We start from the raw sequence: 144,179 nt of genomic DNA, 5'->3' as shown, positions 1-144,179 counted from the left end.
ACTGTAATAATTTCAAACTGAAATTGGACTTGCATCTCAGCAGCTCCATTGGCAACATCAAACAAGGACAAATATTAAGATACGTGCAAACAAACATTTAACATAACATCACAATCACTGAAGAGAAACATGCTCAAAGACCATTTAGGGGTACATTTGACCCATGATTCCTTCCCTTAGCTGCAGCTCAGACATGTCCAGCTGCACATTAGGTTCAGGGGGTCTATGAGGATGTTGCACTCTCCCAGCTCCCCCTTTCTTATGGGGTCTCTGTATGTCGGCCTCAGGTGTTGGCCAATGTCTTCTTGCGAGCATGCCATTTACAATCTGCGCTGTTGTCCTAGCGTCTCCTTTGTTGGTTGCACCACGGTGTTAGACCCTTTTGTGAAATGTTGCTTTGTGTTCATGTTGTTTTTCAGTTGCAATTTATCATTTGAATAAAAGTTCTTGAGCAGGCCTAAGGAAATGTGGGAAAACGAGAAAACAAAGCTGAACAATGAATTTCAAACTCCACTTACTTTTCTTGGAAATGTAAACCATACTGATGTTACTTCATAGCTTAAAGTCCAACAATTCTTACTGCACCTTGTAAATGACAGATAACACACCCTTCATTCTTTTTGGAACAATGAAGGGTGTTACTTTCGCATTCAAACAAAGCAATCTGCTCCCTATCAAGGTATTTGATTGCTCCCTCCCTTCCACATATCTATGGGTAGGTACTAACAGCATGCCGTTACATGCAGAGGCTGTTTCCTCATTCACTGCATTGAGTGAACGAGTGCAGGAGGAGAGGAGATTTGTTGTCTGCCAGAGCAAAGAGATTATTCCTGTTCAGTGAATGTGAACATTTTCACTTCTGTCTGTAGTTCATAACTATCACTGAGAGGTGGAATGGCGCATGGAGGAGTTCAGCTGGACCGGGAAAACTTCTCTTGTCCCATCTGTCTGGATCCCCTGAAGGACCCGGTGACTATCCCCTGTGGACACAACTACTGCAAGGACTGTATTCAAAGCTTCTGGGATGGAAAGCTAATCTACGGCTGCCCTCAGTGTAGAAAGAGCTTCACACCGAGGCCTGTCCTGCTGAAAAACACCATGTTAGCAGCTTTAGTGGAGGAGCTGAAGAAGACTGGACTCCAAGAAGCTCCTGCTGATCACTGCTATGCTGGAGCTGAAGATGTGTCCTGTGATGTCTGCACTGGGAGGAAACTGAGAGCCTTCAGGTCCTGTCTGCAGTGTGTGGCCTCTTACTGTGAGACACACCTCCAGCCTCACTTTGAATCAGCTGCATTACAGAAACACAAGCTGGTGGAGCCCTCCAAGAAGCTCCAGGAGAACGTGTGCTCTCGTCACGACGAGGTGATGAAGATGTTCTGCCGCACTGATCAGCAGTCCATCTGTTATCTCTGCTCTTTGGAGGAACACAAAGGCCACGACACAGTGTCAGCTGCAGCAGAGAGGACTGAGAGGCAGAGAGAGCTGGAGGGGAGTCGACTCAACATCCAGCAGAGAATCCAGGACAGAGAGAAGGAGGTGAAGCTGCTTCAAGACGAGGTGGATGGAATCAGTCGCTCTGCTGATAAAGCAGTGGAGGACAGTGAAAAGATGTTCACTGAGCTGATCCATCTCATGAAGAAGAGAAGCTCTGAAGTGAAGCAGCAGGTCAGATCCCAGCAGGACAGGGAAGTGAGTCGAGTCAAAGAGCTTCAGGAGATGCTTGAGCAGGAGCTCAGGGATCTGAAGAGGAGAGACGCTACGCTGGAGCAGCTCTTACTCACAGAGGGTCACACCCAGTTTCTGCACAACTTTCTGCCAGCTCTCACTAAACACTCATCCAGCTTCAACGTCCGTCCTCTCAGATACTTTGAGGACGTGACAGCGACCGTGTCAGAAGTCAGAGATATACTACAGGACGTACTGAGGGACAACTGGGCCAACATCTCACTCACGGTCAGTGCAGTGGATGTTTTACTGTCACCACCAGAGCCTGAGACCAGAGCTGGATTCTTAAAATATTCACGTGAAATCACTCTGGATCCAAACACAGCACACACTCGGCTGTTATTATCTGAGGGGAATAGAAAAGCTACTGTAACGAGAGAAACACAGCCCTATCCCAGTCACCCAGACAGATTCGCTTTTAACGAGCATGTCCTGAGCCGAGAGAGTCTGACTGGTCGTTGTTACTGGGAGGTGGAGCGGAGTGGAGGTCTTTCTATAGCCGTCGCTTACAAGGAAACCACCAGATCAGGGGGGTTGAATGATTCTAGCTTTGGACACAATGACACATCCTGGGCTTTAGAGTGTTACAAAAAAAGTTATACATTCTGGTACAACAATATCAAAACTCCCGTCTCAGGTCCCTGGTCTAGCAGAATCGGAGTTTACCTGGATCACAGTGCAGGTATTCTGTCCTTCTACAGCGTCACTGACACCATGACCCTCCTGCACCGAGTCCAGACCGCCTTCACTCAGCCGCTGCATGCTGGACTTTGGCTTTATTATTATTCTGGAGACACCGCTGAGTTCTGTAAACTCAAATAGACAGAAGTGATTCACTGGGTTCTCAAACGTTTTCCTTGAGGAAGCCCTTTGTTATCATTAAGTGAACTAACACTGCTGGCTGATTGTTGTGGTGTTTCTTCAGCTGTCAATCAAACATGAGGGGCGGTACCTCTATCTGTAGTTGTTGTGTAAGTGTTTGACTTTCTTTAGCTGTGTGTTCAGCCATGGATGCTCTCACTGCTCATGGTGTTTCTCTGCAGGAACTCTTCTCTGTGTCCACATGTCGGAGGAAGATTTGTATTCATGTGTTTCTTTGCTGCTGTTTCTCTTCCACTGCAGGGCTCTGCAGAGAGGAAGCAGCAGACCTCCTTTATCCTGCACACTTTGTTCTCTCTGTGAGCATTTGTAACGTCTATAACCCCATGTGTTTGTTATTATAAGTTTTATAGAGGTGTAATCATCCTGATCATAATCAATAAGGAGAGGATTCATGATGTTTTCTTACAGAGCGGAGATTGTGCTCAGACAGTGATTGTGTGGATTAGTCAGCTGTGATTACGGGAACATTCATAACTCTTGTATTGCTTCTGTATCACTGCAGATAGTTATTATCATAACATTAATCATGACAAGTTATTTTATTTAGCAGTAAAATCAAAGAACGTTGTACAAATCAATAGCATAAAGCTCAGTGTGAAATCTGCAGTTTGAAGATTATAAAGGACAACCTTTGTGGACAGTAGTTGCTATGTTTACCCAGCATGCTCTCTGTTTGTGTTGATCAGATTTTGGACACTTTATGATGTCATAACGATGTTTTGCTTGTCTAACCATTAGCCAATCAGCAACCAAGGTACCCCCCCCCCCCCCCTTATCACCTGCATCTCCTCCTAGAGCACCATTGAGTTCTTTGTAACCAAATGTCTCTCAGAGGGGCGTGGGGAGGGGCTCCTTATTTTCATCTAAAGTAACAGACAGAGAATAAGCACTTTGGAAACAGGGCTGAAACAGAGGGGATTATGGGATGCTGTTTGGTGTTTCAGCCAAACAGAGACAGCTTCTGTATATATCTGAGACTTTTAATATATTGTTGAAAAAAGTGTATAATAGGGGACCTTTAAATCTTAACAACATTCAGGGTTAATCATTTAATCAATTTGACACTTTGTCCTGAATGTCACTTATTGATTTCTGTGCTCTATTTTATGAATATTATGTGTTATCAATGTTTGTTGATATATGAAAATTCAATAAAATGTTGATTCAGATAATAATTGATGTCCTCAGAAGTCATTGCAGTGAAATGTATTTTAAAAATAATTTGTCATTTTCCCAGATCTGGCCACTAGAGGTAGCTGCAGACACATTGTTGGTTCTTGAACTTGAAACCTTTGTTTTAAGCATTGACACATTTTGCATATGAGATCATTTATAGAGGAGGGTCTTTCTTATCCATCTATGTTTTATTATAGATTAAAAGGTACATTCTTTTTTATAAATAATGCTATTTTTTAAATTATTGAGTTGTTTATTTAATACATATATGGTTTCTTTACCATTGGTCAAATGTATTAACATAGTGAAAGTAAAATGAACTTTATAAACAGATGTTTTACACAGAATTTGTAGGCATTAACAAATCAGAATACTTATATTTGTGTGTGTGTGTGTGTGTGTGTGTGTGTGTGTGTGTGTGTGTGTGTGTGTGTGTGTGTGTGTGTGTGTGTAATTGTGGCCCTGCAGTAAATGGTTAAATACGTCTGTGCGCAAAGCATTGTGGGTAATTTAAGACCGCAGAGGATACACATGAGCAGCCTCGAAATTTCCCGCAACGAAGGACTCAGTCCTCGGTAGAATTCCAAGGATCCTGGACATTGGAACAGTCCTTCGGCGGGATTCGATAAGGTAGCATCTTTGAAATAGTGGCTCTGAAGGATCCTTCCTTGACATTGAGAAACACCCTTTGTCTGGTTTTTACACTACTGAGGTCAACATGTAGAAACAAAGATAAATATGGGGCTTCAGGTCTCAAAGGTACATTATTTTATTTAATTGTATTTAATTGTGTTTCATGTTTTCAGGTATTTTTCTAAGTTATTCCCATGTGTTTATTATGAAAAATGCATGTTTATTTTTTTTATTATCTGCTGAAGTCAACATGAAAACATTAAAAGGTTTTATGACCTGAGGGTGCCAAAAATAAAGTCTAAGCGCAGAGGGGACTGTAATCTTTCTGCTGCTGCCCCTAAACTGTGGAACGACCTGCCCTTGATCATCAGACAGGCTCCAACACTGTCTGTGTTTTTACATTACATTACATGTTACTTGTTACTCAACACTGTGGGCAATCACCACAGGAGCAATTTGGGGTGAAGTGTCTCAGGGACACAACGACATACAGGGTGTTTCTCAATCGCGAGTACGCTTGCTTGGTAGCACATGTCTGCCGAGCATCTTGCTTCAGAAGCGAGGCAAGAATACTTCCTGCCATTCAGAAAACAAAGAGTGGAACACGCTAGCAAGTGTGCAGGTGTGCGTCATATGAGAGGCCCGCCTTACATCTTCCGCCACAGATTTGGGGAAATTGGTCCGTGCGTAAAGCATTGTGGGGATTTTAAGACCGCGGAGTCTACTCTACTAAGAAGAAGAGTCTACTAAGAAGACCTTAATCTTCTTACAGTGCAGACGCTTTTCTGCTTGCTCTTGCCTTGTTGGAAGTTAACGTTGAAGTGAATGGACTATGTTGTGGGAATAACACCACTTTACCAGTGTTGCAAAATAATGGAAAAGGGTATGCTAACTCACAGCTAGTTAGCAGCTACAAGGTTTCCAAGGAACAGGAGGGCTGTGTACCGGGTAATAAATCTACAAGTGGTAGTCCTCCCTGGAACTCTCTGGGTGCAAAGCCTAAGAGTAAATCATTTCCATGGGATTTGGGAGGACGAATAACAGGCAGAGCCCAGCGCTCTGAAATCTGTGATGCGACCGGCTGGCCTGCATTGTTATCAACCAGGAAGAGTGCCTCTTCAATCCCTATTCATACTAGGAAACAGCCGTGGACAGCTGCTAAAGGGAGAACTACAAACAATCCTCCTAAACCACCAAGTGTGCCAATCCAGAACAGATACGCTCCGCTGACCGAGAACCGGAGATCTCTTTCTGATGACCTGGATAACCTGTCCACTTCACACAGCAGGGTAAGGACCAATAGCTACTCCAAAAGTAAAAGGCTAGAGGGAAAGCTAACGACTGGGCCTGAAACTCTGATTGTGGGTGACTCTGCTGTAAGAGATGTAAAAGGTCTGTGTAGTAAGAACAACACCAAAATACTCTGTTTTCCCAAGGATATGGTCTCTGACTTGGCTGAGAAGATCCTGCATATTGGGGCTGAACATCCGACGGTGAAGAATGTGCTACTACATATTGGAACAAATGATGTTGTGAAACAACAGTCAGAAGCGCTGAAAGAAGACTTTAAATGTCTGTTGGAAACTGTCAGCTCTCTAAATGCGGAGGTGTTCATCAGTGGCCCTCTACCGCCAGTCAGAAGAGGAGTGGAGAGATTCAGCAGACTGTTTGCATTGAACACGTGGCTTTCAACTGCCTGTACTGACCATTCTGTCCATTTTATTGACAATTTTAACTTTCTCTGGGATCGCAGACATCTTTTTAAGGCAGATGGAGTTTGCCTGAACAAGTCAGGAGTGAAATTGTTTATCTCTAGCATATTCAATTGCCTGCGTCATCGATCTGTTCCCTCTGCCAAGGACAAGCGGCAAGAGGAATCAAAACAGGAGAAAGACACAACACATCGCGCAGAAAACCCTGAAGAAGTATCACTGCACCTGCCTGAGGAATGTTCTGATTATGGGAGACATATGACACAAATGGAGGAGTCTCCACTGCCCGTCACCCCCCCTGTCAACGCCTTTGAGGATACTCTTCATTCATCCCCCAGCTCTCTCTACTCTCCGCTCACCCTTTCACCCTCGCCCTCCCCCCTGGAGTTCGATGACCGCATGAAGGCGATACGCAGGGTTGGCAGCATGTCCTTTACCCCCGCCCCTCAAGGACGCCCACCAAAATCACAGAAGACAAGCCTACGTCAACCACCTCCCCCCCCTGGCAGCATGTCCTTTACCCCCGCCCTTCCACAACGCCCACCAAAATCACCGAAGCAGAGACGTGCACCATCTCCCCCGTCTTCATCACTGTGCCTACGTCAACCACCTCCCCTCCCTTCAAGAAAGCATCTGCAGTCTCCAAAGCCTGATAAGGATGTGTGTGTACAAAACGCAACAAACTCTTACTGATATGTGCTGGGTCCAGGCTCAAGGGCGTATGGCACTCTCAACTCTTTCCAGCACATGCCGGGGCCCTTCCTGCCTGTAGCTTTGCCGATATCTGTGTTGATAGGTAATAGATTAAGAGCGGTGAATCAGCTTAGAAACAGGAAGTGCTCAAACGTTTGTGTGAGGTTATCAAATTTAGCAGTGATTCCATGTCAGCCACAGCTTGTCACAAAAAATCTTACTGATAGTGTATTTAACAAACTTAAACTAGCTTTATTAAATGTCAGGTCTTTGGCAGGAAAAACATTTTTAATCAATGATTTTATCACTGAGCACAATCTCGATTTTATGTTTTTAACGGAAACTTGGATTGAACAAAATAACAGTGCAGCTGTTCTTATCGAATCAACCCCTCCCAACTTTAGTTTTATGAGTCAGGAAAGAATGCATAAGAAAGGGGGTGGAGTTGCTATTTTGTTCAATGATTCCATTCAATGCAGGAAGACATCTTATGGGGACTTTGCTTCTTTTGAATATGTGGCCCTTCAGCTGAAATGCTCCTCTCGAGCTCTGTTCCTAAATATCTATAGACCACCCAAATACTGTGCAAGCTTTTTTGATGACTTTACTGAACTGCTGTCTATAGTGTGTATTGACTTTGACCGTCTAGTCATTGTTGGTGATTTTAACATCCATGTTGACAACCCCCAGGACAGAGGGGCTAAAGAACTGTCTTGTGTTATTGATAACTATGGACTGACTCAGCATGTGGCGGAGCCCACGCACAATAAGGGGCACACTCTGGACTTAATTATCTCAAAGGGTCTGAATATCTCAAAGGTTGTGGTGACTGATGTTGCACTCTCTGATCATTCCTGTGTTTTCTTTGAGAGCTCTATTTCGGTTCACAAAAATGTTCAGAAAGAGGTAACCACAAAGCGATATTTAACTGAAAATACTAGGGAAATGTTTCATCCACACTTGCCCCTGCTAACATCTCAGTAAATGAGCTAGTAGATCATTTTAATTCAAAAATTATTAATACAAAATGTTATAGATACCATTGCTCCAACTAAGGTAAAGGAAGTGATTGGCAATAAAATATCTCCATGGAGAAAGGCCATGACCGTGAGAACAGAAAAAAGAGAGTGTCGAAAAGCTGAACGCAGGTGGCGAAAAACAAATCTCCAGGTTCACTTTGAAATCTATAAAGAGAGACTTGGCCTTTATAATTTGGAATTGAAAAACGCACGACAGTCTTTCTTCTCTGACATCATTACCAAAAACAAAAACAACGCACGTGCCTTGTTTGCTACCGTCGACAGACTAACTAACCGCCCAGTGTCAGTAGCCTCTGAATTTCGATCCACCATGGCATGCAATGATTTTGCCTCCTTCTTCACTGACAAAATTCAGAAAATTAGACAAGCAGTCAGTGCCTCTGCATCAGGTACAGCAAATGTGTTGTCCCTGTGTCCACCTAATATCAATTCAAACAGCATGACACCATTCCATCAGATTAATGGTAAAAACTTAGAGGACATTATTCAACTTCTGAAATCCTCCTCCTGCTGCCTTGATATTATTCCAACAGGATTTTTCAAAGATGTTTTTCCTTGCATGGCCTCAGATCTACTTCATATAGTAAACACATCTCTTCACTCAGGTATTTTTCCAGAGGCCCGGAAAACTGCAGTCATTAAACCGCTCTTAAAAAAGAATAATCTAGATGCTTCAGTAATGAACAATTACAGGCCAATATCAAACCTGCCATTTCTAGGTAAAATCATTGAAAAAGTTGTATTTCAACAGTTGAGTAACTTCTTGCATTTAAATAACTGTTTGGATGTGTTCCAGTCAGGATTTCGTCCAAACCACAGCACTGAGACTGCTCTTGTAAAGGTCTTCAATGACATCCACTTAAACACAGACAGTGGCAGAACTTCAGTGTTAGTATTATTAGATCTCAGTGCTGCGTTTGACACTGTTGACCACAACATATTACTAGACCGACTAGAAAACTGGGTGGGACTTTCGGCAACAGTTCTAAATTGGTTTGAGTCCTACTTAAAGGACAGAAAAAACTTTCTATAGGTAAATACACATCTGAGTTGACAAATATGACATGTGGGGTACCTCAAGGCTCCATCTTGGGGCCTCTTCTCTTTAACATCTACATGCTACCACTGGCTCAGATAATGAAAACAACAAAATAAGTTACCATAGCTATGCGGATGACACACACATTTACATAACAATTTCACCAGGAGATTATGCTCCAATTCAAACACTGAGTAAGTGCATTGAACAAATCAATGACTGGATGTGTCAGAACTTTCTCCAATTAAACAAAGATAAAACTGAGGTAATGGTTTTTGGAGCCAAGGCAGAACGTATAAAAGTTAGCGCTGAGCTTCAGTCTGCAATGTTCAAAACAACAGATAAAGCCAGAAATCTAGGTGTAGTCATGGACTCTGACCTGAGTTTCAACAGTCACATTAAAACAGTTACTAAATCTGCCTACTATCACCTAAAGAACATATCTAGGATTAAAAGACTAATGTCACAGCAGGATTTGGAAAAACTTGTCCATCCTTTTATCTTCAGTAGACTCGACTACTGCAATGGTGTCTTTACAGGTCTCACTAAAAAATCTATTTGAAAGCTGCAGCTAATTCAGAACGCCGCTGCTCGAGTCCTCACTAACACTAAGAAAGTGGATCACATCACTCCTGTTCTGAAGTCCTTACACTGGCTTCCTGTGTGTCAAAGAATAGATTTCAAAATATTGTTGCTGGTTTATAAAGCTTTGAATGGTTTAGGCCCAAAATACATGTCTGACCTCCTGCTAAATTATGAACCATCCAGATCTCTCAGGTCTTCAGGGACTGGTCAGCTTTCTGTCCCCAGAGTCAGAACTAAACATGGAGAAGCAGCATTCAGTTATTATGCTCCAAATATCTGGAACAAACTCCCAGAAACCTGCAGGTCTGCTGCAACTCTTATTACTTTTAAATCCAGGCTGAAGACTTTTCTTTTTGCCGCTGCTTTTAATTGAACTATTCACATCTTAAACTGCACTGTAACTTTTATCCATGTATTTTTTCTTTTAATGTTTCTTTTATTATCTTTTCTTTTTAATGACTGATTTTAAATTCCATTTTCTGAATGTCTTCCATTTTTGTAAAGCACTTTGAATTGCCTTGTGTTGAAAGGTGCTATATAAATAAACTTGCCTTGCCTTGCCTTGCCTTGCCTTGCCTTGCCTTGCCTTGGTGCTTTCACAACATATTCACACAATGAGATTTTTGATGAATAATCTAATGTTAATATAACAGCTAAGTGAGTAAAATCATATTATAAAACAGTCTGATAAGATTAGATCACTTTTCTGAAATGCACCCAGGATAAAACAATTATGGGATGTAACAATATCAGAAACCTAACACAGAACCTAATCTCTTATCACGATACTGATATTATTACATTATAGAAGATTTCATTGCCCTGTACAGCATTTAATTGTTCATTTCTACATTGTGCTCTCACTCGTTTAACTCGTTTACTTATTCCTGCATTTCCGTACACGTGTTTCTTTTTATGTTTTAAGTATATTTTAAATTGCAGAGGAGCCTGGGTCTTAGATTTCTTTGCTAAAACGACAAATCATGAACCTTTAGTCCTTGAGTGATGTCAGTATATGGCCCAGCCCTAATCTGATCGTAGACTCAGCAGTTCCTTGGAAATGCCCTGTGAGAAGGTCCATGCAGCGTTTACAACTCCCTCTGCCTCAATAAAGCCACACACATTGTAAAGGACAGCTCCCACCCCGGTGTTCACCTGTTGGACCTGCTGCCCTCCAGGGGGCGCTACAGGTGCATTAAAACAAAGGCAAACAGACTACAGACACTTTCTCCCCCAGAGCAATCACTGCACTCTGGCTCTATTACCCCTCAGTCTTCCTCCCCTGCACATTAACCCATACATGCAATATATATCATTCATACATACATATTCCCATTCTTTCTACAACTGAATATAAATCCTGCAAGTTGTTCTTTTACATAAGTATGAATGCTGAGAGTCTTTGTTGTTGTATGTTTTGATAGCACCTTAAAAGGAGTATCTCTTCTCTTTTCATGTTACATGTATAATGACATTAACGGCTTCTATTATATAATATTCTATTGAAATACTGATTCTAATATGTTCTTATAATGTTCTGATGTGTTCATACTGTCTCTCCTGTGTGTCCTGTTCAGGTCACCAAGACGAGGCGTAACTGAGGAGGAGGATCGCTGAGTCTCTGCTGAGGTGTTTACCGCTTTATAGGATCAGGTCACATGTGAGTCAATTAAACAGCTATTAGTGGCTGATTTCTCTTTTGACTTGTTAGAGAGTCCTGGTTCTTGGATGTTGAGCCTAAAGTGTATCATGGGTATTGTTTGTGGTGTCAGGCTGTGTGCAGTTTGCCCTGAGCAGTTTGTGTGAGCAGCCACCAGAGGGCAGCATGGTGCAGGTTTGAACCAGCAGCTGACAGGAGGCTGATGGGATGTTAAACCCAGCACAGATAACAGCATGCAGCTCGCTCTGTAGTATGAAACAGATTGATACACATACACACAAAGAAATACAACATACAGTACAGGTTGATGTGTTGATGGAAATATACACAAAGGATGCACTCTGTTTAGTAGAGTGAAGGGATGTCTTGATTCATTTGGAGGTCACTTTGAAGTAGTGTAGTAGTCTTGGGTCCATTTCTAGAAGTGGTCTCATTATTCAAGTTTATGGGTAAATGTATCTATAGTCGTTGTGTCTGTTTGTATTTATTTGATGTAAAGGAGCCCCGATGCATCAGCCAGACATCGCCATCAGCTGATGTTTGACATCATTTCTGCCATCCGCAGATCAGCAATAAAAGATGACATGAGGCGATGGCAGTAGCTGATCTTAATATGTTGTGCTGGGCCATGTGAATTGCCCACATTGCCAACGTTCAGATCAGGGCTGGGCAATATACTGATATTACTTAAAGATAAAAGGTTCAAAGATCAAATGGTTTTATCGTCATATGCACAACAGTTGTAGTGTAGTTTTAGCCAGAGCTTGAAGTGGGGATAAAAGTGCCACGCCCTTATTCACATATTAGCATGTTTATCAGTAAACAATTATTACAGTGAATAATAAGCACAGTCTGTAAAGCCCTAGCTAGCATGTTGATGTTTTGTTATTGTTCCTGTTCTCATTTTTGGTTTCTCTCATTTCAGTTTCAGCTTTCCTGCCCTGATTGAACTCCACCTGCTTCCCATCCCTAATTAGCCTCACCTGTGCCTCATTATCTCTCTCCCTCTGTCTACTTAGTCTGCATCCACATTCCCTTCAGTGCCAGTTCGTCTACGTTATTTCCTAGCGTTCCAGCAGTGTTTTCCTTGTGACCGATCTCCCGTGTATCGTACCTTGGCTATAAAGACCTTTTTTGCATCCTAAGCCTCTGTCTCTGAGTCGTGCTATTGAGTCCTCTACTTGTGTTCATTCAGTCGTTACAGTACGAACTGGCCAGAACCATGGACTCAGCCGACTCTGAGACTTTGCGGACCGCTATTCGATCCCAGGGGGCTCGTCTTAACCAGCAAGATGAACAACTTACCGCTGTCTGCCAGGGAGTAAGAGAATTGTGTGAGCGTCATGAGGGTTTCCAGTCCTCCATCGGCAATCAGGTTTGCCAGCTGGCTAATCAGATCCAGCAGCTGGTGACACATCTCGATCCACCACGCTCTGCTCCTTCGCTTCCTGCGTCGGATCCGGCTACAGCTCCCGGTCCTGTTCCTGCCACCGTGCCGACACCGCTGCCTTCGTTTCCTCACCTCTCCAGACCAGAGCGTTTTTCCGGAGACACGGATAACTGTCGTGCGTTCCTGGTCCAGTGTGGGTTGCACTTCGAGCTGCAAGCATCTTCCTTCCAGTCGGAACGGGCTAAGGTAGCCTACATAATTTCCCACCTCACCGGCAGAGCGGAGGCGTGGGCTACGGCGGAGTGGGCTCGAGATTCGCCAGTCTGTAATTCCCTGAGAGGTTTTACAGAGACTTTAAGTAAAATATTTGATCACACAACTCCGGGCAGGGAGGCAGCGAGAGCTCTAATGGATTTACACCAGAGAGGGAGGCGTGTTTCCGACTACGCCGTGGAGTTCCGCACTTTGGCTGCTGACAGCGGCTGGAATGATTCATCCCTCTTCGACGCTTTTCGCCATGGGCTGTCTGGCCCCATCAAGGACCAGTTGGCTCCTCTAGAGCTTCCCTCTGACCTGGATAGTTTCATTGCTATGGCAATAAGAATTGACACTCGCCTCGTCGAGAGAGAGAGGGAGAAGTCGAGAGCTGTGTTTTCTCCGCCCGGTCAGAGAGGGCAGTCTCAGGCCAGTCCCTTTTTCCCCAAGCAGCGTTTCCAGACAACCGACTCTCCAGCGCCGCCTACTGCCCAGGAGGAACCCATGCAGTTGGGTAGAGCAAAGCTGACTCCTGAGGAGCGCCAGCGCCGCCTACGGGAGGGGAGGTGCATTTACTGCTCACAGAAGGGTCACTTTGTAGCCAGTTGCCCAGTAAAAGACCAGGCTCATCAGTAAGTAGGAGGGTTCTGGTGAGCCGAACTGTTTCTTTTTGTCCTTCTCGTACTCTCACCTCTGCTCAGCTAATTACTCCTACTCAGACTTTGTCTCATGCTGCTCTAATTGACTCCGGAGCAGATGAGAGTTTCATTGATTGGAGATTAGCCAAGAGACTTGGACTTAATTTTGTTCCCCTGTTGAGGCCTCTTGTAGCAAGGGCTCTGGATGGACGTTTATTGTGTCGAGTCACCCACCGTACTCAGCTCCTTCAACTAATCATTGCTAATGGCCACACTGAATCCCTGAGTTTTCATCTTTTTAACTCTCCTTCACACCCTCTTATTTTGGGCTACCCATGGCTGGTAAAACACAATCCCCACATGGACTGGTCCACCGGGAGAGTTTTGGATTGGCATAGGGATTGCTTGGCCACATGTTTTCCTTCTGCCCCTGCTCCTGAGAGACCTCTGCCCTCCACCCATGTGACTGTTGCCCTGACTACTGCTGTGTCTACCCCTCTCCAAGCTGCAGCGGACTCTGATTTTCCGGATCTTAGCAGGGTGCCCACCTGTTACCGGGACCTGAAAGAGGTTTTCAATAAGACTCGTGCTTCCACCCTGCCTCCCCATCGACCCTATGACTGCTCCATTGACTTGTTCCCCGGGACCTCTCCCTCTAAGGGACATCTCTACTCCCTGTCAGGCCCCGAGAGGGAGACTATGAAGAGATACATTGACTCCTCCCTTGCTGCCGGGATAATTCGGCCTTCCTCCTCTCCGGCTGGAGCAGGCTTCTTCTTCGTTGACAAGAAGGATAAGACTCTTCGTCCATGTGTCGACTACAGAGGGCTAAATGACATTACCATAAAGAACAGGTACCCCCTTCCTCTTATCTCGTCAGCATTTGAACTATTACAGGATGCAAAGATCTTTTCTAAACTTGATCTTCGTAATGCTTATCATTTGGTTAGGATAAGGGAGGGGGATGAATGGAAGACTGCTTTCAACACCCCTAGTGGCCATTACGAATACCTCGTAATGCCATTTGGGTTAACCAATGCTCCAGCTGTTTTCCAGGCTCTGGTTAATGATGTTCTCCGTGACATGCTCAACCAGTTTGTTTTTGTCTACCTCGACGACATTCTCATCTTTTCTCCGGATGAGACGACCCACATTCAACATGTCCGCCAGGTGTTGCAGCGTCTCTTGGATAATCTACTCTTTGTGAAGGCAGAGAAGTGTGAGTTCCACGTCTCCACCGTCTCTTTCCTGGGATTTGTCATTTCGGAGAACAGCATTCAGATGGACCCATCTAAGGTCAGTGCAGTCACGGAGTGGCCTACACCTTCCAATCAGAAACTTTTGCAACGATTTTTGGGCTTTGCCAATTTCTACAGACGTTTCATCAGAAACTATAGTTCTGTGGCTGCTCCACTGCATGCTTTAACCTCCCCCAAGGTGAAGTTCCAGTGGTCCCCCCTAGCTGAACAGACTTTCCGGAGGCTTAAGAGGAGCTTCACTTCGGCCCCTATTCTCACGCTTCCTGACCCACTTCAGCAGTTTGTGGTTGAGGTTGACGCTTCTGATGTGGGCGTTGGGGCAGTCATCTCTCAAAGGTCGAAGAGAGACAACAAGCTCCACCCCTGTGCTTTCCTGTCTTGGAAACTCTCCCCAGCCGAGAGAAACTATGATGTGGGTAACAGGGAGCTGTTGGCCATTAAGGTGGCTTTGGAGGAGTGGCGCCATTGGCTGGAGGGAGCCGAGCACCCTTTCCTAGTCTGGACCGATCATAAGAACCTTCAGTACATCAGGTCTGCAAAGCGCCTCAACTCCAGACAAGCCAGATGGGCCCTATTCTTTACCCGATTCAACTTCACTCTGTCATACCGTCCCGGTTCTAAGAACGCTAAAGCTGATGCCCTATCCCGCCTGTTTGATTCCGATCCAGCTCCTCGCACCCCCTCGCTAATCATTCCTCCCTCTTGTGTAGTGGGGGCAGTCACATGGGACATTGAGGAGAGGGTCAGGCAGGCGAGTGCTAATGTTTTGGTTCCCGACGGTTGCCCACGGAACCGGTTGTTTGTTCCTGACCCCCTTCTCTCCCAGGTCATCCACTGGGCACATACTTCCCTCCTCTCCTGCCATCCTGGCGTTCGCCGCACCATGTTCTTCATTAAGCAGCGGTTCTGGTGGTCCTCCATGGAGAAGTCGGTCAAGTCTGTTCAGTCTGTGCCCGGAACAAGACTTCCCGCCAGCGCCCTTCTGGTCTCCTACGCCCGCTTCCAGTGCCACATCGCCCCTGGTCTGACATCTCGTTGGACTTTGTCACAGGGTTGCCACCGTCCCAAGGTAACACCACTATTTTGACAATTGTGGATAGATTTTCGAAGATGGTCCATTTTGTCCCGCTGCCTAAGTTGCCATCTGCCAGAGAGACAGCAGAGGCAGTGTTGTTCCATGTTTTCCGTCTCCATGGTTTCCCTAGGGATGTTGTGTCAGACCGGGGTCCACAGTTTACCTCACAGTTTTGGAAGGCTTTCTGCTCGCTCATCGGTGCCACAGTCAGCCTCTCTTCTGGATATCATCCGCAGTCTAACGGCCAGACGGAGCGGCTGAATCAGGAGCTTGAGACCTGTCTACGCTGCCTGGTGTCTCAGAACCCTGCCACGTGGAGCACGCATCTTATTTGGGTGGAGTACGCACACAACACTTTGCCTAGTTCTGCTACTGGTCTCTCACCTTTTCAGTGTGCCTATGGATACCAGCCGCCGCTGTTCCCCGACCTGGAGAGGGAGGTCAGTGTTCCATCTGCCCATGCCCTCATTCGCCGATGTCATCGCACCTGGAGCCGGGCCCGCCAGGTGTTACTACGGAGTTCAGCCCGTTATAAGAGGATGGCCGATCGCCAACGTATCTCTGCTCCTGCCTACCAACCTGGACAAAGTGTGTGGCTCTCTACTCGAGACCTGCCCCTTCGAGTGGAGTCTCGCAAACTGGCTCCTCGTTTTGTGGGTCCCTTCCCAGTATCCAAGGTCATCAATCCTGTGGCAGTGCGGCTTCGACTACCTCGATCCTTGAGGGCCTATCCTACATTTCATGTGTCACGCATCAAACCGGTTAAAGTGAGTCCACTGGTTCCCACCTCCAGACCCCCTCCACCCCCCCGGTTTATTGATGGTGGACCTGTGTATACAGTGAAACGCCTATTGGCAGTTCGACCTAGAGGCCGGGGACGTCAGTACCTGGTTGACTGGGAGGGCTACGGTCTTGAGGAGAGGTCATGGGTCTCCACCAGTAATATTAGTAAGGACCTCATCCAAGACTTTCAACGCCAACATCCTGGACTACCTGGGACGTCAGGTGCCGTCCCTAGAGGGGGGGGGTACTGTAAAGCCCTAGCTAGCATGTTGATGTTTTGTTATTGTTCCTGTTCTCATTTTTGGTTTCTCTCATTTCAGTTTCAGCTTTCCTGCCCTGATTGAACTCCACCTGCTTCCCATCCCTAATTAGCCTCACCTGTGCCTCATTATCTCTCTCCCTCTGTCTACTTAGTCTGCATCCACATTCCCTTCAGTGCCAGTTCGTCTACGTTATTTCCTAGCGTTCCAGCAGTGTTTTCCTTGTGACCGATCTCCCGTGTATCGTACCTTGGCTATAAAGACCTTTTTTGCATCCTAAGCCTCTGTCTCTGAGTCGTGCTATTGAGTCCTCTACTTGTGTTCATTCAGTCGTTACACAGTCCTTCTCAGTCTGCTCCAGGTTGAATTACACTGCCCTTCATTTGAAATACCAAACATATATCTATAGGTGGAGATGAAGCCCTTCAGAGCTTAGATCAAAGAGTGCAGGGTGCACAAAAGATTAGATCTAATAGAGTATCTTACTCAAGGTCAAGTACAAGTTAGCGTACATAAATACATTTTACCAAAGAAAAATGACTTGCAAGTAAATGGACTATTATTGAGAAAATTAGAAAAATATATAAAACACTTTAGCCTTGGATAGACATCAAGGAAACAATGAAAAGAAGTGCAATAAAGCTGTGAAAGTGACACAACTGTTTACATAAATGATGCCAATCACAGCACGTCCCCTCTCAATAAATTAAAAGCTTGTTCTGTTTATTCATTATTTTTATAAGATGAGTGATTCACGAATGGCAATTTATTTAAATTAAATATATCTTATCATAAAAAGTAACGTGTAATAATGGATTATGGTGGATGACGAGAGTGTAGTAATGTGTACAGCAGCTCAAGTAGCTTTTTTAAGAGTTATCTTTGAATTTGTGGAGTTTTTGTGTCTCTTTGTTGAGTAGAAAGGTCTAATTGAAATCAAAATGTGAGCATGGTTGGACATGATATTATCAAATCATTGAAGTTAACTAACGAGCTGTTGTCGATTCTTTTCAATTCACTCGGAGCGATGACCTCTAAAGGCAGCGGGACGATGGAGGTGGCGGCGCTCGGACGGCCTTTCAGCCTCGGGATGTTGTACGACTGCCGCAAAGACTCTCTCGTCCCTGGTGAGGAAAAAACATCACCTTTAAAACAGACATTTTCTTTTTACCAGGAACGAAACACACAGATGAAAAGTTATAAATAAGTTATTTAAGGGTTGTTGTTGATAGCATGGATTTGACTTATGTGATGTTGCAGAGTTGGAGGAAGCAGGTTTGGACTAGCTTGTTTATGTGAGGCTCAAGTTCAGATTCTGGTCAAAGATCACACCCAGGTTTCTTGTGTATGGTTCAACGCTGAGGGCCAGGGTGTTGATTTATGTCAGAGACAAAGTTACCAGGGACACTAAGAAAGACCTCGATTTTGTATGAATTTAAATTAAGAAAGTTAAGTGACATCCATACAGGCAGTCATGGAGAGTACTAATATTACCCATCACATTTTGCCTTACTGAAGAGTAAATCTGTGTCTTCAGCGTAACAGTGGTGAGAGATAGAGTGAAACTGACTGAGCCGGTTGCCTAGAGGTAAAGCGTATAAAGAAAATGTTTTGGGGCCAAGGATTGATCCCTGTGGAACTCCGCAGAGTAAAGGCGCAGATCAGGGGCCTCATTTATAAAGGGATATACGCTCAAAAAATGGCGTACGCCAGTTTCTACGCAATGTTTGCGATTTATAAAATACTAACTTGACGGGAAAATGTGCTGTCCTCCACGCAAACTCTAACCCATGCGTACGCACTAAGCACACAAACGGGAGAGACGAGAAACTGTGACACCGTTGACAGAAGGAAGAATGGAGAGAAATATGTGGAAATAAATAAAATGTTACCTCTCATTTATCAAATATGAAGAATTCATTTTCAAACATTGATTAAAGCCAATCTTAAAATGATTAAACAAACGCCTGTTTGAGACTCCTCAGTGCACACAAAAACATAACTTGGAGAAATAAATAAATACGGATATGCTATTTAAAACCACCTCGAATATGTTGTGTTAATGTTATGAAATGTTTTCTCATAAGTGATGCAGTAAGCAGGAGGACAGAATTACGTCTAAACTGACGCCGTTTTGCATTTCTATAGGTTGTAGATACGAGCATGGTTTTATATACTATCACGTTTAATCGTGTTTTATGCCGTTTGCCAAGACTTGATAAGTCGCTCGTAAAACACAGGAGGTATGGAAACTAAGAACACCATATGTGGTCAATTGTACAGCGAATATAACACATGTAGTGCCGAGAGAAGGGAGACGGAGGCGGTGCATCGAAGGTGCAAATCTCAGTTTATTGAGGAGCAGAAATCGACATGCTGTCGAGTCGCAGGCTGAGATGACAAGAGAGAGTGTAAGGGACAACACACAGTAGGTACCCCGGAGGTACCGTCAACATATCTGTCCGTGCGGAAACAATACCCCCAACCTGTAGTTCCTGGATTGAATTATGTAACCCCAGTGTATGAATCAGTGATCACTACACAAGCCCCCCCAGAATTCAACCATGGACAACCTTGCGTCCGGGAGGAAGCACCACAGGGGCCGAGGAGGGCGGGCCATGGAACGGGCCGTCGGAAGGGGGCCGCAGGAGAGGGTAGGGGCCCCAACGAGGGCGAGGGCAACCCCACCGGAGGGCGGGGGGTGGGCCGGAACGGGCCTTCGTCAGGGGGCCGCAGAAGAAGGTAGGGGCCCCAACGAGGGCGAGGGCATCCCCACCAGAGGGTGGGGGGCGGGCCGGAACGGGCCGTCGTCAGGGGGCCGCAGAAAGCAGGGTAGGGGCCCCAACGAGGGCGAGGGCATCCCCACTGGGGGGTGGGGGGCGGGCCGGGACGGGCCGTCGTCAGGGGGCCGCAGAAAGCAGGGTCGCTGTGTTGCGACGTGGGGACGGGCGTGAAAAACCCGGAGGTCCCCAGCAGGGAGGAGCGTCGCCCGGCCGCTGGCGAAGGCACAGCGGCAGCGGGTACGAAATCCTCGGGAGGAAGAAGCCGTGTCCCCGGGAGGAGGGAGACGTGGACAGGGGAGAGGCCAGACGGGGCGCCGTCGAGGCGAACCGTGAGCCACGGTTCGAGGAGAGGCCAGGCAGGGTCCCGAAGCGCGCCACCCGCGGGCCGATGAAGGCACGGGCGACGTTCGAAACCGCCGAGGCGAGGGAAGAGGCGAGACGGGGTCCAGAAGCGCGTCACCCACGGGCCGAAGCAGGCGTGTGTGACGTTCGAAACCGCCGTCGAGGTGGTGATAAAGCGAGAGGGTCCACACGAGGCCGACCAGTCATGGTCGAACCTCCTCTCAGGCACCAGAAAAAACTCAAAAATGGTCGTCCCGTCCACGAACAAAAACAGGTGGGCGAAATAGCGAGAGGATCCACGCGAGGCCGACCAGACATGATCGAACCTCCTCTCCGGCACCACAAAAAACAAAAACTAAAATAAAATAACAGTCGGATGTTAGCCGCTAGCTGCTGTGGCTAGCCGTCGTTAGCTGTTGCCAGCTGCTAGCCGTTAGCAGTCGTGGCTAGCTGATCCCGGCGGCCGTTAGTCGCTGGCCGGACATGCAGCCGCATGCCCCGAATAAACCCGGCACGGTCGTGTACCAGCTCCATGGAAGGCTTGCCGTCCCCCAGAGCCGAAAAGCCGTGGAAACGGCGAGCGTCGTCCGCGTCCATTCCGTGGGGCGCACCGAGCCACAGTCCGAGCGCACGTGGCAGCTACGGAGGTCTCCAAAAATCCCCGGCATTCCGAGAAAAGCTGCGCTTTTTGCCGTGTTCGATTCAGTCTCGGATCCTTCGCGAGACTTATGTCAGGGTCACCAATGTAGTGCCGAGAGAAGGGAGACGGAGGCGGTGCATCGAAGGTGCAAATCTCAGTTTATTGAGGAGCAGAAATCGACATGCTGTCGGGTCGCAGGCTGAGATGACAAGAGAGAGTGTAAGGGACAACACACAGTAGGTACCCCGGAGGTACCGTCAACATATCTGTCCGTGCAGAAACAATACCCCCAACCTGTAGTTCCTGGATTGAATTATGTAACCTCAGTGTATGAATCAGTGATCACTACACACAACACATTAGTTGTATTTCCTTTAACTGGTGGATTATGGATATATAGTTGCTGATCGACAGCTGGAACACAAACCACCAAATACAACACAATAATTCAGATCCAGTCGTCATGACTACACTCCGGAGGGATTCCCCGATCATTTCTTACAGTTTCTCATCAAGGGGGTGTCTCCTGTCCCCGGGACAAACACACTGCCTGAGGAAGGCTATGTGTATTTCTTTTGTCATTAACTTTTTTCGGACCACTTATTTATTTATTTTGGTGACGATCCGACCTCCATGCTGCTACTCTGGTTCAAACTGCATCCACCAAACAATATGATTTATCTCCACCTCCCCACAATAACCAAAATCTGACACGGTGTGAGATGTCTTTTTTAGCTGTTCTGTCGTAATTTCCTGCGATCTTCTTGATGCAGTCAGTCTGAATGAATGAATGGGCGTTTCTTTGACTATTTATAGGCAAATATGGGCGTTACGTGAAGCCTGCAAAAGCTGCGCCGCATTTCGAGTCGATTGTGATTTATAAAGGGAAACAGGCGTAGGAAGTGCCGGTACCCACTTCCCTCGCCGGTACGCAATGTTTTGTGAATCGGAAAATGTCGGAACATTTCTGTACCTATGTTTTTGCTTTGTACTACGTAAGCAACCTTCTCACGTCAATCCTACGCAAGGCGTTATAAATGAGGCCCCAGGTCATTCTTTTGGACCAATTCCAAATCCTTCTAAACTTTGAAATAGGTTGCTCATATCAACTCAAACACCACGAGTCATGCTTGATTGGGATCTGAGGAATGCTTGACATTAGAGTAGAGAGTATTCATAGAAAAGCACAAATGAATCACGGACAGTCAATACGGATTCAGATCAAACAGATCAACATCACTGGCAATTATGGATCAATTGAGGATATCACAACAAATATGCAGTAGGGATTTTTATAGATATTAAAAAAGCTTTTGACACAATCAACCATGACATCCTACTACATAAATCAGAAAGGTATGGTATCAGGGGTATAGTTTTAGACTGGATTAAAAGCTATTTAAGCAATAGACAGCAGTATGTGAAGTTGGGAAATGACTGTTCTTCATGTTTGGACATTGCTTGTGGTGTCCCCCAGGGGTCAGTGTTGGGTCCTAAATTGTTTATACTGTACATCAAAGACATCTGTAGAGTATCCAATGTACTGAGGCTAGTTTTGTTTGCTGATGATACAAATATTTTCTGTTCTGGGGAGAACTTAGAACAGCTAGTGGAGAACATAGAAAATGAAATGCACAAATTAAAAACATGGTTTGACAAAAATAAACTATCATTAAACTTGAGTAAAACAAAATTAATGCTACACAAATGCAAATAAAAATAGATGGGGTTGAAATTGAAAGAGTCCATGAAATAAAATGTCTTGGGGTAATAATAGATGACACAATAAGTTGGAAATTACACATAAACCATGTACAATCAAAGCTGTCAAGAAGCATTTCCATACTAAACAAAGTAAAACAAGTTCTAGATCAGAAATCACTTCTCATTCTCTACTGTTCACTAGTCTGACCATATCTGACTGACTGTGCTGAAATCTGGGAAAATAACTACAAAAGTTATATACATGCAGTATCTATTCTACAAAAAAAAGCCATACGAATCATTCACAATGCCAAATACCTTGATCACACTAACAAATTATTCCTGCAGTCAAAATTGTTAAAATGTACAGACCAGAGGCCTGTACTACGAAGCCGGTTCAACATAACCTGGATATGTTTGAGTTACCCGGCTTACAAAATCCAAAACAAACGCGCTCTCGCTAAGCTGTCCTACGACGCTGGTTATCAACTCGTTAACTCAAGCCAGCCGTGCCCTATCTAGTTAGGTGCGCGTTCACATGAAAGGGGTGGTATTTGGAGCATTCGACCAATCACAAACATGGACAAGCGTACTGACAGCGCAGCGTCATACTTCCTGAATGAAAAGTAAACTATAATATTAGACAAATATGAAGACCAGTGGCATAACTATCGATGGTGCAGCTGGTGCAACGCACCGGGGCCCAGAGCCGGCCAGGGGCCCATGCAAAAAAAAAGAAAAAAGAAAATATTGTTTTTTAAAATAATGTTTTTGGGGCCCCAATGGCATTGACCGGTTGACGCAGTCTTCAAAGTAACCAAGCAACCTAAATGAATTTGTAATTTGTCTGTCCAATGACCTTGCTCCCTTTCATGTCATGTGATACCTTGCGTGACGAGCGAACCGTTTAATCAACCTGTACTGTACTGTAGCTAGCAGCAGCAAGTTCGGCAGCATTATAAAAAATGTAATAGCTTGCATTTATAATGTACAGCAAAGCAAAGCACAAGAGCAGCGCTCAAAAGAGAAAGGACAAGAGAGAACAAGGAGATGTAACAGCTAAACTGACAAAATTAGACCGTTTTTTTTGTCATACATCGTCCTCGAAATCGAGCGCTAACGTTAGCAATGTTGACGTGCAGCCGGAGCCGGAGGCTATCGATAGTTCATCTGCCTCACCACCATCATTGCCATCTAGCTCCACAAGTGAAGCTGTATCCGTGGCAGTGGCTGTGCAACCTTCTTCTCCAGCCAGCCAGGAGGAGAGGCTGGATTTGGCTGTGCCCGGTGGTGGTCCAACAGTTCCCCCAAGGGCCCCAACCGATAGGGGACTCTATGGCGCTATTGAGACCCCCGACGCCAAGATCAAAAGCTATATTATAGCAACCGGTCTATGTAGGCCTACCGGCTCATTCCCCAGAGACAGACATCAAGGAAACAGGTTTAATCCTCTTCTTAGTTCGCTGTGCCATTGTCAGGCTGTGGTGGTCTGAGGCCAGGGCAGGCTGTTGTTGATAGCCTATACATGTGGCGCTTCTGAGTGGTTGTGTATGTCCGTGCGTGTGTGAGCGCATCAGCGTGCGCTTATGTTTGGGGCGATGGGGGGGGGGCCCAAAACAATATTTGCACCGGGGCCAATCACAACCTTGTTACGCCACTGATGAAGAAGTTAAACTTTAAACATCCATGACTTAAACACTTTATCCAGGATCAAAGCCACATAGCTGCACCTGCAAGGTGAATACAGCTGGTAACAGAAAAAGCGTTTGAATGCGTACATTAACAGGTTTATGAAATCACTGCCCCGTCCAAGACACGAGTGGATCTGACTTTAATTACATTTGACTCGAGTGTTTCCTCAACTTAATGTGTTGCTTAAAATAATACTTCTGCATACAGTATGTGACACTGTGAGTGTTGCACGGCCAGATACGGCTCAGCTGACTCAGATAAGGAAATATATGATACATTATGATGTGATATGATATGAATGATAATGGGACACATCGACGTCTGCACTCACAGTGCCGCAGACTGTACGTAATGTTACTCTGATCCGGTTACTTATGTTGTGGCAGATATTTAAGTAAGCTTTCTTAACACTAATGTTATAATAGTCAGATTGCTCTGAAGATGGGAGGGGATATTCTATTAATGTTCTCGTTCACACAGTCGGTGATTTTTGCCGGCCGTATTTCCTGCAACGGCAGTTTAAACTGTATTTCCTTTCTCCTGTAATATGAGTGATCGCTTTAAACTCGGCACACTGAGCTCTGATTGGTCAGCAGGCGGTGCTTTCACTGAGTTGATCTCTTATCCTGGAACCAAACCTGCTCCGGACCAGGGGCCTATACCCACGAATCAGGATTTTTGTTTAGCGAGCTAACTTCCTGGATTTCCGGTCCTACGACGCTGGTTCACTTTTTAGCAGGCAAGATAACTTATTCTGAACGGCTAGCCTCCGGAGCAAGATAGGTTCCAGGATAAAAGCACTGCCTGCTGACCAATCAGAGCTCAGTGTGCCGAGTTTAAAGCGATCAACTCATATGACAGGAGAAAGGAAATGCAGGAAGGACGGCCGGCAAAAATCAACTGACTGTGTGAACGTGAAAATGAATAGAATATCCCCTCCTCCCATCTTCAGAGCAATCTGACTATTATAACATTAGCGTTAAGAATGCTTACTTAAATATCTGCCACAACATAAGTAACCGGATCAGAGTAACATTACGTAGCCTACAGTCCGCGGCACTGTGAGTGCAGACGTCGATGTGTCCCATTATCATTCATATCATATCACATCATAATGTATCATGTATCTCCTTATCTGAGTCAGCTGAGCCGTATCTGGCCGTGCAACACTCACAGTGTCACATACTGTATGCAGAAGTATTATTTTAAGCAACACATTAAGTTGACGAAACACTCGAGTCAAATGTAATTAAAGTCAGATCGTGTCTTAGACGGGGCAGTGATTTCATAAACCTGTTGATGTACGCATTCAAACACTTTTCTTTTACCAGCTGTATTCACCTTGCAGGTGCAGCTATGTGGCTTTGATCCTGGATAAAGTGTTTAAATCATGGATGTTTAAAGTTTAACTTCTTCATATTTGTCTAATATTAAAGTTCACTTTTCATTCAGGAAGTATGACGCTGCGCTGTCAGTACGCTTGTCCATGTTTGTGATTGGTCGATCACTCCAAATACCACCCCTTTTATGTGAACGCGCACCTAACTAGATAGGACACGGCTGGCTTGAGCGATCGAGTTGATAGCCAGCGTCGTAGGACAGTTTAGCGAGAGCGGGTTTGTTTTGGATTAAGTCAACCGGATAACTCAAAACATATCCAGGATATGTTGAACTAGATTCGTAGTATAGGCCCCAGGTTAGCCGTTCAGCATAAGTTACCATGGAGATCTAGCCCACTAAGAAGTGAACCAGCGTTGTAGGACCGGAAACCCAGAGTTTTCCCAGAAGTTAGCTCGCTAAGTGAAAATCCGGCTTCGTAGTACAGGCCTCTGGTAGAATTCCAAACGGCACAAATCATGTTTAAAGGGGACCTATCATGCAAAATGCACTTGTGTACGTCTTTTCTACATGAATATGTGTCCCCGGTGTTCCAGGGAACTCACCAAGTGTCAGAAAACACAACCCTCTCTATTTTCCTCCATACCCAAATCTCTAAAAAAGGGGCTGCAACGGATCTGATAAAAACTGATCCAGATTTGAACACTGTCCTGACGTCAGGACGGTGGTGCTACGGCTATTGGGCCAACTCTCCACCTATCAGGGGAATGTGGGGTTGGGCCACGGCCGGCCGTTGCCGCTCGAAAGCGCTGGAGACGCTGTAGTACATATGCCAGGCCTGTAAGTGGCGCTGTAGTCTGCCACAAAAGCAGCGAAGAAGACTTCCCGCCCATAGTTACCATGGTTACCCTTCTGTTTATTCTCCGCTGTGGCTTTCTTTCTCCCTCCCCGAGGCAAGCCTTTGCTCCTGCTGCTTTAATTCAATGCAATCCCTCCCCGTCGAGGCAAGCACTGTAATTCTCTCCGGTTAGTCCACCAGCAGATGACAAACACCCACCTCTCCGCCTCTTATTGAGCTTTAAAACAAATGAATAACGACTCTATAGGCCTATAATAATATAATAAAACACGGACGACAGAGATCTTTTTTTCTCCCCCTCTTGACTTGATCAGAGCACGGCTCCCCTCTCCTGCAGGGGGGCGTGGTCAGCTGCAGCTCACAGAGATCAGCCCCGTAGACAGCAAACAGCACAGAGCGAAATGAGGCATGGCTAAAATGCATGATCTGTTTGGTATTTTGAAAACAGAAACGTATAAATATACCTTATATAGGTATGGCCCTACAATATATCATTTAAATATAGCATGATAGGTCCACTTTAAGGCAAAAAATAACGTTTTACCAGGAAACATCCAAAAAGTATTCACTCAACGAGTGGGGGGATATAGTTCAAGGAGACAATTTCAAATTGAAATTCATAGGGTCCGTACAACCAGAAGAACTTTTTGTATCTCAGCCTGTGGAGTGAGACTATGGAACAGTGTGCATGTGGAGCTAAAGCGATGTCCAGACATTAACCAGTTCAAGAGGAAATACAGAGAAATTATTTTCTCGAGGTACAGGGATGGGGAGGGTGTTTGACTATGTGTATGTGTATATGTGTATATGTGTGAGTACTGTATGTAGGTGTGTATATGTATATGTATATATGTGTACAGTGTTTCCCCTAGGTTTACTGCCTTGGCAAGGTGCTGAAAAAAATGTGAATTTCTTTTTTTTACCGATAACGGCTTGAGGTTAAAAAATAATAATAAACTAATTTGAAACTGGGGCGGGACACAAACGGGCAGACAGCAGAGCTCGGGGCAATAATGCAGATTTGTTTGACTTTTTTGATGGAAAGTAGTGCTGTCATTATCCTTTGTTTGAGAGCAGCGCTAGCCAAACTATACACAGTGACTTTCGTTGAATACTTTTAGTTTAACATGCGGCTGCAATCACAAAATGTTCTACAATGTGTAGGCTACTGATTGCTGTTATCTTTCACTGTTACCGCTGAACTGGAAGTTATTTGACTTTTATTGTTTATAGGAATAAACTCAGGACGGCCAGATGACAGCATCAACCGAAGGTGTTCAGAGATCACAGAATAAAAAAACTCAAAATTAATCTGTTTCCTAAAACTACCGTATAAATAACCCAAAAATAACCCTGTATCATAGTGCCTGGTCATATAAAGTGTTTTATGGTTTGGCTCAACCGGACACGCGTGTCTTCGGTCTGCAACACTCTGTCAGGTTCACAATAAGGATGCAGTGTAACAGTCGTGAAAATAGTAAAGTACATTAAACTGATTTGTGTCTTTATGCTTTCTCTATTATCATAAATGTTCTCAGGAATCGCATCACTGAACAAATCATTCTATATTTCAGTTCCTAACAACAGCAAAGCTACAATTACTGGAAGGACGATGCTTTGAGTCCCCTTAAAGTTATAGTGTGTATTAACATTACATTTGGTTCTAGCTTGATGTTTGTTCTTCTTTTGCAGGAATCACTTTGTGGGACCGTGAGGACCTTAAAAATCATATTGGAGAAAGACCACAGAGCTATAATGATTTTGATATAGTTGCATCTGAATCAATTGAGGATAAATCTTCAGCACTTAATGTTAAAGCATCGCTGAAGGCAAGTTTCTTGAGTGGACTGGTAGAGGTTGAAGGATCAGCCAAATACCTGAACGATTGTAAGACTTCCAAAAATCAGACCAGAGTAACTCTGAAGTACCAAGCTACCACAAAGGTCCAAGAACTGTCCATGAATCATCTTGGGAGAGGCAAAGTTAAGTATCCATATGTCTTTGAGAAAGGAATAGCCACACATGTAGTCACAGGTATCCTTTATGGGGCACACGCCTTCTTTGTCTTTGACCGTGAAGTGTCTGTCAGCGAGAACCATCAAGACATTCAGGGCAACTTGAAGGTGATGATCAAAAAAATTAGCTCCCTTTCAATAGAGGGCGAAGGCTCGCTGAAAATTGAAGACAAGGACAAAGCAAATGTTGAAAAACTGTCCTGCAGATTATTTGGAGACTTTTTGATTCAGAAACCTCCAACATCCTTTCAGGAGGCAGTAGAGGTGTACCAAAGTCTGCCAAAGCTGCTGGGAGACAACGGGGAAAACGCAGTACCAGTGAAGGTCTGGCTGTTGCCACTGACATATTTAGATTCTACTGCTGCTAAACTTGTCCGGCAGATAAGTATAGGATTAGTTCAAAGATCTCAGAGTGTCCTGGAGGACTTCAGTGACCTGGAAATGAGGTGCAATGATGCACTGAGAACCCAAACTGCACAGCAGTTCCCACAGATTGGAAAAAAACTCAAAACCTTTAAACAGAAGTGCTCTGAGTTCAAACTGGAATTCCAACAAACCCTGGCAGAGAAACTTCCATCAATCCGAGGAGGAGGAGAAGAAGAAGCTGTGCTCGCAGAGATCCTGAGGAAGACATGTTCTTCTCCTTTCAACAGCAAGGACCTGAACAAGTGGATGGACTGTAAGGAGAGAGAAATATACACCGTGATGTCTCTGACCGACATGATGACAAACAAGAAGATCATCTCATCTCAAACAGACCTGTACAAAGAAAGCTTCAAAGCAGAGCATGCTGTGTGTTTTGTCTTCACCTCGCTGGGAAGTGATGAACCGTACCTCTCAACTTTATCAAACTACCTTCAACAAACACCCAAACCAGACGATGCTCAAGATCCCCCCCCTCCAGATCAATGGTATGACTTAAGAGAAGAATGTGAAGCAATGCGGCATAAAGCAAAGCTCTTCAGTGATTTTGCAGAGGCCAAAAAGGAGAACAAGAACATCACATTCCTGACGGTGGGTTTAACAAACGAGACACAGAAAGGTGCCAGCATCTACCTTTATACAGACGGCTTTTCTGTCAATGAGAACTTTGAGCCGCCTTCAAAGCCTGCAACAGTAACAGGAAGTGATATAAACCACAACAGTGTGACGCTGAACATTTCTCCACCCAGATTTGGAGCAGAGGACATCACCTCCTACTCTGTTGAGTACTGTGTCAGAGGAGAGGACGGCTGGAAACCAAAGACAGCATCCAAAGCTGAAGAAGTCACAGTGAGCGGCCTGCGACCTAACACAGAGTACATGTTCAGATGCAGGGCAGAGACACCAGTAGGTGCCGGGCCAGCCAATGAAGTCAGTGGATCCATTCAAACCTTACCCTGCAGCCCTCCTGGAAAACTCCACGTTGAATCTACCTCAAGTGAGATATCAGTCAGCTGGGAGAAACCTGCTGAGCTCGGACAAGATGTCCACGTTTTGAGCTACATCGTGGAGTACGCCAAACCAGACCAACAGGTGAAAGAGGAAGATCTCCACTGGGAGCAAATGATGGCAGGAGCTGAGAAGGCGATCATTTCAGGACTTCAGCCAGAGACAGAATACGCTGTCAGGGTCAGGTGTGATTGTGGTGCAGCTGGAAGAAGCAAAGAAAGCATCGCTGTTAATGTCGGCACAACTAAACCTGCACGTCTCACAGAATCCCTCAAAAGTGAAAGCAATAGAATTAACTCTGAATCTCCCTCAGTTTACAAACTGCCTCTGACAGAAGAAGACATGGAAGTTGAAGGATGCCGGAGGTACAACTTTGGCAAAAAAAACTTGACGCAAAATCGCACAATAATGCTTCTGGGAGCAACTGGATCTGGAAAGTCCACTCTGATCAATGGACTCATCAACTACATCGTTGGTGTAGAGTGGAAGGACGATTTCAGATTCAAGTTAGTTGACGAGGATCAGTCGAGATCTCAAGCTGAGAGCCAGACCTCTGAAGTCACTGTGTACAACATCAACCACCAAGAGGGCTTTAAAATCCCTTTCTCTCTGACCGTTGTTGATACTCCAGGTTTTGGAGATACAAGAGGAATACAAAGAGACAAGGAGATCACAGAACAGATTCGTAATCTCTTCTCTTCAGAGCGTGGCGTCAGTGAAATTGACGCTGTGTGTTTTGTAGCTCAGGCTTCTTCAGCTCGGCCCACACCAACACAGAAGTATGTGTTTGATGCTGTGCTCTCAATCTTTGGCAAAGATGTGGCAGAAAACATCCAGATTCTGGTGACATTCGCAGACGGCCAACTCCCACCAGTTCTAGAGGCGATCAAAGCTTCAGGTGTCCCATGTCCTAAAACAGACGGGCTGCCAGTTCACTTCAAATTCAATAATTCTGCCTTGTTTGCACAGAACCAATCATCTGCTGCTGCTGACTCCAGTGGGGAGGAGGAAGATGGAGGCTTTGATCAGATGTTCTGGAAAATGGGGGCAAAAAGCATGAATATGTTCTTTGCCGCTTCTGATAAGCTAACAACCAAAAGCTTGACATTGACAAAGGAAGTCCTCAGAGAAAGAAATCAGCTCCAGATCTCAATTGAAAATGTACAGAAGCAGGTTAAAGTAGGGTTAGCCCAGCTTGAGACGATAAAAGAGACAACTGAACAACTTAAACTGCATGAAGCAGAGATCAGCAGACATGAGACATTTGAGATTGAAGTAGTCGTCACAAGGCCTTTTAAAAAAGATATATCTGGCACTGGAAAGTTCATCACCAACTGTCAGGTGTGTCATGTCACCTGTCACTATCCATGTTATGTTCCCAATGATGCAGATAAAATGAAGTGTGCTGCAATGGGACCAGATGGAAACTGTACTCAATGTAAAGGCAAATGTCCTTGGAGTCAACATTTTAACCAGAAGTACAGATGGGAGTATAAGGAGGTTACAGAAAAGCAAACAGTGAAGGATCTGAAACAAAAGTACCTGAAAGCCTCAAAGGCTAAGGGAACTGTTCAAGAATTGATCGACATAATGAAGTCTGAATATCAGCATCTTCAGACTGGAGTGATGGAGATAATGAAGAGGTCTGCTAAGTGTCTAACCAGACTAGGAGAGATCGCACTGAAGCCAAATCCTCTCTCCACTCCAGAGTACATTGACCTGCTCATTGAGGGAGAGAAATCTGAGGCCAAGTTAGGCTGGAAGCAACGAGTTGAGTACCTGATGGAGATGAGAGGACAAGCAGAGCTCATGGGTAAAGTAAGGAGAGGAGAAAACCTGCTTTAAAGTGAAGAATCTTAAACTGAGGGCAACATCAAGACCAGCTCCAACTGAGACCAAGACAAGAGCTGAACATGATATCAAAGAAGAGACGTGTAAATACACAATTAAACAAGACAGGATAGTGAGTGATACTGATCAAGAGTCCTTGATGGCCAACACAACCAAGTGACCATGACACAAATGTTCATGGGACATGTCTTTTTTTTAAGTAATCGTGGTTTAGCTGTTTTTTTAATCATGAAGGATTACATTTTTCAAAGCAAGATGGTTGGTCTTGAAGAAATGCTGAAGGAGCAGCCGAGAGAAGCTCCTCCAGAGTCCACAGTGATCACAAATCCTTTGGATCAAAACCAAACCAAGACCAAACAGATGGCAGCAAGACCAAGAGGAGATGTATCAACAAACTGGAAGACGTCTGTGTTTTTATATCTGAGATGATCTCACCAACCCTGGGACCCATCTACTTCCTGTTTGGCATGTGTGTTGCTATGGACCAGGGGGAGGTGCTGCCCCGTGTGAGGCTGTTTGGATCAGAGGTTCTGTAGGAATATGAGAGAACCCGGTCCACCCAGCGCTGAGGTGGAATGCAGTTCAAAGTGAAATGTTGGACTCTTTACTTCACCACTCTACTCTTTACTCTTCTGCATCGGGTACCTTTACATTTATTACTATAGCTTCATTTTGATTATACTTTTACACACTTTCACCCATGTGACATTTTGAATGCAGGACTTCTACTTGTAACAGTATCTATACAATGTGGTATTATAACTTTAACCAAAGTAAAGCATCTGAATACTTCTTCCGTCACTGATACAACACATGAAGTCCAAATAGACCCGCACTCAGAGCTCTAGTGTTAATCAATGAATTACAAAGCTTTATTGTTCTCCTGCACAAACATCTCCCTGCAGGAGCAATCTGCATGTTCTGTTTGACAGGAAGTAACATGTACCATGTGCATGAAATGTGAAAGTGTGATTGTTTTGTGCAGAAATCATTAACGTCCTGACACCATCACCACCAATGGAAAAGATGAAACCTGCAAGTTTATTAAAAGTAATGTTTATTTTCTATTATGATCATTTACAAATATCAGATTATTGCTAAATGTTTTTTCTGCTCTTCATGTTATTTCCTTTGAGATGTGTAACTCTACGTGAGTTTTGTTAATGATGGATTGTATTGTTGAGTGTCCTGAAATAATACGGTGGCTCCTGCTGGATGATGGAGACCTTTCTAAAAGAAGAAAGTAATCTGATATGACCTGCCCCTCTCTAAAAAAAAGGTCCTTCACAGCCAATCAGAACAGTATCGTAAGATAGTAAGAGAAACACAAAAAATACTTATTTCCCACTTGACAGTTAACGGAAAGAAACAAAACAAAAAAAACAACAACACCAAAACATCACATGTACAACGAAAAGTGCATATCATGTTCCAAACCACATGAAGGATTCTCTCTGAAACAGTATGGAGCTCAAACTCTTTCTCTCTCTCAGGTTTACCACAAGGTGACTTCCTTTTGATTTCCTGCTTCTTCACACATACTCTCTCCAGTACAGGTTAGCTCTGAGTGTTAGCATGCTAATGTCAACACAGACCATATTACTTCCAGAACACGTCTCATTGTTTCTGACAGCAATTTTCTGATAGGCCCGTGGGTGTAAAGCCCGCCCACATTTTAGTAATGTCGTCATGACGCAGCAAATCTGGATCAGCTCCGTTGTTCCCCCGTTTTTAGAGATGTGGGTACGGAGGAAAAGAGAGAGGGGTTTATTTCCTGACACTTTGTGAGTCTCCTGACACACCGGGGACACACCGGGGACACACCAGGGACACACCGGGGACACACCGGGGACACACCGGGGACACACCGGGGACACACAGGGGACACACCGGGGACACACCGGGGACACACGGGGACACACCGGGGACACACTGGGGACACACCAGGGACACACCAGGGACACACCAGGGACACACCGGGGACACACGGGGACACACCAGGGACACACCGGGGACACACCGGGGACACACCGGGGACACACGGGGACACACCAGGGACACACCGGGGACACACTGGGGACACACCAGGGACACACCAGGGACACACCAGGGACACACCGGGGACACACGGGGACACACCAGGGACACACCGGGGACACACCGGGGACACACCGGGGACACACCGGGGACACATAGTGATGTAGAAAAGACATCAGAAAGTGACTTTTGCATGATAGGAGACCTTTAAAGGAATAATATGTAATATTAAACTGTCTTTAATATTATATAATATAATGTACACCAACTCCGGTTCCACTGTTACACCGACGACACCCAACTCTCCCTCTCTACAAAAACTATTTCTGCAACCACCCACTCCCTCACTGACATCAACACATGGAGGCAAAACAACTTTCTGAAACTAAACTGAAACCAAACTAAACTACAAGGAGACGCAAAATGACCCAAAACCACCTTAAAAGATGCAAATCTAATAAATACAGACATTAAACAACCACAAGGAAAGTTAAAGCAATAAAACAGATGCAAAACAACGAGACGCCAAAAGACTAATACATGTTAAACAACCACAAAGAAAAGCTTAAAAAATAATAAACATCTGAGAAGCAAAATTACTGATGAAAAGCTGAAAAAACACCTAAAAAAATAGGTTGATCAACAGATAATAGATGCAAAAAAACAACAGATAATAGATGCCAAAGGACTACAAGAAGATGCAAACAACAACATGACCACAAGGAGGAACAAATAGACTGAGACATAGCCTTACATCCACGTACTAAGATGCAGACAGACTGAAAGTAGACGGAAACTGATTTGCCAATAATATTTTCCTACAAGAAACTCACTCTAAAGATGAGGATGCCATTTGTTGGTCCAACCAATGGGGAGACAATGTTTACTTCAGCCATGGCACTCCCAAGTCAGCAGGGGTCGCCATTCTACTCAAATACTTCAATGGTCAAGTCCTATCCCATATTGCAGATGCTCATGGTCATTGGCTGATTCTTATCCTGAACATTGATGAACTCAAACTCATGTTAATCAATATGTATGGCTACAATGACAACAGAGAAAATAAGAAATGATTTGAACAAATTAGTTTAAGGTTAGATGACCTCAAATCATCACACTCCACTGAACATCATCATTGGTGGTGATCTTAACTTAGTCCAGGATGAGTGTTATGATAGATATCCTTCCAAATATGTTACAAGTTACATTTTGTGATGAACAAAGTCTGACCGATGCATGGAGATATTTAAACGCAGGAAAATCCCAATTCTCATGGTTCAACTCAAATCACTAATCCAGAATTGACCACTGGTTAATTTAACAACTTGCTATGTCATGATATCAGCTCTGATATTTCTGCTGCACCACTGATCACAGTATTATGTCATTATGTGTGAAACCTCAAAACAAAGAACTACATTCAAATACATATTGGAAGTTTAACTCCAGTCTGCTTCAAAATAAAGATTACTGCCAAAAGATGAAATCTGTGATTATTGACATTTTAAACTCTGAAGAGCTAACAATGAGTTCCTTAAATATAAAGTATGCCAACTCTCAATTTCATTCAGTAAACATTATAAGCATTTTGTGTCTTGCGGTTCTATGTTTGATTCTGTGACTAACTCTGCTTCTGTGAACACCACAGTCTGTGACTCTGAACAATGTGGTCTGGAAAACCCTTTCAGTTTTACTCCTTTTACTGTTGATGTTGTTCGTGAAGCTTTAACCAAGTTAGATCCTAAGAAACCGGCCGGCCCGGACAACGTAGAACCTTTCTTTTTAAAGATAGCTGCAGATTTTATTGCTCCACCTCTCACTACTCTTTTTAACCTCTCCCTCAGCACAAACACAATTCCAAAACTGTGGAAGTCAGCTTATGTCCTGCCTTTGCTGAAAGGAGGGGAGGCAACTGTTTTAAATAACTATAGGCCCATCTCTAAATGGTCAGTTCTGGCGAAGGTTCTTGAACGCCTAGTGAGTGAACAGGTAAAGGAGTTTTTATGTACAAATGACATCCTGTCTAAACATCAGTCAGGCTTCAGAAAGCAACATAGCACCATCACTGCCACAATGAAAGTGGTGAATGACATTACAAGTATTTTAGATAATAAGCAGAGTTGTGCAGCTCTATTTATTGACCTCTCCAAAGCGTTTGATACCGTCGATCATCGCATCTTAAAGCAGAGGCTACTCAGTATTGGCTTATCCAGCCATGCAGTGGGTGGTTTGTGAACTACCTCTCTGAAAGGTCCCAATGTGTTCACTTTGATGGGCTGTCTTCTGAGTGGTTGAACATTGCTAATGGTGTTCCTCAAGGTTCTGTTTTAGGTCCACTTTTATTCTCCATCTACATCAACAGTTTAGGTGAAAATGTGGATGAAGCTACTTTACATTTTTATGCGGATGATACCGTGATGTACTGTGCAGGTCCCTCCATTAAGGAGGCTGGTGTTAAATTACAGGCTGTTTTTAACATTATTCAGACTCAGCTCGCTGAGCTTAAGCTTCTTTTAAATGTTGATAAAACCAAGGTAATGCTTTTTTCAAAAGCTAAAAAGACACCAGAGCCTGTTTTAGATATTGTTACTATGCAAGGACAAGTACTAGAAGTGGTTGCCTGTTACAAATACCTGGGTATCTGGCTTGATGATTGTCTTACTTTTAAACTTCAGGTCAATAATCTGCTTAAAAAGCTGAGGGTTAGGCTAGGTTTCTTTTTCAGAAACAAGTCCTGTTTCTCACTTGAGGCCAGGAAGAGGCTCTGTGACCTTTTGACCTGTGCTGGACTATGGTGATCTGGTCTATATGAATGCACCTGCCCATTGCCTGAACAAGTTAGATGCCGCCTATCACAGCGCACTGAGATTTGTCACTAATTGTAAAGCACTTACTCATCACTGTACCCTGTATGCCAAGGCAGGTTTGCCATCACTTACTGTACGGAGGCTCAGTCACTGGTACACGTTTATTTATAAAGCTTTGTTGGGTAAACTCCCGTATTATATCTGCTCTCTAATAACACAGAGAGTTGCAAGCAGCTATTGTCTGAGATCGCATGATGTAGTCTTGTTAGATGTGCCAAGAGCAAGGACTGTCTTCGGTAAGACAGCTTTTATGTGCGCAGCTCCACTTGCTTGGAACAATCTTCAGCAAGAATTGAAACTGAGCAATCTCATTCCTCTGCATGTTTTTAAAGCTAGGCTAAATGAAATGCTCGTTGATACTATGGGTATTTGTAAATGTCTATAACTATGTAAATGTATCCTGTAAATATAATGTATGATGTCCTTTATTGTTTTATGTTTCATGTGGAACCTATATGCTGCAGGTCTCCCTTGAAAAAGAGATCTATGATCTCAATGGGACCAATCTGGTTAAATAAAGTTTTGAAATGAAATGAAATGAAATAAAAAAGAACTCCAAAGTAAGGAAATAGACATACTTAAACAATTACATATTTACTGCAATAAACCTGACCCTTCTGCAGAAGACAGACAGAAAAGCCTTAGCCTTCAACCTAAATGAGATGAAATATACTCAAAGAGCACAAGGATCCAGAGCTAAATGGAGGTACAGCTCCACGCTGGTGTGTGTGTGTGTGTGTGTGTGTGTGTGTGTGTGTGTGTGTGTGTGTGTGTGTGTGTGTGTGTGTGTGTGTGTGTGTGTGTGTGTGTGTGTGTGTGTGTGTGTGTGTGTGTGTGTGTGTGTGTTACTGACCGTGGTTCTGCGTCCTCCAGCTCCGGTGGTGAAGATCAAGCAGAGTTTGACGAAGCTGAAGCAGGAGATCATTCAGATGGACGTGAGGATCGGCGTCGTCGAGCACACGCTGCTGCAGGCAAAACTCAAAGAGAAGTCCAACATGACGCGAGACATGAACGCCACCAACCTCCCGGAGCCCGCCGCCGGGCCCTTCGCTTAGACACACCTCGACCAAGGGCCCTACTCTTTGGTACAGCTCCATCAAGGCCCCTTCTCTTAGGTTCACCTCCAACAAGGCCCCTTCTCTTAGGTACAGCTCCATCAAGGCCCCTTCTCTTAGGTTCACCTCCATCAAGGCCCCTTCTCTTAAGTTCACCTCCTCCAAGGCCCCTTATCTTCGGTACAGCTCCATCAAGGCCCCTTCTCTTAGGTTCACCTCCTCCAAGGGCCCTTCTCTTAGGTTCACCTCCAACAAGGCCCCTTCTCTTAGGTTCACCTCCAACAAGGCCCCTTCTCTTAGGTACAGCTCCACGCTGGGCCCTTCTCTTAGGTTCATCTCCACGCTGGGCCCTTCTCTTAGGTTCACCTCCACGCTGGGCCCTTCTCTTAGGTTCACCTCCACGCTGGGCCCTTCTCTTAGGTTCACCTCCACGCTGGGCCCTTCTCTCAGGTTCATCTCCACGCTGGGCCCTTCTCTTCTGTTAGGTTCACCACTTCAGCTGAAAGTCTCATGATGTTGGATCCTTCTAAACCCTTTTTTATTTTTCTAAACAACATTCAGAGTTTATTTGAGTCCATTTAACTCTTTGTCCTGATTGTCATTATTTATTTCTGTTTTCTATTTTTATGAATAGCATTTTTTGTGTGTATGAATATAAAAAAAATGTTAATGCTGTTTATAATTGATGTCTATGAGTGAAATGTGTAAAGCTGTTACAAGTGGCCAGCACAATCTCCAGAGGTCAGAAACACTGTTTGTCACATCGTGATCTACTTCTCTATAAAACATCTTTGGTGATGCTTTTCTATTTTCTACATAAAGTTGAAATGTTAACATTTAAAATATCTTCTTTATGGAGAATTTACAAACACGTCACCTTTTTCCCATCTTGTGAGTTTGCAGGTATGTTTATAGCCTTGTGAATAACTATTCTTACTGCACCTCTAAATGACAGATAACACACCCTGCCTCTCACACAATGCTACTCTTCCTGGAATGCAGTTACACCTGTTCCCTTTTAGTCATGCAGGTAGGAACAAACAACAATCACTGCATTTAGTCAATTAGAGCGAAAGGAGAGGAGATTTGTTGTCCATCGGAGCTCAGATTATTTCTGTTCAGAGAAAGCTGAAATATCTAACAGTCTGTAACTATGTTCATACATGAGAACAAATGTAAAACGTATTTATTTATTTTGATATTAGGCATTTCTAGCCTCGAGTTCAGTTTCAGGCCTGCGATGACATTTTTAAAATTGCAAGAACAATAAAGGTAACTTAAGGTCATAAAGTACAGCACGGTCACATGACGGTCACCACCGCTTAGCTAAAGGTGGCTAATGTTGGGCTATAAAGGAACTACAGCACGGTCACATGACTTCACGTCACCATCACTAAGCTAAAGGTAGCTAAAGTTGGGCTATAAAGGAACTACAGCACGGTCACATGACTTCACGTCACCACCGCTAAGCTAAAGGTGGCTAATGTTGGGCTATAAAGGAACTACAGCACGGTCACATGACTTCACGTCACCACCGCTTAGCTAAAGGAGGCTAATGTTGGGCTATAAAGGAACTACAGCACGGTCACATGACTTCACGTCACCACTGCTAAGCTAAAGGTGGCTAATGTTGGGCTATAAAGGAACTACAGCACGGTCACATGACTTCACGTCACCACTGCTAAGCTAAAGGTGGCTAATGTTGGGCTATAAAGGAACTACAGCACGGTCACATGGCGGGCGGCTAATGTTTGGCGTGATGACGTTTAGTTGTCTCATTTAGACACTTGTTTTCAACTGCCGTATTCAAGGAGCGGAAAAGGTTCAAAATATACCAGTGATGGGGTATTTAGTGACAATACGCTTGTGTTAACCACAGACCTTTTTCAGGCATCTAATCAAAAATCAATTCAAAAAGACGAAGTTATATTTACGTACAGTGATGTTCCTGGAATAATCGGGTGTTTCCAGTCCCTCAACACCTTACACCCTCCTTCTGGGGACCCAGCTGGGGCGGATAAGACCCCAGCTTGTGTCCAGATGAATAGTTACTTATGACTTCATTGCTCCCTTCTTTGGAGCCAAAGCCATCTTGAAACCCTCTCAGTTGCTTCAGTTGAACTCCAGATGGCCCATTGTTCATCTCTCCCAAAAGGCCCAAAATACTGAAGGCTCCAACTAAAGACCGGGCAGCGAACCCCCTGCATCCAACCTCAGCTCTTGACACTTTCCTCTCGACCGCATAGTGCCATCTTGTCCATCATCCCTGTTGCTTCATTCTCACAGCCTTGCAGGTTCTTGTCTCCTCTACTCAGACCGAGTCGCATATTTTTGGACTTGAGACTTGCTTGACTAACATTGATAAAAGACTTGACTTGACTTTGACTTGGTATTCATGACTTGAGACTTGACTTAAGCTTGAGACAGATGACTTGAAAGGACTTGACTTTTTAAAATTAAATATTTGCGTTTGATTTTGTAGTGAGATATTACGTTTAGTTCTTTTGAAACGTGATTGGGTGATTATAGCGCCATGCGCGCAAACCTGGCAACCCACTAGACGGCAGGAGTGTCAGTTAAAGCTCCCATGTCATGCTTTTCCGGTTATTACCCGTCCCCTTGTGTGTTATGAAGGTTTTTATGCATGTAAACGGTGTGCAGAGTCAAAACCCTCAAAGTACACCCTGTAGCGAGTAAAACTCTAACACAGAAAATACCTCCCCAAAACGCCTCGTTGGAGATACGTCACTGCCCATTTGAGTCTTCCATTTAGTTCCGGGTACGGCATGATGTCATGCGGTACCTGGAACGAAATGGACCAATCCCGAAGAGCTATGGCCACACCCAGCGGCGCTGGCCGCACCCTCTGCCAGCCTAACATTTACTGTTGGAAGCTCTGGTTCAGTTCACAATCGATCCAGTCATGCCACTGCCAAGGACCTGTTTCCTGAAATGTGAGGAGAAATCTGAGCTGTTTGTCTTACCGACGGAAGAACCACGATGAAGTCAGTGGTTGAAATGTATTTTTAACACTGTTCCTTCAGAGGTTCGAAGAACGTTACTGTGTGCGGCATTTCACAGACGAAAGCTTCCAAAACATTGCCCAGTTTGAGGCCGGATATGCACAGCATTTGAAACTGAAGGATGATGCTATTCCTAGTTTGTTTGGACCGTTTGGAGCAGGGGAAGATTCGGGTACACAACCTGTAAGTTTGCATTGTTATTTGTGTATTTATCAAACAAGGTATCTACCACGACTGTTTAAATGTGTAAACTGTGTCGGACTGCTAAGCCATTGACACAGTGCTAACTGTGCTAACTAAGTTGCTAGCGTTTCCATATATCAACTCTAATATCAGCAGATGGCCTTGCATACATGTATCTCATAGCAGGAGAATGTCTGCATGGTGGATTTAATCAAGTCTTGGATTGCAGAGTATGAATGTCCTCTTGCTATTTTCAGTTGATAAATACGTGTGTAAAGTTTGTGAAGGCAGGAGGAAAGCTTCCGCGATCACCGTCTCCTCTCCGTTCCTCCAAACCCCGCCCACTCCCTGAAAATAATGAGTGACAGGCTGATAGTGACCCGATAGAAACTTTATTATTCACTTAATCACTGATCGAGATATAATGAAGCTAACTTAATCTCATACATTCATGGGATTTATGTAACAGTAAGACAGAGAATGTAAGTGTGCACCCACATGCACTATTTTTGTTTTTATAATGCTGTTGTAAATACTCCTGTTGTCTGCTGTGTTCAGACTCAAGTCATGTGTGTGATGCCACATTCAGGACATTCAGTGTCTTTTTTTTAACAGAAGACCGTAGCTAGAAGCTGCAGCTAGACTGCAGAAGTATTAGTTTTTTGTTTTTGAGGATGGAACCATTTTCACACACAGATATAGGGAGGCTAGACCTATACAATTCATTTATTATGGTTTATAATTTAATGTCAAGACGAAGAAGAAGAAGAAAAAGATGGCTGAACAACTGTTCAGTGTCAATCCTGTGGAGATCTCCAAAATAATGTTCAGCTTAAGTCTCAGCAAAACTCACAACATTTCTGGAGCCTTGTAGACCCAGAAAACTATAAGAACATTCACCAAGCAGCACTGAAAATGTCTGCTTTATTTGGTTCTGTTCTACATACCTTTGTGAAGCAGCTTTTTCTGACATGAATGAAATCTAAATACAGAACAAGACCGACTGATGAACATTTAAATGACTCTATTAGAGTGAACCTAAGTGGGTCCAGCATACACCTCTATGGTGGACTGCATGCAGTGCCATTCATCTCACTAACAAAAGAGTGAAATGCTTGTAAGGTGGTGATTAAGGACACTTATGTGAATGTTCAGTGATGTACTTATTATGTGGGCCATAATAATATGTGAGAAATCTTCGTTTTCTTGGACCTTATTTGTGATAAGCTTTAGGTATTGCAATTTCACACGTGTACAAAAGTATAGCTTAATTCAACTGATGAGGGCTATGTGAATAAATGTAAGCGATGTGATGCAAGTAGCTCTTGGCCACTTTAATTTTTTGAAAGTAGCTCTCAGATGAAGAAAGGTTGGAGACCCCTGCTCTACATTATAGTTGCCGTTCCTCCGAGCTAGCGTTCATATCCTGTTAGCTACCAAAGTAAACAAAGCTAGGTTAGCATATTAGCTGGCAAGCTTACTGTGTTCATTAGATGGATTAGATAGATCCACACTCCTACCACAACTACTACTAACGAATCTAAAACAACTAAGTTTCTCTAATATTTTGTGATTTGCATTTGATTTCGTCCAGCCAGATCCTGCCGGACAATACATGACGGGACTACCACACTGAGGCATCCTAAAAAGCCCCGGCTGCGAAAGGCAAGATGCCGACAACGGGGAGTAATTGACGATATACCGTGTGTATATGTATATTTATGTTCATTTTGTACATTTTTTTAAATAAAGTTTAATGGAAATACTTAGTAGGCCTCTCCTTTCTTCCCTGAATTATTTGCTCCTATAACATATCATTCATATATAGCAAACCATGATTTGATTTCTCATCAAACAGTAGTAGTTTATTACAGGTAAAAATAACTTACTCTTTGTTATGACCGGCTCGTAGGCCACAACGGAAAGACAAGGAGACATACACGAGTTTACAAAACCACGGCACATTTATTGTGGTAAATACAGAGATAGGTGGTCGAGGGGAGAGGATCGCTGAGTTTGTCCTTCTGCAGCCGCTTTGGAGAGAGACAGGGGCCGCCGTGTGACTCCGGGCAGCTGGGCTTAATAGCACCTCGGCTCCGGCCAGGTGTCCGTGATCGCCCTGATTAGCCTCTTCAGCTCCACCCCATCGTAAGACCTGCAACACACCTGCACAAAGGCCCTGGGGCCGTCACACTCTTCTATAACAACAGTTGTAGGTACAGTTCGGTTAGTTAGCGTATAAAATATACGGCTGTACCAACGCCATTATAAGACTGATGTGCCGCTGAGAGCGAGCCGAAAAAAGCACTGTTAGACATGGGCGGAGCCTCTCTGGTGGTTGACTAATCAGAACAGAGTGGCCGAGCTGACCAATCGGAGCACACTAGGCTCACAGGGAGGGGGGGCAAGAGCTCCAACGAGTCGTTTAGTGGAGAGAGTGAATACTGCTGAATACACATACTTTACAGAGATGCTGTATGCGAAACCAATGTGAGTTTGGAAGATTGCACAGTATAAATCTATTTTAGTATACCTCAACAATGTAATTATGATCAGTGGAAATGGCCATGACATGGGCCCTTTAAATAACAACATGGTGATGTTTTGTAAATGATTACATGTCTCTTATTTAGCACAGACTATGATCCTATCCGTGACATATGGATCTTAACAAAGATCCGCTATACAGTAGTACCAGACATACTGTACATCCAGCGTACTGTATCAAAGTTGATTTCACATGAGCTCCAGTGTGGAACCCCACTGCACCCCCTGGTGGATCAATGATCCATTGCAGCTGGCTTCACAATAATTACATTTATTTATCACGGGGGCGGTCTCAAGTGAAACTGGAGGTTGTCTCTTGATCACGGGCAGATCACGGGCAGACCCCGTGCTGACCACGGCCCTCGCGTTTCAAACTGTCCTAAATGAGCTGCTACATCTGTAGCATGTGGGCATGTGCAGCTGTTGCTAAGTGATGTAAGCAATGTCTATAATGGTTTATTAAGCCTAACAGTTAAAACAAACAATTGATGCGGCTCGTATCGCTGACGGCCGGGCCCGGCCCGGCACCGCCTTTTATTTATTTATTTTTAACGCCCCCGGGCGGCCCCCCTCCCCACTTTTGGCAGCACCCCCTGAGCAAAATGACTTCCCGCGGCTATGGTTCAGGGCATACAAGAGGTGTAACATTATTTGAATACCAAAACTATATTGAAATAGAGTCTTGAACAGCAACTAAGTAGCTGTAACATTACTGGGTTATTTGGTGATAACTACCAAAGTAAAGTAACTTCAGACGCAGACGTCACGTAGCTTCTCAGACGAGAGGGGTGGCGACGAGAGTGTCACGTTACTTCTCTCGCGGCATAGTTCACGGCATGGTAGGCGACGATCAGCACGATTGGCTGCTCAGTTAGTTCAGTCTTTGGCACAAATCACACCTCATACCTGAGCGCGTACTTTGAGCGCACCTATGATACGTCCCCGTGACGTCGCCTGTATTCTACGTCAACCCATTCAAAATTGATGGAGGCGTTGACGCACGTTGACACGTTAGTTCTCCGCTCAGTCAGCTTAGTTATCTGTTCTTTGGCACAAATCACACCTCAAAGTCTTTGGCACAAATCACACCTCAAAGTCTTTGGCACAAATCACACCTCAAAGTCTTTGGCACAAATCACATCTCATACACAGCTGCCACGGGACGCCATGCTGGGCGGCGTGACTGCAGCTGCAGCCGCTAGACAAACAATTAGACAAACAATTCACCAGTGCAACCAAACAACACAACCAAAAAAAAATAAAGTCAGTGAAGTGATGCACAATGACATAAACTATCGCCCAGAGAAAAGTGAATTATTAACAATGGTTTGCAAACTTTAAAAGGACGACTATCCCCCCATTGGACCCAGTGGCGTTTTCTCCTGGAGGCCAAGGGAAGCCAGGCTTCCCCTGTTTTTTCAGATTGTAGTTATAATTTTAATAAATAAATAAAAACACTTCGTTTAGTTTCGGAAATTCTTCTTTGCTGTGTGTTGCTGCCGGCCCATCTCTCCCCCATTCTCATTGAGTATTTTACAAAGAGTGAAACAGCGCCCCTCTAGATGTTATGGTAAAACAGTAGATTGCACTCACTGTTGCGAGAGGAGGCCAGCCGAAATAGAGTGGCGAAGTCACGCCCATCTACTTCCGCCCCATGGGACCTTATTTCGGAAAAATAATGTATTGAAGTCAATGGAGAGAGAAAACTTATCTTTCGATCCCGTTTGAATTGTGCCATGAATTACACATATGATGTTTGTCAATCTTAAAAAATAATTTCCATGTCAAAAAAGTCACAGTTTGTCGTAAAACTGTTGAAATATAAGACTATGAAAAATACGCAACTAGAAAGACTACAAATCCCAGAGTCGCGTAAGTGATGTCACAATTGTTTTCCAATTGATCAGCGCCATATAGATAGATATAATCTATCTATATGGCACGGCTAAGATAAAATAACTTTAACAAGATGCCTGTGTGCTTAGTACCAGGTTGTTATCATACCAGCAATGGGTCTTGCTCGTTCTTTCGCTTCCCGTCTGATGAAAGGACTAGGAGTGTCTGGATCAAGCTAGCTAGTAGCTGTCACATATGCATACAATGCATACTGAGTTAAGGCTGTTACGACAGTGTTGCGACATGCTTTACGGCATGCGAAGTACTGCTTTACTTCGGAGTAAGCCCGTGAGTTGTCATGTTGCTGCTTACTGTAATGTCTTGACTTACTGTACAATAAACCTGAGTCGTGAAAGATACTCGACCCTCGATCATTCTACATGGTGTCAGAAGTGACCGGTGAGTCACAGGAAATAAACAAGACAAAGTAAAGGAATATAGACGGCGGAATGGCGAAGTTTAATCCCCCAGCGAACTTTTCTTTTGATAAGCCGACTGAATGGCCAGAATGGAGGCAACGCTTTGAGCGGTACAGACTCGCTACTAAACTCGACAAAGATGACGGGGAGAGTGCAGGTGAGCTGCCTGATTTATGCCATGGGCAACGAGGCAGAAAACATATTCAAGTCGTTCACTTTTGCCGAAGAAGATGACGGCGATGACTTTGCCGTTGTGGTGGGAAAGTTCAACGAGTACTTTTTCCCGAGGAGGAACGTTATCCACGAGAGGGCATGTTTCCACCAGCGTGTCCAGCGGCCAGGGGAGAAGGCAGAGGGTTTCATCCGAGCCCTGTATGATCTATCAGAACACTGTGAGTTTGGCGCAAGCCGAGATGAGAATATCCGCGACCGAATTGTCGTCGGGATACGAGACAAAGAGCTCTCGCGCAGGCTGCAGCTAACTGCGGACCTAACACTAGCACTGACGACACGGACCGTCAGGCAGTCAGAGGAGGTCGCAGCACAAGTGAGTCTGCAGGAAGACACAGTGGGATCAGTACAGGAGGTGAGATTCAAAGAAAAAAATAACAAATGGAAACCTCAACAACATCAAGGCAAGTCAAAAGACAGAAAATGGGGGGGAAGTGAAAGGAAATGTGGTAAATGTGGGAAATCACAGCATAGCAAGGAAGAAGGGTGTCCTGCAGCTAAAGCTACATGCCACAAGTGCAATAAAATAGGACATTGGGCCAGAGTGTGCCGAAACAGCAATAGATCAGTGAATGAGGTCACAGGGACTGTACAGGCTGAGCAGACCCATTATTTATTAGGCTCAGTGTGCAGTGCAGAGGAGAAAGAGCAGTGGACAGTACAGCTCCAGGTGGATTCTACTACAATGGAATTTAAAATTGACACAGGAGCTGATGTCAGCGTCTTATGTGAGGATGCATTTCACACACTCACTCCACCAAAAACACTGAAACCAGCTGACATCCCATTAGACAGCCCAGGAGGTGAACTGTTGTGTCTGGGACGCTTTAATGCTACAGTTAGTTACAAGGGAAATAACTACCTATTTGAAGCATATGTAGTCCGTGGCCAGAATGTCAATAACCTACACAGCCGGGATCTGTCAGTGGAGATGAACCTGGTGAGGCGTGTTGATGAAGTGAAATTCACTACCAGTGAACACCTTCAAGCCTATGGTGAGCACGGCACACTAAAAACTGAACCTGTTAAAATCCAATTAAAGGATGGGGCTCAACCATATGCAGTGCATACAGCACGTCGTGTGCCCTTCCCAATGTTACAGATGGTAAAAGAGGAACTGCAGAGGATGGAGAAGAACGGTGTCATCGAGAAGGTAACACAGCCAACTGAATGGTGTGCTCCTATGGTGCCAGTTCTAAAGAAAACCACAGGCAAAGCCAGGATCTGTGTGGACCTGAAAAGACTAAATGAGTCAGTAAAAAGAGAGCGCTACATCTTACCTACCTCTGATGAAATAACTGCAAAGCTAAGTGGTGCAACTGTGTTTTCCTCTCTCGACACTGCAAGTGGGTTCTGGCAAATCCCACTGCACCCAGCCAGCTGTAAATTAACAACCTTTATAACACCGTTTGGCAGGTACTGTTTCAAAAGGTTACCTTTCGGGATTTCCAGTGCGCCTGAGATCTTCCAGCGGAAAATGCTAGAGACTCTGCAGGGGCTGGAAGGCGTTGAAGTCTTCATGGACGATATCCTGGTCTATGGGACATCGACAGAACAGCACGACGCCAGACTTGAGAAGGTACTACAGCGTGTTGAGTCAGCAGGCTTAAAACTCAATAAAGATAAATGCTCCCTCAGGCAAAGCCAGCTACGCTTTCTGGGACATCTCATCGACCAGTCAGGAGTCAGGCCTGACCCTGATAAAGTTGAAGCCATACATCAGCTGGCTCCACCAGGAAACGTCCATGAGCTGAAAAGAGTCCTGGGCATGGTGAACTACCTGGGTAGGTACGTTCCAAACCTTTCCACAATAGGTCAACCACTGTACGAGCTTCTGAAGAGCAGGAACATCTGGACCTGGGGTCACTCACAGCAGTCAGCTTTTGAGAACATTAAGAAGATGCTGACCACGGCACCTGTTCTTGTCTTCTATGATGTAGCTAAAGCCACAGCGGTGTCTGCTGATGCCAGTAGCTATGGCCTGGGGGGGGTCCTCCTCCAGCTCCATGAAGAGGAGTGGAAGCCAGTAGCCTACTGTTCGAGGCGTCTCACAGAAGCAGAGACACGCTACGCCCAGATAGAAAAGGAGTGCTTGGCTAGCGTATGGGCCTGTGAGAAGTTCGACAAGTATCTATGTGGCTTGGATCAGTTCAGGCTGGAGACCGACCACAAGCCATTAGTGCCACTGATCAACAAACAAAGCCTAGACAACGTCCCCTTGAGATGTCAGCGTCTACTAATGAGGCTCATGAGGTACAAACCTTTAGCAGAGCATGTGCCTGGGAAGACCCTTGTTGTCGCCGACACACTGTCCCGAAGCCCACTGACACACACAAAGGAAGAGACTGACACTCAAGAAGATGTGGCATGCTATGTAGCCACAGTGATACAGGGCATTCCAGCATCTCCAACGAGAATGGAGAATATCAGAAAAGAGACAGCTGCCGACAGTGAGCTTCAGGCTGTCATCAAGCTGATTAGGGCAGGATGGCCTGAATACAGTAGTAATGTTCCACTGAACATTAGGGACTACACCAAAGTGAAAAATGAGCTATCGGAAGCTGATGGCTTAGTCATACGAGGAAACAGGATCGTGGTTCCGGGGTCACTGAGAGCAGACATTTTGCAGAAAATACATGAGGGACACCAGGGGCTCTCAAAATGCAGAGAAAGGGCGAATGCATCAGTTTGGTGGCCGGGGCTCTCTGTAGACATTAAGAACATTGTCAACATATGCAAGAGCTGCCAGGAGCAGAAGCGGGCTCAACAGAAGGAGCCGCTTATTTCCACACCACTGCCTGATCGTCCGTGGAAAAGAATCGCTCTCGACCTCTGCGAACATAACAAGCACAACTACCTTGTGATTTCAGACTACTATTCACGGTATCTGGAAATACTACAACTACCATCTACGACAAGTGCCCTTGTCATCCAGAGACTTAAAACGACCTTTGCTAGGTTCGGAATTCCTGAAGAGGTTGTGAGTGACAATGGTCCACAATTCTCCAGTGCAGAATTCCGGGAGCTGGCACAGCGGTTGGACTTCAGACACATCACGTCTAGTCCTCACCATCCTCAAGGAAACGGTCATGCCGAAAGAGCAGTACAGACCGCTAAGAGAATCCTTCGTCAGGAAGATCCGCTGATAGCCCTTATGTGCTATAGATCCACTCCCTGTACTACCACAGGAGTCAGTCCAGCAGAACTGCTAATGGGGAGAAAGATCAGAACGACGCTCCCGACACTCGAGAAAAATCTACGGACTAAATGGCCTAACAGACAGATTGTCAAACAAAAGGACACGAGTGAGAAAGCAAAACAAGCCTTTTATTACAACCGACGACATGGTGCCAGGCATCTACCAGCTCTACAGCCAGGAGACACAGTCTACACCAAGCTCGACAACGAGAAGTCCTGGAAGACACCAGCAATCGTCTCAAAAGAGTGTGTTACTCCGAGGTCTTACCTCATTAACACACAAGGAGGTGCAGTGCTGCGGCGGAACCGACTTCATCTCCGGGCAGAACCAACTTCCCGACCTGCACAGCACATCCCACTAACATCAGCAGAGAGTGCTGTGGCGATTTCCCAGCCTGTAAGCGCCAACACACCAGAGACTGTTACCCTGAAACCAAGTGAGGTGACAACCCATACAACAACACCAGGACGGGTTCAGACCAGGTCTGGCCGTGTCAGTAAGCCGGCCACTAGGTTGGACTTGTAGACAGGAGTGTTTTGGGTGTTTCACAATGACCTCTGGGGGTGAATAGAAGAAAAAAAACACCTATGGCCTTTGGGGGGGAGAAAATGAATAGGGAAACACAGATGGACTCTGAGTCTGCTGAATTTTGAGTTCTGTTTATTGTGAATGTTATGTACAAATGTGATATTACTGCTGCAATGTTTAGAAAAGAAAACTTGCATCTTGAATTTTATTTTGTTACAGCACTACTGAAGGTATTGGTTACCCATCTTGATTAACATAATCTGTGAAGTTAACCTGTATTCATAGGACACTTTTGGTTGGTCAGTACGACTGAATGAACATTTGTTATCACAGTTTGACTTTTACAGGATGATGCTGTGACTAATCGGTCAAAACTCTTTACAGTTATTTAAAATTAAATAACTAGGAAAAAAGGGAGATGTCACATATGCATACAATGCATACTGAGTTAAGGCTGTTACGACAGTGTTGCGACATGCTTTACGGCATGCGAAGTACTGCTTTACTTCGGAGTAAGCCCGCGAGTTGTCATGTTGCTGCTTACTGTAATGTCTTGACTTACTGTACAATAAACCTGAGTCGTGAAAGATACTCGACCCTCGATCATTCTACAGTAGCTAGCACGTTAGTTAGCATTACAGCCTTGTCATTTGTATTAGCCTTAACATGAAGTAACATGAAGTAACCCAAAATGTTAAACAGTAAGAGTAGTAGTCATATTTCGTGAACCCTTTGAAGAGTACTGTCACCAGTGTGATCATTCTATAATACACAATTTAAGCCCGGGGGAGAAATGCTAACGCTAACGCTAGCGATCTTCTCTACTTCATGCTATCTGCACAAATGGTTGACATTAAACATTAAAACGACCAGGCAGTTCAGAGAGAATCAAAGGAAGGCAGGCAGACAGCTTTGCATGACTTTCTTCAGGACGTGTTTCATTGGGGTGATAGTGAGGGTAGTCAATCGTTTTGTTGACAGTAGTGACGGCCATCTTGGTGACGTGTGTTGTTCTGTGAGACCAGAGATGTAGTTCATTGAGCGTTGGGACTCCCAGCAGCTTCTACTGAAGCCTTCTGAGTAAATCGCCAGAACGCCGACACCTCCTCATCTCCACCGCTCCCATGTTTTGTTTTGTGTTGCCATAAGTTAGTCTCTCTGCGTTTGTGCGCTGGGCGAATGCTAATGCTAATAATGCTAATGCGAGGATAATACAATGGCGGCTCTACAAAACATTTCAGAGTTGTACGAGGCGTGGTTTGCAATTCGCCCAGCCAATCAGAACTGGGGCACTTTTTCCCCCAGGAAAGTACCATCTCTCAGCAGGCACTAAAAATGGGGGTAAAAGTTCCCGAGATGAAGTGCTCTTTTTGGTGTGAACGCGACATAAGGGGTACTAACGGAACTAAACGCGAAAAGTACGGTGAAAAGTACTCCGATGTGAACGCGGCTAATAATTACATCTTACCTTTTTTGATTTGTGATCAAAAGTTGTGTTCAACAGAATAAAAACGCCGCTCAAGGTTAATCCAATGTCTCTGTGTCACGTAGAATGTTTTACTGATAATCCATCATCATATTTATGGCAATAAACTGGGTATAACATTTTGCAGTCAAGGCTTGTACTTTCAGATATGCTTCGTTTGCTTCTCTATTACCTCCGCAATGGTAATGTTTACGTGGATTTGGGAACTGCCCATCGGATTCTATTGGATCTAATGGTTAAGAAAAAGGTGTAAATCACTCAAATCGACCAATGGGTTCCATAGATATGGTCCTGCGTAAAGTATAAAGTATGAATGCCAGCGGCAGACCCATTACGCAGCAGACTCTACGCCGTGTTTAGTACGTAAACAACAGGAATTGCAGCAGGACCCAGAGCGCAGAGCGGACAGCAGATAACGGAGCAGATTACAAGATTGGCGTTTAGGACTTTTTCTATACTTTGACTTTTGTCAAATAATGGCTTGCAGGAAAGAGATGCTTACGACTTTACAGGCAATGGAAATGGTGACTAATGCTGACAGCGATGCAGACATGTTACCTGTTGATTCTGAGTCAGACGACGAGGATCTCCTGCAGCCAGAACGGAACCCGGAGCGTTGTGACTCTGATGATGAAATTCCACCACGGGAAAGGTATGTAATCTCTCTGTTTTTATCTATTACTTAGTTATTTGGTGTACGATTATTCATATAGTAAATAAAAGCGTCTGCTAAATGTAATGTAATGTAATGTACGCTCAAAATGGCATGTTTGGCAGGAATTAGAGGGATTATTTACAAAAATACCAAATAGTGTTTCTTGTCTGTTACATTTACTAAAAGTATAGGCCAGTGTTCATCTAGTCACTAAATGTATTGCATTCACACACTCAAAATGGCATGTTTACTGCCAAGGAAACAGGAATTACAGGAATTTTCCACATTTGTTTTCATAGTGATGGAGATGAGGATGAAATGGCTTCACCATTGCCTACTTTCACCCAGCCCACACCTGCCTGCCCTCACATTCCTCAATTTATTATAATTTTCTCAGGCCTCATCACCATTCACAACCGATCGGACTACTGGAGGAAGAAATGGCCATATAACTTCCAGGCTGGTGTGTGGCAGACAAAGACTGTTCCCGTTCCTGACGCTGTATTGGACTACAACCGAAGCATGGGCGGCGTGGATGTGTCTGACGCTTTGATCGGGTACTACAGCGTTCTCCACAAAACGATGAAATGGTACAAGACTTTTTTTACCATTTTATGGACATTGCAGTTGTGAACAGCTTCCTTCTCCACAAGGAGCTGTACAAGATGAAGAGTGACCCCAGCAGGACAAAGCCACACACACAGAAGACTTTCAGGGAGCAGCTTGCTGCAGAGATGTTGGAATATGCTGAAGGCTCTGCACCTCCACCACCATGGGAAAGATGTCCGTATCAGGAAGTACTGCAGGAACTGCCATGATGCTGGCAAAAAGAGGGTGAAGACACCTTGGCACTGCGTGAAGTGCCAGGTCCCTCTGTGCTTGAATATCAAAAATAATTGTTACCAGGAGTGGCAAGCCAAAATATTGTAACATTCAGGAGGTAAGTATAAAGTTTTACATTCAGGAGGTAAGTATAAAGTCTACCTATCTAGAGTGTGGTTTTATTGTATAGTGTGTTTGTAAAATGTTTGAAATAAATCTGTAAAATGTTTGAAATAAATCTGTAAAATGTTTGAAATAAATCTGCTCCAATTGGAGTCAAACTTAATTTTTTAATTTTTTTTTTTTTACAACAGTTGTATTTGGATGGAATGAATACCTATAGTGATCATTCAAAGTAATAAAATTATTTTTACAGTGAAAAAGGTCAAATGGAACTGATGGTTCCCAAATTACCCAGAGGTAAGTCCGTCTGGACTTTATTTTTCTAAACCGCTCTAAAAAGGTCAAATTTCACTTGTTTTGCATCAATCTTGATACAGGGTACTTATTATATGTTATAGTTTGGATTCCTAAAGCTTTTAGTCTACTAACCCATCATCCAAGGGTGGTTTTCACTATAAGTAATGGTTTCTTTTAGGCGAATTTACATGTTTTTACTATGTTCCAGGGGTGTCGCCTGGACCTGAAAACATTCGGGGCTTAGCCCACAGTGGTGGCGGCCGCGCAGCTACAGTGGAATTTTTTACTGCAACACTCCCCACACGCACACACACAGTACACCCGCGACTGTTACAATGAAGGCTCGATAATCAGCTCACCGCATATAGGCAGGGGTAAAGTGCTATTTTTTTGGGGGGGGGGCGGACCTCACCTCCTCTAGGGGGGGGGTCCGGGGGGATGCTCCCCCGGAAGATTTATTTTAAATATTGAAGTTGAAAGCATCAATCTGGTGCACTTGAGAGCAAAATGAAGAGATCTATGGATACCTCTCTCAACACCCATATGAAGCAGAACTGTAAACAGATGTACTTTTTCTTTATGGATATTTTACTAATCACTCCCCTTTTAAACTCTATTCTTGTTTTACTGCCATATAGTATTTCATAACTGTTTTTCATTTATTCTCTTATTTTTTTTTCGAACTATAATGATCATATGAAGGTGTGCCGCGGAAATAATCTTTTGAATAATTGTGACCAAACCGTTTGAGACCCACTGAGATAACTTAGACTAAAGTGAACTATCTAAACACTCAGAGAGTCCTTTAGCTCACCTGAGTCTCTCAGTCTGAGAGGAGAGGACTCTCAGTCTGACAGGAGAGGACTCTCAGTCTGACAGGAGAGGACTCTGCAGACTGACAGGAGAGGACTCTCAGACTGAGAGGAGAGGACTCTCCTCCAGCTTGTTGTGGAACAAACAGTTCCTTATGTCCGTTAGCGCAGCTAGCTAACCAGATGCTAACAACACGGTCCCTGCTGTTCTTATTATACATCCATGGCTGGCAACCGGTCCCTCTCTCTCTCTCTTCTCTCCCTCTCTCTCTCCTCTCTCTCTCTCTATCACACTAAATGCGCTATTTGCCACACACACACCAGAGGCGAGCTTGAATGACACAAGACACACGTTTATTTCCATGGCAACTCTCTGATTGGCTGGTGTCATGCCTCTGTTGCATTCACTGAACACGGGAAATTACAGTCCTGCCGTCCTCTCTTGTGTCATGATGACAGGCCAGGCGACGCCACTGCTATGTTCCATATGAAATTTACTTTAAATAAAATAACAAACATCTATATTGATTCTGACACTTCTAATCCAACTCACAGATGTAACCTTGCTTTGAGAAAAAAGATTATTAATTTACCCCTTTTAGAAGTGAAGATATAGTCTTTGTTGTGTTAGTGGCATTTTCGAGCCTGAAAACCTGAAAAACAGGCTCGGGGCTTAAGAGGTTAAACAAACGCTCTCCGCCACGCTCACCGGTCCACGTGAGAGAGATGCCACGCCACGCCTTCAGCTGACAGTCAAACTCTCCCAGGCTGCAGTCGAGACAAGTCTCTCTGTTTCTCTCTGAAGAAGAATCAACGATCTCAGGTTTTTCTCAACAAACAGCAGAATCTCTGGTGAGTTTCCTACAAATCTCAAACACACTGAATACTTCTGCTAGAACCACAATCTGATTTAAAGAAATCTCAAGGTAGGACTACTCTTTAAGAAAAACCAGAACTGGGATCTCTTTCTAACGTCATGGAGTGCACTGACTTCTTTTGTCAGACTATTTACGATATTTAATTCATTACAAAAACAGACAAAAACCATTGACTTCCCGACGAGGCAACAGGAAGTGTTGAATGCTCACTCCCTTCCTGCAACTCTCTCCTGCCATGTAAGGTATTAAGGAAGACTAACACACCTTGTTCTGATACATGAACAAAGGATCGTAACTTAAACTGTGATCTTGAAGTTTGTACTTTGTATTTTTATATTTCTCTTTCTCTTGTGCTTTAACGTCACGCCTTCAGATCACAGATAATGTAGATTACTCTCTCAGACCGCAGGCTGCAGTCGAGAGACACGTCTCTCTGTTTCTCTCTGAAGGAGAATCCGCTGATCTCAGGTTTTCTCAACAAACAGCAGAATCTCTGGTGAGGGTCCTACAAATCTCAATCACACTGAATACTTCTGTAGAACCACAATCTGATCTAAAGGGGACCTATTATGTAAAATGTACTTTTTGATGTCTTTTATACATAAATATGTGTCCCCGGTGTGTCAGGGGAACTCACAAAGTGTCAGAAAAGTATGGGCTCAGATCAGTCTCATAATACACACATGCACACTGAAGGATTCACACAAATGTGTTCCGTTGAATATACATGTAACAGTGGTGACTGGTCATTAGGGGCAGGTGGGGCACAGCCCCACCTAGTGTCAGCAGAAAGTATTACAAATAATGATTACAAAAAATGCAACAAAAAAAAAATATATATATATAAAATATATTTTAAGATCATGTTTAATCATCTGATTCGTCTGTACATTGCTGTTTTAGTCTGTGTTCTTCTAATTAGTGTGTCTACAGTCACAGTGTGTGCCTATTGAGCTGTTTAGAGCCATGTGGGACAAAACCTGATCATTGCCCCTTCCTCTCGCTGTGAAGTCAACGGTGACTGTAAAAACTACACTGCGCATGCTCAGAGTATTTTCCTATTTAATGTGTGTGGCAAAAAAATAATGACCATCGGGGCACTGAGCTGCCATCCCCACCATACGTCATCTCACATCATTCAGAGCTGATTGGCTGTAAGTACGTGTGCCGCGAAAAGTGTGGTGCTTGAAGAGGAGACGAGAGAGCTGCAGTGACGCGTCCTAAAACCAGGAAGTAAGCACAAAAAAGCAATGAGATTTCTTCTCCAGAGGATTTTAGAAAATAGCTGGAAATAAGATCTGTGGGAAACGTACCTGTTAGATAAATGCACGTTTTGTTCAGCCGGATAACATCCACATGTCTACCCTACTTTTATAATTTTTTATCATAAATCTATCGATTAGATTTATGATAGACTTTTGAAACTACGAGAAGATAAGGAGGACTTTTACAAAAAAGTTATAGAAATGTTTGTCCAGAAGGATAGGCAAATGGACTTCATCTTCAAGTCAAGGTAAGACCGCCATTTTATTGAAAATGGGATCTTACTAAGAGAGAACAATTCAATATTTAAATGATAAAATTACATTTTTTGGGTATCCTTTTGTTGAACTGTCTGTTTAAAATTAATCGAAGCATCAGACAAAAAAAGCTTTTTGAAAATAATATTAATATTTTGGTTTAGGTCAAAATATAATATTTGTAAACCTGAAGAGTCAGTGCCAGTGCCTCACCAGCCATGAACCTCACTGCACATCACTGCAGAAGCTTATATATAGACATCTAAGTTTTTTTGTGCCCCACCACTTTTGTACATATAAAAACGCCACTGCATGTAAATAAAATGCAAATACAGAAAAAAGTTTTACATATGTATTTTTGGTCCACACATATTTGTTTTCCGTGTAAACCCTCTGCACCTGCAAACACAACCCGCTTTCTGTGCACGGATCGCTGTGCATTCGTGTGTGGGTTTTTTGAGACTCCCCTGACGGTCACCCGATTCGTACTTGTAATATTTCCGATCTATAGCCAATCAGATGTCTCCTCCATTCTAAGCCAATCACATGAGCGCGCCCCAAGGAGGGTATGATTTCTTGCGTTCATGACGTAGCGTTTCATATACGCATTTTGCGCTGTCCTGATTTACAATAGTAGTATATGTTGATATATATCACATTATTTAGTGGGAATGCTGATACAGCATTCCCACTATATTTTATTCTACGGACAAAATTATTATTATTCCGCCGGAATTTTGCACCTCTTCTTCTCCTGCATTCAACATCGCAGAAACATCGTTCAAACATCAAAAACGTTCAGCTCGGTAGGGAATCGATGGCTATTACTTTTATCATTCATAACTTTCATAATTCTAGAGATACATCCATAATTCATCACATTTTTAAACCATTGAAGTCAATGGAGAAATCTTCAGACTTGAACAATCTTCATGCAACTTCAACTGCTAACTGTTCATTCATACTTTCACTCAGAAACCTCATTCCAACTTTAAAATGTACACATCTTTCTGACATTATTCGTGTAACACAACTTTTAAATCTGATTCTTACTTTTAGAGATATTAAAACATTGTTCAGAACCTTGGTAAAGAGGCTTTTCTTCAGATTTTAACATTAACTAGAGTGCGTGATGTCACAGCTAGAGGGTAGGAAATCTTGAAATATATATTTATATTATATATACATATTTATTTTTAAACTGCCATAATTCCCCAAACCCTACATTCCTGAGACATCATTTTTCATGACAAACGTAGGAAAACATCTCGTAGCTTGAAAAAGGACAAATAATTAAGCAAAAATAATTAAACAAAATGCCTCTTGAGGGCATGAAGTGACAAAAACGTTCAACATGTCTCCATTAACACCCATTGTAACTTCAGGCGATATTTCCTCACAGCAGCAGCTGCACACCTTTCTTAAACTGCCAAAAAGGCCACATTATTAACCCGAAAGTACACAAAAAATTACACTTCAGATACTCAACTTACTCAACGATAACAGATATCTGTTATCGTTCTTCTTCACAAAACGTTCACATGTAAGAGGTTCATCTCTCATTCAGAACAATGCAAACCTTTGATCTCTACAGAGCTTGTTAGCTCAAACTATAAACACCTGTGTAATGGAACACGATGATGTCATCACTCCAACTGACAGCAGTCAGTTCTAACTGTTCATTTCATACTCTCTCTCTCCTCTCAATCCTCTCTCTCTCTCTCCTCTCTCTCCACTCCTCTCTCTCTCTCTCTCTCTCTCTCTTCTCTCTCTCTCTCTTCTCTCTCTCACACACAATGTTCCAAACGGCCCAAACTTCACAGGTTTGGTAACGATGCAGCCATCAACGCATCTAAGCGTATTATGCGGTGTCATCAAATGCCGTTGCCATGGCGACAGACCACTCGCCATGAAACACGATGTCGCTGTAAGTCCAATGGACACGGTCCAATCGTCCCCCAATCTCCACTTGTATATCACCGGTCCATGCCTCAACAGCTCTACGCCAAATTTGAAATCTCACCATATGCCGTTTCCCAGCCCTCAAACAGCTCTACGTCAATTATGGGGTTTCTTCAAATGCCGTTGCCATGGCAACACAATGCTCGCCATGAAACACGGTTTTCTCATAACTTCAGTGAAATGTTCGAAACGGCCCAAAACTTCACAGGTTTGGTAACGATGCAGCCATCAACGCATCTAAGCATATTATGGGGTGTCATCAAATGCCGTTGCCACGGCGACAGATCATTCACCATCAAGTTAGTTCAAAGTTTGCAGTTTAAATATTCTGCTGCTTTTCCAAGCCTTTTTACTTTCTTTTCTTCACTCATCACACATTCAAGCCCCCAGTGTTCATGTATCATTTCAACCTAAATTCTTCACTTTCTTCTTACACATTACATTTCAGCATAGCAGTTTAGCGTCAGCTTTTCAGCATAAAGCATTCCCACTAGCAATTTCTTCAGGAATTGCATTCTCTAGTTAAATTGTTAATATTGTTGCCTCAATTAGCATTTAACTTTATAAATGTACTGCTTTTGTAAATGGACGGATAACACCCTGCCTCTCACACAGTTTAAACCTTTTCTTCATGTTCTCAAACACAGCGAGCCACACCCTATCAAGATGCACTGAAGAAACGTTGACTTTAATTCAATGTATTATGTCAACAGATTCCACATAACTGTATTAAGTTAGGGTTTTGGGGAACGCGAGGGTGCACAGGCTTTCGGGTAAATATTTTTGTTTAAAAACCTATTTAAAAACTCCTGTAATAAAACCAAGAAAAGTTATAAAAGTCCTGTTTGGTTTGTGTTAAAAAAAATTAAATGAAATAAAGAAAATGCAATAAAAGGGATAAAAGAGAGCAGCTGAAGCACAGAGCGTGTGCGGCGGGGTTAAAACCTGTACTCCTGCCCCCTCGAGGGGTTCTCCCCGGTAGAGTGTCCGAGGCTGTGTCTCACAACATCTGGTAAAAGTCCTGGTAAGTGGATTAAAACATCTGGCGAAAAGGACCAAGGTTGACTTTGTTTAAAATCGTCATGCAGGTAGAATTAGTGTGAAAAAATAATGGATAAATAAATACATAAAAGTCTTTATTGAAAGAAGTGCTTTAAAAATAAAATCAACCCAAATGTTCCAAGATAGCATAAAGTATAAAATATATAAAACATAATATATAGAACTATGAAATATAATATATAAGGTATAAAATATGTAAAATATAAAACAAATATGTAAAATGTAAAATAAAATATTTAAAATATAAAATACACACGGGTTAGTAGGCACACCGGGGAGGGGAAATATTCTAAAACAAAGTGAACCAAGTGTCCCTAAAAGTGTTAAACCCAGGCCGAGGTCTAGAGGGGGGGTGCAGGCGAGACATGGGACACGCCTCGGATGATGTTTAGAAATACTTTATTAAAGGGTTATTTCAGGGTGTTTCCCTGCGGGGGGCTCCAACATACATTTACAATTAAATGGAAAGTAATAACTAAAATATAAATACAATAATATAAGCAATGTTTGAATAGGAAACGGGGGGATTAATAATATATAAAAGGATAAAAGATATAACCTCATTAGGAACCTAATAAAATAAGAAAACATGCAATACACCGTGCAAGCATAGAACGAACTGTGACATGATAAATATAAATAATAAAAGATAAAATATAAGAAAAATATATAAAATGGTAGTAATAATAATAAACAATAAAATCCATGCATTTAAAATTCAAAGAGTCCAGATGAGGATTGTAAAATAATAGATATAAGGTAACACTTATATAAGGTGCACAAATGAACCATCAACTAGTTGTTAATTAACATGCATATTAGCAGTATATTGGCTCTTTATTAATCATTATAAAACACTTATTAATGCCTTATTCTACATGACCATATTCTACAAGTAATAAGCCATTAGTTGAGAGTTTTTCCTCAATAACCCTCTAATTAGTGCTGATTTATTGCAAGTAAGGAAGTTGTTGTACATGAATTTGGGTGTTAATATGCTCTGCTCAATATGGGCCTAATAAGGCAGTAGTCGTACCACAAGAATAATAATTCTCCCATAATAACACTTAACAAATATGATCTATTCTTATGTAACAAGACATGAAACTATAAGTGTTAATTAAGTTAAATAACTCCAAATTAAAGGTGGGGTAGGTACGTTTGAGAAACCAGCTCGAGTGCGCTAGAATTTGAAAATACACAGTCGGAAAAAATCTGCCACTTCCTTACAGAGCCCTCCTCCAAACACACACGAACGCGCACATGACCAATGAGGGCACGAGATAAGTTTGTCCACAGATGGAAGGCTGACAGGCAGGTAGGCCATCCAGTTATTTTAGCCGGGCCAGCCTCAGATGATTGGTCGTGCTTTTTACAGTACTACAGCTTCCACAGATGACATTTTATGGATTTTTGTCAAAAGCACTTAAGAGATATTATTGCTATCGGGATGTTAAGAGCATTCCATGGAATATAACAAAAAGTGTATCTCGAGCCGGTTTCTCAAACCTACCTACCCCACCTTTAAGTGAACGAGTGCAGGAGGAGAGGAGATTTATTGTCTGCCAGAGCAAGAGATTATTTCTGTTCAGTGAATTTGGACATTTCACTTCTGTCTGTAGTTCTTAACTATCATGAGAGGTGAAATGGCGCATGGAGGAGTTCAGCTTGACCGGGAAACCATCTCTTGTTCCATCTGTCTGGATCTACTGAAGGACCCGGTGACTATCCCCTGTGGACACAACTACTGCATGGACTGTATTAAACACCACTGGGATGGAGAGCTCATCCACAGCTGCCCTCAGTGTAGGAAGAGCTTCACACCGAGGCCTGTCCTGCTGAAAAACACATGTTAGCAGCTTTAGTGGAGGAGCTGAAGAAGACTGGACTCCAAGAAGCTCCTGCTGATCACTGCTATGCTGGAGCTGAAGATGTGTCCTGTGATGTCTGCACTGGGAGAAAACTGAAAGCCTTCAGGTCCTGTCTGCAGTGTGTGGCCTCTTACTGTGAGCAACACCTCCAGCCTCACTTTGAATCGGCTGCATTACAGAAAACACAAGCTGGTGGAGCCCTCCAAGAAGCTCAGAGAGAAACATGTGCTCTCGTCACGACGAGGTGATGAAGCTGTTCTGCCGCACTGATCAGCAGTCCATCTGTTATCTCTGCTCTTTGGACGAACACAAAGGCCACGACACAGTGTCAGCTGCAGCAGCAGAGAGGACTGAGAGGGAGAGAGAGCTGGAGGGAGTCGACTCAACATCCAGCAGAGAATCCAGGACAGAGAGAAGGAGGTTGAAGCTGCTTCAGCAGGATGCGGAGGCCATCAATGGCTCTGCTGATAAAGCAGTGGAGGACAGTGAGAAGATGTTCATTGAGCTGATCCGTCTCATGGAGAAAAGAAGAGCTGAAGTGAAGCATCAGATCAGATCTGAGCAGGAAAGTGAAGTGAGTCGAGACAAAGAGGTTCAGGAGAAACTGGAGCAGGAGCTCAGGGATCTGAAGAGAAGAGACGCTGAGCTGGAGCAGCTCTCACTCACAGAGGATCACAACCAGTTCCTGGAGAATTACTCTTCACTGCCAGCACTCAGTGCATCTACATACTCACCCAGACATCAACATCCGTCCTCTATACTTCTTTGAGGACGTTACAGTGGCCTGTCAGAAGTAAGAGATAGACTGCAGGACGTCCTGAGGGACAAGTGGACCAATATCTCACTGACGGGCACTGAAGTGGAGTTCTGCTGCTACAACCAAAGCTCAAAACCAGAGCTGAATTCTTAAAATATTCATGTGAAATCACTCTGGATCCAAAACACACCACACACAATACTGTTATTATCTGAGGGAACAGAAAAGCAACGTACATGAGTGAACTAAATTTTATCCTAGTCACCCAGACAGATTCACTTATTATAGTCAGGTCCTGAGCAGAGAGAGTCTGACTGGACGTTGTTACTGGAGGTTGAGCAGAGAGGGGGAAGAGTTGATGTAGCCGTCGCATACAAGAACATCAGCAGATCAGGGTGGTTTGGTAAATGTAGATTTGGGTACAATGACCAATCTTGGGCGCTAGGTTGGGATAAAATAGTTATTACTTTAGGTACAACAGAGGCAAAACCTCCGTCTCAGGTCCTCGGCTCTAGAGTGGGGTGTACCTGGATCACAGGGCAGGTATCCTGTCTTCTACAGCGTCTCTGAAACCATGACCCTCCTGCACCGAGTCCAGACCACCTTCACTCAGCCGCTATGCTGGATTTGGGTTTGACTCTTACAATCCCGGAAACACTGCTGAGTTCTGCAAACTCAAATAGACAGAAGTGAATCACTGGTTCCCGACATTTTCCTTGAGGGGGCCCTTTTCTATAATATAGTAAACTGACTAAGTGACTTGTTTTATGAATATTTTACGTTATGTTAAATGCATAACAACTCATAAACTGTACAATTATCTTAATAGTGAACGAAATATAACTGCAGGAAGTTTGTGTAAAACGAGAGGTGTTGATGAATTTTGTGTATATATTTCCTGTGATTATGGCACCAGAGATTATTTTCCAAATTATTTTGTGGTACTTTGAAAACAAATTTCTGTATTTTTTACTTCAAAAAGCATATGTGTCATGCCCTTACACTGTGAGAGTTTTTTTAAAGTGTATCTCAAAAGATAATTCAACTTTGAAAGTTAAAGGTAACCTATTCACCTGTAATGTCTTTACTCCCATGTGATCAACATTAAAATACACTTTTTACTCGAAACATTTTGTTTTCAGCCTGTTTTGTTGAAAAACTAACATTTATATTGTTTGAATACACTTTTGCTACATTATTGGACTTCATTACCTTTACAGCAGCGGTCTATGTATGTGTCTGTCAGGTATTTGGATGACTGAAACCAAGAGTTAGATTACCTTTAAGCAGAGATGGGGTCGTTACTAAAAAAAAGTAATATATTACATTACTTCGTTACTCTCTACATAAAGTAACTCGTTACTTTACTCGTTACTTTACTCGTTACTTTACTCGTTACTTTACTCGCAGGGCCGGCCTGCCCCTCCCTACAGGCAGATCACGCAGACTGCTAAAGTTTCAAATGTTCTCTTTAGTTCAGTTTCCATTGTCGCATAAGACTGATCCAGATAGCTCTGACCATGGCTGTCCTCTGTCTCCTGCTATCTGTATTTTGCGCAGTATATCTCTGAACGATGCGATGGTGATTCCACTGTGCAAATGGGCAACATTACCTCTACTATGAAGGATGCTACAAGCCTGTCCATCTCTGCGTTGGTTACGGTCCAGTCATTTTTGCTGCTTCGGAGTCGGCGGCGGCGCACTCACAACATCCTCACTCTGGGTTCGGGGGTCCTTAGCTATTAGCTTCACCTTAGCATGTGTTCTTGCAGGTGTTTGTTGAGGTTTGACGTGGTGTTTGCAGCAGTGGATAACAGCTTCTGGCCTGGACACAGTTTGCACCTCACCGTCACATTCCTGTCTATTCTTCGGACGAACTCAAAATAAATGGGCATACCTCCACCCCCTCGAAAGTTATCGCTGACTCTGCCATGTTTATGCAGCCTGCACGTGGAGATGTGGACGCGCAAGTCGCGCAGATTACGTACATATAAACCTGCGGCGGAAACCCTCTGTCTGTCAGTGTGATTATGACTGATTTTATAAAAGTAACGAAGTAACGCGGTTGGTCGGGGCAATGTTAGTAACTGTAGTTGTGATACTGATTATAAAAGTAACGCGTTACACTACTTCCGTACCGACAAAAGTAATATATTACCAGTAACGCGTTACTTTGTAACACGTTACACACCCAACTCTGCCTTTAAGTAGAAAACAAGTCAGTCATTTTGATTCATGTGAAGTCATTTTCCAACTCTCTGATTCTGAGAAGAGTTTACCTCCTAAAAGCTGAATGGGCAGTTCTTTTACGACAAATGAGCGCTGTTGTAACGTGTGTTGGACACATGGAATCTTTTCAAACAATAAAAAGTTTTATTAGGAACAAAGTTTAGTGAATAACCCCCTCCCAATATTGTTTTATTACATTTTGCTTGCCTTTACCGCAGTTATCTATGAGTGTCTTGAGTTTTATTTGAATGTCTGAATAACAAACCGAGAGTTGGGTTGGGTTCCACCTAAGTACAGAACAACTCAGTCATTTATATTCCTGTGAAAGGTTAGATTATGGTCTGTTAATTATTATTCTACCTTTAGAGAGACGTGAGTTCTGTCCTTAACACGTGTTATACAGTATTACATGTGACTTGTATCTTACTCATATAATACCATTTTAAATAAGGAAAAAAATTCAGTTCTGCTCCTCTTCCAGGAATGTAGTAAAGCTTGATATAAAAAATAACACATTTGTCTGATGGGGCTTTACAAACTATAACATCATACAACACCCTCTGTCCTTAGACCACAAGTCAAACTCCCCAAAGAAACCACACAATTAACAAGAGTGCACCAGATGTCATGTGTAAATATTAAAGGAACATAATCAAATTCATTCGTATACCCACCCGTATAGGCCAGCGAAGAGATATAACCCCTAACCTGGTCCTGGTTTCTGCCCCTCGTCTCCTCCCAGCTGGACGTGCCCTCAAACACCTCCCTAGGGAGAGCCAGGTGGCCTCCTTACCTTCTGGTGCCCAAAACACCTCAACTGACTCCGCTCAAGGCAATAGTTGAGATGGTTTCCAAAACGGAGCAGCGGGTCTACTCCGGGTCCCTCCCCGGATGACTGCATTTCTCACCTTATCCCTAAAGAAGATGCCAGCAAGTCTCCGGAAGAACCCAATTCGGCCGCTTTGTATTTTCGGTCTTGTTCTTTCGGTCATGACCCATCCTTCATTCTAAGAACCATGGCCTCAGATTTGGAGGTACTGATCCTCATCCCAGCTGCTTCACACTCGGTGGCAAAGGTGCTGAAGGTCGCAGACCGATGAAGCATCAGTACCACATCATGGTCACTTCAATTTAAATCTGAAAAAGCGATGCAATCCTTAGCCCAAGGTTATGGAGGGCTTTGTAGGTGAGCAGGAGGTTTTGTAGTTGATCCACGATTTGAACAGGGAGCGAATCAGTTGGATGAGGATCGTGTGATGATCCGGGCTGCAGAGTTCTGATGATTTGAAGTTGAATCCTCATTGATCCTCCTCAATCTGAGTTTCGGCCGGACTCTCCTTTCCAGCACATTAGAGTAACTTTCCCTGGGAAGCTGAGTAATGTGATGCCTCTATAATTGGCACACAATCCTCTGATCCCCCTTTTTTTTTTAAATGTAACCACCACCCCGGTCTGCCACTCCTTCGGTACTGTTTCCGACTTCCACACAATATTGATGAGACCTGGCCTGTTTATTACCATGCACGCTACGGGGCGAAAGCGAAGATGTGCCGTCCCCCCCTGCACCTACAAGGTAACGGGAAACGCCAAGGCCTGCGCTCGGTAGTGGCCGCGAGCGTGGGCACATCCAAACCGGTTCCTGTTCATCAGGGACACCCTCTCTGGTCCGCAGACTCCTTTGTGACACAGGAGCCCAGCGGAGCGTCCTGCCGGCTACCGTGGAGGACGCCGCCAGTGGGGGCCACCGCCCGCCTTTGACGTCCGCTAACGACACCCCTATTCGCACCTATGGCACAAAGACAGTGGACCTGTGCTTCGAGGGTCAGCGGTTTAAGTGGGATTTCGTCACGGCTGACATCTCCTTCGCCCTCCTCGGCGCAGACTTCCTGTGCGCTCACGGACTGCTGGTGGATTGTCAAGAACAACCGCCATGGTGGACGCACTGACGTTTGCCTCGTTCACATGTACCCGCGGCGATGGCGTCACTCAGCGGGCTCTCCAGCTCACTCTCACAGGGCGACAAGTTTCAGCACCTTCTCAGTGAGTTTCTTCCGACTTGACGCAGCCCACCTTTTCCCGCTGCCACACCAACACGGGGTGGAGCACCACATTGACACTGAAGGCCCCCCAGTCTACGCTAGGGCCCGGCGGCTCAACCCTGACATGCTGGCAGTCGCCAAGTCGGAGTTCGTCAACATGGAGCATCTGGGCATCATCTGCCGCTCAGACAAGCCCTTGGGCTTTGCCGCTTCACATGGTCCCTAAATCAGCCGGTGGCTGGCCGACCGTGTGGTGACTACCGCCGCCTTAACGACGCCACTACGCCAGACCGCCTACCCGGTCCCTCACATCCAGGACTTCTCTGAACACCTGGCGGGCAAGCTGGTTTTCTCCAAGGTGGATCTGGTGCGGGGCTACCACCAGGTTCCGGTGCACCCCCTCGGACGTCCCCAAAACTGCGGTAATTACGCCGTTCGGGAGCTTTTCGAGTTCCTGCGTATGCCGTTTGGACTTAAGAACGCAGCTCAGTCCTTTCAGCGGCTGATGGATTCAGTGCTCAGAGACATTCCATTCATCTTCGTCTATTTAGACGACATCCTGTCGCCAGCTCCTCCTCCGAAGAGCACCAGGCACATCTCCGGGTCCTTTTCGCGAGGCTCGACCAACACAGCCTGATTATCAACCCGGCGAAGTGTCAGTTCGGGTTGTCCTCCATCCATTTCCTCGGGCACCTCAATCAGGCAAGGATGGGGCCGCTCTTTGTTCCCAAAGCCACGGAGGGAGAAGTTGGCGACAGTGTGTGTGAGGCTCCAGAGACGCCGTTGGTATGTTTCTCTTCTTCTCGTTGTTTATCGCGTTTTGCGTTCTTGATCTGTTGCCTTATTGTGTGAGAGTGCTGTTGCGCAATCAACGGCTTTTACGCAGCGTGGTTTGTGTGCGCTCCGTTTGTTTAGTGTATATTTTTAGACAGCGCAGATGGTGTTCACTGAGGTTTTCTGGGTTGCTTGGTTTCAAGTAGAGAAAGAGACTTTCTATTAATGATGTTTTGTAGAATAACTCACAATTTATCATTTGAATTATAATACCCTGAAAATGGAATGTGACTGAATTATATTATATTAGAAATAATGCAATGAGGCATACACAATGTTTGTGAGTTGGTTTGCATGTGTGCTAACATTTTGTTTGGCCTCTGTGTTTGAAGGTTTTCAACCTGATGAGAATCTGATGAAAAGTGTCTTATAAATAACTGCTGAGCAAAACTAAAGACAAAAAAAAGAATCTGAGTTGCCCAAGCGTCCCTCTGTTGCCCTCCAGCCTCTCAGGTTTGGGCAAAACACTGAATACAGGCCAAAACCCAGAAGAACTTGACACTTTCAAACAATCAAATATTAATTAGGAACAAAGTTCCTCTTCCAGGAATGTAGAAAAGCTTGATAACCCCCCTCCCAATATTGTTTTATTACATGTTATGCCTGACTGGTGTGAGCTGGCGGTCAAAGGTCCAAGGTACGGCTTTGCTAACTGCATGTTGTAAAGTACAGATAATACTCTGTACTCTGCCTCTAATAAAGCTCCTCTCCACTGATTCCTCACTCACTGCTGCAGGTGAACCAGAGCAGAGCACACATTGTTTCTGTTCAGGGAAAATATTTGACGGTCAATAACCAGAGAGGTGAAATGGCGCAGCGAGGAAATCACTCGACAAAGACATCATCTGCTGTTCGATCTGTCAGGATCTACTGAAGCACCGGCGTGACTATCCCCTGTGGACACAACTACTGCATGGACTGTATTAAACACCACTGGGATAGAGAGCTAATCCACGGCTGCCCTCAGTGTAGGAAGAGCTTCGCACCGAGGCCTGTCCTGACTGTAAAAACACCATGTTAGCAGCTTTAGTGGAGGAGCTGAAGAAGACTGGACTCCAAGAAGCTCCTGCTGATCACTGCTATGCTGGAGCTGAAGATGTGTCCTGTGATGTCTGCACTGGGAGGAAACTGAGAGCCTTCAGGTCCTGTCTGCAGTGTGTGGCCTCTTACTGTGAGACACACCTCCAGCCTCACTTTGAATCAGCTGCATTACAGAAACACAAGCTGGTGGAGCCCTCCAGAAGCTCCAGGAGAACATCTGCTCTCGTCACGACGAGGTGATGAAGATGTTCTGCCGCACTGATCAGCAGTCCATCTGTTACCTCTGCTCTTTGGACCAACATAAAGGCCACGACACGGTGTCAGCTGCAGCAGAGAGGACTGAGAGGCAGAGAGAGCTGGAGGGGGAGTCGACTCAACATCCAGCAGAGAATCCAGGACGGAGAGAAGGAGGTGAAGCTGCTTCAAGACGAGGTGGATTGAAATCAGACGCTCTGCTGATAAAGCAGTGGAGGACAGTGAAAAGATGTTCACTGAGCTGATGCATCTCCATGAAGAAGAGAAGCTCTGAAGGAAGCAGCAGGTCAGATCCCAGCAGGACAGGGAAGTGAGTCGAGTCAAAGAGCTTCAGGAGATGCTGGAGCTGGAGCTCAGGGATCTGAAGAGGAGAGACGCTGAGCTGGAGCAGCTCTCACTCACAGAGGGTCACACCCAGTTCTTTGGACAGCTACGCTTCACTGCCAGCACTCAGTGAATCTACAGAATCATTCCAGCCTCAACATCTGTCCTCTGTATTACTTTGAGGACATGACAGTGGCCCTGTCAGATGTCAGGGATAAACTACAGGACGTCCTGAGGGAGAAGTGGACTGAAGAGGATGTTTTTTACGGCCACACCAGAGCCAGAGAACCAGAGCTGAATTCTTAAAATATTCACGTGAAATCACTCGGGATCCAAACACAGCCAAACACACAGCTGTTATTATCTGAGGGGAACATAAGAGCTACAGTAAAGAGACAAACACAGCCCTATCCCCAGTCACCCGACAGATTCACTTTAAACGAGCAGGTCCTGAGCACGGAGGTCTAGACTGGTCGTTGTTACTGGGAGGTGGAGCGGAGGAGTGGAGGTCTTTCTATAGCCGTCGCTTACAAGGAAACCACCAGATCAGGGGGGTTGAATGATTCTAGCTTTGGACCAATGACACATCCTGGGCTTTAGAGCGTTACAAGAAGAAATATACATTCTGGTACAACAATGTCAAAACTCCTGTCCCAGGCCCTCGATCCGACAAAATCGGAGTTTACCTGGATCACAGTGCAGGTATTCTGTCCTTCTACAGCGTCACTGACACCATGACCCTCCTGCACCGAGTCCAGACCGCCTTCACTCAGCCGCTGCATGCTGGACTTTGGCTTTATTATTATTCTGGAGACACCGCTGAGTTCTGTAAACTCAAATATACAGAAGTGATTCACTGGGTTCTCAAACGTTTTCCTTGAGGAAGCCCTTGTTATCATTAAGTGAACTAACCACTGCTGGCTGATTGTTGTGGTGTTTCTTCAGCTGTCAATCAAACATGAGGGGCGGTACCTCTATCTGTAGTTGTTGTGTAAGTGTTTGACTTTCTTTAGCTGTGTGTTCAGCCATGGATGCTCTCACTGCTCATGGTGTTTCTCTGCAGGAACTCTTCTCTGTGTCCACATGTCGGAGGAAGATTTGTATTCATGTGTTTCTTTGCTGCTGTTTTTCCTCTTCCACTGCAGGGCTCTGGCAGAGAGGAAGCAGCAGACCTCCTTTATCCTGCACACTTTGTCCTCTTTGTGAGCATTTGTAAAGATGTCTATAACATGTGTTTGTTATTGTAGGTTTAATAGATCATAATCAATAAGGAGAGGATTCATGATGTTCTCTTACAGAGTGGAGATTGTGCTCGGACATTGATTGTGTGGATTAGTCAGCTGTGATTATGGGAACATCCATAAATCTTTTATTATTTCTGTATTACTGCAGATACTTATTATCATAACATTATTAGTAACGATATTTAGCAGTAAAATCAAAGAACGTTGTATAAATCAATAGCATATCTGCAGTTTGAAGCATTTAAAGGACAACCTTTGTGGACAGTAGTTGCTGTGTTTACCCAGCATGCTCTCTGTTTGTGTTTGTTTGTGGAAGGAAAAAAGACCCCCTCTCTTTTTGATCCATTTCTATAAAAACCTGTCTGAAAATTGAGCTGATCAGATTTTGGCCACTTTATGATGTCATAACGATGTTTTGTCTTGTGTAACCATTAGCCAATCAGCAACCAAGGTAACCCCCCCCCCCCATTATCACCTGAATCTCCTCCTAGAGCACCATTGTGTTCTTTGTAACCAAATCTCTCTCAGAGGGGCGTGGGGAGGGGCTCCTTATTTTCATCTAAAGTAACAGACAGAGAATCAGCACTTTGGAAACAGGGCTGAAACAGAGGGGATTATGGGTAATGCTGCAATGATCTGTTTGGTGTTTCAGCCAATCAGAGACAGGTTCTGTATATATCTGAGACCTGTGATATACTGTGGGGAAAGAGTATAATAGGGGACCTTTAACCAGTTAAGCCCGACGGCCTAGCCGGCGGGGGCAAAACGCAACCTCTTGCAAGAACAGCGTCTGAGGGCTTCTTAACATTTAACAAACTATGAATGTGTCATACCCACTTAACGGGAAAGAAACTCAGCTTTCAGACAATATTAACCATTTTTAGCTAAACGAAACACAAGGGTAATACCAAAGGCTCTGAATTAGCCCTGAGCGAAAAAAATGCTAACACACTTAGCACAGAACTCACGGTAAAATACCCTTATTACTTATCAGATCTGCACAAACAAGATATCGACTAGCAAGCTGAGATTCCACAGATTCCAGAAATATTAGTATCAGCGGCATAGGAAACAAACCCAGACATCACCAACACGTAGCTTTACGGAGAAAACACGGGACAATTGTCTTACCTTTGCTTTTGTTCTGATCAAAAGTTGTGTTTCAATGGCATTAAAACGATAAAAACGCTGTTGAAGGTTAATCCATAGGTTAATCCAATGTGTGTCACTTTGAAATGATTACTGATAATCCATCATTCCATGTCAACCTGTCCTCCTACAAAAAACGACCATATAGGCCGATTGTTCAAGCCCTTATTACGACCCAGAGACACGTTTTAAAGTGTATGTTGTTTCTTACACGACCACTAGAGGTGCTCTAGTGGTCGTGTAAGAAACAACATGCTTGATTGCAAACGCTCCGGAGGGACGTTTATTCACAAATACCCTCTCTGGAAAATCCTAAATTGTGGAATAGTTTGGCCATTAAAATGCTTTTGATTTGATTTCTAGCGAGAAGTGTATATTGTACTCTTAGAATCCACGTCCAGTCAATGTGTAGGATTTATAGTTTGATTCTGACTTTTCTACATCCAACTCACAGGTTTATCATTGCTTGAGAAAAAATATGATTAATTTACCCTTTTAGAAGAGAAGATATAGTCATTTGTTTCTGGGAATGTCATTTTGGAGCCTGAGACCTGAAAAAACAGGCTCAGGGCTTAACAGGTTAAATCTTATCAACATTCAGGATTAATAATTTAATCAATTTGACACTTTGTCCTGAATGTCACTAATTGATTTCTGTGCTCTATTTTATGAATAGTTTGTGTTATCAATGTTTGTTTATAGGAAAATTCAATAAAATGTTGGTTCATATAGTAATTGATGTCCTCAGAAGTCATTCCGTTAAAATGTGTTTTGAAATAATTAGTAATTTTCCAAAATGTGGAACTTGAAACCTTTGTTTTAAACATTTATAATATTTGTATATGAGATCATTTATAGAGGAGGGTCTTTCTTATCCATCTATGTTTTATTATAGATTAAAAGGTACATTATGTTTTATAAATAATGCTATATTTAAATAATTGAGTTGTTTATTTAATACATATATGGTTTCTTTACCTCTGGTCAAATGTATTATCCATCCATCCATCTTCTCCCGCTGATCCGTGGTCGGGTCGTGGAGGTATCAGTTCCAGCAGAGAGCCCCAAAGGTTCCTTTCCCCTCATCAACCAGCTCTGACTGGGGGTCCCAGGCGCTCACCAGGCCAGAGAAGAGATATAATCCCTCCACCTGTCCTAGGTCTACCCCTCGGTCTCCTCCCAGCTGGACGTGCCTGGAACACCTCCCTAGAGAGGCGCCCAGGTGGCATCCTTACTCGGTGCCCGAACCACCTCAACTGGCTCCCTTCGACGCGAAGGAGCCATTTGTTAATCAAATGTATTAACATAGTGAAAATAAAATGAACTTTATAAAACACACGTTTTCCCCAGAATCTTTAGGTACGTACAAATCAGAAGACTTCATTTATTGGGGTTTTATTTCTAAAAACATAAGAAGTTAGAGAAAAAACATTTAATGGAAAATAAAATAATTTTTTTTTAACATATTTTAATTTTTATATAAGAATAAAAAAATAAAATAAGAAATAAACAAGAAAGAAATGTATATAGGAAGTTAAAAATTAAATGTGCTTTAAAAATAAAATAAAAAATAAATGAGAAGTAAAAAATGTATATAAGAAGTGTAAGATTTAAACAACTCTCCTGTTATCTCCATCAGAAGAACCTTCTGGATCCGCTCCAGTCTGGTTTCAAGGCAGGTCACTCCACAGAAACTGCCCTCCTCGCTGTCTCTGAGGAACTGCACACGGCTAAAGCAGCCTCCCTCTCCTCTGTCATCATCCTGTTGGACCTGTCTGCTGCATTCAACACGGTGAACCATCAGATCCTCCTTCGCACTCTCCAAGAACTTGGAGTTTCAGGCTCTGCACTTTCCCTCCTCACCTCATACCTCAAAGACCTACAGGGTAACTTGGAGAGGGTCCGAGTCCGACCCTTGTCAATTAACTACAGGGGTCCCTCAGGGCTCTGTCCTTGGTCCCCTCCTCTTCTCTCTGTACACAACCTCGCTCGGATCGGTCATTAGCCCGCATGGTTTTTCATACCACTGCTACGCTGACGACAACCAATTCATTCTGTCTTTTCCCCGTTCAGAGACCCAGGTCGTCGCACGCATCTCTGCTTGTCTAGCTGACATCTCTAATTGGATGTCTGCTCACCACCTCAAGCTCAACCTTGACAATCAAATCAAATCAATCAAATCAAGTTTTATTTATCTAGCACATTTATAAACGATTTTGGTCGAGCCAAAGTGCTTGTACAATTAATAAAATACCCTACAGTAAAGACATTTTACAGCTAATACAACAGCACAGTTTGTTCAGAATATCAGTATGAGAAAAACGACACCCTCTGTCCTTAGACCCTCACATCGTACAAGGAAAAACTGAACTGCTTTTTCTTCCGGGAAAAGATTGTCCCACTCTTGACCTAACAATCAACATCGGCCCCTCTGTTGTTTCCCCGACTCAGACTGCAAGGAATCTGGGTGTGACCGTAGATAACAACCTGTCCTTCACTGCAAACATCGCTGCTACAACCCGCTGCTGCAGATACACGCTTGACAACATCAGGAGGATACGTCCCCTCCTGACCCAGAAAGCCACGCAACTTCTGGTCCAGGCTCTCGTCATCTCACGCCGAGACTACTGCAACTCCCTCCTGGCTGGTCTACCTGCATGTGCCATCAGACATCTGCAGCTCATCCAGAATGCAGCGGCTCGTCTGGTCTTCAACCTTCCTAAATGTTCCCACACCAAACCGCTCCTCCGCTCCCTTCACTGGCTTCCAGTAACTGCTAGAATCCACTCAAGACACTGGTATAGCGTACCATGCTGTGAATGGATCTGGGCCCTTCCTACATCCAGGACATGGTTAAAACTGTACACCCCAGCACGTGCACTCCGCTCTGCATCGGCCAAACGGCTCGCTGCACCCGCACTGCGAGGGGGACCCGAGTTCCCATCTGCAAAACACGTGGGTTTGCTATCCTGGCTCCAACATGGTGGAATGAGCTCCCCATTGACATCAGGACAGCAGAAAGCTTACACATCCCCGGCGCAGACTGAAAACTCATCTCTTTCGACTCCACTTCGAGCAATAGAATGACTAACAAAGAACTGCTAACAAAGCACTTATATACTAATAAGGACTGGTTTATCTAAAGCCAGTTGAGTAGCACTTGAAATGTTTTGGCTCTATGAAACCTGATGTACTTATATGATTCTGTTTTCTTCAAGTTTGTATCTTCCTGGTCGAATGCACTTATTGTAAGTCGCTTTGGATAAAAGCCTCAGCTAAATGCAATGTAATGTAATGTAATGTAATTTAATGTAAGATTAAATGTGCAAAACAAATGAATAATACAATTTAATGAAAATTATTATATTTATAAAAATCATCAGGAGTTATATATTTAAAAACGTGCACACATATATGTATATATATATATATATATTGTGTGTGTGGTGTGTGTGTGTGTGTGTGTGTGTGTGTGTGTGTAATTTGGTCCCTGCAGTAAATGGTTAAATCCTCATGCTTTTACTCTGAAAATCCAGGAGCCCTCTTGTTGTGTACTTCCGGTGTTTCCTGAATGTGGGCGAGGCTCAGAAACAGCTGCGAGTCTCTCTTCAGGTTTTTCTGATTTAACGACAATTTGGGATTTAAAAAGTCTTAAAGTACAGGAAAAATAAGAAGAGGATTAAACGCGTTCTGCCAGGGAGAGGAAAGGTGTTTATTCTCCACTTCCGGTGCAGGAAAACAGACGGTGAGTTCAGCCCGTTATTTCTTTGTCTGGTTTCTGCACTGCTGAGGACAACAGAAACACAGATACATGTGGGGCTTCAAGTCTCAAAGCTACATTATTTAATTTGATTTGATTGTATTTCAGGTATTTTTCTGAGTTACTCCCTTGTGTTTATTATGAGAAATGCATGTTATTCTTTTCTTATTATCTGCTGAAGTGAACATGTAAATATTAAAAGGTTTTATGACAGGTTAAGTCACTGGAATAATTTGGCTTCATGATACAAAAACAAACATCTTTTGAGTTATTTTTTAAAGTGACTTTAACAGTGAGAAATGCAAGTTTCCACTTATTTTTAAGCTGTTTTTATTAATATAGGAATACATATTTCTAGATATCGTCTGCGTCCCTGAAATCAATAAAGGTTCATCATCCTCCACTCAAGTGTCCTTCGTCATCTCCTTCCCTAAGTCCTCCTTTGTGCCCTTCATTTGTTTTCAGTCCTTTTTATATCCTTCTTAAAGTCCTTCCTTGTGTCCTTACTTAGTTCCTTTTTATGTCCTTGTTAGTGCTATTATTATTTAATTTTTAAAGCTGCAATATAGTGTGTGTGTGTGTGTGTGTGTGTGTGTGTGTGTGTGGTGTGTGTGTGTGGTGTGTGTGTGTGTGTGTGGTGTGTGTGTGTGGTGTGTGTGTGTGTGTGTGTGTGTGTGTGTGTGTGTGTGTGTGTGTGTGTGTGTGTGTGTGTGTGTGTGTGTGTGTGTGTGTGTGTGTGTGTGTGTGTGTGTGTGTGTGTGTGTCCTGTGACGCGTTTTCCTCCAACATCATCAGCTCCAACAGACTGCTGGTACTGCAAGGCATTCTGGGAAACGGGGGGGGGGGATTCCAACGAGACACATCTGAGGAGGGGGATTCAGTAAATGAATACATGTCATCCTGTTATAAAGCCCTGAAGGGAACAGGAAAATAATAATATATAAATATATACAAAACTATATGTGAATCATTCCTTCTCACGTTTGGAATATTAAAGGTAGGGTAGGTAAGTTAGAGAAACCGGCTCGAGATACACTTTTTGTTATATTCCATGGAATGCTCTTAACATCCCGATAGCAATGAATATCTGAAGTGCTTTGACAAAAAATCCATTAACAAATATCATCTGTGGAAGCTGTAGTACTGTAAAAAGCACGACCAATCATCTGAGCCGGCCCGGCTAAAATAACTGGATGGCCTACCTGCCTGTCAGCCTTCCATCTGTGCACAAACTTATCTCGTGCCCTCATTGGTCATGTGCACGTTCGTGTGTGTTGGAGGAGGGGCTCTGAAGGAAGTGGCAGATTTTTTCCGGTTGTGTATTTTCAAATTCTAGCGATCTCGAGCCGGTTTCTCAAACTTACCTACCCCACCTTTAAGTTCATTTGTGATTTCAAAATCTATACAAATAAATGAAATGACCTCTCCTCTCCTCTCCTCTCCTCTCCTCTCCTCTCCTCTCCTCTCCTCTCCTCTCCTCTCCTCTCTCCTCACTCCTCACTAAATGAACATTATTTTCCCACTTTTTATTATAATAATCTTGATTTTGTGATTATATAAAGTATACATATAAGACTTTTCCAAGAGCCCCTACATTATTAAAATCTGTCCCTTTGTTCAGGCGACTTTCTGAAGGTCATGACTACAGAGAAAAAGACTCTCCCCTACAGACTGAATCATCCGGAGTGATGTTTGGTATTTTTATACAAACTCATGCAAAGAGGAACTTCTATTTGGGGCATTTCTTCAGGAAGTTTATTTTGACTCCAGTGAATCTGTGGAGACGAGTTGCTCTGGTGAAGAGAATGAGACCGCTATTATATATGATATGAGTATTAAGTAACATTACAACACTCAGTGACCGTTAACGTTCAAACCACGAAGAGCATTCCTCAGTTCAAACAAAGGACACACACACACACACACACACACACACACACACACACACACACACACACACACACACACACACACACACACACACACACACACACACACACTGTAACAGAGGGTCTCTGTTTGCAGTCGCTGACCCACTTCCTTTATCCCTCGTTCCACAGAATGGTGTCAGATTTTATTTGAGGAAAACATTTCAGAGGTCAAATAAATGGTACATGTTTAAGAAGATATAAAGGATAACAACCATATGTTCTTTACCAATTATTGATGTGTGTATCATGGCTGCCAGTGTGCTTCATGTCTTTATGCTAAGCTAGGCTAACACTGCCCTTAATCTCTGATCCACATATAAAATAAAAACTCCCTCTGCAGGGAACACAGGGATGTTAGCCTTTGGAGACCATTGACATGCACTAAAACCTATAACACACTATGAGGAGAGGCAACACCACAGAACTACTTAAACCATGTGTTATAATGTGTGTGTGATACTGAGGATAGTGTTTGGTGAGTGTTGTGTACCTGCCTCAGGACTGCAGATGGGAATGTGCTATTAGCTCAAATCTGGCATCATTCATCTCCTCTCTTTTCTGAGATGAATGTATTTGTATGCACGGTGCTCTTTGAAATACATACATAACAATAGAAAGCAGAATAAGGCCTCTTTCATTAACTCAACATCTAAGAAACTGTTGCAGGATCTCAACATATTGAAGTTGGTAGAGTCTACACTTCTTAATCTTTTAATGTATTTTCCACGTTTGGGTCTGACTAACACCTGGATCCTCACGCAGTCACACAGATCTTGTGACTGCATGTTAGACTCCTCCGGCAGCTCGGGGGTTAACAGGAAACATGACCTCACCGCTAACCGTCTGTTCTTCTCCTTCTGCATACTTCTCAGGCTCCTGCTGCTGCTGCTGGAGGATGTGAGAGAAGCTCAACTGAAAACACGGAAACACTGAAGGAAAGCAGACGGTGTTTGTGCCGGACGTCTGAAGGTAAAACCCTCCTGCTGCGTGCGTTTATAAAACCTCACATGTATTATCTCATAGAGGCTTGTGTCCGTTACTCCCTCTGTGCTCTGACAGCTGATCTGAGGCTCTGGAGAGTTTAAGACGTCACAAACAAGGAGGAAGGAAACATTTTATTACCTTGTATCGTCTAAAAACCTGCTCCAATGCCTTTCCTTAAAATCTAATAAACTGTACTTCGTCATCACCTCACTGTACTTAGTTATAATATTGATCTTCTCTTGCCCCTCCTCTTATTTCCGTACACTCTGTTGTTGTTGACAACATCTGTGGAAAGATGTTGTATTGGATAAATGAGATGAATTCAAACTCAGTGTATTCTCTCCAAACCTGCGCTCATTCTCATTTCATTTGTGTGTGAAATTTCTAACATTTTCGTAACATGTATACGAGTACAGCCCATTTAAAATGTACCTAAATATAAACACAACTAGTGAGGCACACTGTTGCCTTCAATGACATGTTCTTCTATTATCATGAACACACACACACTGTTGCTAGCCTTATCTCAGTCTCTCACACACACACACACACACACACACACACACACACACACACACACACACCGTCCTGCTGACACACTCAGAGCACAAAATGTGGATTCCTCCGCCGCTGAAAATAGTCCCTAGCAAACTTTCCTCTTGTTTGTTGTAAAACCTTAAAGTGGACCTATCATGCTATATTATAATAATATAGTGTAGGACCATACCTATATAAGGCATATTTATACTTTTTTTTTTTCAAAATACCAAACAGATCATGCATTTTAGCCATGCCTCATTTTGCTCAATTTGACATTTTTTAGATCTGTTTTTGCAAGGGCTGATTCAGTGAGAACAGCACCATCTAGAGGCCTGGCATATGTACTACAACGTCTCCAGCGCTTTCGAGCGGCAATGGCCGTGGCTGTCTCCTCCTGATTGGTGGAGTTGGCCCAATAGCCGTAGCGCCACTGTCCTGACGTCAGGACAGTGTTCAAATCTGGATCAGTTTTTATCAGATCCGTTGCAGCCCCTTTTTTTAGAGATTTGGGTATGGAGGAAAATAGAGAGGGTTTGTGTTTTCTGACACTTGGTGAGTTCCCTGGAACACCGGGGACACATATTCATGTAGAAAAGACGTACAAAAGTGCATTTTGCATGATAGGTCCCCTTTAAATATGAGCTAACTGAGAGTTTATGTGTGTTTTTAAAGAACCACAGACAGAGTCGAGACGTTCGGGAGTGTTTAGAGACGAACTAAAACATTGTTAGTGTTTTAGTTTTGTTTTTTGACCCGGTTTTTGTGTTTCTGGTTTCTTTCACAGATCCACAGAAGACACTCGGCTGCAGACAAACATGTCTCTGTTCTTCTCTGGAGCTGTGACAAGTACGTCACACACACGCACGCACACGCACGCGCACACACACGCACACGCGCACACACACACACACTATTATGTTATCAACTCGGTAAAGAGGCAGCAAAAAAAACCTTACTAAAAAGAAAATGGATATATAACTCCAAACATTTGCTGTTGTGAATGTGCCTTGATGCTGTCTAGAAAGATTAGCTTCTTTTATTACATTATAATACATTATTATTGTATCACACACACACATTGTTCTGCTATACTTGTGAGGACCATGCTTTGAAAACAGCTGTGAGGACATTCTGGTGGAGAAATGCTGTAATGATCCTGAGGGCCGATGCCTCCTGTTGTTCAGCACGAATCCTCTTCTTAAAAGCACATTGCATATACATGCTGTCACACTACCTGTACACGTTAACCTGAAGTAGTGCATGTGTGTCGTACTCCCTCCTCTGTTTGTGTCTTCGCTGCCGTTTGGTTTTATGAATTATCTTGAAGACAGCAGAGACCTCTTAGAGTCACATTCCTGCAGAGGGTTATCACCAGAGAGAATTTACTCAAGAGGTGTCGGCCCTCAGGAACGCAAACTGATGGAAGACAAGACGTCTTTATTTAGAAACAAAACACACACACACACACACACACACACACACGTTGCATCAGCTGTGTGTAAACCTATCTCTCTTGGTATCTGCTCTCCAGGTTCACCGACTAAACGAAGGCTACGGGGTCACTCCTGTCAGAGGTAAAAAACATCTGCTTCTCTAACATGTACCGTGTATTCATTTACTTTAAGTGTTAAATATATAAATATGTGTTTAAAGGCTATTTTGCTAAAACAACTAATGAAGCACAGCAACTTCTTCCAGGTTTAAGTCAGAAAATAAAGTTGTTCTCGCTACCCAGCATGGAGACGTTTTGATATGGGAACCGAACCACAAACATAAAAAGACTATTTATAATATTTAATATCATTATTATTTAGAATAACACTCGTGCCGTATTCTGAACTCCAACACGATATCCAGTGTCCGATTATTACCCTGATTATATCGTATATGTAGCAGCGAAAGAAAACATACATTTTAAGTCGTAATAAAACTGCCGCCGAGGAAAAGCCAGAAAGCACCTTTTACTTTACCCAGGGAATTATTATCCAACGTCCAGGTGAGAAGGTCGTTTCCTTCAGTTTATCACTCTGGGTTCGAATAATCCAAAACCCAACATATATACAGAACAATGGGTTCGCCTGTGTTTCCCATGGTACACAACCATTTGCTCAAAAGGTAGCACTTATGCACCAGCACTTAGTATGGTGTTGCTTGTTGAAGTAAATAAGTCAGCACTGATCTTGTTGTCCTTAGTTTGAGTCTTTGTGGTTCAAAGCACTTTTTGTCGCTTTGGATAAAAGTGCAGCTGAATGTATTTGATAGCTGATGCTGATGGCGCGTTTCCACTACACGGCCTCGCTCGGCCTCGCTCGGTATGGCTGGGCCTCGTTAGGACTGGCTCACTTTATGGCGCATTTCCATTACAGTTTAGGAACTGGGGCAGTATCTATAGTAACGCAGTGTAGGCGGAGCCGTGACGTCATCTTCAATGAGAACCCCAGAAAAACAACACAGCCGTTAGCTGTTAGCACTCAGAGCTCACAGCTCCTCATATCTGTTCAGAAACTAGACAAAAGTTAAACAAGTACAAACCACAGACTGCCTGTGTCATGGTGAATACAGTCGCTGCTTTATTTATGTCTGTATAGGCCGTTGTTGTGAGTGTGGACGGTCGGAGCATATACTGCGTTAGCTTAGCCAATCTCCATTTAGAAAACACGCATTTTAAAAGGTGTTTCGCCTGCCGTCTGTCTGCAGACTTGACAAAGCATTAATTCATGGTTTTTACTAACCGGTATCAGTATGTTGTTACTTCGGCATCATTTAGAAACGTGTATTACAATTAAATCACGATCAAATATGTCCATCTTGTTGTAGTTGTAGCCCCCTTGCCAGCGATGCTCTCTCTAGTTTAGCATACTCAGCCCGACTCAGCCTCGTTGTCTCTGGCCCTAGACCCGCGATTTTATGAGGCCAGAAAAACTGTGAATTAGGACCCGCCGGCCGGTACTAGGCCAAGTGGAAACGCAACCAAAGACGGGCCGCTGACGTCACAGCCCTCTTAAACCGGGCTGCGGGCTGTAGTGGAAACGCGCCATAACGGACTTTCTTGTGCTCAGCCTGGACGTGTTTGTAGCGATTGTCTGCATAGGTTATAATGCTAGTTCATTCTAATTAAAGCTTCTTATGCTAAATGTGCAACATCTGCAGGTTAGCATCCGGCAGCTTCTATGTGCTGGAGACCCTACTCTACATGTCTAACATAACGTTGAGTTACTCAGCTGGAAGCTAGATTATTAACGGTCTCTCTTTTAATACGTCTCCTCAGCCTGGACGTGTCCCTGCTCTCTCCCGACTCCTCGTACGTTTGTTACTCGTCTCTGGACGGCGACCCGAGCTCCTGCCGCCGCTCGCCTCGCCTCCTCACCAACGGATACTACAGCGTGACGGAGGACAGCTTCTCCTGGGACGAGAAGGGGAACGTCTCTCTGACCCCCTGCAAGACCAGCGTCTCCTACAAGGAGAACCTCGTCAGGTGGGACAGAAAGTCAAAGTATTGTCAACCTTTCAGTTTGTGTGTACCGACAGAGAGATCGAAATACCGTTTCCCACAATCCAGAATACAATAACAAAGATATATATGTATATCCTATATGCACACATTAAGACATAAATAAATACACAACAATCTATATATACAAAATAACAGTCACTTCAATAACTTTGAGAAATGTACATTAGTGCAAAGACTGTCCATAGCAGAGAAACAGACCATTTACACACAAACCCATATAACACAATGTGATGATTAAATATGCAAATGAGACACGATGTAATGCTTACAGTTGGTTACATTTAGGAGAAATCTGCAGACACAGACAGACAGAGGAAAATAACCTCCTGAATGTGGATTTGAGGTGTTTTCTTTCCACTAGTCTGAAGGAAGTTATGTCAGGGAAGCAAAGTACTGACCAGTGCATGAAACAACATGAAGGGTCTTTCCAACAATGAGCTCATTCTCAGCAGCCAGACCTTGAAATACTTCAGTTAGGTCATTCCCACAAATACTTTGTTCCTGTACTTAAGCACATGTTTCTGGTATCAGTACTTTACTCCACTACTTATTTTTCTGACCACTTTTTACTTTGACTTCTTACATGTTGAACACAAATACCTGTACTTTCTACTTCTTACATGTTGAACTCAAATACCTGTACTTTCTACTTCTTACATGTTGAACACAAATACCTGTACTTTCTACTTCTTACATGTTGAACACAAATACCTGTACTTTCTACTTCTTACATGTTGAACACAAATACCTGTACTTTCTACTTCTTACATGTTGAACACAAATACCTGTACTTTCTACTTCTTACATGTTGAACACAAATACCTGTACTTTCTACTTCTTACATGTTGAACACAAATACCTGTACTTTCTACTTCTTACATGTTGAACACAAATACCTGTACTTTCTACTTCTTACATGTTGAACACAAATACCTGTACTTTCTACTTCTCACATGTTGAACCCAAATACCTGTACTTTCTACTTCTCACATTTTCCAAACAGGCTGGTTCCTTTAGTTTGAATGTGTGTTTGGTGGCGTGATCATTATTATTTAGAGTCATTGCGTGCCTATTGATTTGAACACGATCCGTGTATCCATCATTTCCTGGTCTTCTCTAAAGAAGAGGGACCAATGAAAACGTTGTCATGTTGCCGTTGTTCAGCATGGAAACATTCATTAGCTAACAATGACATTATTGTTCTATTAATATAAAGGGAGGTCAGGTACTCTTTAAAACAGCTGCTAGTTATGGGTACTTTTTACTGAAGTACATTTCAAAGCCCTCTTTACTTTTACTTGAGTAAAGAAGTTTAGTCAGTACTTCTACTTTCACCAGAGTATTTTTAAACACGAGTATCTGTACTTCTACTTCAGTAAAGGATGTGTGTACTTTTGCCCTCTCTGTTGATCATTGGTGCTCGAGTTCACTTCTTCTTCTTCTCTCAGGGTTTTCCGGCGGCGGCGGCGTCCTCGAGGCTCTCTGGCTCGCCTGCTGAGCGACGTGACGGAGAGCTGTCAGTCGTGGCTGGACGAGAAGGTCTTCAGAGGCGTCTTCGGTACCGCACAGAACCAGAACCAGAACCAGGAACAAGACCTGGACCTGGATATGGACCTGGATCTAGATCTGGATCTGGACCAGGCCCGGAGCAGCCGGGACGAGAAGACCTGGTTGAACAGCACCGAGCTGGAGGACAGCCGCAGCTTCACCTACGGTAACAGATCCAGGATTCACTGCTGAGATTTAAGATTGAAAGGTTCTCACAAATGAAAGATTAAAGTCTCCACGATGTAACATCCATCTTTTTATATGCAACACAAACTCTACTTTTACCAGATATCCATTTTAATTAGCACAAAAAGTTTGGTATTATTTTCTGAACTTCATCTATTTTAGTTTGAAATGTATAACTTCCTGTCCCCTGGTCTGGAGGTCAATGGTTACCAACATTAGCCACCTTTAGCTTAGCGGTGGTGACGTGAAGTCATGTGACCGTGCTGTAGTTCCTTTATAGCCCAACATTAGCCGCCTTTAGCTTAGCGGTGGTGACGTGACGTCATGTGACCGTGCTGTAGTTCCTTTATAGCCCAACATTAGCCACCTTTAGCTTAGCGGTGGTGACGTGAAGTCATGTGACCGTGCTGTAGTTCCTTTATAGCCCAACATTAGCCACCTTTAGCTTAGCGGTGGTGACGTGAAGTCATGTGACCGTGCTGTAGTTCCTTTATAGCCCAACATTAGCCTCCTTTAGCTTAGCGGTGGTGACGTGAAGTCATGTGACCGTGCTGTAGTTCCTTTATAGCCCAACATTAGCCACCTTTAGCTTAGCGGTGGTGACGTGAAGTCATGTGACCGTGCTGTAGTTCCTTTATAGCCCAACATTAGCCTCCTTTAGCTTAGCGGTGGTGACGTGAAGTCATGTGACCGTGCTGTAGTTCCTTTATAGCCCAACATTAGCCGCCTTTAGCTTAGCGGTGGTGACGGGAAGTCATGTGACCGTGCTGTAGTTCCTTTATAGCCCAACATTAGCCGCCTTTAGCTTAGCGGTGGTGACGGGCACGACTATATGCTGGATACTTTAACCTCCTCCTCATTTCTTCTTCTATATTGCATTAATAGTCTTGCACTGTGACCCACTGTTGAAAAGTGGTTTGCTACACTGAGCTCTATTGCACTTAAAATATATTTATACTTGTTTCTCTGTCTTTCAGACCACACTGAGATCCCGCCCCCCTCCTGAAAAAGTGGCCCCGCCCCCTAAGATTCTCATCCAGGAGGAGATTTGCTCTGAGATCTGTCAATCAAAGTTTACTCAATCACATGGCGGCCTCTCTGAAGTCCCGCCTCCTTCACCCTTCTACACCAATAGCTGCTGTCCGGCCTCACCTGAGCACACAGGTAACTGAAGCATTTCTAAATAACCCGAGTGCCAATAGCAAAAGTATTTTATCCTATTTTTTATTTTCTTGGCTTTTTAAATCACTAAATGTGGTTAAATGTCATTTTGTGTTTCTGTTGCACTTTATCTGAATGTTTTAATGTGTTTTAATTAAATTCCTTGAGTTATAATGTGCTTTATAAATAAACCTGCCTTGCCTTTCAACCTGTTATATTACTTTACAACCATTTCTTTCTATTCGATTAAAAAAAAAAATTAGGATAAAGAGAGTTTTGTTCTGTAAAAGTATTTCAAATATTATTAGAAATGACAAAAAATGTAATATTTAATCATTAATGTTTTTGTCTGTTTGTGTTTCAGGTTTAACGATGAAGGCCCTCCTCCTTTTCATCTTCACCCTCTTCCTCTTCACCGCTCTATACTCGGGGTAAATCTCTATTTCTCAGCATCATTTTTTATATTTTCAAATGCAAATCTGTGTAAAAACATACTTATTTATTTAAATATATATGTAGAAATCTTGAAATTGACAGCACTTAAGATTTTTAGTCTTAAAATCCAATATAATGGGCTGTTTTTTGGTTCAACAATAAAATGTGTTTTTTCTTTACTCTTGTCTCCCTGCAGGGGTCTTTTGTGGAGCGCCACCGTCACGTCTACTGTGTTCGTGATGATCACATCATTTATGCGTAAGTTGTTGAACAGATATTTTGCACGTAAATGAGACTTAAAGGTGGGGTAGGTAATTTTGGAGAAACCAGCTCGAGATCGCTAGAATTTGAAAATACACAGCCGGAGAAAACCTGCCACTTCCTCACAGAGCCCCTCCTCCAACACACACGAACGCGCACATGACCAATGAGGGCACCAGATAAGTTTGTGCACAGATGGAAGGCTGACAGGCAGGTAGGCCATCCAGTTATTTTAGCCGGGCCGGCTCAGATGATTGGTCGTGCTTTTTACAGTACTACGGCTTCCACAGATGACATTTTATAATGGATTTTTTGTCAAAGCACTTCAGATATTCATTGCTATCGGGATGTTAAGAGCAACTTACCTACCCCACCTTTAAAGGTAGGGTAGGTAAGTTTGAGAAACCGGCTCGAGATACACTTGTTGTTATATTCCATGGAATGCTCTTAACATCCAGATAGCAATGAATATCTGAAGTGCTTTGACAAAAAATCCATAAACAAATATCATCTGTGGAAGCCGTAGTACTGTAAAAAGCACGACCAATCATCTGAGCCGGCCCGGCTAAAGTAACTGGATGGCCTACCTGCCTGTCAGCCAGCATTACCCATAACCCCCTCTGTTTCAGCCCTGTTTCCAAAGGACTGATTCTCTGTCTGTTACTTTAGATGAAAATAAGGAGCCCCTCCCCACGCCCCTCTGAGAGAGATTTGGTTACAAAGAACTCAATGGTGCTCTAGGAGGAGATTCAGGAGATTCAGGTGATAAGGTGGGGGGGGGGGGGGGTTACCTTGGTTGCTGATTGGCTAATGCCAAAACATCGTTATGACATCATAAAGTGGCCAAAATCTGATCAGCTCATTTTCAGACAGGTTTTTATAAAAATGGATCAGGACAAAAAGAGAGAGAATCTTTGAGTCTCTTTCCACAGAGGGGACACGTGTTGATGAAGAAGAGACGTGAAGAAGAGGGGACACATGTTGATGAAGAAGAGACATGAAGAAGAGGGGACACATGTTGATGAAGAAGAGACATGAAGAAGAGGGGACACATGTTGATGTAGAAGAGACATGAAGAAGAGGGGACACATGTTGATGAAGAAGAGACATGAAGAAGAGGGGACACATGTTGATGTAAAAGAGACATGAAGAAGAGGGGACACATGTTGATGTAGAAGAGACATGAAGAAGAGGGGACACATGTTGATGTAGAAGAGGCATGAAGAAGAGGGGACACATGTTGATGAAGAAGAGACATGAAGAAGAGGGGACACATGTTGATGTAAAAGAGACATGAAGAAGAGGGGACACATGTTGATGTAGAAGAGACATGAAGAAGAGGGGACACATGTTGATGTAGAAGAGACATGAAGAAGAGGGGACACATGTTGATGAAGAAGAGACATGAAGAAGAGGGGACACATGTTGATGTAGAAGAGACATGAAGAAGAGGGGACACATGTTGATGAAGAAGAGACATGAAGAAGAGGGGACACATGTTGATGTAGAAGAGACATGAAGAAGAGGGGACACATGTTGATGTAGAGGAGACATGAAGAAGAGGGGACACATGTTGATGAAGAAGAGACATGAAGAAGAGGGGACACATGGTGATGTAGAAGAGACATGAAGAAGAGGGGACACATGTTGATGTAGAAGAGACATGAAGAAGAGGGGACACATGTTGATGAAGAAGAGACATGAAGAAGAGGGGACACATGTTGATGTAGAGGAGACATGAAGAAGAGGGGACACATGTTGATGAAGAAGAGACATGAAGAAGAGGGGACACATGGTGATGTAGAAGAGACATGAAGAAGAGGGGACACATGTTGATGTAGAAGAGACATGAAGAAGAGGGGACACATGTTGATGAAGAAGAGACATGAAGAAGAGGGGACACATGTTGATGTAGAAGAGACATGAAGAAGAGGGGACACATGTTGATGTAGAAGAGACATGAAGAAGAGGGGACACATGTTGATGTAGAAGAGACATGAAGAAGAGGGGACACATGTTGATGAAGAAGAGACATGAAGAAGAGGGGACACATGTTGATGTAGAGGAGACATGAAGAAGAGGGGACACATGTTGATGAAGAAGAGACATGAAGAAGAGGGGACACATGGTGATGTAGAAGAGACATGAAGAAGAGGGGACACATGTTGATGTAGAAGAGACATGAAGAAGAGGGGACACATGTTGATGAAGAAGAGACATGAAGAAGAGGGGACACATGTTGATGTAGAAGAGACATGAAGAAGAGGGGACACATGTTGATGTAGAAGAGACATGAAGAAGAGGGGACACATGTTGATGAAGAAGAGACATGAAGAAGAGGGGGACACATGTTGATGTAGAAGAGACATGAAGAAGAGGGGACACATGTTGATGTAGAAGAGACATGAAGGAGAGGGGACACATGTTGATGTAGAAGAGACATGAGGAAGAGGGGACACATGTTGATGTAGAAGAGACATGAAGAAGAGGGGACACATGTTGATGTAGAAGAGACATGAAGAAGAGGGGACACATGTTGATGAAGAAGAGACATGAAGAAGAGGGGACACATGGTGATGTAGAAGAGACATGAAGAAGAGGGGACACATGTTGATGTAGAAGAGACATGAAGAAGAGGGGACACATGTTGATGAAGAAGAGACATGAAGAAGAGGGGACACATGTTGATGTAGAAGAGACATGAAGAAGAGGGGACACATGTTGATGTAGAAGAGACATGAAGAAGAGGGGACACATGTTGATGTAGAAGAGACATGAGGAAGAGGGGACACATGTTGATGTAGAAGAGACATGAAGAAGAGGGGACACATGTTGATGAAGAAGAGACATGAAGAAGAGGGGACACATGTTGATGAAGAAGAGACATGAAGAAGAGGGGACACATGTTGATGAAGAAGAGACATGGAGAAGAGGGGACACATGTTGATGTAGAAGAGACATGAGGAAGTGTATAAAGCATAATATGTTACCTGTATCAGAGTATTTTCACGTTAGAAAATATGTGTTAAAATATGTTTTTCTTTCAGTTTTGACAAAATCGGGTCCGCTGGGCGAGTGGAGGAGGGCGAAGACGGAGGTGAGTCTGAAATGAAATACATTTTCTTTAATTATGTCGACTGGCCGCGTGGAAATAACAACAACTAATTGAATTCTGTTTTTCAGGACATCACATCAAGAAACGAGTAAAGCAGCGTCCGTTCCTCTGCGATGTGAAACTGGAAGAAAGGTGTAGAAATATATTTAACATTTCACCGTCTGCATGTTCGCTTAACGTGAGCTCCGGAAAACATTTCACAGCAAACACGCTGAAGCTCTGACTGATAATGAAAACGTTTTGAAAGTAGAAACTTGAAAGAAGTGTCAAGAAAAAGGGTTAAACTTAAAATAAATCGAACGCTTTTTATACATTCAACCATTGAATCAAATGCAAAACGTGCGGGACGTTTGTTACGATTTTTCCTGATGGCTTTTTTAAAGTTTCCTGCGATTTAAAAAAAAGAAATTGAACAGGAAATGAGTTTAAAAGCCGTGTTTGTTGCTATAAATCTGAAGGAGCTCATTTACAAGGTGACACATAAATATATATTGAATATAAAAAAACATACCTGATGTATTTTTGAAATACTGTAAGTGTATCTATCATTGATGACGATGTGAACTTGGCTTTTTTGAGATGTCCAAAGTGAACAAATTCAGCTGACGCCTCACTTCTTTTCAAAATATTTTTTATTAAAGAAAAACTAAAAACGCACATCTGAAAATCTACCTGGAAGAAAAAGTGCTTTTTGAAAGAGTTTTATTCCAAAATCAAGAGATACACATTCAAAGCTAAATATATTGAAAAAAAGAAAATTCATGTTAGTCCTTTTACATCAAAGCTCAGATTCCATTTTGAATTTCTGATTTCCTAGAAAGATTTCTGAAAAAGTGGTTTTCTGCAATATCTTTGAGTTATTCAGTTCCTCCTGAGTGCTATTATATATATATATATATATATATATATATATATATATATATATATATATATATATATATCAGATAGCCCAGGTATATATATATATATATATATATATATATATATACCTGGGCTATCTGATACCAGGTATATATATATATATATATATATATATATATATATATATATATATATATATATATATATATATATATATATCAGATAGCCCAGGTAACCCAGAAATGGAAGAGCTTGCTGAAACAACAAGAACAGCTTAACCAGCTGACACAGGGTCTACTAGCTTTACAGACCCCTAAGCCCCCTGCTACACTGCAACGCCCAGCCCATGTTATATGTAGACGTTGTCAGAAGCCAGGTCATTATGCCAGGGAGTGTGGTAATGGTCAGGTTGAGTCACAGGGACAGCAGTTGAGGGCCCCATTGTCCACCACAGCAACCTCTGTGGCACAGGAGGCGGGAAACAGTTTGTAAAATGCAGCATGATAAAGATATGTTTAGTTTGAGCAGATTCATTCATACTGATTGTTAAAACTCATCGAAAGTAAACTTGATTGAAACCGTCAGAGGATTAAATAAATCCACTTATGTGTGCAGCTTTAACAGTAAAAGACCTCGTGAATTTCTGTATTTTAAATATGAAATAATCAAGTTTTGGTGCGAAACTCTTCTGCTGATAAGTGCCTTTTAATATCAGCCAGCAGTGCAGAACATATTACAGGGAAGAATTAAAGAGGCCATATTCTGCTCATAGTAGTATTTAGTGCCTCTACTGCGACTCTCTGTTGTGATTGGTCAACCAGCTTAGAGATGTCCCGCCCCTTAACCTATCACGTACAATGTGTTGGAGAGCCAATAGGAGTGCAAGTATTCCATAGTGATGTCACTTTGTTCCGGAAGAAAACGATTTTTTTTTCTATAGGGAACACAGGGATTTTGGCCTTTGCAGACCGTTTACATGCACTAAAACCTATAGAAGACACTGTGACAGGTGGGAAGGAAACCCCAAAAAGCAGAGTAGGGCCCCTTTAAAAGCTACATTGCTGCTAAAAACATGAAACAGTGTTAAAATAAAGATGACTGTTTGATTTATCCTGGAGTCTAGGGACAGTTTTAAGATCTCTAAACTAAAAATATGTTGTAAATTTAACAAATAATAGTTGGGATGAAAATGAAAATACTCAAGTAAAGTACCTCAAAATCATACTGAAGTACAGCACTTGAGTAAATGTACATTCCACCGCTGGCCATGTTGAATACTTTTAAAAAATAATCACGTGGCCTCGCTCTGGAGGAAAACAAGAATAGGTGTGTTCAGCGGGAAAAGAAGTGCGGCTATTAAATGTAAAGAAAAACAAAGTACGGTAGCTTTATAAGGTTTCGACTTTATAAAGCTTATTTTTATTCAATTTTAAATCATGTTTGGACCTCAAAGTATGCCAAGAGTTTGTCTTTCGAAGAATCTAAATGTTTAAAATGTCTTTGAATGAATGGGAAACATTTGATATTTAGTTGTAACAGTCTGATAATCCCGCCAAGTCAAATAGGAGTTACTAGATTGTTAATATCGTTGTATTTTACGTTCTGTTACACAAAGGTATTCATATTTAGGACTACATTTAATAATGCTGGTGTGACTGGTTGTTTAATGGTCTTTTTATTCAGTGTAAATCTAGAATAATGTGTGTTTTATTAACGCAAAGTGCCAAATGTGTAGAAATACGACGAGTGGGTAAATCAAATTTAACAAAAATCAATCTTTATTAGTGATATTTGTGATACTGCTCTGCGTTGTTTGGCATTTTAAAGCTGCAATTATGAATAGTTTGTATTAGAATGCACTGTGTAATGACCCCCTGCTGCTTAAAGAATATTTTAAGCTATACCTTTTGGGGGGTTCATTGTTGATAATATGACCTGGAAGTGTTTTTTAGGAGTGGTGGAGCCCAAAAAACGAGATAAAAATTGGACTTAAATTCATCAAATGGACACAAAGGTCGCTCGGAAATAATGTAACATGCAATGCTTGCTCAGCTTCCCTCTGGTGGTTGGAAGCATTTTGACGCAGCTTTAAATGACCAATGTTAAATGTGTTTTTTTATATAATAGACTTTTACGATGTGGTGTCAAATATTGAATTTACTGCAAAAGCCTTTCTGTGACAAAAACTCATTTACCGTAATATGATTTTTCTGGATGAATCAAACCTTAAGATAAGCTCTGATGTGTGACATCTATTGTTCATTGTGTTATAAATATATATTTCATTGTTTCTTTCCATTGACTGCACTTTTTTCCAAAAGGTGGAAATGTTATATTCTGCTTGAGAAGGCACTTATTATATCTGTTTTATTTCATTGTTTGAATGTTATACAAGTCAGAAAACTGTAAAAACAACTTTAAACGAGGCGCAAACTAGATATTACATTAAAATAAAGGCATTTAAGTGATAAATGTGCATTAAAATCAGTAAATACTCTAGATTTAGGACTGATTTCTATGAGTAGTAGTGGCCCTTGTCGGCCTGTTGATGGCGCTGCGTTTTAAGGTTTCATTTTCACAGTATTTTGAAAATTGTCTGATATTTTCCAGTTAACCTGGAAATGTTCCGTTTTACAGTATGTGAATTTAAATGATGTTTATCATCCATTTAATCCTGTTACAAATAAATAAATAAGGCGTAAAGACAGATTTCCATTGTGGTCCTTTTATTTGTTCATAAAGAAATATTGAATTCGTCTAAATTGTTGTTAATTTTATGTAAAATGTTTGCTGATTCCAAAATAGGACTAACACAGTTAACCTTCACCTGAAGTCGAATTGGTAAACTCACCATTTCAATCATATGTTTCACAGAATGATGGTAAGAATTACCTTTAAAGAGTCCTCTCCTGCTGATGTTCAGGTGTATATCAGTATGTAGTGTCTCTACTTTAAAGAGTCCTCTCCTGCTGATGTTCAGGTGTATATCAGTAAGTAGTGTCTCTACTTTAAAGAGTCCTCTCCTGCTGATGTTCAGGTGTATATCAGTATGTAGTGTCTCTACTTTAAAGAGTCCTCTCCTGCTGATGTTCAGGTGTATATCAGTAAGTAGTGTCTCTACTTTAAAGAGTCCTCTCCTGCTGATGTTCAGGTGTATATCAGTATGTAGTGTCTCTACTTTAAAGAGTCCTCTCCTGCTGATGTTCAGGTGTATATCAGTATGTAGTGTCTCTACTTTAAAGAGTCCTCTCCTGCTGATGTTCAGGTGTATATCAGTATGTAGTGTCTCTACTTTAAAGAGTCCTCTCCTGCTGATGTTCAGGTGTGTATCAGTATGTAGTGTCTCTACTTTAAAGAGTGCTCTCCTGCTGATGTTCAGGTGTATATCAGTATGTAGTGTCTCTACTTTAAAGAGTCCTCTCCTGCTGATGTTCAGGTGTATCAGTATGTAGTGTCTCTACTTTAAAGAGTCCTCTCCTGCTGATGTTCAGGTGTATATCAGTATGTAGTGTCTCTACTTTAAAGAGTCCTCTCCTGCTGATGTTCAGGTGTATATCAGTATGTAGTGTCTCTACTTTAAAGAGTCCTCTCCTGCTGATGTTCAGGTGTATATCAGTATGTAGTGTCTCTACTTTAAAGAGTCCTCTCCTGCTGATGTTCAGGTGTATATCAGTATGTAGTGTCTCTACTTTAAAGAGTCCTCTCCTGCTGATGTTCAGGTGTATATCAGTATGTAGTGTCTCTACTTTAAAGAGTCCTCTCCTGCTGATGTTCAGGTGTATATCAGTATGTAGTGTCTCTACTTTAAAGAGTCCTCTCCTGCTGATGTTCAGGTGTATATCAGTATGTAGTGTCTCTACTTTAAAGAGTCCTCTCCTGCTGATGTTCAGGTGTATATCAGTATGTAGTGTCTCTACTTTAAAGAGTCCTCTCCTGCTGATGTTCAGGTGTATATCAGTATGTAGTGTCTCTACTTTAAAGAGTCCTCTAATATTTTTAAGATTTCCCAAAAAAAGTGATGATTATTGTTCATGAATCTTTGTGAGACTCTTTTTTTTATTATTAGAAAATGACATGAGAATTATAATAAAACACATCTAGAATCAGTTCTGTTTCCTCAACATTTCAACAACTCTCAATGTAATAAAGTAGATTTATTTTTCCAACATGATTGAATAATTTAAATTCATAACATAAAACAGATGGTGGATTCAAGCAGAAACTCTTAATGCTATTAAAGTTTATATTTGTTTTGAGTTTCTCAGTCTGGGGAAACCTTTTATTTTTTCTCTCAGGATGTTGTTCTTAAAATAACACGTTGAACTTTACCGCCCTTGCTTAAAGGGGACCTATCATGCAAAATGCACTTTTGTACGTCTTTTATACATGAATCTGTGTCCCCGGTGTTCCAGGGAACTCACCAAGTGTCAGAAAACACAACCCTCTCTATTTTCCTCCATACCCAAATGGATCTGATCAAAACTGATCCAGATTTGAACACTGTCCTGACGTCAGGACGGTGGCGCTACGGCTATTGGGCCAACTCCACCAATCAGGAGGAGACAGCCACGGACATTGCCGTTCGAAAGCGCTGGAGACGCTGTAGTACATATGCCAGGCCTGTAGATGGTGCTGTTCTCACAGAATCAGCCCTTGCTAAAACAGGGGTAAAAAAGTGCAAATTGAGCAAAATGATGCATGGCTAAAATGCATGATCTGTTTGGTATTTTGAAAAAAATAAAGTATAAATATGCCTTATATAGGTATGGTCCTACACTATATTATTATAATATAGCATGATAGGTCCACTTTAAATATCCCCCGTGCAAAGGATTGTGGGTAAGAAAAGCCAGAAAGCATGCTGCCAGATCCAGTGCCTGGATACGGGTCCAGGTTCCTGCCGTGCGGACTGAGGCTGGAAAAAGGAGTCTGTTTTTATGATGGTCCTTGGTCTTGGAATGACCTTCAATCACGCCTCAAACTGAGGGCACTTGTCACTATAGCCTGTTTTAAATTGAAGTTGTCTGAAGTCCTTGTAGTAGTAAGTAGTGCACCTTTCTTACTGTCCCAAATGTGCACAATGTAGTGACTGCTTTTCGTCAGCATTGTAAATGAGATTTTATCTCAATGCTTTTATCTGGTTAAATAAAGGTTAAATAAATACTTAAGTCATTATACTTTTTTAATTTGCTGAGTGAGGGTCGATTCACTCCGGGGCCGTAGTTTGGACACCTCTGGATTGCACACATGATATATCTTTGTCCAGAATACTAAATGTTCCTCTCTTGTTCGTCCCTTCTCCATCACTGTAGTGTTTCCTCGAACCTCTTCTCTGCGGATAAAGGTTGTCATGATTTAAAATAATCTTGTAAATCCCCTTTGAATGGTGCTATGGATTACACACACGATATCTTGTCCAGAATACGACGTGTTCCTCTCTTTTTTGGCCTGCGTACCTCTTCTCTGCGGGACCATCTAATGGCGCGTTTCCACTACAGCGCGGAGCACGGTTTAAGAGGGCTGTGACGTCAGCGGCCCGTCTTTGGTTGCGTTTCCACTTGGCCTAGTACCGGCCGGCGGGTCCTAATTCACAGTTTTTCTGGCCTCATAAAATCGTGGGTCTAGGGCCAGAGACAACGAGGCTGAGTCGGGCTGAGTATGCTAAACTAGAGAGAGGAGCGCTGGCAAGGGGGCTACAACTACAACAAGATGGACATATTTGACCGTGATTTAATTGTAATACACGTTTCAAAATGATGCCGAAGTAACAACATACTGATACCGGTTAGTAAAAACCATGAATTAATGCTTTGTCAAGTCTGCAGACAGACGGCAGGTGAAAAACCTTTTAAAATGCGTGTTTTCTAAATGGAGATTGGCTAAGCTAACGCAGTATATGCTCCGACCGTCCACACTCACAACAACGGCCTATACAGACATAAATAAAGCAGCGACTGTATTCACCATGACACAGACAGTCTGTGGTTTGTACTTGTTTAACTTTTGTCTAGTTTCTGAACAGATATGAGGAGCTGTGAGCTCTGAGGGCTAACAGCTAACGGCTGTGTTGTTTTTCTGGGGTTCTCATTGAAGATGACGTCACGGCTCCGCCTACACTGCGTTACTATAGATACTGCCCCAGTTCCTAAACTGTAATGGAAATGCGCCATAAAGTGAGCCAGGCCTAACGAGGCCTAGCCATACCGAGCGAGGCCGAGCGAGGCCGTGTAGTGGAAACGCGGCATAATGGGACCTTATTTCCGAAAAGAGAGTTTGAAAGTTTATGTCAATTAAAACAACATGTTGTCCCCGTGTTCCTCTCTTTTTCGTGCCTTTTCCAACACTATAGTGTTTCTGCAAACCTCTTCTCCACGGATGAGTTCATGGGACATTATTTAATCTTTTGCTATGGATTACACACCTGATATCTGTCAATATAAAAGAAAATGTTGTCCCCGTGTTCCTCTCTCTTTCGTCCCTTCTCCATCACTGTAGTGTTTCCTCGAACATCTTCTCGGCGGCTAAAATCATGGGACCTTATTTCCAAAAAGAGAGTTTGAAAGTTAATGGTTGTCAATAATCTTTCCAATCCCGTTTGAATTGTGTTATGGATTACACACATGATATATTTTTCCAGAATACGACGTGTTCCTCAAGTTTTCGTCCCTTCTCCATCACGGTAGCGTTTCCTCGAACCTCTTCTCGGTGACGTGTTCGTTGACGTGTTCGGTGACGTGTTCGTTGACGTGTTCGTTGACGTGTTCGTTGACGTGTCTCCTCAAATGGCTCCCGGAGATGAACGTCTTCCCGCAGAAGGAACACCTGAACTGTTTGCAGTCGGTGTGCACGCTCATGTGGACCTTCAGCGACCCGGACTGAGCGAATCGTTTCCCGCAGTGAGCGCAGCCGTATCGTTTCTCTCCTGTGTGGACGCTCTGATGCCGCTTCAGGTTGCTGGAGTCGGAGAAACGCGTCCCGCAGAGCGAGCAGACGAACGGTTTCTCACCTGCAGGAGGAAACATCACAGATTAAAGGTCACCTATTATGTAAAATCCTAGTCTTCATGTCTCTTCTACATCAACATGTGTCCCCTCTTCTTCATGTCTCTTCTACATCAACATGTGTCCCCTCTTCTTCATGTCTCTTCTACATCAACATGTGTCCCCTCTTCTTCATGTCTCTTCTACATCAACATGTGTCCCCTCTTCTTCATGTCTCTTCTACATCAACATGTGTCCCCTCTTCTTCATGTCTCTTCTACATCAACATGTGTACCCCTCTTCTTCATGTCTCTTCTACATCAACATGTGTCCCCTCTTCTTCATGTCTCTTCTACATCAACATGTGTCCCCTCTTCTTCACTGTCTCTTCTACATCAACATGTGTCCCCTCTTCTTCACTGTCTCTTCTACACTCAACATGTGTCCCCTCTTTCTTACATGTCTCTTCTACATCAACATGTGTCCCCTTTTCTTCATGTCTCTTCTACATCAACCATATGTCCCCTTTTCTTCATGTCTCTTCTACATCACCATGTGTCCCCTCTTCTTCATGTCTCTTCTACATCAAAGTGTCCCCTCTTCTTCATGTCTCTTCTACATCAACATGTGTCCCCCCTTCTTCATGTCTCTTCTACATCAACATGTTGTCCCCTCTTCTTCATGTCTCTTCTACATCAACATGTGTCCCCTCTTCTTCATGTCTCTTCTACATCAACATGTGTCCCCTTTCTTCATGTCTCTTCTACATCAACATGTGTCCCCTCTTCTTCATGTCTCTCTAACATCACATGTGTCCCCTCTTCTTCATGTCTCTTCTACATCAACATGTGTCCCCTTTCTTCATGTCTCTTCTACATCAACATGTGTCCCCTCTTCTTCATGTCTCTTCTACATCAACATGTGTCCCCCTCTTCTTCATGTCTCTTCTACATCAACATGTGTCCCCCTTCTTCATGTCTCTTCTACATCAACATGTGTCCCCTCTTCTTATGTCTCTTCTTCATCAACATGTGGTCCCCTCTTCTTCCTGTCTCTTCTTCATCAACATGTGTCCCTCTTCTTCATGTCTCTTCTACATCAACATGTGTCCCTCTTCTTCATGTCTCTTTCTACATCAACATGTGTCCCCTCTTCTTCATGTCTCTTCTACATCAACATGTGTCCCCTCTTCTCATGTCTCTTCTACATCACATGTGTCCCCTCTCTTCATGTCTCTTCTCATCAACATGTGTCCCCTTTCTTCCTGTCTCTTCTACATCAACATGTGTCCCCTCTTCGCCATGTCTCTTCTACATCAACATGTGTCCCCTCTTCTCATGTCTCTTCTACATCAACATGTGTCCCACCTCTTCTTCATGTCTACCTAGCTTCATCAACATGTGTCCCCTCTTCTTCATGTCTCTTCTACATCAACATGTGTCCCCTCTTCTTCCATGTCTCTTCTACATCAAACATGTGTCCCCTCTTCTCCATGTCTCTTCTACATCAACATGTGTCCCTCTTCTCCAGTCTCTTCTACATCAAACATGTTGTGTCCCTCTCTCATGTCTTCCATGTCTCTTACTTCATCAACATGTGTCCCCTCTTCTTCCATGGGTCTCTCTCATCAAACATGTGTCCCCTTCTCTCGTCCATTGTCTCTTCCTACAATCACATGTGGTTCCCACCTCTCTTTCCATGTCTCTTCTACATCAACATGTGTCCCTCTTCTTCACTGTCTCTTCTACATCAACATGTGTCCCCTCTTCTTCATGTCTCTTCTTACATCAACATGTGTCCCCTCTTCTTCAGGTCTCTTCTACATCAACATGTGTCCCCATCTTCTTCCATGTCTCTTCTACATCAACATGTGTCCCCTCTTCTTCATGTCTCTTCTACATCAACATGTGTCCCCTCTTCTTCATGTCTCTTCTACATCAACATTGTGTCCCCTCTTCTTCATGTCTCTTCTCCATCAACATGTGTCCCCTCTTCTTCATGTCTCTTCTACATCAACATGTGTCCCCTCTCTTGCATTCATGTCTCTTCTACATCAACATGTGTCCCCTCTATGTCTCTCTACCTTCAACATGTGTACCCTTCCTTTTCATGTCTCTTCTACCATCAACATGTGTCCCCCTCTTCTTCATGTCTCTTCTTCATCAACATGTGTCCCCTCTTCTTCATGTCTCTTCTAATCAACATGTGTCCCCTCTTCTCCATTGTCTCTTCTACATCAACAATGTGTCCCCTCTTCTTCATGTCCTTCTACATCAACATGTGTCCCCTCTTCTTCATGTCTCTTCTACATCAAACATGTGTCCCCTCTGTGGAAAGAGACTCTGAAAGTTCAGGAACAAAGATCCTCTCTCTTTTTGTCCTGATCCATTTCTATAAAAAACCTGTCTGAAAAATGAGCTGATCAGATTTTGGCCACTTATGATGTCATAACGATGTTTTGTCTTGTTGTAACCATTAGCCAATCACCAACCAAGGTAACCCCCCCCCCCCCCCCATGCATTCTTTGCCTAACTCATTATTTTCTCTAGACAGCAGCTGATTTTAAGTTGCTACGACAACCCCCTCACCTGTGTGGACCCTCAGGTGAGTCTTCAGGTTCTTCAGGCAGGCCATAGTCTTCCCACAGAAAGTGCAGAAGAACTGTTTCCCCTGCTGGCCGTTTCCTTCGTCAGTAACTATATGAAAACTGTTCGAATCCGACGTCGCAGAAACGCTGTTGCTGGCGTACGAGCAGCTGGGATCCTCCCCCAAAGGATTGTGGGTAATGAGCGGGGGGTGTTGGAGCTGTGGTTCGAATATCAGGCAGTCAGACCCTCCGCTGACCTCTGACCTCTGGCAGGAAGAGCTGACAACTTCCTTCGCTACTTCCTGTTTGGTCAGAGGGGGCGGGGCTTCCTTCTCTGTGTGTCCGTCAACACCTGGAGAAAATAAGACCAGAATTGAACACTTTCACAAACTTTATCGAGTGCTTTTTTATGATTCAAATGATAGTAACACTTTAATTTAGCGTGAGAACGGCTTCAAAATGTTACAGTGTACTAAAAAATCGTATGTCAAATGCTCTAATCCAGGGGTGTCAAACTCAAGGCCCGGGGGCCAAATCCGGCCCGCGACTTCATTTTATGTGGCCCCACAAGAGCTTGCAAAGAATATAATATGTTTATTATACGGTTACATGCTACTTTACAGAAGCACGTTGCCCATAAACGACATGTCCCACAATGCATCTCAAATTTGACTTTTTCTCAGAATTTGACTTTTTTTGTCCAAATATGCCTTTTTTCTTAGAATTAGCCTTTTTCTCATAAATAGATTTTTTTTTCAAAATGTCACTTCTCTTTTTCAAAATGTCACAATCAATGTTTTTCCAGAATGTGGCTTTTCTTTTAAAATCATATTGTGACATTCTTACTGAAGAGACTTGCAATTATTTGCTCTAGACTTCTGCTTTCAGACGTAGATAATTATGAAGTTATATTAATTAATGATATAGTCTTAAAGTTACAACCGGCCCTTTGAGTGCAACCATAATGCTGATGTGGCCCGTGATGAAATTGAGTTTGACACCCCTGCTCTAATCTATAAATCTCTGTCAAATTGCTCAAATTGCAATTTCTTTATGGAAATATGTGACCAGGTATCGTCTTAGATTTTGGATATTATGTCCAATAAAAAGAGAGTTTATTATAACTGGACTCACGGTGCGGCTCAGTTTGGGAACAGAACTCGTCGTCCTCCACTTTGATCGTCAGTTTGATGGATTCTCCGACAGCCAGCTGCAAAAAGAGAGAGAGATTTAAGAGAGGTCTACTTCATACTTATACTCCACTACACTATATCAGTATTTTGTGTCTCTACTTTAAAGAGTCCTCTCCTGCTGATGTTCAGGTGTATATCAGTATGTAGTGTCTCTACTTTAAAGAGTCCTCTCCTGCTGATGTTCAGGTGTATATCAGTATTTAGTGTCTCTACTTTAAAGAGTCCTCTCCTGCTGATGTTCAGGTGTATATCAGTATGTAGTGTCTCTACTTTAAGAGTCCTCTCCTGCTGATGTTCAGGTGTATATCAGTATGTAGTGTCTCTACTTTAAAGAGTCCTCTCCTGCTGATGTTCAGGTGTATATCAGTATGTAGTGTCTCTACTTTAAAGAGTCCTCTCCTGCTGTTGTTCAGGTGTATATCAGTATGTAGTGTCTCTACTTTAAAGAGTCCTCTCCTGCTGATGTTCAGGTGTATATCAGTATGTAGTTGTCTCTACTTTAAAGAGTCCTCTCCTGCTGATGTTCAGGTCTATATCAGTATGTAGTGTCTCTACTTTAAAGAGTCCTCTCCTGCTGATGTTCAGGTGTATATCAGTATGTAGTGTCTCTACTTTAAAGAGTCCTCTCCTGCTGATGTTCAGGTGTATATCAGTATGTAGTGTCTCTACTTTAAAGAGTCCTCTCCTGCTGATGTTCAGGTGTATATCAGTATGTAGTGTCTCTACTTTAAAGAGTCCTCTCCTGCTGATGTTCAGGTGTATATCAGTATGTAGTGTCTCTACTTTAAAGAGTCCTCTCCTGCTGATGTTCAGGTGTATATCAGTATGTATTGTCTCTACTTTAAAGAGTCCTCTCCTGCTGATGTTCAGGTGTATATCAGTATGTATTGTCTCTACTTTAAAGAGTCCTCTCCTGCTGATGTTCAGGTGTATTTCAGTATGTAGTGTCTCTACTTTAAAGAGTCCTCTCCTGCTGATGTTCAGGTGTATATCAGTATGTAGTGTCTCTACTTTAAAGAGTCCTCTCCTGCTGATGTTCAGCTGTATATCAGTATGTAGTGTCTCTACTTTAAAGAGTCCTCTCCTGCTGATGTTCAGGTGTATATCAGTATGTAGTGTCTCTACTTTAAAGAGTCCTCACCGTCCCCCGTGTAGCATCGTGTTCAGAGGGGTCAGCGTATCCACATCGCACCGCCTCACCTGCAGGAGGTGAAAGAAAAAAATGTCTATCAATATTTAAAAACCATGGTGCTTATTGCTCATCAGTTAGGATGACATGATAATGTCAGAGATGCTTCTGATGATACATGAACACCTTTAGACTGTAACAATAGATATCCTTTGGCAGTAAAGTGACTCTCACAAATTCCCTTTTTTTAAAACCACCTATTCTCTGTGAGGATCAGATTACTTCTCCCATGACGGATAATTAGTGCGAATGCTGTGCAATGTGAAATGTTACCGTTTTTCAACTATAGTTGTAAATGTAAGAGGTTTATTTCTCATTCAGATCAATGGAAAGGCTCTCCTTTCACTGCACATCTCCATGGAAACCTTTGATCTCTGGGCTCACACACAGGTGTTTGATAACGTCGTCACCATGGTAACCTTTGATCTCTGGGATCACACACAGGTGTTTGATAACATCGTCACCATGGTAACCTTTGATCTCTGGGCTCACACACTTACTTGGTTTTTGTAGCTAAAAGCAGACAACTAATAAAATATTCTGCTTTTTCAGCAACAAATGTACACAGTTTACACTTACAGCATTCGCACGCATTTTCAGCAGGAAATGCATTTTCTAATTAAAAATGTACTTTTGGGTTATCTGTCGCCACTTTTTTTGTTTTTTACAGACTCTTTAAATACGAACTTAAAAAAAAAAATCTGACTAAATACGCACTTTTTTTTCCAGGCTCTCTAGTGTAAATAACCCTAACCCCTAGGATTAATGTTTGTTATTTTGAGAAATGAAAAAGTTCATGTGGAGGAGACAGCTAGCCGCCATTAAAAAGTGGTGACAGATGACCAACAAGTTCCATTAAAACACTTTATTAAAAATGTTTTACCTAAAGTTCAAATAAACTTTTTTACCTCCAGTTTTTCCGGTCCTCCGGCCGTTTCCAGGCTGATGATGAGCGGAAAGCTGAGCGGCAGCGCGGCCGTTAGATAGGGGCAACGCGGTGCCGCATGCGGTGGTTCTGCCGCCTGCGGTGGTTCTCAGCGCCGTTCCGCCTGCGTTGGTTCTGCCGGCTGCGGTGGTTCTGCCACCTACGGTGGTTCTCAGCGCGGTGCCGCCTACGGTGGTTCTTCCGCTTGCGGTGACCCGGACCGCTCGGATCTCCACGAGCCGCAGCTTTCTGCGCAGCGCCTCGTTCTCTTTGCGGCTCCGCGAGACCTCGAGCTGTAGCACCGCGAGCCCGCTGTCCACGAGCTCACAGATCTCCGCCACCGCCGTGTTCGCGAGGACCTCCATGATGGAGGCGAGCTGCGCGTGCAGGGACGCGGCAGGGGACATGTTTTATGGTTTAATGTTTATTATAATAAGAATAAAAAGTGGAAATCTGGACTAGATTCCCCCAACGAGATGTAAACAGTCCGGAGACAAACCCGGAAGTGAAGCGGGGGCAACAAGGACTAGAGAGCTAGTGCGCATGTGCAACGTCTCAGTTTAAATTATTTCTTGCAGAATTATTATAGTAGTTTTTTCATTAGTGTTTGCAATGTTTACATTATTTTCTGCATTTATTGCATTATTTTCTGCATATTTTATTACCACAAAATAGAAATAGTCTGTATATAAATAGAATATGTGCTGTATATTAGAATCTAAGAGTTTAGTTGTGAATTATACCAGTGTGACCCCAAACACACATTTATTTCAATCATGTCAATCCTTTATTGATAGACTTTCATCTAAAACTAATTAATGATGATTATGATTATTAGCCTGCTAATGTTTCGCTCTGCAATGTCAGTTTTCATATTGCTTTTATTATCTGTTTTTTTCTTTTCGTGTATCTTTGCAGTCATCATTTAGTGCATAAAGCAATTCTTTATTTTGCTCCACGCCCCGATCATATTCACATTAAATAATAGCTAATCCAAAAACTAAAATACAGAACCACTATCAACAGCTATTGCTATTTAAAATAATGGAGACCATGAGACACACTGCCAGCAGCACAAACTGAAACACTTCTTGTTCTTGAAATACTGTTCAATCATCACCTTTAAGACAGAAGAGGTGAAATGTGAATTTTAAAACACGATCATATTTATTCAGGATTCTTTAAAACACCTTTTGCAGAGGTGACAGGTCAATTAGTGATTTCTTACAAGTACAAATAAATCCTCTTTTGGAAGAAAACATTCCCAAAAAAGCTTCAGTCGTCAGAAGAGCAACACACGTAGGTTTAAGATAACTTAAAATATATATATACATATGTTAAAAAATCTGCAAAATACAAAAAGTAATAACATACAAAACTGTAGGAAGAGTTTTATAAACAAAGAAAAACACAATAACTGTAATTAAGTTTTTCTGCATCGGTTCAATATTTTTCCAAAGATGGTATAATTTTTTTTCTAAATTAACTGATTAATAGATATATTTCAAAGAGTCTATTTCTGCCCTGCCCCACACACACACACACACACACACACACACACACACACACACACACACACACACACACACACACACACACAACACACACACACACACACACACACACACCACACACAACACACCACACACACACACACACACACACACACACACACACACACACACACACTACACACACACACACAACATCACAACGTGTTGGGGATTCAGGGGTTTCACAGTTTCAAAACCCCAACTGCAGTTCAGCATGTCGTTGTGTCCCCTTGAGACACTTCACCACCAAATTATGCTCACTGTGGGGATTTGTCCACAGTACTGAATGTATGTAAGTCGCTTTGGATAAAAGCGTCTAACAAGTGACATGTGATGTAATGTAATGTCACCTCGTGGCTCAGCTCATGTCTTGTGAATTCTCCGGCCAAAGCTCCAAATAAACCGTCAGTGTTTGCCATCAAAGTTCCAGCTCTCTGAGTTTCGTCGCCATTGCTTCAGAAGTTTCCATCACACACATTATTCACCTGCAGCATCTGGTCTAAAGCCACCAGCCTCAGGGTCAGTTTCATCCCACAGGCCATAAGACTGTTAAACACCTGAACTTTTTTAAGAACATCCATAAAATTAATCTGTTTGCAACTTACAAATTAGTTATCTAATATATCATATTCCAATTACTTGTATATCGACTCGTCTGGCACTATTTCTATTCTATTCTATTTGTATTTACCTGCACTATTTTATCTGTTTTATTGTGTTGCTCTGTTGGAGGAGCCTGAAAACAGGAAGCATGTGAAAACCAGAGGTGGGAAGTAGTGAAGTACAAATACTTCCCTGACTGTACTTAAGTACATTTTTAGGTAAAAACGTATTCTCTTGTTTACACATTACGTCAACATTAGATTTTGTTCGCCTCCAGAGACGTGGTAGCGGTCCATGTGCAGCTTCAGGCTGTATTTGACGATGAAGCTGCGCGGGCAGAGCGTGCACGTGTACGGGCGCTCCCCGCTGTGCACGTGCTCGTGAGCCTTTAGGTGCGCCGACTGCGTGAACTTCTTCCCGCAATGTGCACACCTGAAGGGCCTCTCACCGGTGTGGATCCTCATGTGCACCTCCAGGTTCTGAGAGGTGGCGTAAGTCTTCGAACACACGGAGCAAAACAGACGCTTCCCTCCCTCAGCGCCGATAAACTGCGTCTGGTCCCTGGAGGAGAAGATCATATCGAAATCAGAGAGGTACACACATCCTTTACTCAAGTAGAAGTACAGATACTCGCGTTTAAAAATACTCTGGTCAAAGTAGAAGTACTGACTAAACTTCTTTACTCAAGTAAAAGTAAAGAGGGCTTTGAAATGTACTTCAGTAAAAAGTACCCATAACTAGCAGCTGTTTTAAAGAGTACCTGACCTCCCTTTATATTAATAGAACAATAATGTCATTGTTAGCTAATGAATGTTTCCATGCTGAACAACGGCAACATGACAACGTTTTCATTGGTCCCTCTTCTTTAGAGAAGACCAGGAAATGATGGATACACGGATCGTGTTCAAATCAATAGGCACGCAATGACTCTAAATAATAATGATCACGCCACCAAACACACATTCAAACTAAAGGAACCAGCCTGTTTGGAAATGTGAGAAGTAGAAAGTACAGGTATTTGGGTTCAACATGTGAGAAGTAAGAAAGTACAGGTATTTGGGTTCAGGTATTTGGGTTCAACAGTAGAAGTAGAAAGTACAGGTATTTGGGTTCAACATGTAAGAAGTAGAAAGTACAGGTATTTGTGTTCAACATGTAAGAAGTAGAAAGTACAGGTATTTGTGTTCAACATGTAAGAAGTAGAAAGTACAGGTATTTGTGTTCAACATGTAAGAAGTAGAAAGTACAGGTATTTGTGTTCAACATGTAAGAAGTAGAAAGTACAGGTATTTGGGTTCAACATGTAAGAAGTAGAAAGTACAGGTATTTGGGTTCAACATGTAAGAAGTAGAAAGTACAGGTATTTGTGTTCAACATGTAAGAAGTAGAAAGTACAGGTATTTGGGTTCAACATGTAAGAAGTCAAATTAAAAAGTCGTCAGGAAAATAAGTAGTGGAGTAAAGTACTGATACCAGAAACATGTGCTTAAGTACAGTAACGAAGTATTTGTACTCCACTTCTTCCCACCTCATCTCGTAATCAAACGCCGAGTCACTGCTCTCGGTCGAATACGAGCCGCTGACGCTGACCATCTTCAGCCCGAAGGCGTCGCCGTCTTCCAGGTTCCCGTCCTGATGAAACTGAGGGAAGGACGACAGCGTTCTGGGGCTGGAAGGAGAGTCCGTCTGCACGAAAACACAAAAAGCATCAATAAGGTGTGAAGATTTCCTGTTCTTTCAGAGAGGGAGTACAGAAGCTGTAGTGAGTAACGGTAGGAGTTCAGCAGGCTAAAACAAAGAGGGCTTTAGTACAAACTAGGGCCCAATTCCAAACCACACCCTACCCACTCCCCCTCAGTGATGGAGTGAACTCCGTCTGTAGTCTCACTCTAACGAGATGGAGGGTGTGAAAACAGCACAAGGCTTTGGGACGAACTCCCCTCTCTCCAGCTGACACAGGAAATGCCGTAAATCTACGTAACAACGGTTTCAAATCAGCTTCTCTTGGATTAAAAATTAAACAAATAAAACTAAATTTTTTTTTTTTTTTTTTTTTTTAAATGGTGTTTATTTTTTGTAAAACACTTTTTGTTTTAAAATCTGATGTTTGTAAGTCGCTTTGTTTTTGCAACAGTCTGTAAATATACACAACTTTATAATAAAATGCAGTTAAAAACAATACGAGGTAGCATGAAGTTGTTAACATCTGTATGACGATATTAAATGTGTCTCTTGTAGTGCAGTTTATCAGTTAATGTTTGCAGGAACTATTTGTGAACGAGCAAACGGAGGAGTAGTGTGTAGGGGGGCGGTTTGGAATTGGGCCTGAACCTAACCTCAAAGCTTTTATTTTGAAATAAGGGAGGGGAGGGCTGTGGCGCAGTGGACTAGTGACGCAGTGGACTAGTGGCGCAGTGGAGCAGTGGACTAGTGGCGCAGTGGAGCAGTGGACTAGTGGCGCAGTGGACTAGTGACGCAGTGGAGCAGTGGACTAGTGGCGCAGTGGACTAGTGACGCAGTGGAGCAGTGGAGCAGTGGACTAGTGGCGCAGTGGACTAGTGGCGCAGTGGACTAGTGGCGCAGTGGACTAGTGGCGCAGTGGAGCAGTGGACTAGTGACGCAGTGGAGCAGTGGACTAGTGGCGCAGTGGACTAGTGACGCAGTGGACTAGTGACGCAGTGGACTAGTGGCACAGTGGACTAGTGGAGCAGTGGAGCAGTGGACTAGTGGCGCAGTGGAGCAGTGGACTAGTGACGCAGTGGAGCAGTGGACTAGTGGCGCAGTGGACTAGTGGCGCAGTGGAGCAGTGGACTAGTGGCGCAGTGGAGCAGTGGACTAGTGGGCGCAGTGGAGCAGTGGACTAGTGGCGCAGTGGAGCAGTGGACTAGTGGCGCAGTGGAGCAGTGGACTAGTGGCGCAGTGGAGCAGTGGACTTGTGGCACAGTGGACTAGTGGAGCAGTGGACTTGTGGCGCTGTGGCACAGTGGACTAGTGGCGCAGTGGACTAGTGGCGCAGTGGAGCAGTGGACTTGTGGCACAGTGGACTAGTGGAGCAGTGGACTTGTGGCGCTGTGGCACAGTGGACTAGTGGAGCAGTGGACTTGTGGCGCTGTGGCACAGTGGACTAGTGGAGCAGTGGACTAGTGGCGCAGTGGAGCAGTGGACTAGTGGCGCAGTGGAGCAGTGGACTAGTGGCGCAGTGGAGCAGTGGACTTGTGGCGCAGTGGACTAGTGGCGCAGTGGACTAGTGCGTTGGTGTTGGGATCAGGGGAGCACAGGTTCAAACCCCACTGCAGTCAGCATGTCGTTGTGTCCCTGAGACACTTCACCCCAAATTGCTCCTGTGGGGATTGCCCGCTTTGGATAAAAGCGTCTAACAACATACATGTAATGTAAAAATAACTAGAGTTTCACCATCTGAAGTGTAGTTCTGGGGCTGCTGGAGGGAGACTCTGTGAGGCTGAAGAACGAGGGTCTGTTCGGGTCCGTCTGAGAGGAGAAGGATCCGAGCGACTCTCCGGCCTCCAGAGAGTCCACCAAATACACTGGGAAGTTCTTCTTCGCTGGTTTCGGCGTCTCCGAGGAGGACTTCCTGTCGGCGTCCTCGCCTCCGGGCCAGAGTCTCTTCACGCTCCGGCTGACAAGATCTCTGGAGGAAGACGTTTTATCATCTGCAGGGAAATACAAAACGCATCACTGAGAGGAAGAATAAAGTATGAGGGCGCTAACGTCACTTCCGGACAAAATTAAGTCCCGCCCACTTTCCGGTGGTGAAAATAATGCATTAGAGCGAAGTGGGAAATAATAGTGTCTTCATTTCTTAAAGCTGCTGAGTCACCTCAAACAACACATTTGATTTGATTGGATTTATTTCGAATGTGTAAAACAATAATACAAAAAGATAATAATTATAACATGAGAATTATTATACAATACAAAATCAAGCAGTGTCAAATTGATAAACAAAAATATGACTGATTCTAAATTATATATAAACACAAATTCAGAGTCACGGTTTCTTTACTTCCTCTATAGAACAAAAAGGACAGTAAAAGAAACTCATAAATCTCAGTTTCAGTGTCAGACCCACCGGACATCCATCCTATAATTATTCTCCGTAAAAACAAAGCTGTCTCTGCCGTCTGACGCTCTCTCTGTTTGATGCTCATATTTCTGGAGAAATTATACAGAAATATAGTTTTCCGGCATCACTTTAACATTTTCAATTTCAAAATCTGCATTTCGGTCTGAGTGTAACGGCCCGTCCACGCGGCGGCGTGCGTTGAAGCTTCAACGCTTCTTCCCATTCACTTTGAATGGGGTCACGCTTTGCCGAACTTTGTGGTTGCGTCGCTTCGCTTTGCTCGCTTCAAAAGTTGAGAAAAGCTCAACTTTTGAAGCTTCGACGGAAGCTTCGACGGAAGCGCCAGCCAATCAAATCATATGCCAGTACAAGCTCTAGCCAATCAAACCGCATGCTTGTGTATCTGGGGCGGGAGATTCATGTGATTGGTTGTTTGCCGAGTTTCAGACATGCCCGTCGGCAAGCACGCTGCCGTGTGGACCATGCATAAGAGAAATATATAAAACACTGAATATATTTCTTGTTCTTCTCAGAAATTGTCTGTAAACCTTCTTTCTGCAGAGGTTAGATGAGACACACGTGATAGTTTATCAAGTTTTGTAACACTTAAAATGATTGTTGTTAACCTCAAAGCTTTGTTTTTTAAATAATTTAAGTTTCTTCATTTTAAGAGTTGTCTCAAGTGACGCAAATAAAATATTCAAATATGGTGACGTCGTTTTTTAACCATTTGTTAATTAAGTTTACAGAAAAAATAACAAAATACTGGGTGGTTTCCCCTCACCTTCCTCTGAGCTGTGGTTACTGTCTGAGTCTTCGTCTTTGATCAACACCACGTCGGGAAGCTGGAAAGAATAAACGTCAAAATGAACACAGGAAATAAAACAGTAATAATAACAGTTACAGCTTAAAGTGGGGAAGACTTCAAACGTCTTTAATTCCACCAGAAATACAATTTAATACCAAATTCCTACTTTAATTTGTGTGACCTTAATTCAAGGTGTATTTGGTAAATGATTGTAAAAAATGCATTAATTAAAAGACCAATTTATTTTGTATTTTATAATGGAACATCAGAAAAAATTATACCTTAAATCCCCCCAAAAATACAATATATAAATGTATAAAAGAATATTAGAATTTGAAAGATTTAAAAAGGGATTTAAAGTGCACCTATCATGCTATTTTAAGGCATATATTATGGGTCTCAGATATATAAAAATATATAAAAAACATGTCTGTGAAGTTTTTTGCTTCAAATCCCAAACAGATGCCCCGTTGTAGCCATGCCTCATACTGCTCATACCCCTCTGTTCCAGCTGTTAGAGAAACAAGGATTTTGGGTCCTTAGCTTGAAAAAAAAAAAAAGAGGAGGCGGAGCTAATGCCTGATCAGAATTCTACCGGAGATAAAGTAAAATTCTGCTGTGATAAAACACCATCCTGTTCTAAACCACATCAAGGATTATTTCTGAAACAGTATGGAGCTCATACTTTTTCTCTTGCGGGTTTATCACGGTGGGACCCCTGGTCACTCTAATGGGGGACATTGTGGGGACACGGTGGGACCCCTGGTCACCCGCGTTCCTTTTTTTATTTCCTGCTTTTTAAACACGTGCTCTCCAGTACAGGTTAGCTCTCAGTGTTAGCGAGGCTTGCTAATGTAAACAAAGACGAGATTACGTCCAAAACCCTCAGGCATTGTTTCTGATAGCAACTTTCTGTGGGTCCACCGCCGATTTGACGTCATATCGGCAGCAAATCTGTATCCGCTCGTTGTTCTCCCGTTTTTAAAAGATTTGGGTACGGAGGAAAAGAGAGAGGGTTTTATTTTCTGACGCTGTGTGAGTTCCCCGACACATCGGGGGCACGTGTTTATGTATAAAATACATTAACAAGTGCATTTTGCATGATAGGTGCTCTTTAAAAGTGGACCTATCATGCTATATTTGAATAATATAGTGTAGGACCATACCTATATAAGGCATATTTATACTTTTTTTTCTTCAAAATACCAAACAGATCATGCATTTTAGCCATGCCTCATTTTGCTCAATTTGACCATTTCTAGCTCTGTTTTTGCAAGGGCTGATTCTGTGAGAACAGCACCATCTACAGGCCTGGCATATGTACTACAGCGTCTCCAGCGCTTTCGAACAGCAATGGCCGTGGCTGTCTCCTCCTGATTGGTGGAGTTGGCCCAATAGCCGTAGCGCCACCGTCCTGACGTCAGGACAGTGTTCAAATCTGGATCAGTTTTTATCAGATCCGTTGCAGCCCCTTTTTTAGAGATTTGGGTATGGAGGAAAATAGAGAGGGTTGTGTTTTCTGACACTTGGTGAGTTCCCTGGAACACCGGGGACACATATTCATGTAGAAAAGACGTACACAAGTGCATTTTGCATGATAGGTCCCCTTTAAGGTTCATTTCATTGAAGCTTTTTTTTTTTATCCCATTATCTCAAAATCTCCGTTTAATTATCAAACTATCTAGAATTAAAATCAAATAACATCTTATCACAAAAACCTGAGTTTCAGCCCAAGGCAACGAGACTGAGATGAAGAAATAAATGAAAATGTTTTATCTTGAGATCAGCTTCAGATAAGGAGATGATTAACATGCTGTCAGCTGCTCTCAGTGCATACACAGTATTTAAGGTGGATCTTAAGGCATAGTAACGATATTTAAAAGGATGCAGTGACCGGTTTGTTCTTGAACAACACATCATCATTAAAGCGGAAGTTAAAAGTGTGGAGGAAGAACAGGGAGGTCATTATTAAATTCAGTGATGGTTTACTTGTTATTTACTTAAAGAGGCCCTATTTTCCTTTTTGTACTTGTCCCTTTCCTGTAGTGTTTTCTACAGGTTTTAGTGCATGTAAATGGTCTGCAGAGGCTAAAATCCATGTGTTCCCTCCAGAGCAGGGGGGTCAAACTCAAGGCCCGCGGACCAAATCCGGCACGCGACTTCATTTTATCCGGCCCGCAAGAGCTTTCAAAGAATATAATACGTTTATATTCCGATTTACAGAAGCACGTTGCCCATAAACTACATGTCCCACAATGCATCTCATTTTGAGACAGACTTCTGCTTTCACACGTAGTTAATTATGAAGTTATTACCCTATCCGATAATAATCCAATGCAGAGGCAATCATGTCGTATAATACATTATTTGATATATATTTATTAGGGCTGTCAAGTTAACGCGTTAATAACGCAAAAAAAAATTAACGCCACTAATTATTTTAACGCGATTAACGCATGTGTATTTTTTGTCCTCGGCCGCCGTAGTTTCAGAGCGCATCGAGTTTAAAATACCATCGACAAGCTGATGCTGACAGCCCCGCTCCTGCCGCCCGCTTGTGGCAGACCACACTTCCACGCTCACTGGCAGGCCCGGACTGGCCATCGGGAGGACCGGGAGGGTGTGTGTATGTGTGGCGCGACTCGCGCGAGCGAGGCACACCTTACGTGTTGTTGTTGTTAGCATCTGGTGCTAGCTAGCTGCGCTAACGGATATAAGGAGCTGTTTCAATGACATTTCGCCGACAACTGCGCCGAGCACTTGACTTTATGCAGGTAGCCAGACAGTGGGACATTGTACGAAAAGTCAGCACACTCAGCACGGATAGTACGCGCTACATGATTGCAGCGTCCAGGCAGCTCCCATTCGAGCATATATGCCTTGAGCGGCACATAGCTCCAACGTGTGGGCTCCACACACACACACACACACACACACACACACACAACACACACACACACACACACACACACACACACACACACACACACACACACACACACACACACACACAGCACACACACACACACACACACACACACCACACACACACACACACACACACACACACACACACACACACACACAGCACACACACACACACACACACACACACACACACACACACACACACACACACACACACACACACACACACACACACACACACCACACACACACACACACACACACACACACACACACACACACACACACACACACACACACACACACACACACACACACACACACACACACACACAGGTTGAATTGAGGTGAATATTTGTAATGTTCAGGTTGTTGTGTTTAATATTCATGAGAATATTTGTCATTGTTCAAATGATAATAAACAAACATATAAAGCATATTTGTCCACTCATATGTTGATAAGAGTATTAAAAACTTGAAAGATATCCCTCTAAGGTACATTTAGAACAGATAAAAAATGTGCGATTAATTTGCGATTAATCGCGATTAAATATTTTAATCGACTGACAGCCCTAATATCTATATAGTCTTAAAGTTACAACCGGTCCTTTGAGTGCAACCTTAATGCTGATGGGGCCCGCCATGAAATTGAGTTTGACACCCTTGACGTAGCCCATCGTTAATCCAGCGGATCTTACGCAGAGGAAGGATCCAAAGTCCAGACAAGAATCTCCGTTTGTGCATTTTATTCCAACACAAAATTACAATTAAAATGTTTCCTATATCTCTTTTCCTATGGCTTTCCTTTGTGTGGCTTGAAACACCTTAGTAGAAAACCATGTGCCTACTAGTGCTCTACCCCCCCCACCCACCTGTCTCCAATATATATACAATTACACCAGGTGCTCCGTGATGACATTGAGTTTGACCCCCTCCCATTCTTTGTGTTTACCTCCTCCCTCAGCACCGCTCCTCCTCCTCCAGCAGCTGCTGTGTGTCCCCGGTCATTCTCCGGTTGCTGTGCGTCCTCAGTTGTCGGTTCGATCCCCGCTCTCCCCTCAGTTGTCGGTTCGATTCCCGCTCTCACCCCCCGCACCACGATGGACTCGATGAGGATCAGCTTCTTCTTCAGGTCCTGGTTCTCCTTGTGTTTGCGCTGGATCTCCGTCTGCAGAGCCTGGTATCCCTCCGCCACCAGCTCATAGATCTCCTGCAGGTGACCAGGGGCCAACAAGAGACATGGGGGACAAAGAGGGACACAAAAGAGAGGGACACAAAAGAGAGGGACACAAAAGAGAGGGACACAAAAGAGAGGGACAATGTGGGATAAGTTACTGCAGCGATAAGATACGTTTTAAAAATAAACATTTCTATTGAAACTATTAGCTTATAAATAAGTAAATACATTTATAGACTTTGTTGGTTGATTGACATCCGACACAGCTAATGGGGGACATTGTGGGGACACGGTGGGACCCCTGGTCACTCTAATGGGGGATATTGTGGGGACACGGTGGGACCCCTGGTCACTCTAATGGGGGACATTGTGGGGACACGGTGGGACCCCTGGTCACTCTAATGGGGGACATTGTGGGGACACGGTGGGACCCCTGGTCACTCTAATGGGGGACATTGTGGGGACACGGTGGGGACCCCTGGTCACTCTAATGGGGGACATTGTGGGGACACGGTGGGACCCCTGGTCACTCTAATGGGGGACATTGTGGGGACACGGTGGGACCCCTGGTCACTCTAATGGGGGACATTGTGGGGACACGGTGGGACCCCTGTTCACCCTCATGGGGGACGTTGTGGGGACACGGTGGGACCCCTGGTCACCCTCATGGGGATGTTGTGTGGACACGGTGGGACCCCTGGTCACCCTCATGGGGGACGTTGTGTGGACACGGTGGGACCCCTGGTCACCCTCATGGGGGACGTTGTGTGGACACGGTGGGACCCCTGAGGCCTGTACTACGAAGCTGGTTCAACTTAACCTGGATATGTTGGAGTTAGCCGGTTGGCCCAATCCAAAACATACGCGCTCTCGCTAAACTGTACTACGACGCTGGTTATCAAGTGGATCGCTCAAGCCAGCCGTGTCCTATCTAGTTAGGTGCGCGTTCACATGAAAGGGGTGGTATTTGGAGCATTCGACCAATCACAAACACGGACAAGCGTACTGACAGCGCAGCGTCATACTTCCTGAATGAAAAGTGAACTTTAATATTAGTCAAATATGAAGAAGTTAAACTTTAAACATCCATGACTTAAACACTTTACCCAGGATCAAAGCCACATAGCTGCACCTGCAAGGTGAATACAGCTGGTAAAAGAAAAAGTGTTTGAATGCGTACATTAACAGGTTTATGAAATCACTGCCCCCGTCTAAGACACGATCTGACTTTAATTACATTTGACTCGAGTGTTTCGTCAACTTAATGTGTTGCTTAAAATAATACTTCTGCATACAGTATGTGACACTGTGAGTGTTGCACGGCCAGATACGGCTCAGCTGACTCAGATAAGGAGATATATGATACATTATGATGTGATATGATATGAATGATAATGGGACACATCGACGTCTGCACTCACAGTGCCGCGGACTGTACTTAATGTTACTCTGATCCGGTTACTTATGTCGTGGCAGATATTTAAGTAAGCTTTCTTAACGCTAATGTTATAATAGTCAGATTGCTCTGAAGATGGGAGGGGATATTCTTGTGTATGACTTGATCGCTTTAAACTCCGCACACGGAGCTCTGATTGGTCAGCAGGCGGTGCTTTCACTGAGTTGATCTCTTAGCCTGCAACCTAACCTGCTCCGGACCAGGTTTGCCGCTCAGCATAAGTTACCATGGAGATCTAGCCCGCTAAAAAGAGAACCAGCGTCGTAGGACCGGAAACCCAGAGTTAACCCTGAATTTAGCCGCTAAGCGAAAATCCAGCTTCGTAGTACAGGCCTCAGGTCACTCTAATGGGGGATGTTGTGTGGACACGGTGGGACCCCTGGTCACTCTAATGGGGGATGTTGTGTGGACACGGTGGGACCCCTGGTCACTCTAATGGGGGGCATTGTGGGGACACGGTGGGACCCCTGGTCACCCTCATGGGGGACGTTGTGTGGGACACGGTGGGACCCCTGGTCACCCTCATGGGGGACATTGTGGGGACACGGTGGGACCCCTGGTCACTTACCTGCACGGCGGCGGTGGTCAGAGCACTCAGGATGATGGAGATCTGCTCCTGGAGAGCGACGCTGCGGAGAGACGCCATCCAACCAGAGCTCTGCTGCCCTGCTTTGTGTCAGGTGCAAAGAAACACACATTAACCTCAGCAGCAAGTAGACAGATCCACAATAACAGTTTATCTCATTGTCTGCCTTCTGTAAAGCGTCTGTGAGCACCTGATAGACTTCAGGAATGTAATCCGTTACGACAACTCGTTACCTGTCAGTAACTTAATCTCACTTTCTGTTACTTTTGGATTACCTCGATATCAAATGCAAAGCAAATAAAAACAAGAGACAATAAATAACAATAGGATGTTATTTAATTAAGTGTATGTAGAAATGTCACCTTAGAAAAGAAGAAACTAGGATATCAATACATTATATTATACTTCTGTTTAATAAATCAGGTGTGCACTTACTGCATTCAAAGAGAAATGTATTTAAAATAAAGAAGAATTAAAGTAGATATAAACCATAACGGAAATGCATTCAATACGTTGACCTGTATTAAATCCATATGTATTTATACATGTATTGTTATGCTGCTAGTCATCTCTGTGTTTCTAATGTCATGTAAATCGAAGATAGTGACCTTCTTTGCTTCCTGATTGCGTAATCTCGTCACATGTAATGAACTCCCGAGAGTAAACCGTTCTGGAGGGTCCAATCTGCGAAGCCACAAAACTAAACAAAACGAGAATAAAAAATGTGTTTCTGCTCACGAGCGTTTTCCGGAATAACATACCCGACTTCTTCTTTGGTTTTAATGGCAGAGAGCTCACTAACTTGAAGGGGTATTACTGCCACCTGCTGTGCTGGAGGGAGGACTACAATAAGTAAATAAGAATAAGAATTTTAAAAGGAAGAAAATTATAGAAAAATAAGGAAATAGGCCCAGTGTGCAAAAACTAGACATACGTGGCAGTAGGACAGACAACATAAACAATCATACGGGGGGAATAAATAGTTAAAAATATTGATATAAAAATAGTTTATAATTGTTAAAGTGCATTCAAAGTGTGTATAGGCCTATGCGTGGAGATGGTTACGGTTATTGCATTAAGTGTGGTGGTTGAGCACTGTGACTTGAAGCTCCTGTCTCTCCTCCCAGAAGGCAGGAGAGAGAACAGTCTCTCAGAGCAGACACAGTTTTTCAGCAATGTCGCTCTGCCATGCAGTCACACCATTTCATCCTTTTCACCCTCAGATCCACCACACCACCAGCAGAGGGACCCAGAGTTGTTTGTCGCAGAGCCCTGTGAAGCCACCAAGAGCATTGAAGTGGATGTTAACTCTACATCAATGATGATAAAGGGCTCTATGAAAGTCAGAATGACCTCAAGCCCAACATCTGAGGCATCCACCTCTCAACCTACCAGGGTCTCCGCGCCAGCACCTGGTTCCCCGGAGCTCAAACAACCAGGGGCAAGAGCCTGTCCCGTTCACCGGACCGTCCACCTGGGAATACACTGACACATTAACACCTGAAATAACACAACTCATCAATAAGAACCTTGACACACTCAGACATTGGCGCCCCCTTCCACATAGTACACCCAACATTAGTCAGGAACATAGAAATATTATTAAAACATTAGGTAACAGCCAACACATTAAACCAGCAGACAAGGGGGGGCAAATAGTCATACAGCACAGGGACAATTACATATTAGAAGCACATAGACAATTAAATAACAACACATATTACAGACCCCTGACACACTCACTACAATTAGAAACACAAACACTATTAGGAACATTACAGAAACACTATACAGAAACAAATCCATCAACAAAAGACAATATCTGGATGGTCCGGAGGAGCCCAGGCCCCGTCTCTTCTACCTGCTCCCCAAGATCCACAAGCCTGTGGAGACGTGGACGGTCCCCTCTGGTCTGAAACCTACAACATCACAGAATACATAGATCACTTCATCAATCCCCTCTCCAAACTCCACCCTAGCTACATCCAGGACACCTATCATTTTGTTAATAAAATAAAAAACCTCCCCATTCCCAGTCACACCCTTCTTTTTTCTTTCGACATAGACTCCTTATACACCAATATAGAAACTCCACTTGGCCTCTCTGCCCTTCAACACACCTTCAATAAATACCCCAACCCAGCCGGACCCGACAGTCACATCATCCAGTTACTCCACCTCACCCTCACCTGGAATGATTTTGTTTTCAACAGTAACCAGTACCTCCAGCTGTGCGGCTGTGCTATGGGCCGCAAGTATGCTCCGGCATATGCAGATATTTACCTGGCCCACTGGGAGGAAACGGCCTTCATCAAGCTCACCCTCAAACCCCTCCTTTATGTCCGGTACCTGGATGACATCTTCGGCCTATCGCACCACTCCACCGACGACTTCACGACTTTCATGGACACACTCAACTCTCATCACCCTAAAATAACACTCAAACATACCCTTCAACCCCTCACAGTAGAGTTCCTGGACACCTGCGTCTTCTTCCGTGAATCCAGCGACCTGACCAAAACACTGTCCACCAAAGTGTTTTTTAAAGACACGGACCGATATGCACTCCTCCACAGGACCAGCTACCACCCAAAGCATACGTACAGAGGCTTAATCAAATCCCAGCTGATCCACTTCCACAGGATCTGTACCTTCGCGAAGGATGGGTAGGAGGCTATACCTGGACCCTCTTCAGGGTGCTGAGGCCGCGGGGCTATTCAAGGCGCTTCCTGAGATCCGTCAAGGCGGAGGTCGGCCGTACCTTTACTGAGAGATATCAAGACACCTCCACTCGGCCGTCCGGTCCTGCCCTCATCCCGCTGATAACTACCTACTCCAGCAGCCTGGGAAGCCTTCTCAGTGGCCTCAAAGCCAACTTCGAGGGGGCGAGGGCGGACTGCGACGCCCTGAGTGAGTGTCGGCTGATCTCCGCCTACCACAGGAACAAGAACCTGAAAGACCTGTTAGTCCACACCAAGCTAAATGATAACAGTGTTCGGGCTAGGGAGGCACCTCGAATGTCTGAGGTTGGTTTCATCTGCCTCCCCCACATTTGTAACCCCTTCTCAAAGCTCGGAGCTAACCTCGGGCGGGCCCTGAAACATACAACCAAGAACGCGGTTTACGCCGTCAGGTGCAGGGCCCGCCACAAGCTCTATGTGGGGGAGACGTGGCATGAAATCAGCCTCAGGATATAACAACATTCATATAGAATCAACAGCGGTGACGGTACGAGCGTTCTCTACCTTCATTTTAACCTCCAGTCTTTGGGCTTGGAGAGCAGCGGGAGCTGGACCACGGCACAGAGACGGCGGCGGCGGAGAGGAGGTGGGTTCATCGCCTCAAAACGATAGACCCTGGCCTCAATGAAAAATATCAGTGATGGGTCTGCCTCCTTTTTATCAGATGGTTTTTAAATCTCTTTTACACATTTTAAAATGATTACTTACCTTTTTTAAGACTTGCAACTCAACAGGTCCCTCCTGTCCTCCCGACGCGTGCTTCTCCCCTCCGGATGTTGTTAGACCCCCTGCGGTGATGGCAAACCAGAAGTTCCACCCTATTTTATATATTTGTATCTTTTATATATATATATATATATTACCTAAGGGGATTGCTTTTTAACTAATGTAGCTTTTTTAATTAACTATTTAATTATTTATTTATCAATGTAATCCTCCTCATCTGGACTCCTTGATGAATTTTAAATGCATGGGTTTCTTTGTTTATTATTATTATTACTACCTTTTTATATATTTTTCTTATATTTTATCACACATTTAAGTCACAGTTTATTCTATGCTTGCACGGTGTATTGCATGTTTTCTTATTTTATTAGGTTCCTAATGAGGTTATATCTTTTATCCTTTTATATATTATTAATCCCCCGTTTCCGTTTCAAACATTGCTTATATTATTTTATTTATATTTTAGTTATTACTTTACATTTGATTGTAAATGTATGTTGGAGCCCCCCGCAGGGAAACACCATGAAATAACCCTTTAATAAAGTATTTCTAAACATCATCCGAGGCGTGTCCCATGTCTCGCCTGCACCCCCCCTCTAGACCTCGGTCTGGGTTTTAACACTTTTAGGGACGTTGACTTTGTTTTAGAATATGTTCCCTCCCCGTGTGCCCACTAACCCGTGTGTATTTTATATATTTGATCTTATATTAGACCAGCACTTATTTTTAAAAGCACTTTTATGTATTTATTTATCATTTTTCACACTAATTCTACCGGTTTTAAGCAAGGTCAACCTCGGTACTTTTAGCCAGATGTTTTTAATCCACTTACCAGGTCTTTTACCAGATGTTGTGGGACACAGCCTCGGACAATCTACCGGGGCGGACCCCCTCGGGGGGGCAGGAGTACAGGTTTGAACCCCGCTGCATACGCTCTGTGCTTCAGCCGCTGCTCTCTTTTATCCCTTTTATTGCATTTTCTTTATTAAAACATTTTGAACACAGACCAGACAGGGCTTTTATAAACTTGTATTGGTTTTATTACAGGAATTTTTAAATAGGTTTTTAAACAAAAAATATTGACCCGAGAGCCCGTGTTACCCCAAAACCCTAACCCTAGACCAGTCAATCTACTCTAACCCTGAATGAACAGCAACGACCGAAAGGAATGAGATTGCCGATGCAAGCAGCACTGGGTGTCTGTTCTCACCTTTAAAGAACAAAGGGAGAGGAACTACACACCTGGAAGACTCTATGAGCCAATCCTTCACCTAAAACAGAATCAGTTGACCTGGTTCACCCTGCCTCAAGAACACCTTTCTTTAGAGGGTATTTGGGCATGTTCAATTGGGTGGAGAAACCAGTTCAGACAAAGGTCATTCTGATTTGAATACAAAGGTCATCGCATCGGGGAATACCTTGGAATTAGGGCTGTGCAATTAATCGTATTTTAATCTCGATTACGATTTTGGCTTGCAACGATTACGAAAATAACGTAATCGAAATAAAACGATTATTATTTTTATAAAAAAAAAAAAGAAATGTAATTATTTTGGCTTGACAATGAATTATTATCATATCCGATCAGAATTTAGGTATCGTTAAATGAAACTGCGCTACCAGTTTTGTTTTGAAGAACCTACATTTTGTTTGCCTGGTTTCTACCTCCTCATTACAAAGGGTTGTGTTTTTTGTGTAATTGAGTTGTTTTGCCCCTTGTCCTTATTCCTTTCTGGCTCGAACGTCTCCTACTCCTCTCCATCCACCTCCCGTAGCTACATGACGTCTGACTCCACCACGCATTGCTGGGTGTACTCCTTCACCAGCTCCACGTTCAAGATGTTGCGGCAGAATTCCATCATGGGCTTCCAGAGTGGGGGGTCCAGGAACACCTGGCACATCACGTGACCCTTCAGAGTGGCAGTGTGGCGCTGCAGGTGGCACAGGAGCTGCTGTTGGACAGGATCCAGTTCCTTACCGAACATGTTAATGTTCAGGGAATACCTGGTTTAAAAGAAGTGTAAATACAAATAGTCAATTGAGTGAAAATACTTTCTTGTTCTAAAATAACTTCTGGAAATCTTAACCCTCCTGTCGTGTCTGTTTCTCCCCCCTTACTTTGGTGTTCCTGGGAATCTTTGACCGTTCTGTAACTTTAACTTATCTTACATTGAAACAAAAACCATTAGAGATCATCACATTTTATTTAACACCCTGTTAAAAGTGTGGTAGGTACGTTTGAGAAACCGGCTCGAGATACACTTGTTGTTATATTCCATGGAATGCTCTTAACATCCCGATAGCAATGAATATCTGAAGTGCTTTGACAAAAAATCCATAAAAAAATATCATCTGTGGAAGCCGTAGTACTGTAAAAAGCACGACCAATCATCTGAGCCGGCCCGGCTAAAATAACTGGATGGCCTACCTGCCTGTCAGCCTTCCATCTGGGCACAAACTTATCTCGTGCCCTCATTGGTCATGTGTGCGTTCGTGTGTGTTGGAGGAGGGGCTCTGTGAGGAAGTGGCAGATTTTCTCCGGTTGTGTATTTTCAAATTCTAGCGATCTCGAGCCGGTTTCTCAAACTTACCTACCCCACCTTTAAGATGCAAACAATGTCTCAGACTTCTGGTTTACATGAATGGGTGTGTACTATCTGATGGATGAACATACTCTAGACGTTACCCATTCATTTCCTATGGTGGTCATTTTTGACTGGGAACACCATCATTGTTACAAAGTTAACTAAACCACTCAAAATTCAAAGAAAGTGGTGATCAGCAACTTTATATGTTCAAATGTCAACTGTGGAGAATATCATAAGGTCTTGACGCAATCAAATATAACACACAATATTTATGATTGATGAAAGAAGTAATCATTCCAATTTGATCCGAACATGACAGGAGGGTTAAAACCACTATGTATATAACAAATTATCAAATCTGGCACCAATGGTATTATTGTAAGACAACATTATTGCATATTTTTCTGCACAGTAGTTGTCCCTGAATTGAAATTATTATATTAAGAAAGAAAGAAGTGTTACCAGTCATTTCCAATGGGCACCCTGTAAGGGAATGTACAGAGGCTGGCCACAGTAGGGTTGGCCACATCATCGACCATCCAGTCAATGTCCTTCTTCAGTAGAATAGCCATGTTACTGGGTAGAAGCTTGAATGGCTGAGAATCTTGAATGATGGTGGCGTTAGGAAGGACCCCATGCATCCGATCAGAGGTCAGATACAGCCGGCGGATGGCTGTATTGTCGAGACGCACTGGAGGAGGTTTGAAGGAGGTGGACAAAGAAGATTGAATATCTCCAAGACCAAGATCAGACAGACGCAGCTTGAGTTCTTCAGCCCTGAAGCGCACCAGGAGAATACCCTATAGAGAAGAAAGCCAATGCGTGAGCTGACCATGGACTATATCGTATATAGTTACATCAATAGTGTAACCAACGGACTTAAATTGAGGCTTATAAAGCACAAGCCGATACATAGAAAGGCTTGTTGCTTGTACCTGCTTGGTTATGAGGCGATATTTCTGGAAATCCTTTGGTCCGAGCTGATCACGGGTCAAGCGGGTTACTTTGACATCAGGGAACTTGGATTTGACCAGATCAGAGCAAAAGCGCAGCAGAACCCCAACCACACCCTTACCCCTTTCCTGAGGGGCGACGCGTAGAGCTTGCACCAGCATAGTCTCCCCATCGTCAATCACAAACACTGACTCCAGAGCAATCTGTTGAGGAGAAAAAGAAAAAGAAAAAATGCGAAGAAAATCATTGACATGTCCTTTTTAGAACCATTTCTGAAGCTGGTCTGGAGCTGACAAATTATGAATGATCTTAAATGTCTAAGAGATTTGGGAAACAAGAACATGCTAATCAGAGCATGAAACATGAGCCAATTTCTGTGTGGCAATGGCAGCAGACTAATTCATGTACCACCAGAACCAGAACATCTGTAAACAGTCAACGAAGTTTAGCTTGGAACCACTGATCTTTGGAGCTAGAAGGAGCCAGTTGAGATCTTTCAGGCATCTTATTAGCATGTTTTCTGGAAACCTTCTTTTGTTACTGTGTTCTGGGAATGTCCAACTGGAAGGAGAACCCCAAAAACTCAGAATAGCTAAAGAGATTATGCATTTGAACTGAAAATACCTTGGGATGACCCAGGATATGTTGGATACTTTGCCTTCTGTCACTGAAAGTTATCTAAAACACTTTCAATGTCATTGAAAAGAAAGAAAAGAAAGAAGTCTTCCTAAATACTCAAAGCTGGTGTAGTATGCAGTGTAACTTAAAGTAACTACTACCAATTGAAAGTGCCACCAAAGAGCTCAGTGCATAGTTTCTATCCATACAACATGTCAGCATCAGTGCTTGGCGTGTACAGGTTACGATTTAAAATTCAGTAATTATATAAACAGTTCCTAACCCAAGTAACCCCCCATTACTACGAGGTTTTTCTCGATTGCTGTCTTGCTGGACGTTAGAAAGGTTAATCACATTGGTGGGCTCTACTTTAGAGAGACTGGTCTGGGACATATTAGAATGGCAGTTAGTCTCCAAAGTAGGACAAAGGTGACTCCCAGTAATTCGCAATTGTTTCATTTTAATACAGTGTGTTCTTGGATAGTTGGAAAATGGAAAGTTCCCAGTAGAATTCTGCTTATTAAACGCAGTTGCTGAGAAATGAAACCAACGAGGAATGGCCTTAATTATGACAAATGTAATTTTTACCTTTTTCATTTTAAGTCATGAAACTCTTACTTTTGCACAGAGAAATGTCTTGGATAAGAAAACTATTTTCCGACTTCTGTAATTCAAGAATTCAGCTTTTTATATCCATAAGTTATTATATTACTCACAATCAAATATTTTGATTGAACTTACTACTTTTCCCTGTTTGCGGGCCAATATGACGGTGCGGTTGGTCTCCTGCAGCCAGTCGGTGTATCTCGTGGGCAGGTAGTCGAGGCCTCCATCTATACCCTGGCTTATGCCCATGATCTCATCAAAGTCCTCCTCAGTGGCCCCAGAAAACTGAAGGCCTGCCTGGGACAGGGCCTCTGGGAGCTGGCGCATGGTCAGGCTGGTGACAATCTTCCTCTTGAAATAACTGATGAGATACAAAGTGGGGGAGAGGTTATTATGGATTGTAGTTATTTTCTTAAACAAGGACTTGGAAAAGCCCAAGAGCTGTCCCAACCCATGTGGAAAATGCTGGATGGGGCTAAACAAGCTTCTTCAAAATGTGTCTGCTTGGATAACAGGTGTTTGTGTCAAATCCACACCAAACTAAGCTGTTAGTTCTTAATTATAACACATTGAATAATGTTTCTGCCACTTTAAATAGATATAATGGAAAGAATAATCACATTAGTGACTCCCGGCACAAAGGTTTATGTGTTATGGCTTGTACAGTGTAAATGAAACATACTGTAAGCAGCCTGTGAAAGCAGAGTAATACCAGTGGTAAAACACAGACAGACAACATCTATACACATTTATTTTCTCACGTATTACATAATATAGGCATCCAATACAGTGGAAAAATAAATAGGAATTAAATTGATGAGATTGGTGTAGGAATTGACAACTGAAACAAAACAATCATTTTCATTCAATCCCCAAAAGAGTGAACCAAATACAAATGACCGCAGGAATGATAATGGCCAGTAACTGAATGAGATGAAGCAATAGATGAGTAGAAGCAGAATAAAGACTTATCCCGCCTTCACTATTGCAACGCACTCCTCTACGGCATCAGCACTACATCCCTCAATAGACTTCAGCGTGTCCAGAACGCAGCCGCCAGACTCCTCACCCACACCAAATCATGGCATCATATCACCCCGGTCCTCAAAGAACTTCACTGGCTCCCCGTTTCACACCGCATCCAATACAAACTCCTGGTACTCACCTACAAAGCCCTCCACCACCTGGCCCCCCCCTACCTCACTGACCTCCTCATCCTCTACCAACCACCCCGGTCCCTCAGATCCACCTCAGCCGGTTTGCTTTCCATCCCCAAGGCTAAACTCCGGAGCTTTGGGGACAGAGCCTTCTCTGTGGCAGCCCCGAAGCTCTGGAACTCCCTCCCCCAAGACCTCCGTGAGTCTGAGTCCCTCACCCTGTTCCAGTCCCGCCTCAAAACCCATCTCTTCAAGTCTGTATATCCATAAGCCCCCCCCCCCTCTCAACCAACTTCCTCCTGACTGCTTTTCTGTTTTTTTTTCTTCTGTTTTTTGTTGTTGTTGTTGTTTTATTGCCTGTCCTTGTTTGTCTACCCTTCCCCAAATGTAAAGCGTCTTTGGGTTTAGAAAAGCGCTATAAAAATAAAATGTATTATTATTATTATTATACAGGAAAACATGAATGGATGGATCAGAAGGATAGAGAAATGCAAGACATGAAACCAACGGGAGAGGCAGAAACAGACAGAAAGACGGGCCAACAGATCAATCAAAAGAGACACAGGAAGTGTAAGACTGGCACCTATCTTGATCCCGATGTCTTTTCCGATTCATCTGGTAAATCCATACCCCTCAGCTCTCTAATCCGGACACTAATACCCTCTCCACATTATAATCACTGGTATTTGTCCAGAACTTGGCTAAAGAATTTACAGAATTTAAAAACTTTAAACACATTTGAAGACCACAATGCTGTTATTTCACCCAGATAAGACACATCAAGACAAAGTCAAGATCAAAGTGTTGTGGGCACGAACCAAAAAAAAAGTATATTGAATAATATTGAAGAAAAGAGTGCACAGGTGTTAAAGTGCACCTATCATGCTATTTTTAGGCATATATTATGGGTCTCAGATATATACAAAAATATAAAAACATGTCTATGATGTGTTTTTTCTCAAAATACAAACAGATCATGTATTTTAGAATCCCTCATATCCCTCTATTCCAGCCCTGTTATGGCGCTTTTCCACTTCAGCACGTAGCACGGTTTAAGGTTTCTCAGGGCTACTTTTTCACCTTTTTTCTGGCCCTCCAAAATCGAGGTTCTTACCGGGCCAACAACCGGGCTGAGTATGCTAAACTAGTGACGTAAACACTCTCGACTGCTGAATGTTCAGAGAGAATCGCTGGCAAGGGGGGGCTACAACTACAACAAGATGAACATATTTGACCGTGATTTAATTGTAATACACGTTTCAAAATGATGCCGAAGTAACAACATACTGATACCGGTTAGTAAAAACCATGAATTAATGCTTTGACAAGTCTGCAGACAGACGGCAGGCGAAAAACCTTTTAAAATGCGTGTTTTCTGAATGGAGATCGGTGAGATAACCCTCACTGAATCTAGTGGTTAAACAATTAACAACCAAACAGCCAAAACAGCACTCACTGCAGTGACATCAGCATAAAGCTCTCTGAGCAGGGTCAAAGTAAAAGTGTTAGCCCAGTCTAATGATAAACACATTACTTCACACACAAAGTCCAGAACTACGAGTTAACCAGGTTAATGCAGTGAAGGAGGAAGCAGCATATGCATTTACCAGCATGTTGTTTGTTCATACCTGAACCATGATCACATACCTTGAGAGGGGGTAGCTGGCTCTGTTTGAGAGCAGGTAGGAAGGGAACATGCTTTACTCCACAAAGAGGAGCAGTGTGTGTCATCTGTTGATTACAATAAGCAGTAAGTAACTGAAGTAAAATGCTAATTGTTACAACAATATTAACAATCAATAATGTCATATATTATAATATAGCACATATGAAATACATTTTCCTGCAAAATTAGTCCCCTTACTTTTGATACTTTCAAAGTGAGAGTAAGTGTGGTTTAAAATGCATTTACTTGTGAAAGTAGTATTTGATATTAACCGGTACGTTTACTGAAGTAAAGACTCTGAATACTTTTTGCACCAAAGTAAAGTACAAGTTGTCTGATCCTCCTCACGTCTAAGTTTCTGTTACTTTATATAAGAACAAGGTGAACGTCTTCTTGAATATCAGACAGTATGCCAAAAGGTGGCGCAGGAATGAGTTCTAAAACAAATGATTCAGCATTTTGGCACTTCCTTATTTTACATAAATAAGGAGAGAGTTATCAAAAGTATTGTTGACATAATATCAAAGTAATATCACCAGAAGTAAAATGTTAACGGCCAACAAAAAAGAAGCAACTGGAAGATTTCAGAAAGAAGTATGATCTGTATCTGTATAAAATGCCATGTACGTCCGCGGTCCCCAAGCAGGTAAACAATACAGAACATGTACCAGCACCAATAAACAATCAAAAACATACAATACACAAGTAAAAAGACACATTAAATGACGTTAGATGAGATCCTAGTTCTGGTTTTCCTTAAAGAGTAGTCCTACTTTGAGATTTCTTTAAATCAGATTGTGGTTCCAACAGAAGTATTCAGTCTGTTTGAGATGTTTAGGAAACTCACCAGAGATTCTGCTGTTTGTTGAGAAAACCTGAGATCAGCGGATTCTTCTTCAGAGAGAAACAGAGTAAGAGACTCAGGAGCACAAATGCTGTCTCTGATAAACTGTTCACCTTTAAATACCTGATTTGATTTGATTTGATCTGAAGATGTGGCATTAAAGTACTGAACACAAAAAGAAGACAGACCGGATCACACCTGTGATGTGCATGGTTGTCACTCAGAGAGAGAGAGAGGGGGGGAGAGGGGGGAGAGAGAGAGAGAGGGGGGGAGAGAAAGAGAGAGAGAGAGGGAGAGAGAGAGGGGGAGAGGGAGAGATCAAACTCAATTCTCACAAAACAACCACAAGCATTACCCATCCAAAACGATGACATCTGGAGAGAACATTTTGAAAGTTTGTACAAAGACATACCAATAAATCTAAATAATTCAGATCAATGTATTACAAAAGAAACTATTAAAGACCACCAAAAGCCCCTTGATTTCCCAATGACTGGGGAAGAGTTGACCACACAGACACAATCTCTCCGGCCAAGGGAAGCTTGTGGCCCAGACAACATTTGGAGTGGCCAAAATCCCCAAAAGTTTGTCTTGTAACTTGATACCTCAAAAGTTATTGTTCTTGGCCACATGTAGAGCTTGGGGCTGGGAAGCAGTGTCAGACTCGCAGTACAAAATCCACTGGACGTTTCGGTTGCTTTTCAACATTTATTTCCAGCAAACATAAAACAAAATAGGAAAACAATATTTAACATAAACTTAAACAACAGATCCTAATAATCCGTCTTCTATAAGCCTAAGGTTGCGTCTGCGTGTCAATGACGGTATTGCTGCTGCCTGCTGCCCTCCCGTCACACACCGCACCTGCAACTTAAAGCTTTAGCCCCGCCCCCTTCACCTGAGCAAAGCGCACCTCTCACTGAAACAACACATTCTCACTCCCAACTCGGCCTATGTTGACGTTATGTCAGGGTCCCTGTCGTCACTTTCCAACGCAAGGGGGGGCCCTTTAGCGTCGAGTTTCAACTATCAGGGAGTCCCATTGACTTGCATAGAGCGTTCCCTGAACGTTGGTAATAGACGAGTTGGGATCTGCGGAGAAATGCTCTCCGCAGATCCATTCACACAGCGTTTATCAACCTTTCTCTAACTCAATATCAAGCCACACTTATTGCAACCACTAGATTCCACCGGGTCCGTCTGTGGCGCGTTACGGCCCCGTTATGGCTGCGCCGCGGCGCTCACGGCGCTCACAGCGCTCACAGCGATCGCGGCCACTCTAGTCAATGGGTGCTATTTCACCACACGCGGCGCGTTACGGCTCAGAAGCGTCCCAGAAGCGTCTCGGCGCAGGGCTCCTCTAAAATTAGGATGAATCCTATTTTTGACGCAACGCAGCCGTAAGGTAATGTCGGGCAGGCAGGCAGGAAGTGGAACGGCAGGCAGGCAGGAAGTGGAACGTTGTGCGTTATATATATACATACACACAAACTAATTTTGCAGACCCTATCCCTCCGTAGTCTTTCAAGTAGGAGGAGAAATGAAAGCGTTCTCCTCCGGTTTACAAGCACTGTGTAAATTATATATATAGAATAATTATGATGATGAATGCATTTTTTTACCACTAAAATACAGCAACACATCTTTGATTCATGTCGTTTATAACTGGAATATTACAGTTATTATTAACTTTGTCTGTACAAAGTAGCCTGTCCAGGAAATATGCCCAAATCAACAAAAACTGCGAGCCGGCAGGCAAGACGCTCCGCTTCTGAAATGCTCCTGAAACGCGCCCGGTAGGGTATGACGCCGGAGGAGGTAGGACCAAAACCGCGGTGCGGCCGTAACGCGGCGCAGACGGACCCGGTGGAATCGAGGGGTAAGAGAGATTTCTACCGGGAGAAACTCAGCTAAACGCTGCTGTGATTAAAGGAGGGGTAGGTAATTTTGGAGAAACCGGCTCGAGATCGCTAGAATTTGAAAATACACAGCCGGAAAAAATCTGCCACTTCCTTACAGAGCCCCTCCTCCAACACACACGAACGCGGCCACATCTACGAAGAAATATGAACTTTCCCATGATTTATTTCTGTTATTAGGCTTTCTGAAAGTCTGAATCAGATCAGGGACGTCCCAGGATCTGTTACTGTGGTACCAAGTTGATGCCAAAACTCTACAGACTAACTTCGTCCTGTTGTCCAGGGACAATAGAAAAAACCCTAGTGTTCCTTATGATAACAATGTTATTTTGTATATTGAATGTTGTGCCTTTTATTTATGCCTCCTAATGTGTGCATTTGTATTTATTTGTCTATGTTTGATTATGTATGTGTGTATATACATGTATATATACACAAACTGTATACTATACTGTACAGTCTATGGTTAAACCCTGCTTAAATGGTACAACTACGCCGCCTGCTGTTGTAAATGTGAGATTATGGGTTAACCCCATAGCAACCGTGTAGCAACCGCACAGCAACCACATAGCAACGGAGGATCTTCTGAGGTAAGGAGAAACCGGCTCGAGATCGCTAGAATTTGAAAATACACAACCGGAAAAAATCTGCCACTTCCTTACAGAGCCCCTCCTCCAACACACACGAACGCGCACATGACCAATGAGGGCACGAGATAAGTTTGTGCACAGTGTTGGAGCAGAACACCTCTGCTACGCGCCGTTCGTTGGATGAGGCTGGATCTCTATTAAATTAAGAAAGGAATTGAAAACACCGGAATCAAAGTTATAACAAATTATCTGAGTTTACTTCTGGTAGGAAACCAAACACATATACAAGTTATACAGAGTACTCGAGTACTCCGGGCTTCAGGTTCGTGATGCGATGCGGATAAATGTGACGGGATCAAACCAACTCATCAAACGAGATGAAAGTGACTTCAGGTTTGTGATGCGATGCGGACACAGATATCGGGATCAAACCAACTCACCAAACCAAAAAGCATTTTTACACTCAAAAACATCAGTATTCATATCTATTTTTGGGGCGGAGATTTGTCGACTCTTCCTTCTCATTTTCCTCCCAAGCGAATTAGAGAGCCCCTGGGGAGGAGCTGTTTAAACTGCTCACCTCCCCCAAGTGTCCTGATTGGCTGGATTCGCTTCTGGTCGAGGTCAATAGTTCTCACCAGGACTTGAAATTCCAAAGTCCCCTAAGGTCAAAAGTCAACCTCTATCTTCACCCTATCTACTCTACATTCCCTTCCCATGAGTTCTTCACCTATTTAACGATGTCTTTAACGACTTAAAAACAACATCTGGCTTTTAGGGGTGATACAGGCAAGGTTGGTGTGTGAAACACAGAATCTCTGAGTCAGTGAGTTTGAAAGTGAGAATAACATTCCTATTCTAAGTGATTTATCAAAACCCGTTGTGTTTACCTAAAACAGTTCAAACAATACATGTTTACTTCAATACAGTGTAGAATCATATCTTTTTACTTCAACAGATGGAAGGCTGACAGGCAGGTAGGCCATCCAGTTATTTTAGCCGGGCCGGCTAAAATGATTGGTCGTGCTTTTTACAGTACTACGGCTTCCACAGATGACATTTCTTTATGGATTTTTTGTCAAAGCACTTCAGATATTCATTGCTATCGGGATGTTAAGAGCATTCCATGGAATATAACAAAAAGTGTATCTCGAGCCGGTTTCTCAAACTTACCTACCCCACCTTTAAATGCCATATTATGTTCCCAACCACTTCAAGCATTATTTCTGAAACAGTATGGAGCTCAAACCTTTCTCTCTCGCAGGGTTTACCACAAGGACATTACGTTACACATATTCTCTCCAGTACAGGTTAGCTCTGACTGTTAGCTAATGTGAACACAGACCATATTACACCCAAAACACGCTGTGCATTGTTTCCAGAGATGGGGTCGTTACTAAAAAAAAATAATGTATTACATATTACATATTACTTGTAAAAAAAGTAATATATTACACTACTTCGTTACTCTCTACATAAAGTAACTCGTTACTTTACTCGTTACTTTACTCGCAGGGCCGGCCCGCCCCTCCCTACAGGCAGATCACGCAGACTGCTAAAGTTTCAAATGTTCTCTTTAGTTCAGTTTCCATTGTCGCATAAGACTGATCCAGATAGCTCTGACCATGGCTGTCCTCTGTCTCCTGCTATCTGTATTGTGCGCAGTATATCTCTGAACGATGCGATGGTGATTCCACTGTGCAAATGGGCAACATTTCCTAGACGACTGCGCGCATGCGCATTGCTTTCATAGCTTATGCTAATCATTTTATGCATAATACACTTTGTGTAAGATTTAATTTTGAGCCCAGAGATGCCGTGCTGTTGAGTTGCAATTATAACTTCCACAAGCTGAATGGTAAGACTCAGTAGCTTGGTGCTAAAGTTAGAATCAGTGGATATGTATTTTGTCGTTTAGTTTTCCATAGCACTCATTCATGCATATATTACTTTTCCTCAGGACACTGACCATGAAGAACGATTGCTCAGAGGTGTGTCTGTGGCCATCCTCACCGTCATTGAAGATGATGATGCCGCCATATCGCCCAATGTGCGAGACGTGGCTGTTGTGTTGGAAGGGACCATTGTACTGCATGACCTACCAGACCTACTGCCTTTGCATACCTCTTTGTCCTACGTTATGCAATGAACATGGATTATCCAAAGGAGATGAGGTATACCTTTGAAGCCATTCAGACTATCTTTTACGAGCTTGGCTCTCGATGCTCACAGCGCATAAGGTCTCGGAAAACAAAGCTTTTGCTGTGAATGTTAATGGGGAAGCCAGACATGACTTTAACCTATGTTTCGCCTGTTCTAGTGCATTGTGGTTAGTGCTCATGTAAAACCTCACAGCATTCATTTCATTTTAAGCATATAAGTTCTCTTCTGAAATAGAGAATCAAAGAATGTGTGGATGTGTAAGTTGCCAGTTCAAAAGAGGGGCATATCCAGTATTTCTACTGTTCAAGTTCATTGTTAGTGATCAGGTAAAACTTCAATGTATGTACATTGACATGCAGTCATTTTAAGCCTGAAGTCCCATTTGCCTGTGAAATTGAAATGTGTGGAATTGTGAGTTGCCAGTTGACAAGAGGCACTGGATTGTAATTGTTATATTTGTTTATTCTTAAATTATTTGATTGTGATGTGCTGAAGAGGCTGAGGCCTGATATATCACAATGATGTCAGGTGTGTGAATCCTATTTTGACCTGATGGATAAAAGCAGAAGCAGAAACGATCCTCAGAATCTGTGTTCAAAGGCCATCATCATTTTCTGTTTAAAGCAGCTTTGCTAGATGTTTATTATGTCAAGAAATGTCCTTAACTTGTGTTATGTTGCAAAACGTGCATTTTTTCAAATCCATATCTTCAGCATGTGAAGAATGCATGTTATCAACATCTAGCAAAGCTGCATTAAAGGGGACCTATCATGCAAAATGCACTTGTGTACGTCTTTTCTACATGAACATGTGTCCCCGGTGTTCCAGGGAACTCACCAAGTGTCAGAAAACACAACCCTCTCTATTTTCCTCCATACCCAAATCTCTAAAAAAGGGGCTGCAACGGATCTGATAAAAACTGATCCAGATTTGAACACTGTCCTGACGTCAGGACGGTGGCGCTACGGCTATTGGGCCAACTCCACCAATCAGGAGGAGACAGCCACGGACATTGCCGTTCGAAAGCGCTGGAGACGCTGTAGTACATATGCCAGGCCTGTAGGTGGTGCTGTTCTCACAGAATCAGCCCTTGCTAAAACAGAGCTATAAATTGTCAAATTGAGCAAAATGAGGCATGGCTAAAATGCATGATCTGTTTGGTATTTTGAAAAAAAAAAAGTATAAATATGCCTTATATAGGTATGGTCCTACACTATATTATTATAATATAGCATGATAGGTCCACTTTAAACAGAAAATGATGATGGCATGGGGTCTGCGAGACAGCGAGACACAGAGGAACTCAGGCTGTGAGTGAGTGTGTGTGTGTGTGTGTGTGTGTGTGTGTGTGTGTGTGTGTGTGTGTGTGTGTGGAAATCCGTTACGTCACTTTACTCAGGAAGAAAAAAATTGAAAAAGAGAAATCCCCAACGAGGCGTTCTGGGGCAGCATAGCAGGTATTTTCTGTGTTAGAGTTTTACTCGCTACAGGGTGTACTTTGAGGGTTTGTGACTCAGCATGTCGTTGTGTCCCCGAGACACTTCACCCCAAAATTGCTCCTGTGGGGATTGCCCACAGTATTGAGTATGTTAGTCGCTTTGGATAAAAGCGTCTAACAAGTAACATGTTTACATGCAGAAAAAGCTACATAACACACAAGGGGACGGGTAATAACCAGAAAAGCATATGATGAGATCTTTAAAAGAGAGAATGTTTTGTGTGCTAAAGTGGACAAAAGATGGACAAAATGTTCATATAATTGAATTAAATCGTAATAATTAACTGAATAAATAATGGCTCTTTTTTTGTTAGTTCATTTTCAATGTCTGACATCGATGTTGATTGAAATCTTCAGCGTGACAATATCTCAATGTTCATTCAAAGACCTTTTGCTATCTGATAACATTGTTTCAATGTATAATGCAACGCATAATATAGTTGAATCAATGTTGTTGCAATTCTACATTCTTTCAATGTTGATCATATCGTAATTGAATCAAGGTTGATTCATTGTTGGGATTGATTGAAAATGCAATGTTCTTTCAATGCTGATCATAGCGAGCACTTTCACTGTTCTTTCAATGTCTGACATCAATGTTGATCACAATCTTCAGCGTGACAATATCTCAATGTTGATTCAATGACTTTTTGCTATCTGAGCCTCCAGAGCAAGTCGGACAAAATGACCATCATGCAACGCACTAGCAAGACGTTGATCGCAATTGCGCAGGTCTGCGCAGGTCTCGCTCGTCTCAAACAAGCCTAATAACTTTTTTAAATCTTTTTATCTTTATGTTTTAAACATTTTTTTTTTAAGTTTTTAACATTGTGGATAAATCCTTATATGCTCCCGGCAACACACTGAACGTCAACTTTGCCTCCTTATTAGACTCACCCAGTGTGCGAAGTAGTTATAATCGGGGGGGGTCCCCATCTCCCGTTTATTGCGCAATATTCCGGTCGAAGATTTCGCAATATATTCTCAATATTTTGATCAAAGTCAATGCGGAAAACGCGCACTCACACGGGGGGGCATGTAAATAGTGCCTTGCACCCTTCAGGTGGAGGTGAAGGGAATGAGCACTTGTACAGCCTTATTGGCGAGGTGGGGGAACTCGGTCCCTCCTCTCCACAGACAGCCAAAAGTGTGCAAGTGACGTTTTCTGCCAGACACCGTCTCCTCTCTCACTTTAGGTAACTTCACTAAAAATCGATCCATGTTGCCGCTCGCATAAAGTTAGCTGAAGTTAACTAGCTAGAATTCACTGTCTCCCCCCCGGGGAGGCGCGCCTCACACTTTGAAAACCGCTGAGCTAGACGACTGTATACAGAGACGATAGGTTGGGACGTGTCACGTGTGCCGGAGACGATAGGTTGAGACGTGTCACGTGTGCCGGATGTCGCCAATGACGTCATAGGAGCCAAATCCTGGCTTTTTTTTTAGAGATGTGGGTACGGAGGAAAGAGAGAGGGTTGTGTTTTCTGAAACTTTGTGAGTCTCCTGACACATCGGGCGGGGACACATATTTATGTAAAAAAGACATCAAAAAGTGCATTTTGCATATTAGGTCCCCTTTAAACAACAATTTTTTGCCGCTTCCCCGCTGATCATGTGATTCCAGCTTTACAGTATCAATATGCAGTATTTCAGATAGATGGATGCTTTATTTATCCTAAATTAGGAAATTATGTTGTCACAGCAGCAGTGTTATCCAGCCTTACACACAAGTTAAAAATATGTAAAAGATACAGTAAGATACAAATCTAGTAAAAATACAAATGAACATTAACAGCAAGTATTTACAAATTCACAATAGAAATACATATATCACTTTTTCAGCAGGTTTCTCCAAAGTGTTTGTGAATTTCCCTCTCCTGCTGATGTTCAGGTGTATATCAGTATGTAGTGTCTCTACTTTAAAGAGTCCTCTCCTGCTGACGTTCAGGTGTATATCAGTATGTAGTGTCTCTACTTTAAAGAGTCCTCTCCTGCTGATGTTCAGGTGTATATCAGTATGTAGTGTCTCTACTTTAAAGAGTCCTCTCCTGCTGACGTTCAGGTGTATATCAGTATGTAGTGTCTCTACTTTAAAGAGTCCCCTATGGTGATGTTCAGGTGTATATCAGTATGTAGTGTCTCTACTTTAAAGAGTCCTCTCCTGCTGACGTTCAGGTGTATATCAGTATGTAGTGTCTCTACTTTAAAGAGTCCTCTCCTGCTGACGTTCAGGTGTATATCAGTATGTAGTGTCTCTACTTTAAAGAGTCCTCTCCTGCTGACGTTCAGGTGTATATCAGTATGTAGTGTCTCTACTTTAAAGAGTCCTCTCCTGCTGACGTTCAGGTGTATATCAGTATGCAGTGTCTCTACTTTAAAGAGTCCTCTCCTGCTGATGTTCAGGTGTATATCAGTATGTAGTGTCTCTACTTTAAAGAGTCCTCTCCTGCTGACGTTCAGGTGTATATCAGTATGTAGTGTCTCTACTTTAAAGAGTCCTCTCCTGCTGATGTTCAGGTGTATATCAGTATGTAGTGTCTCTACTTTAAAGAGTCCTCTCCTGCTGATGTTCAGGTGTATATCAGTATGTAGTGTCTCTACTTTAAAGAGTCCTCTCCTGCTGATGTTCAGGTGTATATCAGTATGTAGTGTCTCTACTTTAAAGAGTCCTCTCCTGCTGACGTTCAGGTGTATATCAGTATGTAGTGTCTCTACTTTAAAGAGTCCTCTCCTGCTGATGTTCAGGTGTATATCAGTATGTAGTGTCTCTACTTTAAAGAGTCCTCTCCTGCTGATGTTCAGGTGTTTATCAGTATGTAGTGTCTCTACTTTAAAGAGTCCTCTCCTGCTGATGTTCAGGTGTATATCAGTATGTAGTGTCTCTACTTTAAAGAGTCCTCTCCTGCTGATGTTCAGGTGTATATCAGTATGTAGTGTCTCTACTTTAAAGAGTCCTCTCCTGCTGATGTTCAGGTGTATATCAGTATGTAGTGTCTCTACTTTAAAGAGTCCTCTCCTGCTGACGTTCAGGTGTATATCAGTATGTAGTGTCTCTACTTTAAAGAGTCCTCTCCTGCTGATGTTCAGGTGTATATCAGTATGTAGTGTCTCTACTTTAAAGAGTCCTCTCCTGCTGACGTTCAGGTGTATATCAGTATGTAGTGTCTCTACTTTAAAGAGTCCTCTCCTGCTGACGTTCAGGTGTATATCAGTATGTAGTGTCTCTACTTTAAAGAGTCCTCTCCTGCTGATGTTCAGGTGTATATCAGTATGTAGTGTCTCTACTTTAAAGAGTCCTCTCCTGCTGATGTTCAGGTGTATATCAGTATGTAGTGTCTCTACTTTAAAGAGTTCTCTCCTGCTGATGTTCAGGTGTATATCAGTATGTATTGTCTTCAAAAAGCTCTTTATTTTTCTCATACTGCCTGTGCTGCAGCACCTCTTTTCACCCTCTGAAACCAGAGCCCAGTCTGCTCTGATTGGTTAGCTGGCCAGCGCTGTTGTGATTGGTCAACCGCTTACAGATGTCCCGCCCCTTTAGCTCATCCTGCAGAGTCTTGCTGTGAAAATCCAGTTAAGCTGTTACCTGATTGGTTGTCCATCAAACGGTCTGCTGTAACGTTGAAATAATCTACCATTTTAAGCTTTTCCCTAGAAACAAAACGGCAACCTCAGCGCTGAACCTTTTTACGCATATCATGTAGTGGCAGGTTGACAGGCCCCTTCACAGAAAACTGAATATCCTCTCATGGGATAAATCAAGTTGTTCTTCTTCTTCTGGTTAAAGCTGCTGTTGATCCGGATGGTGTTTCTGCAGGTGGATCCTCAGGTTCTGCTTCCCGGCGAACCTCTTCCCGCAGTGCGTACATCCGAACGGCCGCTCCCCGGTGTGGACGCTCTGGTGCGTCTTCAGGTGTCCGGACTGCGTGAAGCGCTTCCCGCACTGAGCGCAGCTGTACGGTCTCTCGCCCGTGTGAACGCGAAGGTGCGTCTCCAAACTTCGCCCCGACGTAAACCATTTCCCACAGTAACTGCAGACGAAACGACGATCCCTGCAGAACCGACTCATCTCCAATGGGTCCAGTTGGGATCCTGCGAGCTGGAGCGCTAACGGGAAAGCTGGGACGTTTATATCGGATCTGTTGTTGTCGAGAAGTCGGTGAGACGGGAGAGTCTGATTGGTCCACGAGGAACAGCAGATATCTGAGTCGTAGGAGATTAAAGACCCGCCTATTTTCAGCTCAGAAGTCCCGGGAAGCAGCGAGTTCTTTCCTCCCGACGCCCCAACGACGAGGAACTGTTTATCCGGAGACTCACAATCCGACTCCACGTCAAAAACAACGTCTGAAGAGTCGCCTCCTCGGCCTGGAGACCCAGGTGCACTCTGGGAGTTTTGACGCTCCGATGCCACCTCACTGTTCTGGTCCCAGAGCCTCGTTTCCCCCGAGGGTCCAGCTTCACTGTCGTCTGTATCCAACAGCTGCACCGCCGATCCTGCATGAACACATCAACACATCTTTTGGTAATTTGTATGCAAAATAGTCATAAAATACAGTTTTTTAGCCTCTCAAATAGAGAGATTTCCTGTTTATTATCATATTAAAGTGAATATATTTGGGTTTTGGAAGATATTTCAAGACATCACCTTGGACTTTGAGTAAATGGGATGGATATTTTTCACTATTTTCTGACATTAAATAGACCAAACAACGAACAATAACCCACAGATTTATTAATAATCAAAATACTCATTAGTTGCAGTCCTACATGTAGGTAAGACTGTATGAATATGTTACTGATATTATGATTTATAACATGACAGTTGTCCTTATTGGAACTTTTACACATTGTTCTAGGATTCAGAGACTTCAAGCTGATTTAACAATAACACTTAAGAGATAATATAAGAAGATAAGATAAGAAAGTACTTCATTCAGGGTTCCTGCAGGTTCCACCAACGCAAATGTAAGACTTATTTCACGGCAAGAAAGTATGAAGGAAAATTGCTATCAAAGAAGAAATACGTCCCATAATTACTTACAAAGTAAATGTATTCATGTTCAACATAAGAACGATGACTGAACATAACAGCACACAGAACTGTGTTAGCGTGTTAGACAAAAAGTGTGTGTGTGTGTGTGTGTGTGTGTGTGTGTGTGTGTGTGTGTGTGTGTGTGTGTGTGTGTGTGTGTGTGTGTGTGTGTGTGAATTGTTACAGCTCAAATGCATTGCAATGACTTCCATGTTAAAAAAAGACTTTAAAAAGCTGAATGTTTTAAAAAGTATAACATATTTTGAAAAAGTTGAAAGTTTCCCATCATGTGCTGAAAAGGCTGAATAGTTTGATATTTGAATTGTTCCTGCAGCTGAAATTAGGCTGAAGGAGTTAAATAAAGACATTAAATGTAAGTAGTAGTGAATGAATGTTTACAAACACCTGTGTGTGTAAACCCAGAGATGAAAGGTTACCATGGTGACGACTTATGACGATTTACCAACTGCAGCACTGAGTCCCATTAAGAATGCATTGAGGATTATATCTGACAATTCTGCCACCTGTTCAAAAACTATGGCTCCTATCAAAAAATGACCAGACCGTGAGCATCAGGGAACCCCAATGAACTGATATATGTTGTTTTTTTTGGTTTTGTGTGTAAAATGTGGAGATGGGAGCAGTTTGTCTAAAGTGTACTTCTCTCTGTTCTGAAGAAAGTTCCGGAAAGATTTAACATGGGAATCAATTGGGAGCTAGGTGGACTTTTTGTCTCTTCATGCCCTCAAGAGGCATTTTGATTAATATTTCTTCTTAATTTTTTTTAATTTTCCAACCTAGGACAACGTTTTCCTACGTTTTTCATGAAAAATTATGTCTGAGGAGTGTAGGGTTTGGGAATTATGGCAGGTTTAAAACATTTTTGGGGGAGAATTTGAAGCACTGCTGCACTCTGTTTTGAGATCAAAGCACTCTAGACTTAACGAGCTGCTCCATCCACACTAATGTTAAAATCTGAAGAAAGCCTCTCTACCAAGCTCCAAACAAAGTTAAATATCTCAAAAAGTGTAAAAGATATCAAAAATAAAAATCAAGTTTGAATAGCTGAAGGTCTTGTGATCATTTGAAAGTTGGAATGAAGTGTCTAGCTGAAAGTATGTGAAGGAGTAGCATTTGGCGCAAGGTGTAGGAAAATAGGATTTGAAGGCATCTCCCATTGACTTCCATGTTAAAAAAAGAGTTTAAAAAGCTGAATATTTCAAAAAGTATAACATATTTTTAAAAATGTGAAGGTTTCCCATCGATTCCTGAACAGGCTGAATAGTTTAATATTTGAATGTTTTCTGTAGCTGAAAATAAGCTGAAGTTATGGAGTGCCAAAGTATAGAGTGGCGAAGTCCCTCCCCTTCCGGTGGACCTCCATGGGACCTTATTTCGGAAAAGTTATGTATTGAAGTCAATGGAGAGAGAAAGATTATCTTTCGATCCCGTTTGAATTGTGCCACGAATTACACATATGATGTTTGTCAATTTAAAAGATAATTTTGCAAGTTAAAAAAAAAAAAAGTGTCGTAAAACTGTGAAGTAACACATTTGTTTGTGTGAAACGCTCAATGAACTACATCTCTGGTCAACAACACACGTCACCAAGATGGCCGTCACTACTGTCTTGTCAACAAAACGATTGACTACCCTCACTATCACCACAATGAAACACGTCCTGAAGAATGTCATGCAAAGCTGCCTGCCTGCCTTCCTTTGATTCTCTCTGAACTGCCTGGTCGTTTTAATGTTTAATGTCAACCATTTGTGCAGATAGCATGAAGTGCAAAAGATCGCCGATGCTAGCGTTAGCATTAGCATTTCTCCCCCGGTCTTAAAGTGTGTATTATAGAATGATCACACCGGTGACAGTACTCTTCAAATGGTTCACGAAATATGACTACTACTCTTACTGTTTAACATGTTGGGTTACTTAATGTTACTTCATGTTAAGGCTAATAAAAATGACATGGCTGTAATGCTAACTAACGTGCTAGCTACTAGCTAGGTAGCTAACTTGATCCAGACACTCCTGGTCCTTTCATCAGACGGGAAGCGAAAGAACGAGCAAGACCCATTGCTGGTATGATAACAACCTGGTACTAAGCACACAGGCATCTTGTTAAAGTTATCTTATCTTAGCCAGCGCCATATAGATAGATTATATCTATATGGCGCTGATCTTAGCTATCTCTTAGTGTCTCAATTGTGACATCACTTACGCGACTCTGGGATTTGTAGTCTTTCTAGTTGCGTATTTTTCATAGTCTTATATTTCAACAGTTTTACGACAAACTGTGACTTTTTTTGACATGGAAATGATTTTTTAAGATTGACAAACATCATATGTGTAATTCATGGCACAATTCAAACGGGATCGAAAGATACGTTTTCTCTCTCCATTGACTTCAATACATTATTTTTCCGAAATAAGGTCCCATGGGGCGGAAGTAGATGGGCGTGACTTCGCCACTCTATTGGCTGAAATAATAATAAGGGGAAGAATAAAGATTTTAAGTACTATAGTGGAATGCTGTGGCACAGCATTCCACTAATAAATACCATCATTATACGCAGCGTGAATTTGCCAGACTCCATTTACTATGTTTTATGATCCAGAGAGTGCAGTTTGTATATAAGATGATCAAAGCAGCCTCACACCTACTTCCAGTTCTTCCCACTCTGTGGTTTTAGCTTGATTTGAGACTTCTGCAGTAAATGAATGAGCGACTTCCCGGATATTTAACGGTCTGTTTCCTGTCTCACCTTCCTCGTTGAGAAGCAGATCGTCTGCATCGTCGCTCACTTCCTCTTTCGTGGTTTCCTCCTTTATCAGAACGACAACATCCTGTTCCCTCGACTCCTCTGCGGCTCTGCTCGAGGAGTCCTGAGGGTAGAAAATACAATGGTGACAAAATAAAATGCTTTTTAATTCACTCTTAGAGACTAATTTCAACCAAAACCAACCAATATTTTAAATTGAAAGTACGCCATTTGTGCAGAAAATAACCGAAAAATCACAGCAGGATAAAAATACACTTGAGTTTGTTAAAATAAGCATGTATTCAAACATTAACAGGATCAAATAAGGTGATTCATGTCTCATAAATCTAAAAAATAAATGGTTTGTAGTTTGTAGGAAGAGTTGAAACTATTTTATTTTGATAAGTAATACATTTTTTGGGTAATTTTCCATGCAAAATCGTCATAAAATACAGTTTCCAGCCTCTCAAATGGAGATTTCCTGCGTTTGTCTATTTAATATCATATTAAAGTGAATATATTTGAGTTTTGGAAGATATTTCAAGACATCAGCTTGGATTTGAAGTAACTGGGATGGATATTTTTCACTATTTTCTGACATTAAATAGACCAAACAACGAACAATAACCCACAGATTTACTAATAATCAAAAATACTCAGTCGTTGCAGTCCTACATGTAGGTAATACTGTATGAATACGTTACTGATATTATGATTTATAACATGACAGTTGTCCTTATTGGAACTTTTTCACATTGTTCTAGGATTAAAGAAAAGCACCAACTGTAGTTTGTAAAGTATCGAGACATTGAGCATTCATTCAGAGATAAGGACAGGGGGGATGTGATGGTAAATGTTAAAGGTCCCATGTCATGGCCATTTCGACTGATCATGATTCCATTGTTGAGGTCTACTAGAATAGATTCACATTGTTCAATGTTCCAAAATCACATTGGTTTCTCATACAGCATCTCTGTATAGTATGTGTATTCACTCTCTGTCCTAAACGGCTTGTTGGAGCTCCTGCCCCCCCCTCCCTGTGAGCCCACTGTGCTCTGATTGGTCAGCTCGCCCACTCTGTTCTGAGGAGTCCACCACCGTTACAGCTGAACATCAGTGATTATGTGTTACAATGGCGTTAGTTAGCGACCAGGAAATGACACCTGTAATGACAAACAGAGGGGAATGCTGCGTGGGGTTACTGGTGTCGTTTCCTGCAGCGAGACACCGCGGAGCTCAGCCTGAGCACACACACACACTCAAAGCCAGGCTGTGAGTGTGTGTGTGCATTACGTCACTATGACCGTTACGTCACTGTGACCGTTACGTCACTGTGACCAGGAAGAAAAAAATGGAAAAATAAAAATGTCCAACGAGGCGTTCTGGGGCAGCATAGACAGGTCTTTTCTGTGTTAGAGTTTTACTCGCTACAGGGTGTACTTTGAGGGTTTTTGACTTTGCAGACCATTTACATGCAGAAAAAGCTACATAACACAAGGGGACAGGTAATAACCAGAAAAGCAGGACATGGGACCTTTAACCTGTTAGGCACCAAGCCTGTTTTTCATGTTTCAGGCTCGAAAATGACATGCCCAAAACAAATGACTACAACTTAACTTCTAAAAGGGTTATATGAATAATTTATTTTATCAAAGCAAGGTTACATCTGTGAGTTGGATGTAGAAGTGTCAGAATCAATATAGATGTTTTTTATTTTAAAGAAAATTCAGATTTTACATAGTAAAAAACTGTAAATTATAGTGTCCGTCCAACAATTCTTTTTTACTTATAGTGAAAACTACCCTTGGATGATGGGTTAGTAGACTAAAAGCTTTAGGAATCCAAAGTACAACATATAATAAGTACCCTGTATCAAGATTGATGCAAAACAAGTGACATTTGACCTTTTTAGAGAGGTTTAGCCAAAACCACCCCACCTTTGGGTGAAAATGTTTTTTTTTCCATATCTCTGGCCCCCCTTGCTCGATTTTGATGGTTGACACCTCTTTCTGACCGTTAGAGCCAATAGAATCGAAGGGGGAGTCCCCCCCACACACACGTTGTGAAGAGAAGAGGTGGGGGCTTCGCGCATGTAATTTTGCATCAGAGTGGACCTATCTCTCGCTCTGATATTTGGATACGAAAAAAAGGTTTTATTGCTTATGGATTATCAGAAATAATTTCAAAGAGGACACAGACACATTGGATTAACCTATGGATTAACTGCAGCATCGTTTTTTTATCGTTTTAATGCCATTGAAGACCAGTTTTGACCAAGGTAAGCCATGTTAGCGTTTCTAGCTACCTAGCTCCACATGTTCTGATGTACGCTTTCGTTTATAGTGTCGCAAATGTTTATCACTGAGTGTTGAGGTGGGCACCCCCAGATTCTGTGTCTCCAGCTGATGCAAAACGAGGGGTTGGCTGTGCATCTAGGATAAGTAATAAGGGAGTTATGAGTGAGTTTAGGTGCAGTTTTAGGTTACATTTTTTCGATCGTGGCTAATTCAGAGGCTGAGTGTTAGCATTGTGGGGTTTTTTTGGATTTTTTTTTTTAAAAGATCAGTTAGCTGAGTTTCTTCCCGTTACATGGATATAAAACATTCATAGTTTATTAAATATTAAGATTCCTTAGACGTTGTTTCCTGCAAATGACGGGTTTATCTGCCCGGTACCGGGGGGGGGCGGTGCGTAACAGGTTAAATAAATGGTAATTAAACTCACCTCTTTAATAGCATGGGTCATTTCTATAGCAGTCTCACACACAGAGACTCTTCCACTGCTGGTGAATTCTGTTTTCTGCTGTTTGGCCCCGACTGCAGCTGGGGAAACAAAAAAAACATGTTAAAATATTACAACACAGATCAATTACTACTGAAGTGCCAGTGAAAAGGAACTAACTGAAGAATTGTAATTAAGTACTTTTTTGACATATTTGAAATTTACTAAAGTTTTTCCATTTAATGCTACATTATATTTCTACTCCTCTACATTTCGGAGGCAAATATTGTACTTTTTTCTCCATTACATGTGTTTAACAATTACAGTTACTTTGTACACATAATAGCACATGACATATATATACTGATATGGTCATACTGTATACTGTACCATAATAATAAAATACTGTGAAAAGAGTAC

The 144,179-nt window shown here is 43.0% G+C and overlaps 6 protein-coding genes across 6 annotated transcripts in view; 3 read left to right on the top strand and 3 right to left on the bottom strand.

The window, feature by feature from the left end:
- The first annotated feature begins 852 nt into the window (after window positions 1-852).
- LOC117487297 (E3 ubiquitin/ISG15 ligase TRIM25-like) lies at window positions 853-3,347 on the top strand. Its single transcript, XM_034135989.1, has one exon. It carries the CDS (start codon window positions 895-897, stop codon window positions 2,545-2,547), a length of 1,653 nt encoding a protein of 550 aa, XP_033991880.1. The 5' UTR covers window positions 853-894; the 3' UTR covers window positions 2,548-3,347.
- Window positions 3,348-45,626: 42,279 nt separating this feature from the next.
- On the top strand, window positions 45,627-49,442 carry LOC117487291 (uncharacterized protein K02A2.6-like). The gene is made up of 2 exons (XM_034135981.1): window positions 45,627-46,073; window positions 46,821-49,442. The coding sequence occupies exons 1-2, from the start codon at window positions 45,627-45,629 to the stop codon at window positions 49,440-49,442; spliced, it is 3,069 nt and encodes a 1,022-aa protein (XP_033991872.1).
- Window positions 49,443-74,378: 24,936 nt separating this feature from the next.
- On the top strand, window positions 74,379-89,119 carry tmem71 (transmembrane protein 71). Its single transcript, XM_034136002.1, is given in 12 exon segments — window positions 74,379-74,550; window positions 77,369-77,465; window positions 78,805-78,866; window positions 79,552-79,594; window positions 81,289-81,495; window positions 82,983-83,248; window positions 84,246-84,262; window positions 84,264-84,432; window positions 84,794-84,860; window positions 85,061-85,122; window positions 88,173-88,222; window positions 88,309-89,119. Coding segments are annotated over 10 exon segments (936 nt in total). The 5' UTR covers window positions 74,379-74,550; window positions 77,369-77,465; window positions 78,805-78,835; the 3' UTR covers window positions 88,333-89,119.
- Window positions 89,120-95,292: 6,173 nt separating this feature from the next.
- Window positions 95,293-115,930, bottom strand: LOC117487290 (zinc finger protein 658B-like). Its single transcript, XM_034135980.1, has 12 exons — window positions 115,779-115,930; window positions 115,153-115,253; window positions 112,904-113,161; window positions 109,000-109,060; window positions 107,546-107,802; window positions 105,660-105,817; window positions 104,381-104,692; window positions 101,959-102,386; window positions 101,003-101,061; window positions 99,803-99,878; window positions 98,670-99,020; window positions 95,293-96,107 (listed from the first exon to the last, which is right to left on the bottom strand). The coding sequence occupies exons 1-12, from the start codon at window positions 115,927-115,929 to the stop codon at window positions 95,776-95,778; spliced, it is 2,544 nt and encodes an 847-aa protein (XP_033991871.1). The 5' UTR covers window position 115,930; the 3' UTR covers window positions 95,293-95,775.
- Window positions 115,931-120,355: 4,425 nt separating this feature from the next.
- LOC117487309 (histidine N-acetyltransferase-like) lies at window positions 120,356-127,272 on the bottom strand. Its single transcript, XM_034136006.1, has 6 exons — window positions 127,074-127,272; window positions 126,208-126,291; window positions 123,539-123,764; window positions 122,161-122,382; window positions 121,688-122,025; window positions 120,356-120,641 (listed from the first exon to the last, which is right to left on the bottom strand). The coding sequence occupies exons 2-6, from the start codon at window positions 126,255-126,257 to the stop codon at window positions 120,413-120,415; spliced, it is 1,065 nt and encodes a 354-aa protein (XP_033991897.1). The 5' UTR covers window positions 126,258-126,291; window positions 127,074-127,272; the 3' UTR covers window positions 120,356-120,412.
- A 9,425-nt stretch (window positions 127,273-136,697) lies between these two features.
- Window positions 136,698-144,179, bottom strand: part of si:dkey-7l6.3 (myoneurin) — a 9,839-nt gene continuing 2,357 nt past the window's right edge. The window contains exons 2-4 of the mRNA XM_034135998.1: window positions 143,763-143,860; window positions 141,042-141,162; window positions 136,698-137,734 (exon numbers count right to left, since the gene is read on the bottom strand). Coding sequence (XP_033991889.1) covers window positions 137,022-137,734; window positions 141,042-141,162; window positions 143,763-143,860 — 932 coding nt within the window. The 3' untranslated portion in view covers window positions 136,698-137,021. The remainder of the gene's footprint in view (window positions 137,735-141,041; window positions 141,163-143,762; window positions 143,861-144,179) is intronic.

This window comes from Trematomus bernacchii, unplaced genomic scaffold, assembly GCF_902827165.1.
Source record: "Trematomus bernacchii unplaced genomic scaffold, fTreBer1.1, whole genome shotgun sequence".
NCBI classification, from domain to species: Eukaryota; Metazoa; Chordata; class Actinopteri; order Perciformes; family Nototheniidae; genus Trematomus; species Trematomus bernacchii.
This window is presented reverse-complemented; position numbering and strand designations above follow the sequence as displayed.

Bases quoted from the DNA above. Each gene is read 5' to 3' on its own strand.
- LOC117487291 (XM_034135981.1), top strand. From the start codon at position 45,627: ATGACGGGGAGAGTGCAGGTGAGCTGCCTGATTTATGCCATGGGCAAC. The intron at 46,074-46,820 runs GTGAGATTCAAA...CCAATGTTACAG, and splicing joins CAGTGGGATCAGTACAGGAG to ATGGTAAAAGAGGAACTGCA.
- LOC117487290 (XM_034135980.1), bottom strand. From the start codon at position 115,929: ATGTTATTCCGGAAAACGCTCGTGAGCAGAAACACATTTTTTATTCTC. The intron at 107,803-108,999 runs GTGAGGGGAAAC...ATTTCCCTGCAG, and splicing joins TAACCACAGCTCAGAGGAAG to ATGATAAAACGTCTTCCTCC. The intron at 96,108-98,669 runs GTGAGGGGGTTG...TTCCTCCTGCAG, and splicing joins TCACCTGAGGGTCCACACAG to GTGAGAAACCGTTCGTCTGC.
- LOC117487309 (XM_034136006.1), bottom strand. From the start codon at position 126,257: ATGTTCCCTTCCTACCTGCTCTCAAACAGAGCCAGCTACCCCCTCTCA. The intron at 123,765-126,207 runs GTATGTGATCAT...GTATCTCATCAG, and splicing joins GCCAGCTACCCCCTCTCAAG to TTATTTCAAGAGGAAGATTG. The intron at 120,642-121,687 runs GTAACACTTCTT...CTTTTAAACCAG, and splicing joins GTGCCCATTGGAAATGACTG to GTATTCCCTGAACATTAACA.
- LOC117487297 (XM_034135989.1), top strand. From the start codon at position 895: ATGGCGCATGGAGGAGTTCAGCTGGACCGGGAAAACTTCTCTTGTCCC.